The 142,702-nt window shown below is 44.9% G+C and overlaps 3 protein-coding genes across 8 annotated transcripts; 1 reads left to right on the forward strand and 2 right to left on the reverse strand.

Annotated features, from left to right (window-relative positions):
- The first annotated feature begins 13,937 nt into the window (after positions 1–13,937).
- On the forward strand, positions 13,938–63,692 carry ZNF697 (zinc finger protein 697). Of its 5 annotated transcripts, XR_010750323.1 has the most exons (7): positions 13,941–14,074; positions 46,614–46,896; positions 48,357–49,897; positions 50,948–53,829; positions 54,111–54,208; positions 55,109–55,144; positions 63,550–63,692. XR_010750323.1 is itself a non-coding variant. In XM_066377300.1 (3 exons), the coding sequence occupies exons 2-3, from the start codon at positions 46,653–46,655 to the stop codon at positions 49,736–49,738; spliced, it is 1,626 nt and encodes a 541-aa protein (XP_066233397.1). In that variant the 5' UTR covers positions 13,941–14,074; positions 46,614–46,652; the 3' UTR covers positions 49,739–50,045. The 5 variants fall into 5 exon arrangements, 1 of the variants encoding a protein (XP_066233397.1); XR_010750326.1 differs by lacking the exons at positions 54,111–54,208; positions 55,109–55,144; positions 63,550–63,692 and having other exon boundaries at positions 13,938–14,074; positions 50,948–54,067; XR_010750324.1 differs by lacking the exons at positions 54,111–54,208; positions 55,109–55,144; positions 63,550–63,692 and having other exon boundaries at positions 13,973–14,074; positions 46,617–46,896; positions 50,948–54,067.
- A 4,560-nt stretch (positions 63,693–68,252) lies between these two features.
- On the reverse strand, positions 68,253–76,833 carry HSD3B2 (hydroxy-delta-5-steroid dehydrogenase, 3 beta- and steroid delta-isomerase 2). Its single transcript, XM_066372271.1, has 4 exons — positions 76,664–76,833; positions 76,326–76,478; positions 71,799–71,963; positions 68,253–69,413 (listed from the first exon to the last, which is right to left on the reverse strand). Exons 2-4 carry the CDS (start codon positions 76,468–76,470, stop codon positions 68,602–68,604), a joined length of 1,122 nt encoding a protein of 373 aa, XP_066228368.1. The 5' UTR covers positions 76,471–76,478; positions 76,664–76,833; the 3' UTR covers positions 68,253–68,601.
- Positions 76,834–97,347: 20,514 nt separating this feature from the next.
- On the reverse strand, positions 97,348–132,904 carry HAO2 (hydroxyacid oxidase 2). 2 transcript variants are annotated; one of them, XM_066377302.1, is made up of 8 exons: positions 132,780–132,898; positions 112,922–113,060; positions 111,147–111,298; positions 108,834–109,117; positions 107,420–107,629; positions 103,772–103,930; positions 103,331–103,400; positions 97,348–98,160 (listed from the first exon to the last, which is right to left on the reverse strand). In XM_066377302.1, the coding sequence occupies exons 1-8, from the start codon at positions 132,790–132,792 to the stop codon at positions 98,105–98,107; spliced, it is 1,083 nt and encodes a 360-aa protein (XP_066233399.1). In that variant the 5' UTR covers positions 132,793–132,898; the 3' UTR covers positions 97,348–98,104. The 2 variants fall into 2 exon arrangements, with proteins under 2 accessions (XP_066233399.1, XP_066233400.1); XM_066377303.1 differs by lacking the exon at positions 111,147–111,298 and having other exon boundaries at positions 132,780–132,904.
- Between the last annotated feature and the right edge of the window lie 9,798 nt (positions 132,905–142,702).

Below are 142,702 nucleotides of genomic sequence, written 5' to 3' on the forward strand. Positions count from 1 at the left end.
CACTGAACTTGGGCTTTACAGCTTTCTTTCCTTTTCCCTCTGTCAGCCCATTTTTCAGTGTAGTCCTTGGAAACACCTGTGTTTTCTGGTGACGATGAGGTTTTATTCCTGGCTTCTGGTTAAAACTGCATTCTTGGCCCTGGCCGGTTTGCTCAGTGGTGGAGCGTCGGCCTGGCGTGCAGAAGTCCCGGGTTCAATTCCCGGCCAGGGCACACAAGAGAAGCTCCCATCTGCTTCTCCACCCCTCCCCGTCTCCTTCCTCTCTGTCTCTCTCTTCCCCTCCCGCAGCCGAGGCTCCATTGGAGCAAAGATGGCCCGGGCGCTGGGGATGGCTCCTTGGCCTCTGCCCCGGGCTCTGGAGTGGCTCTGGTCGCGGCAGAGCGACCCCCCCCCCAGGGGCAGAGCATCGCCCCCTGGTGGGCAGAGCGTCGCCCCTGGTGGGCGTGCCGGGTGGATCCCAGTCGGGCGCATGCGGGAGTCTGTCTGACTGTCTCTCCCTGTTTCCAGTTTCAGAAAAATGGAAAGAAAAAAAAAAAAAAAGAAGTACCCCAGGGAGAATCCCAACTTACAGCACCGCTTGTCAAACACTTCTCTTGAACCCACAGTTCAAAATATATAAATAAGGGAGCCAGGTGTTACTAGGGACAGCAATGGCCTGGATTTCTGTGACTCTAGGTTGAATTTCCAACACCACACTAAATTGAAATGTATGAATTTGGGTAAATCACTTAACCTTTTTAGTTTCTTCATCTGTAAAGTGAGATGAATACTTATATATTCTGTAAGTATTATGAAAATTAACTAAGGGAAACCTCACTAAAATGGAGTTGGGAGGCCAGGAGGGGACCTCTCACACAGTACCCTGGATGGCAATTACAGGAAGAATTGTCAGTTACAGAACCCAGCAGGAGAAGGGCCAACAGGAAAAAACTGTCAATTATAATCCTTAACAGGAAAAGATGCATATTACATTTCCTTCAAGAAATCTACCATGCCAGCAACTCAGCCAATGAGAAACTGTCATCTCCCTGATGGCTCCCCTTTCTCCAGTGGACTTTCAAAACAACTCTTAACTTCTTCCTTTTTCTTGGTAAAATGATGGTCCCTCTATTTGTAGGGCCTGCTTAGCTTTTGCAATAGCTTGCTCCAGCAAATTGTGATGCTTTGCTGCTCCCTAATAAGCCCATTTTTCTAATAAAATAACTGACCTGTACTTATCAGGTCTAGAGCATATGAAAACCATGTTTTTTTTTCAGACTTTCTAAGATATTTAGGGTTTGCTGAAATATGCATCATAGAAACTCAAGGATTTGTCTTCTTCACTGAGGTGTGTCACACATGAGGCCTAACATGCATAGTAGGTGCTCAGTAAGTATATGTTGAGTGTAAGAATGACAGTCTAATTGTTGTAACTGATTTACGGGATAATTTTGTATTTTAATTCAATTTTATTCCTTTCAGCAAGGATGGTTAAATGTGTAACTCCATGTAATTAATTAATACATAGTTTTCTAAGACCTATTATTTAGATGACTCTACAATTCCAAAACATTTTGATTTTGGTTTGAAGGGAAAACGTCACCATGCCTTGGGAGCATGTAATATTTATACTCAGGATTTTCTGGAACTTAGTTCCATTGTCTTGTCTATGTGATTTCTTCTAGCACTAAAATGTTTAGATCTAAAAGCCAACTGGCCCTAGCTGGCTGGCTCAGTGAAAAGAGTATCAGCCTGGGTGCATATGTCCCAGGTTCAATCCCGGTCAGGGCACACATGAGAAGCAACCATCTGCTTCCCTCTCTCTCTCTCTTCTCTCTCTCTTCCTCTTTAGCAGCCACTGGTTCTAGCATCAGCCTCAGGCGCTAAGGATAGCCCGGCTGATTTGAGCATCAGCCTCAGACGGAGGTTGCTGGATAGATCCCGATCAGGGTGTCCGTGGGAGTCTGTCTCTCTATCTCCCTTCTTCTCACTTAAAATAAATAAATAAACAAACAAACAAACAGCTAACTTATACTGCAACCCCCCCCCCCCCCCCCAGTCCTGGCCTCATTCCTCATTTTGGCCTCCTCGGATGCTCAGTACCACATTGTTTCTAGGCTCAGGCTCTTTCTTTGTGCATGAGACTCCTCTAACCCAAATTCACATCCTGCTTCTAGTTCCTACTTTTTCCAGGCTCAGCTTGAAAATGTTTATCAGAAAATGTTTTGTAAGACTGGGTTAGGTGCCAGTAACACTGAACATTTTTCTAATGCGACACGTCTGCATTGTGTCATTTATCACACCGGATTGTCATTAGGCTGCTCAGAGGCACAGACACTGTAGCCAGGATTCCAACTTGATTAGTAAGGATGCCTCCTACAACCTGCCTCATAGGGCTGTTGAGAGTATTACATGGTGAAATGTCTAAATATGGAAGCATATAGAACAAGGCTGAGCATATAGTAGTATGTCATGTTTGCTGATTCTAGTGTTAAATATTACTATCTGTTGGTCAACTGGCGCCCAACAGCTTCCTGAGAGTAGAAACCACATTTGATTCACTGCGCTACTCTAACACTGTAAATGTTCTGTAAATATTTATTGAATAAATGGATTTATCTTTTCTACTTTGTTGAAGCTATATTGGGAACCTTATTGCTTGATTGGAGGTGGTGAACCTGGTGATGAAGCCACAGTATTCAAAGAGCAAGTTTGTGAGTAGGTGGGGGGTGTTAGTCACCTCTGCTGAGCACCGAAGCAATCTCATTGAGAAGAGGATTAAATTTTGGTAACACCACTTAGAAAGCTATGGCTAGTGATAGATTATAGGAAAATCAGCATGCCGATGGCAGTGATAACACTAGGGAACAAAATTTTTGTTGCATCCACAAAAACACTTGTTCTTACTTAATTGGAGTGTGCTGATCTCAAATCTGACATTAGTTTTTCTCTGTAAGCTACAGTTTTTTTTGCAATTCAAGATTTTAGGTTTTCATCTTTTTTTTTTCTTTTTTTTTTTCCATTTTTCTGAAGCTGGAAACAGGGAGAGACAGTCAGACAGACTCCCGCATGCGCCCGACCGGGATCCACCCGGCACGCCCACCAGGGGCGACGCTCTGCCCACCAGGGGGCGATGCTCTGCCCATCCTGGGCGTCGCCATGTTGCGACCAGAGCCACTCTAGAGCCTGAGGCAGAGGCCACAGAGCCATCCCCAGCGCCCGGGCCATCTTTGCTCCAATGGAGCCTTGGCTGCGGGAGGGGAAGAGAGAGACAGAGAGGAAAGCGCGGCGGAGGGGTGGAGAAGCAAATGGGCGCTTCTCCCGTGTGCCCTGGCCGGGAATCAAACCCGGGTCCTCCGCACGCTAGGCCAACGCTCTACCGCTGAGCCAACCGGCCAGGGCAGGTTTTCATCTTATTGGAAAATTTTCAACATTTAGTTTAACATAATGAAGTAGAATGTCTTCTTGGGCATCATCTTTGTGAAAATATAATAATTTATATAATGCAGTAAATACACTAATACACTAAAAGATATGATTGCATCAGAATTTGTCTACAATTTCAAAATACAACATATTAAAACACTTATTTTAATCATAAAATTTGCACAAAACTTATTTAAATTTTATTCAGGCAAAAATTTGCATTTGTAGCTCTTGCGCTTGTGTACTTGTTGAGGACAATCTCGTTTGATGCTCCAGTAGTAGTTTGCTCATCACTAACAGTGCCAAGCTTTTCGGGAAACTTATCAAGGTGACTGTTCAGGAAGTGAATCTTAACGCTCATGTTATATCCAATGTCGTGGAAAGCCAACAGCATCCTTTGAACCAGAAGTTCATAGTTTTCTGCTTTTTTGTTGGCAAGTAAGTTCTTTGTAACTGCCTCAAAAACTGCCATGCTGCTTTCTCCTCCTTATTTATCTTCCTGGCAAACTCTTCATCACGTATGAGGGTTCAAAGTTGAGGTCCATTGAATACACCTGCTTTTATCTTCTCAAAAGACAAGGCAGGAAAAGCAGAAATAATATGTTGAAAGCATTCACTTTCTCTATTCAAAGCCTGAACAAACTACTTTATTAAGCCAAGTTTGATGTGAAGTGGGGGAAAAATGATCCTGTCTCAATTAACTGCAGGTTCATTCACAATATTTTGCATCCCTACTCCAGAGCTTCATGTTTCAGCTGCTCTTTCTGTGTCCAGTGTTTCTCCCAAGCTCGGCTGTCCCACAAACACAGAAAGCAAGGATACTTTGTGAAACCTCTCTGTTGTCCTAGCAGGAAATTTACTGTTTTAAGATCCACACAAATGATCCAGTTATGCTCCTCATACTTCAGAAAGTTGAGGACAATTTTTATGTCATTCTTACTAAGTCATTCAATTCTGGTTGGCTTAACTGATTGAAGGTTTAATGACTGCTTGGCATCAGAAGAAGACCCTTCAGATTCTACAACCATTTCCTCATGCATCTTATCTAAATACACTTGATCACCATGTTCACTTTCTTCGTCCTTAGAAGAAATAAAACCATTGAAAACTAGAACCGGGTGTGTCTAAGAGTGTAGGATAGGTTGTATTGCAGAAGAAATATTAGGATATGTGATCATATGCCGTTTTTTCTTGCCAATGCCCTTTGTATGGATCAGACAGAAATAACAGTCACTGCTATGGTCCTTAGGTTCATGCCAAACCATGGGAATACCAGAAGGCATTCCTTTGCATTTTCCTTTTGTCCAGTCATGAAGCATTTCCTCACAATTATGACACACAATATGAGGAACCCAATTCTTGTCTTGATCGCCAAGGGGAACTTGAAAATAGGCAATATATGCACGAGTCACAAATGATGAAATATTGGGCCTTTGACCTTGAAGTATGTAACAGCCACATAATATAACAGAAGGAGTCAGGACTATTCTTACATTTACGCCTACTCAAAGAAGCCATGATTCAATCTTAAAATAAGAGGGTTTCTTTTATCAGATAATGATTTTTTACATTTAAAAACAACTGCAATTATGTAAAAGTGATGTTTGTAAAACATTAATTGCCTTGTGGTTATGTTCAATCCAAGAGTCGTTGCCCTTTAACTCCAATTTAAAAACCAATGCATGCCATTAACTGTAACAAAAAGAAATTAAAATTGTATAAAAACATGCACCAAAAAATGGATTTCAGATTTGGAATCAGCGATGCAGAGATATATAGAAACAGTTCTAAAACCTCATGCAACAGAAAATGAAAAAAAAATTGTTCCCTAGTGAATTGACGCTGCTGAGTGTGGGCACAGTAAAAGAAAACAAACAATTTAACTCCTCTCCCTCATTCAACCTGTAAGGACTGAGTCATTCTCTTTTCAGTCTGTCTCTCAGAATAGATACTTTCCATTCTGTGTCTCACTATCTCAGTGTTGTGTTCATTGTGCACACTCCTCAGCATGGCTCATAGTGTCATTCAGGACCTGGGCCCGTGCCTTCTTCTCTAGTTCAAATCACTGTCATTCTGAGCAACCATCCTGTCCCACCCCACCCCTCTCTTATAGCACCTTGGGTTTTGGCTGTCACCTGACATGCTCAGCTCTTCTTATTCTTCAAGGTGTCACTATCAGGAAAGCCATCTCCGGCAATCCCAATTTCTTTTCTGCTTTGACTGCTTGCTGTGCAAACACAGTGTTATTGCCACATGTGGTTATCATCCTTTCGTCAAATTGGGTCGTGACCTGTGTCTGCCATGTAGGAAGATGTGCAGAGTAGAGAGCAGGCATACACTAACAGAGTGTCCAACTACAAAATGCATGGATGGATGGATGAAGGATGGATAGATGAAAAGATGAATGAATGGATGGATGGGACTTCCCTACTCTCCCCCTTCACACTCTCAGTCTGAATGTTCTTATTCTTTCTTCTTGCCTAATGGGTTTATAGTCAGCCTTTGAGGCCTACCGCTAAACAGTGTGGGGTAAATGCAGCCTCTCAGAGCCTCATTTTATTTGTGAAATAGAGCTTATTTATGGATATTAAATAAGTAGATGATTCCTGGTTTACAATAAGTTCCATGTGGATGATCGTCTGCAAATAACAGTCTTGTTTCTTCATTTCTAATGTTTGTACCTTTGATTTCCTTCCCTTGTTGGAATGTTTAGGTTGCAGAGGAGCATTGATATTGGGCATCTTTATCCTGCTTCTAACCTCAGAAAGAAGGTACCTGAAGTTTCTCATTTAAGTCAGATACTGATTTATTTTAAAAGCTTGTATGTTACATGTGATTGATTTGGCTCCAACTCCTGGTGACCCTATGAATGAATAATTTCCACAATGTCCTGTCCTCAACAACACAGCTCCCATAGACTCAAGCTTATGGCTCCCTTCCACCTCATGTTTGGTCTTCTGCTATTAGCGACCTAAATACCTTTCTAGACTTTGGAGTACAGGGTTGAGTGAAATGTATACCTTGACCAGTATTACATAATTTTTCCTGTGATTCACAAATTATTTTCCTCCTCCTCTCATCCTTATGGGATAAGAAGTTCCAGATTGGAGCCCAGCAAGAAAACAAAGTCTTGTGCTTATGTGAAGGGTAACGTGTGTAGGAGGCAGACTATTTTAGTGCTAGCTCTCAGTCAAGCTAATCCCAATTTAAAATCCCCTTGGCCTCCTTCTGCTGCCTTTGATCAGATGAAAAACACACACTTTTCCCTTCCCCCAATTCTCCTCTAGACAGTAAGATACTCTTCAATATCTGAATACATTATACTTGAATAAAATATTTATCTTTATACTGCTAATGGAAAAAAATAAAATGGCGTAAGCATTGCTAAGAACCATGTAAAATAGAGTGGGGAGGCTGTTAGGGAAGATGCCTATGTACATCTTATACCTTCATTCTCAGAGATGCTAATAAGTTGCTAACCCTTGCTAAACTCTGGAGGCTGAGCCATAGCATCCTGGGACAACTGTTTTTCCTTCCCTCCCATCCTTCATTTGCATTAAAGTATTACACTGTTGCAGCTTTTGCCTTTATGAATCTTGTTTTTTTTTTTGTATATTTCTGTAGCTGGAAACTGGGAGAGACAGTCAGACAGACTCCCGCATGCGCCCGACCGGGATCCACCTGGCACGCCCACCAGGGGGTGACGCTCTGCCCACCAGGGGGCGATGCTCTGCCCCTCTGGGGCGTCGCTCTGCCGCGACCAGAGCCACTCTAGCGCCTGGGGCAGAGGCCAAGGAGCCATCCCCAGCGCCCGGGCCATCTCCGCTCCAATGGAGCCCTGGCTGCTGGAGGGGGAGAGACAGAGAGGAAGGAGGGGGGGGGTGGAGAAGCAAATGGGCGCTTCTCCTATGTGCCCTGGCCGGGAATCGAACCTGGGTCCCCCGCACGCCAGGCCGACGCTCTACCACTGAGCCAACCAGCCAGGGCCAGAATCTTGCTTTTTTTTTGTTCTCCTGGGAACACAGTTTGGGTTGCTACCTGAGTCTGTGTCTCCTGGGTTGCAGTCCTTTGCTCAAATAAATGCTATTTGTCCTTTATTACATCCTGAACCATTTCTCTGGTTAACATTACATTATACTTTAACAAAAAGTTTATTAATTTTTTATTGATTGATTTTAGACAGAGAGAAGAAGGGAGACAGAGTGAGAGAGAAAGAGGGAGGGAGACAGAGAAAAAGAGGGAGAGAGAGAAGCATTCATTTGTCGTTTCACTTAGTTGTGCATTAATTGGTTGCTTCCCAGGTGTGCCCTGGCTGAGGATCGAACCTGCAACCTTGGTGTTTTGGGACGATGCTCTAACTGACTTAGATAACTGGCCTAAAAAGTTTTAGTCAGGGCCTTAAAAGTTACTTCTTTAAAAAAAAGTGTATCCAAGGCACTGGCTGGGAGGCTCAGTGGAGAAAGCATCATCCCATCATGCCAGAGTTCACAGGTTTGACCCCCAGTCAGGGCATGCACAAGAAGCAATCAACAAGTACATAACTAAATAAAAAAATAAAGTGAAACAAGTTGATGCTTCTCTCTTTCTCTCCTTTCCTTTCTCTCAAAATCAATGGGAAAAAAAGCGTATCTAAGAGAAGATGCCCACAACATTGCTGCTCCTCTCAGCTGCTTAAAAATAATTCTTTATTAAATATATGCAACAACTATCTTTGGAAGTCCTGCTATAAAAGCTGAGCACTGTGTTAGACTCATGGGACAAAACTATGACTGAGACAGACCTAGACCCTACTCTAGGAAGTGTCCTGGATGGCTCCAGGAGAGAAAGAAAACACAGGAGCAGTATGAAGGGTTTCACAGAGGAGGGCAACAAGCACTAACACAGAAGAAGGGGAGGCTGCTTTAGCTAGAGTGGCCACAGAAGGTCTCCATCAGGAGGTGACAAAGGAACTAACCTCTAAAGGGTTGGGACTGGAGCTGGAATGTTGACTCTTGGCAGAGGAGGAGGGAAGTCTCTAATGAGAGAGTCCAAGTTTTATGACTTAAAAGAAAGAAGTCAAATGCCACCAGAAAACAAAACAAAAGAACAAACAAAGCTTTACCTTACCTATTAATAAACAAAACAAGCTCCATAGTAACTTTAAGGGTTGGGAAAAAATGCTAAGCAAAAGAGCCTACTCCCAAAGGCCAGGCCCTGGCTGATCAAGGTGTTCAGTGTAATTTCAATCCCAGAATGGTCAGTTTGTCACACAATTATAACCAGCCTGCGTGATGGAATTAGAGGGTTAGTGCTGGAAACCACAGGGAGCCTATGGAGAAAAAGAACACTTTAGGCCCCCTTTCCTTTCTCTCTATCTCTCTCTTCCCCTCCCGCAGCCAAGGCTCCACTGGAGCAAAGTTGGCCTGGGTGCTGAGGATGGCTCCATGGCCTCCGCCTCAGGCGCTAGAATGGCTCCAGTTGTAACAGAGCAACACCCCAGATGGGCAGAGCATCGCCTCCTGGTGGGCATGCGGGTGGATCTGGTCAGGTGCCTGTGGGAGTCTGTCTCTCTGCCTCCAGCTTCTCACTTCAGAAAAATACAAAGAGAGAGAGAGAAAGAAAGAGAGAGAAAAAGAACACTTTAGTGATAGCTGTTGCCCAGGTGGGACTATCTATTGTTCTTCCCATCCCCTTTTCTGAGTGTCTTTACCATGAGAAATACTGCAAAACACACAAAAGCTCTGAGTTTAGTTGAAATAGGCAGAAATCCAATTCAATTAGATTAATCAAGAAACAAAACTAGGGTAGTGGTGCCAGGGAGATTTAATTGTTCACATAATTGAAGAGTGCAGGGATAGCTAGATCAGGCATGGCTGAACTGAAGACGTCAAATAAACTCTTAGTTTCTTCTCTCCACACTTCCTTTCCCTGTTTTGACTACACATTCAGGCTACACCACCAGCATCTTCATAGGTTTGTTGTCTTTCCAAAGAACAATTCCAATAGGAAAAGAGGGTTCTCTGACCTTAGCTGCTGGGTCATAGGCCCACACCTGAGTGGATCACTGGTCTGGGCCTCTGCTGATTGGCAGGCCGGAGGTTTCAAACCTAGCTCTGGAGCTGGAAGATGAAGAGGTGGGAGCAGGGGGAAGCATGGCAGCCTCTTCCAGACAAGACTAAAGTTGGTAGTAGAGGGTTTCTTGGAAGGGAAGTTAGGTGTTAGGAGAAGTGGGAAGCATGCTGAGCCATTAAATAAATAGCTGTGCACTGCCATTCATCCACGGTCTGCCCTTCTTCCCTGCACATAGTTTTAAAAGCGTCCCCCAGCCCTGGCCGGTTGGCTCAGTGGTAGAGCGTCGGCCTGGTGTGCAGAAGTCCCGGGTTCGATTCCCGGCCAGGGCACACAGGAGAAGCGCCCATCTGCTTCTCCACCCCTCCCCCTCTCCTTCCTCTCTGTCTCTCTCTTCCCCTCCCGCAGCCGAGGTTCCACTGGAGCAAAGATGGCTCGGGCGCTGGGGATGGCTCCTTGGCCTCTGCCCCAGGTGCTAGAGTGGCTCTGGTCGCAACAGAGCGACGCCCCGGAGGGGCAGAGCATCGTCCCCTGGTGGGCAGAGCGTCGCCCCCTGGTGGGCGTGCCGGGTGGATCCCGGTCGGGCGCATGCGGTAGTCTGTCTGACTGTCTCTCCCTGTTTCCGGCTTCAGAAAAATACAGAAAAATAAATAAATAAATAAATAAATAAATAAATAAATAAATAAATAAATAAATAAAACAGTTGCTATTCCAGTGTGTGGAGGGGGGAAGCGTCCCCACGTAAAAGCATGCACTCCACATATGCCTGAAAGTGCATCCACCCGTACTGCAAAGCGAGAGACCCTTACTTTGTTCTAGCTCCTAGCCCAGGATTTTAAATGATTTTTATTATCCCTTTCTGCCAGCTAATGGCTAAACTACAAATCTGACCATTCCCCACACAGCACTGTAAACATGGTGGAGGAAACTCCTACTTGACAGCAAGGGAAAGGGTGAATAATAAGCAGGGAGACTGTCCCATAGGATGTATTCAATTCTGCTAATTAGAAATAACAAGAATTACTTGCCCCCACAGAGAACTGAGTTTTTTTGGCTAATTTAGCTGTTTCCATTTTAACTCACAAGAGAAAGATTTTTATTGACTATTTTCCTTCCTGACCACAGTCACATTGGAAAGGTTCCCCTCTGGGGACTGACCAGCTGTAGTCATACACATGCTAATGTAGCTCACATGTGTGGAGTTCATTTATACTCTAGAACCCTGGTCAGGGGCTTTCTGTCTTTTAAGGAAAGTCCTTAGGGCTGACTTACCTTCCAGTTTTCAGTTTCACTGCAGCCATCTTGACCTCCACCTAGGAACAATTTGAAACAATTATCTGGGGGTTTAGGAGGACTAATGGATTGGTCTCTTGATGCAAAGCTGTTTATTAGGGTGACCTGCTTTAGAGCTGTCATTTAGGTGTCATTATTAATAACACATTCCTATTCACACTCAAAATGGTCCCATTTTGGTTGATAAGTTATATGGTCACCCTACTTAAAATGGGGTTAATTCTGCTCTTCCTCAGGCAGGGAAGGCACAGCAGGAGGAGTCAGATGCAGACCTGTAGATGGTCTTTCCATCATCCGTTTTTCACCCATGTGCCTTTGCTATCACTCTGGAAAGGGCAGAGAATTTCATTTTTCTAACCTGGTGTGGCTCAGTATATCTGGCTCTTGGCCGTCTGGTCTGTTGGCTAGAGGCAGAAAGAATATCTCTGAGCCAGGCTGTTATTTCTTCCTCCCTTCTTCTACTCGGGCCAGCTTTCAAATCAGCAGGTCTCTTTCCTGAGAACATTTATAACAACTATAAGTAGCCCAAACCTTCTAAAATCCTGACATTGGTCAACCAAAATTTCTAAAACGCTGCCCATTATATCCTGGGGTCTGAGACGCCTTTGTACTCTAACCCTTATTCTACTTAGAAACTGCGGGGCTAAGGATCTGCACGGCAACACCCACACCCAGCTGTACACAACTCTGTGGGAAGCAAGACATAGAACTCAAAATAGCTTATGCCCAAAACAGAATGTTTTAGCTCATGTAACTAAAAGTCTGGGGGTGTTTGGCTTCAGGCATGATCAAAGAGTATCATAAGGATTTGCTTGTGCTCTCTCTCTCTACACAGACACTTTTTCTCAGATTGCTTCATCTAGTAACTTATCCCATGTACAGTGACAGAATAGCTTCATGGGCAGGTGCTGACTAAGAATCCATCACTGAAATGGAGGTAGAAACAAGCTATGCCCCTCTCTAAGTCACAAAGAGTGAGGGCAAGAAGGGGGGTCATTTCCTCACAGGTATTGTTACCAAAAAAAGGGGGGGGGGTGCTTGCTAGGTAAGAAAAACAGATGTCTACCTTATATACTTGCAAGCTTAAACAATGTAGGCAAATCTAGCCATGTCAATGACTCTTTTGTTTTGTTCCCCTCCCCCAAAACATTTTATATCGTTTTATACTCATTTTAAGTAAATCAAATTTTAGATTAGAATAGTTTTTGAATGCAAATGTGAAAAAATAGATTAGAAAAAAATGCATAATTACAAGAAACTATTCTTCCAAATATTAAAATTATGATACTATAGTAATTAAAAACAATACTCCATGAAATGTAGGCATAGTAATGGAACTTTTTTTTTTTTTTTTTTTTTTTACAGAGACAGAGAGAGTCAGAGAGGGATAGATAGGGACAGACAGATAGGAACCAAGAGAGATGAGAAGCATCAATCATCAGTTTTTCGTTGCAACACCTTAGTTGTTCATTGATTGCTTTCTCTTATGTGCCTTAACCGGGGGCTACAGCAGACTGAGTGACCCCTTGCTCAAGCCAGTGACCTTGGGTACAAGCTGGTGAGCTTGGCTCAAACCAGATGAGCCTATGCTCAAACTGGTGACCTCGGGGTCTCGAACCTGGGTCCTCCACATCCCAATCCGATGCTCTATCCACTGCGCCACCACCTGGTCAGGTGGAACATACTTTTTAAATCCTGGAATATATCTAAGTGTGTATAAAATTGAATTTATTATTATTTTTTCCAATTATCAGTTATCTTTTTGAAAGGTGAGGATGAAAATTTTTGGTTGGTTTAAAAATAAAACCCAAACCCACACACAGGTTTACAAGTTTAGACTTTCCTGAAGTTGCTGTGTGACTTTGGAACCTGTTGGAAAAGGCTCCACCCTCTGACCGTGGTGGAGGCCTCCTTATATAACAGGAACTTTGGGGATGTAGGTGCTTACACCTATATGCTTTTCACCAATTCTGCACCTTAAATGAAACCAGCCCATCTTCCTGTGGTTAAGGATCTCCGGAGAAAGGGTACTACAGCAGAAAAGTGGATACACTTTTTTTTAAGTGTAAACTACATCCCTCACTCCAGTGTTCTAATTCATGTGCACTTGAAATGGGAGAGGCCAAGTGGGTAAGATGGGTTATTATGACCTATATTTTCAGACACGTTTTGGAGCATCCTAGAACCTCCTTTCCTAGTTCCTTTGAGAGAACACAGCTTTTAGTTATTTAGTCTCTATGTGATCCTTCCTTGATTTTTGGAGGGGCTTGGGCATGTAGTTCCAGAATTAGACAGGAGTTTGTGGAGGATATTACAGGCTCTTGATAGGCTGGAGGAGGAGTTCCTCTCTTGTGGTCAATGTCTTCCTTCCTTAATTACCCCCTCCTCTCCCCGCATACAGTGGTCTTTACATTTGTTTTGTAGGATACAGTAAACTGATTCATGAAGGTGTAGGAGGGAGTGATAAGCAGAAAGTCTAGCACACGGTTTCGGTTTTTTTTTTTATTTTTTTTTTATACGTCTATTGTTAATTTCTGTACTGTAATTTATTTTCAATCTCTTAATTACTTTTCTTGAAAAGATGCCGGGGACACGGCCAACATCGGAGGGAGGAATGTCCCCGGGTCAGGCTCTGGAAACAATCAGTCCTATGGTTTTAAGGACAAAGCGCCAAGATCTTAAGGAACCTGAATTCCTAGTGAGCTGTCAAGTTCTTTAATCCGCCCCCGGCAGGATTCCGGCGGTTTAAAAAAAGAGAATGAACCAGGAAAAGAAAATCTATTAAAAAACCAAGTCAACTCAAAGCGAACCCACCCCAAACTTTCTCCTTTCTAAAAAAAAGGCCTTTCCACCCCAGGGTCTTCCCGCACATCGCGACAGCTCAGCGACAGCTTCCCATAGAGCGGACCGCCGCCTATGCGCGGAGCGCGAACTCCCACGTGGCGACCGCGTCCCGGAAGGCGCGGGGCAGGGTCCACAGTGTGACCTTCCGCAGTTCCTTCTCTGGAGCGCTTAAGGTCGCAGGGAGCGCCTCTCCTCTAGTCCGAGGCCCCTGTCTGGTCCGAACTGCTGCGGTGAAAGGAAGTCCCCGGGAACTACAAATCGAGGCATGCTGGGAACATTCCCCCTGCTCCTCCCAGGAAATGTCCTTTGTCCAGCCCTACAGGAAGCCCCAGTGAGGAGTCAGCCGGGCAGCCAGCCAGTCTGCCAGCGAGCCAGCGGCTGCTGCAGCTGCCACCGCCGCAGCACAAGGGCAACCGCGCCGGGGCGCGGGGCTCGGGCTGGGGCGCTCAGTGCCCTCGCTCCTGGCCGCCCCGCCGCCGCGCAGGTAGGAGCGTGCCTGCGGCTCGGCTCCCCCGCCGCTTGAAGATGGGGCTGATCTGAACCGGTCCAACCGTTGCGGGGATGGGTGTGCGCCCCAGAGTGGGTGGCGGACCGGCTGGGTGAAGTTGTACGTTGGAGACTAGACCGCTGTCCGCTGCCGCGGGGCGCAAGGGGTGCTGTCGTGGCTCCCAAACCCGGGCTGAGCTTCCGCGGGGGTCGGTGGCGAGGGGCCGGGAGGAGGAGGCTGAGATGGGAGGGAGGGGGCAGCGCTGCGAGAGGGAGTTGGACCGTCCCGCCGACCACCAAAGGGGGCATCCGAGACCCTCGGAACAACGAAGCCTAGGGAAGAGCTTGGGTGGCGAGGAGAAGGTGAAGGGCTTTGTGTGCAGCTGTGACCGGGACCAAATGCGCTCCCTACGCCTTGTCTGTCCACGCCCCCAGCCTCAAGCGGGGATGAAGGGGTGGGGTTGGAGTGGGTGCGCGGAGGAGCATCAGCTCGTCATCCTGGCTCCTTGTGAAATGTGTTCTCCCTTTCCACCTCCGCTTTATTCTAGCCCGATTCAAATCAGCGGCTTGGGGCTTCCATCAGAGCGGGCAGATGGCCCAGTAAGGATGGGTGAGTGGAGAGTATACACATCCTGGACGGTGGCGGTTTTGCTCCGGTAGTCTTCCCAGAGCCAGCGGTCCCTGTCTGCCGGTGTGTGGGTGGTTGGGCGAAGCTGATGCCTTTACTCAGAATGCCGAAGCTCGGGACTGAGCGGGGAGGCGCGGGGTGAAGCGCGTGTTGGCAGGGTAGGGCGATAAGAGATTGAGCCGAGAGTATCGGCCGCAGGGGCCCTGAGTGTCCTTTATGGCCAGGCTTCAGAATCGGATTACCATTTCTCTGGGACTCTCAGCGATTGTTTTTAATGCCCCCCCCTCCCCACCCGCCTTCCTTACTGAATCACCCACCTCTTGCTACATGAGCGCTAGGCTGGACTCAAGTGTGGTGAGGTAGCCTTGCCCTTATAGTGGGTCTGTGTCCTTTACCTGTAGGGCGCTACGACTACTTTGCGTGCCCTGTGGTTCTCCTCCGATGGAACAGAGGGTGTGGTAAAGGCGGTTGGATAATGGCTAGCAAGTTAATAGTCTTTGAAGAGCTGTGATGGATGAGTGGGTAATTGTGAACACCGTCCAAGTGTTCCTGCTGTAACAGCTTATTATCCTAAGGGGCCTCGTTTTCTCTCTTCTTCCTCTCTATTTTACTGCTGTCCCCAGGTGCTTACCTCAGCCTCTTTTTTTTTTTTTTAATATTTTTTATTTATTGATTTTTTAGAGAGAGAGGAGTGTGAGAGAGAGACAGAGAGAAGGGGGAGGAGCAGGAAGCATCAACTCCCATATGTGCCTTGACCAGGCAAGCCCAAGGTTTCGAACCGGCGACCTCAGTGTTCCAGGTCGACGCTTTATCCCACTGCACCACCACAGGTCAGGCAAAAATTTCTTTTTTATTCATTTTAGAGAGGAGAGAGAAAGGGAGAGAGAGATAGAGAGAGAAGGTGAGGAGGAGCTGGAAGCATCAACTCCCATATGTGCCTTGACCAGGCAAGCCCAGGGTTTCGAACTGGCGACCTCAGCATTTCCAGGTCGCTGCTTTATCCACTGTGCCACCACAGGTCAGGCTACTGAGCCTCTTAAGAAGCCAGCATATGGACATTATTTAATATTTTAGGAATACATTTTAGGAGCCAAATGAACCTTTAACAATGTGGCTTAGGTGGGTACACTGGAGTACCAAGGCTCATGGAAAGGGTGGTAGGGCACAGAGCGCTGCCCCCTGTATAAGTCGTTTGTGGGGCAACAGACATTTTTCATGAGCTTTTTTAGGAGAGATGAAGAAGCATCTGAAGTGGGATAAGAATGGAATGAGGGCATGAGGAATTTGAGATAAAGTGGAAGGGCTCTGAAATCAGGACATGATTTCTTGATGGAACTTTCTTTTAGTGTGTGTGCGCTTGGGCAAGCCCACTGGAGGTAGAGGTGATTGTTAGAGGAAATTTGATGTCAGAAGTTTAGTTGGGCCCCAAAGAGAAGATGACACCAGAGTGAACCTAGGTCATAAATGGGAAGTCAGGCTAGCCTTTACAACAAGGAAAACAGAGAGAGTCTCCAGAACGACTGGAATTAAGTGGGTGAGTGGAAACATCAGAAATACCAGTTGCTGCAGCTGAATTGGAGGGGTGAGGAGACCTCACTGAGGTTGGTGACTCAGACTGCTGGCTTGCATCACATTTCCTCCCTTCCCCCCTAAAGCTCTGAGTTTTTTCAGAATCTATGTGTTTGCCTAATTTCTAGTGTCCAGTTAAAAGGAAGGAGAAAGGGAAAAAGTTGGTTAAAGGTGATAAATTAGGGCAAGAGAGATATTGCCTGGTCATGTGGGGTAGGGAAGAAGAGGTCTGGAGGCTGAACCTATGTTAATACCATTTTCTTTCTTTTTTTTTTTTTTTTTTATTTTTCCGAAGCTGGAAACGGGGAGAGACAGTCAGACAGACTCCCGCATGCGCCCGACCGGGATCCACCCGGCACGCCCACCAGGGGGCGATGCTCTGCCCACCAGGGGGCGATGCTCTGCCCACCAGGGGGCGATGCTCTGCCCATCCGGGCGTCGCTCTGTCGCGACCAGAGCCACTCTAGCGCCTGGGGCAGAGGCCAAGTAGCCATCCCCAGCGCCCGGGCCATCTTTGCTCCAATGGAGCCTTGGCTGTGGGAGGGGAAGAGAGAGACAGAGAGGAAGGAGAGGGGGAGGGGTGGAGAAGCAGATGGGCGCTTCTCCTGTGTGCCCTGGCCGGGAATTGAACCCGGGACTTCTGCACGCCAGGCCGATGCTCTACCACTGAGCCAAACGGCCAGGGCCAATACCATTTTCTTTGTAGCAAAGATCCTAGCCCTCCTCCTTACCCGAACAGGTTTCTTAGTGTACACATTGTATTGTTAAATGTAATCAACAACGGTAGTCTGTGTTCATGGTTCACAACCCTTCACAATTCACCTCTGTCTTCCGCTGGCCCCTGGCCACCCCTTATTACCTGTCCATTTTTGAAACAGACACCTTTCCCTTCTCTGATGTGACACAGTGTCTCTGTCAGGTTGTACTTTGTGCTTGCTGAGCATCCTGTACTCTTCCTGATTATTTTCTGCAAATCCTAGCACAGCCAATGGATCACTCTTGTAGAAATCTTCCTGATCTCTCAGTCAAAATTACTCCTCTCCACACAGTACTTGTATTCTCTGGACGACGCACATCTTTAGGCTGCCTTGTGATAGATGTTTATCTTGCTAGCCTTCAAACTGTAAACCCCATGAGGGCAATGACTTTCTCTACCCTGTGCTTTATACCTAACAAGGGCATGAAAGATGTTTACTTGGAAAGCATGGTTAGATGAAGGAATGAGGGAAAGAACTGAAAGAGTGCATACATCTTTAATTGATCTGTTTTTTTTTCTGTAAGGTCTTTAGACCTGTGAGGATTTGTGACAATTGTGTATCTAAAGCATTTAGTACAGGACAGACTGGAGCTTTTCCTTTTGTTTCTGGATGAAAAAACCCTGAAAGGATATATTAAGGTGTCTCGGTACAAAGAAATTCAGTAACAGTTTCTTGAATAGGTTCTTGGCCAGCCTAAAATTTCAAACTCTGTAGGCAGGGTATAGAATGGATTAATCCCAACTGGGTAATCATTGACTTTGGTCATGCTCTTGGACCAAAGAAGTGACACCTCTCAATTGTGAAGGTGTGATGTGCTTTCTAGAGAGCAGCACTCCAAAGGCCAGTCTGCTGTTTGGAACTAATCCACTGGCATCCACTATGTCACTTTGATTTTTATTGCCCAAGGAATCAATTAAAACCTAGCATATAGAAGTACAAGACAGGTCAGACAGACTCCAAACTTCCCCCCATGACATGGCAATTTTGTAGTTCCACGTTTACCTCTAACTGGACAATTTTTTCATTCTTCCTTTTTAAGTGATGACAACAGTTACTGTTGTAGAACATCTATATATCAACTATTGAATTAGACAATTTACGTGTATTGCCTTGATCTGGTGGTTTACATATTGTTTCCATTTTAAAAAATGAAGCAATGGGTTCAGAAAGAAGTTAAGAAACTTGCTTGCAGTTTCAGCTTCTGAACTGAAGCTAGAGTATAATTTAGAACTGTTGACTCCCATGCCTGTTCAGAATGGATGTACCTGTGCTTTCCTGGGGCGAAAACCACCAGATCACTTTTCCTTCTTCCTGAGGCCCTCTACCTCCCAGATTTCCTACTGGGAATGTTGTTGGGCTTCTAATTTCATCCTAGTGGATCTCATCTGAGAGGCCCTGGTTTTTCATGAATTTGTTATTATTTTATGCCCTTAACCTCCAATGGCCATCAGTTGGGAAGATCAGATTCAGAATCCCTAATAGAACCATTGGGCCTAGAATTCTTTTCCATGTTCTCCCAGTCTATCTGAATTCTTTCTGTTCCTTTCTCTAGACCAAGTCTTACCCCTTTTGGTAGCCTTTTTTTGACATTCCATGCCATACTCAGCCTCTCCCCGAATCTTCTGCATTATCTGAATAAAAAGGCTCAATATCCTTTTTTTTTTTAAGTGAGAGGAGGGGAGATAGTGAGACAGACTCCCTCATGTGCCCTGACTGGGTTCCACCTGGCAACCCCTGTCAGGGACTGATGCTTGAGTCAACCCATCTATCCTCAGTGCCTGAGGCTGATGTGCTAGCTAGGACCTACTAAGCTATCTTTAGCACCTGGGGTTTGAACCAGTCGAGCCACTGGCTGCCAGAGGGGAAGAGGGAGAGAAGAGGGAGAGGAAGAGAAGCAGGTGGTTGCTTCTCTTGTGTGCTCTGATTGGGAATCGAGCCTGGGACATCCATACGCCTGGCCGAGGCTCTATCCACTGAGCCAACTGGCCAGAGCTTCACTGTCTTCTTAATGAAAATAAACTTGAATAAACTGCCATATGGTGCTGGAATATTTGCATATCCCCTGCACATGGCAGGAACTTTATGTCCTGAACATAACCTGACATATTGTGGGGTTTCAGGAACTGCGAGCTGGTGATGAATTGGTAATAACTGAAAATGCAGAAATGTCGGAATGAAACATCATTTGCACATTGACAGTTTGTAGGAGAAAGATCAGAGGGGTCACTTTCTTATTTAATTTTCATTCTTTTCATGTGACTGCCAAAAGAAGGAAGAACCTTCTGGAAATGTGCCAGAACAGATCAATGTATTACTGAGTCTAATGAGCTTGACTCACGTCAGCGCTGATTACAGTATTTTATTGGTGTTGGGAGCAGGAGTGGGTCCATTGCTTCAGTCTCTTCCCCCTTGCTCTAATGCCCACCTACCATGTCTTCTAGAAAGGACTTCTTTATTTCATATCTGAGAAATTCAGAGTGGTTTCTCTTGCTTCTGAAAATATGAAAAAAAAAATAAAGAAAAAAGAAAGGCTGAGTAAGGAAGGGAGGTAATTCATTCTGTTCCCCTGGCCCCACCTCTGAGAGTAGCATGATTTGCCTGGGGTGTGGGTTTGGTCTCCATTGCATCATATCTGAACGGGGTGGTGAGGAGGCGTGGCCTCTCTTTGGGTAGAAAGGCTTTTTTACTCCCAGCAAGATCAAACCCCTTCTTGAGGTTGACTCCGCCTTCTTTATTTATTTATTAATTATTATTATTTTTTTCTGTATTTTTTTGAAGCCGGAAACGGTGAGAGACAGTCAGACAGACTCCCGCATGCGCCCGACCGGGATCCACCCGGCACGCCCACCAGGGGGCGACACTCTGCCCCTCCGAGGCATCGCTCTGTTGCGACCAGAGCCACTCTAGCACCTGGGGCAGAGGCCAAGGAGCCATCCCCAGTGCCCGGGCCATCTTTGCTCCAGTGGAGCCTCGGCTGCGGGAGGGGAAGAGAGAGACAGAGAGGAAGGAAAGGGGGAGGGGTGGAGAAGCAGATGGGCGCTTCTCCTGTGTGCCCTGGCCGGGAATCGAACCCGGGACTTCTGCACGCCAGGTGGATGCTCTACCACTGAGCCAACCGGCCAGGGCCAGACTCCGCCTTCTTTTGCCCTGACCTCCAGGCCTAAGTTTGGAAGCCTCTGCATACACGCAGTGTTTGGCATTGGTTGTTACCAGCACATTAGTCATTTTGGCCCCTTTAAAGGAGCACAGGACAGCTCTTGGGATTTTTACATTTGTTAGCAAGTCCTGCGTGGCGCTTCCGCAGGCCGGCAGGCTGCTCACCAGTTGTGTGGGAAGGCCAGCACAATTTTTCAAGCTCTCCTTCCTGCAGAGGGTCAAGTCTGAGTCCTGTGCTGCTGACTCATTGGCTACAATGTGTGCAGTTAGGGGAAAGGGGCCCCTTTCTATGCTGAGCGTCATTTTAGATTTCAATGGCTTTCTGAGAAGTTTATCAGGACCTTAAGATAAGTTAGAAAACAGGAGCTGTTCTTCTGGGTTTTATTATGAAATGTGTGCTTTGGTCTCAGGGTCTCAGTGCTGTGCATATTCATGGTTAGCTCATCTTTGATGCTTGGTGACACTCAGGCAGGGCACTTTAGAAAAAACACATTTTCCATTGTTGACAATTCTCCCCCTACCCCCCATATCCACAATTCTTTGGAATTTGTGAATTCCAAAGAATCACTGTTTTCCTAGGGTTTTTTTTTTTTTTTTTTTTTAAGTCTTCAGGCAGGTATTGACAATGATTTCTGGTAGCAGTAGGTGGCTTTGGAAACAATGAATTCTTAAGATTATATAACTGGAGCCTGACCAGGTGGTGGTGCAGTGGACAGAGTGTCCACCTGGAACACTAAGGACCCAGGTTTGAAACCCTGAGGTTACCAGTTGAATGTGGGCCCACCAGCTTGAGCATGGGGTCTGGCTTGAGCGTGTGATCCGTACACATGACCCCATGGTCACTGGTATGAGCCCAAAGGTCACTGGCTTGAAGCCCAAGGTTGCTGGCTTGAGCAAGGGGTCACTGGCTTAGCTGGAGCCCCCGGGTCAAGGCATGTATGAGAAGCAATCATGAACAACTAAAGTGCTGCAAATAAAAGTTGATGCTTCCCATCTCTCTTCCTGTCTGTCTTACTAAAAAAAAAGAGAAATGAAAAGATTGTATCATCAGAATGGAATCTTCACAAGGTGAGAGACCCAGGTTAATGGGTAGGGCAGCACATGTTAAGTGTGCTGTAAATGTGGAGTGAATGAATGTGTTATGTTTAAAAATATTTCATTCTGATTCCCTCCTAATAATGATGACTCTACCAATCTTTTACAATGAGGTACGGCAAAGGGTGTGTGCTTATGTGTTACATAAGCTAGGGAAATTACATATAATTTAGATATATTTAAATAAACTTTGTTTTTAGAGCCATTTTAGATTCACAGCTGTACTGAACAGAAAGTAGAGATGGTTATGCACATATGCATGACCTCTCCCACTTTTAGCACCCTGCACCAGAATGGTATGTTTGTTCAAATTGATGAACTTACACTGACACATCATTGTCACCCAAATTCATAGTTTACTTTAGCATTTACTCTTGGTGTTAAACATTCTGTGAGGTTTTTAATTGACTTTTTTAAATTAAAAAAAAAATTTTTTTTTTTTTGAGAGAGAATCATTGATTTTTTTGTTTCACTTATTTATACATTCCTTGCTTGATTCTTGTGTGTGCCCTGATGGGTTAAACCCGCAACCGTGGTGTACTGGGATGATGCTGTAACCAGCAGAGCTACCCAGCTAGGGCTCATTTTGTGAGTTTTGACAAATCTATAATGACATGTATCTATCACTGTGGCATTGTACAGAATAGTTTCACCACCCTGAAAGTCCTCAGTGTTCTGCCTGTTCACCCCTTTCCTGTGTAACCCCTGCAACTGTTTTTTTTGTTTTTTTTTTACCATCTTCACAGTTTTACCTTTTCTAAAATGTTATATATCTACTATAGTTGGAATCATACAGTATGTAGTCTTTTCAGATTGGCTTCTTTCACCTAATAGAATACATTATATTTCCAACATGTCTTTTTGTGGCTTGATGGCTCATTTCTTACTAGCTCTGAATAATGTTCCATTGTCTAGATGTTCCACAGTTTGTCAATTATTCTATGAAAGGACAGCTTGGTTGCTTTCATGTTTTGGTGATTATGAATAAAGCTGCTGTAAACTTCCATGTGTAGGTTTTTGTGTGGTGGTCATAAGTTTTCAGGTCATTTGCATAAATACCAAGGAGTGAGATGGCTGGGTTGCATGGTAAGAGTATGCTTACTTTTGTCTGAAACTACCAAACTGTCTTCCAAATTGGCTGTGTCAGTTTTGCCTTCTTATCAGCAATGAATAAGAGTTACTGTTGTTCCACATCCTCACCAGCATTTGGTGTTGTCAGTGTTCTGGATTCTTCCCCATTGTTCGTTTAATTTGCAGTTCCCTAATGATATATGATGTTGGGTATCTTTTTTTTTTTTGTATTTTTCTGAAGCTGGAAATGGGGAGAGACAGTCAGACAGACTCCCGCATGTGCCCGACCAGGATCCACCCGGCACGCCCACCAGGGGCAACGCTCTGCCCACCAGGGGGCGATGCTCTGCCCCTCCGGGGCGTCGCTCTGCTGCGACCAGAGCCACTCTAGCACCTGGGGCAGAGGCCAAGGAGCCATCCCCAGCGCCCGGGCCATCCTTGCTCCAATGGAGCCTTGGCTGCGGGAGGGGAAGAGAGAGAGAGGAAGGGGGGGGGGTGGAAAAGCAAATGGGCGCTTCTCCTATGTGCCCTGGCCGGGAATCGAACCCGGGTCCCCTGCATGCCAAGCCAACGCTCTACCGCTGAGCCAACCGGCCAGGGCCGATGTTGGGTATCTTTCCATGCTTATTTGCCATCTATATATTTTTGGTGAGGTGTCTGTTTCACTCTTTTGCCCATTTTAAAATTAGGTCATTTATTTTCTTGCCATTAAGTTTTAAGAATTCTCTGTGCATTTTGGCTAAAGTCCTTTATGGGTTAGGTTTCTTGCAAGTATTTCCTCTGAATCTGTGGCCCATCTTCTCTTTCTTTTTAAAATGTTTTATTGATTGCTTTTAGAGAGACAGAGAGGAAGAAAGGAGGGAGAGAGAGAGAGAGAGAGAGAGAGAGAGGGAGGCATTTATTTATTGTTCTACTCATTGGTTGCTTCCTGTATGTGCTTCCTGTCTATGCCCTGACCAGAGCTCAAACCAAATCCATGACCTTGGTGTTTTGGGAGGATGCTCTAATTGACTGAACTTTTCCTATATTTTTCTTTGGGGGGAGTGTATGTATGCCAGATCTATTTTAAAATAAAACCAGTTTACCCCCCCCAAATGAGAAACCAAAGTGTGACATAAACTTGGAGAAATGTGCTCCCCAACTTTTTTTTTATTTTTTATTTTTTTATTATTATTATTATTTTTTGTATTTTTCTGAAGTTGGAAATTGGGAGGCAGTCAGACAGACTTCTGCATGCCCCCTACCGGGATCCACCCGGCATGCTCACCAGGGGCTAATGCTCCGCCCATCTGGGGCGTTGCTCTGTTGCAACCAGAGCCATTCTAGGGCCTGAGGCAGAGGCCACAGAGCCATCCTCAGCGCTTGGGCCAACTTTGCTCCAATGGAGCCTCGGCTGTGGGAGGGGAAGAGAGAGACAGAGAGGAAGGAGAGGGGCAGGGGTGGAGAAGCAGATGGGCGCTGGGAACCCGGGACTCCCACACGCCAGGCCGACGCTCTACCACTGAGCCAACCGGCCAGGGCCCCAACCTTTTATTTTATTTTATTTTTTACAGAGACAGAGAGAGAGTCAGAGAGAGGGATAGACAGACAGGAACGGAGAGAGATGAGAAGCATCAATCATCAGCCTTTCGTTGCGACACCTTAGCTGCTCATTGATTGCTTTCTCATATGTGCCATGACCGTGGGCCTTCAGCAGACCGAGTAACCCCCTGCTGGAGCCAGCAACCTTGGGTCCAAGCTGGTGAGCTTTGCTCAAACCAGATGAGCCCGTGCTCAAGCTGGTGACCTTGGGGTCTCGAACCTGGGTCCTCCACATCCCAGTCCGACGCTCTATCCACTGTGCCACTGCCTGGTCAGGCCCAACCTTTTATTTTTAAATCAGGTAAATGTCAGTTTGGATTTAATCAGACTGTGACCACAGCCTGAACTAGCTTGGGTGCAGTTATTATGAGGAATGTTTCTGTTTCCCATCTCCCTAGCAAGTGCTCTAGTGTGTATTGATGGAATTGGTAGTTTGGAAAATACTTCTTATATAACATGTACCCTTTGTACAAATTTCTTTAAGAGCCTACTTTTGTCTCATAGCTTAATTCTGGACTCTTAGGAAAAGGGGTTTTTAGGCTGATAATTGTGTCAGGTAAGAAGAGGAATTAAGGAATGCCTGTCATAGTAAGAAATTCCTGTCTTAGTAAGAAAAAACAAAACTCCAAACCCATGAAAACTGAGAATAAACTTCGGTCTGAAGAGACACTTACTGTTAAATATAATTTTTCTTATTTTTGACTGTGTTCTCCATCACACCTCTTACCTTCCCTACCACCCCTATACCCCAACCTTTTATTTAGTCTGGTTACTTTGAAAAGGTTGAATGTTGGTCTTTTTTCATTCATTATTCAATTTTTGTTACTTCCAGTCCTGCCTTCCTCCAGGAGGGAGAGCAGCACTTGTCTTGTCCAGACTGGGAGTGTCTGGTGGCAGTTCCCACCGTGGACACAAGCACAGCTCTGTGCTGCCTCTGTTCCTTGCACAGCTGACCTGAGTGTTACAGCTTGGAGTGAGGGGGGGGACATGCACAGGACTCTTTGATGCAAACAAGGACTGTTTGCATTGAATGTCCCTTGGCTGACATTTGGCCAAAGGACACAGGATTCTTTTTTGAGAAGGTTCTGTCCAACTTCTGAAGCTAATCACCACTTTCTATCATGTCTGTCTGTTCGGCAGCATAATTAAGCATGCTTGTCTCCTGGTGCTGACAGGTTATTGGATCTTGCTGGGAGAGCTAGGTTGTTTCCATGGCTCTGCCTTACCTGATGTGATCTTGGCCAGATCTCTAGGTTTCCTGGTCTGGTTCTTCCTTTTGAGAATGAGGGAGAGAAATAATTATACCTAATTTTATCCATTTCAAGAAATATTTGAGGGCTTATTATGTGGGGAAGCCACCAAAGTGGAGAAAACACTATGTTCCCAGTGAGAGCTTATGTTTAGGAAGGGTTAGGGAGGGAGAGAGCAAACAATAAGATACAAATTCTTTATTTTATTTCTTGATTTACAGAGAGGGTGGGGTGAGTGAGAAGTACCAACTCATAGCTGCTTCACTTTAGTTGTTCATTGATTGCTTGTCCTTTGTGCCTTGACCTGGCAAGCCCAGAGTTTTGAACTGGTGACCTCAGCATTCCAGGTTTATGCTTATTCCACTGTGCCACCACAGGTCAGGCTAAGATGCAAATTCGTATAACCATGGTTGTAGTTTAAAAACTGGTATTAGGCAGACTAAGATGAGGAAAATACCTGAAAGTCACACAAAGTGACATAGTAATAATTCTTTCTGAGCTCTTAACAATGATCTTATAAAGTAGACACAGTCGATTTCCCCATTTTATAGATGAAAATACCAAGGCTCAAAGAGGTTGAGCAACCTTTCTAAGGCTACAGAGCCAGAGACTGAATCCATGTAGGTGGTCTGGCTCTAACCACTACAAGTTAGGGAGAGATTGTTTCCTGCTGTTTCTTGAGGAGGAACAGAATGGCAGGAGAGGAACAACATAGGGTGCTGCCTTCCTGGGGGTGCAGAGCAGCAGCCCTTCTTGGCTGGAGTTAGCAGACAGGTCAGGAAGTGGAAGTGAGAGAGCCTTGGGCTACACTGTGTGGAGTGTGGCCTTCTCTGGAGACCTGTAGAGTCAACCAGGGGTTTCTGAACAAGAGAATAAATGGAATGGCAGCTATATTCCTTTTTTAAAAATTATTTAAAAAAATAATTTTTAAAGTTTTTATTAGTTTAAAAATTTTAAACATTTTAAAGTTTTTAGAGAGACAAGAGAGAGAGAAATACTCATTTGCTATTCCACCTATTTGTATTATCATTGGTTCTTTTTATTCTTATTTATTTATTTATTTTAGATGAGAAGAAGGGAGATAGTGAGGCAGATTTCCTCATGTGCCCCAACTGGAATCCACTTGACAACCCCGTCTGGGCCAGTGCTTGAGTACTGAGCTATTTTTAGTGCCTGAGGCTGATGTGCTCCAACAGAGCTATCCTTAGTGCCCCAACCCATCGAACAGTGGCTGTGGGAGGGGAAAAGTGAGAGAAGGGGGAGAGGGAGGAAGAAAAAGCCAGATTGTTGTTTCTCCTGTGTGCCCTGACTGGGGATCTAACTTGGGACGTTCATATGTGGGCTGATGCTCTATCCACTGAGGCACCAGCCAGGGCCTATTGGTTGGTTCTTACACATGTCCTCACCAGGGACAGAACCTGCAACCTTGGCATGTTTGGAGGAACTCTAACCAAATCAGCTACCTGGCCAGAGCCTTAAAAAAAAAAAAAAAAAAAAAAGCCTGATCAGGCAGTGGCACAGTGGATAGAACGTCAGATTGGGACGCAGAGAGGACCCAGGTTCAAAGCCCCGAGGTCACCAGTTTGAGTGTGCTCTCATCTGGCTTGAGTGTGGGCTCACCAGCTTGAGGGCCCTCACTGGCTTGAGTGTGGGATTATAGACATGACCCCATGGTCACTGGCTTGAGCCCAAAGGTCACTGGCTTGAAGCCCAAGGTGCAGGCTTGAGCCCAAGGTGCTGGCTTGAGCCCAAGGTCACTGGTTTGAGCAAGGGGTCACTCGGTCTGCTGTAGCCCCCTGTCAAGGCACATATGAGAAAGCAATCAATGAACAACTAAGGAACCGCAACAAAGAATGTTTCTCATCTCTCTCCCTTTCTGTCTGTCTGTTCCTCTCTGTCCCTCTCTCAGACTCTCTCTCTGTCTCTTGTCAAAACAAAAAATTGAAAAAAATTTATTAATTTTAGAGAGAGGAAGGGAGGGTAGTGAAGGGAGGGAGAGAAGGAGAAACATTGATTTGTTGTGCAACTTGTTTGTGCATTCCCTCAACCTTGGTATGTTGGGAGGACCCTCTAATCAACTGAGCTATTTGGCCAGGCCTGGCAACCATGTTCTAGCATTGATCTTGCAGTGAGTGCCATGTAGGTGCATGGAACTGGTAAGAGTCTACCTCGGTGATGTGGCAATGGCAACGAAAGGGAAGAAGTAAAAGGAAGGACTTCAGAAATGATTTGATTGAAAGGGGTGAGGAAGGGTCAGTGCTGACTCTAGGGTTTGAGCCTGATGAGTAAGAACAGGGAAGCCTTAACAGAAATGGACAGTGACTGGAGGAGCTGATCTGTAACAAAGATTTGGGAAGAGAAGAAAGTTTTCCCATATGACAGCGGTTCTCAACCTGTGGGTTGCGACCCCGGTAGGGGTCGAACGACCAAAACACGGGTCGCCTAAAGCCATCGGAAATACATATTTCTCAACTATGGGTCGCGACCCCGATGGCTTTAGGCGACTCCTGTGTTTTGGTCGTTCGACCCCCGCCAGGGTCGCGACCCACAGGTTGAGAACCGCTGCCATATGACCAGGGCCAGATATGTTACAAATGGAAATTCATTTAGTCTTGACAACAGTCTTTCAAGGTAAGTTGTTTTACCCATTGTATAGATGAGGACACTAAGACTCAAAGAGGAGAAATAACTGTCTTGGTGGGCATTTAGTATATAAGAGGCAAACTTCTCTATTTGAAACCAAGTTTGAGCCCTCACTGGCTGGTTCAATGGATGGAGTGTCTGCCCGATGTATGGATGTCCGGGTTCAATTCCTCGTCAGGGCACACAGGAGAAGTGCCTATCTGCTACTCTTCCCCCTCCCTCTTCTCTCTCTCTCTCTCTCTCTTCCCCTCCTGCAGCCAGTGACTCATCCAGCATTGCCCTGGGTGCTGAGAATAGCTTGTTGGTCTAAGCTGTCAGCCTCAGCCACTGAAAAGAGCTCAGTTGATTTGAGCATCAGCTCTAGACAGGGTTGCTGGGTGGATCCCGGTAGGGGAACATGCAGGAATCTGTCTCTCTGTCTCCCTTCCTCTCACTTAAAAAAGAAACCAGATCTGTTGATGACTTAACAAGTGCTATGCCCCCTCCATTCCTTCAGCTGCCTCCTGTCCTGTCCTGTGCCCCATGTGACATACTGGGTAGCTTTTTAGGACTGGAAGGGGCTATTAAGTTCCTCAGTTGCAATGATGGGTATATCATTAGACATGGACCTGGAGTGCAGGTGAGGGATTGGGCAAGAGGTTCAAATTTGTGACATCTCTGGACGGACAGAGGAGGGGTTTATTTAAAACTATGGGAAGGGGCCAAATGATTGAAGGGGAGGGAGAGGGAGAAGAAAGGTAAGTAAGAATTTTGAAGGCTGACCTGTTTTAGGAGTTAAGAAGAGGAGACTCAGGGCAGTGAGTGAAATATGAAAATTACTAAGACGGAGCAGAACCCTGGATGCAAAGGAAGGAGAGAATATCCAAGGCGAGCACCTCAGCAGGACTTCTGTAGTGATGGCCTGCATCCCGATATATGTGCCACACGCACTTGACAGTGTTGGTGAGGTCAAAGAAGAGACCGCCTGATTTGGAAGATTGAAAATTATAGCTGATACTAATGTGAGCCTGACTCACTAAATGTTAACAATTAATGACTTTCCCTGAGATGGCTCACATCTGGGTAGCCCACGGTTCACTGGGACCCTGATGTGTGTGGGGACAATGTTAGCACACTGACACCTGTCCCTCTTTTTCCCAACAGCCTGTAAGACTGGCCAAAAAATGGCACTGCAGAAGCAAATGTATTATAGTATGATTATTAATTTTAGACTTTTAATAAATGACAGTGCAGAAGAAAGGGACAGACAGGAAGGGAGATGAGAAGTATCAACTCATAGTTGTGGCACCTTAGTTGTTCATTGATTGCTTTCTCATAAGTGCTTTGACCTGGGGGCTCCAGCCAAGCCAGTGACCCCTTGCTCAAGTCAGCAACTTTGGGCTCAAGCCAGAGACCATGGGGTCATGTCTATAATCCCACACTCAAGCTGGAGAGCCTGTGCTCAAGCCAGATGATCCCATATTCAACCGATAGCCTTGGGGTTTCTAACCTGGGCCCTCAGCGTCGCAGGCCGACTCTCTATCCACTGTGCTTACCGCCTGGCATACGGTTTCCACTTTTTTTTTTTCTAATGAGAGGTTCACAGTTTGATTGGAAAAAGGTCTTTAGGCCCTGGCCAGTTTGTTCAGTGAATAGAGAGTCTTCAGCTTGAATCCCTCATCAGGGCACACAGGAGAAGCCACCAACTGCTTCTCCGTCCCTCTCCCCTCCCTCTTCTCCTGCATCTAGTGGCTCAACTGCTTCGCATCTTCCCCATAAGGGGGTTGTTGGGTGGATACTGGTCCCAGCGCATGCAGGAGTCTGTCTCACTATCTCCCCATCTCACTTAAAAAAAAAAGAAAAGAAAAAAGTTCTTTAAAGATTATTTTATTTTTATTATTATTATTATTATTTTTTTGTATTTTTCTGAAGCTGGAAACGGGGAGGCAGTCAGACAGACTCCCGCATGCGCCTGACCAGGATCCACCCGGCACGCCCACCAGGGGGCGATGCTCTGCCCATCCGGGGCGTCGCTCTGTCGTGACCAGAGCCACTCTAGCACCTGGGGCAGAGGCCAAGGAGCCATCCCCAGTGCCCGGACCATCTTTTGCTCCAATGGAACCTCGGCTGTGGGAGGGGAAGAGAGAGACAGAGAGGAAGGAGAGGGGGAGGGGTGGAGAAGCAGATGGGCGCCTCTCCTGTGTTCCCTGGCCGGGAATCGAACCTGGGACTTCCGCACGCCAGGCCGACACTCTACCACTGAGTCAACCACCAGGGCTAAAGATTATTTTAAAAGAGCATAACCAGCACTAATTTTTCAGGTTGATGTTTTCTAGGCTTTATCAAGGACTGGGAATTATTAAATATTTACCATACCACTCCATTAAGTCAATGCTAATTCAGATGTCTGTTTTCTTTTTTTCTAGCCAACAAAACTTTTTGTTTTCTCTAAGACAAAAAGTAGACAACTCAATACCTCTTACATCAGAGACCGTTACGGAGAATCTCAGGAAGTTGAGTTTGAAGAACATTTTTTACATTTTTTTAGAGGAAAAATGATTGAAATTACAGGAGGAAAAAAAGCAGTGATCTGGGAAGGAACAAGAAAAATGGGAAGGAAAAAGGAGTTTACTGCTGTCGGTAAAGCCAGAGCCATTAGCTGACACAGATGACACAGCTGGTTGGGAGGGTCTGGTGGGAGAGACTGAACGTGAGAGGAATCAGATGACCTGAATGGTGTGCCAGTCTGGCCACCTGCTTCCTAGCTTTGTGAATTCAGCAAGAACTTCTCTCGTCCTCAGATGCCTTAGCTGTTTAATTAGAGACCCCTTTAAGAAATGTTCGACAACAACAAAAAGTTAAATTCTATGATGATCTGTGGGTATAATCTCTTGAGCACAATTTAGCTTGTTGCTGGCCTGCCACCTGGCCCATTTAGCACCACCTCCCACACAGAACGCACATTAAGGTAGGAGCAAAAAGCTGCAGTAGAAACGAGAGTGAATCTGGGAAATAGTTGTCATGGGCCATGATGGCCTAGCCTGGGTGACGCACTGCCTTACTCACCATGAGTGTGAGCTGGGCTCCTTGTGCTGCAGTTTTGTGTCACTCCCAGAATCCCCTTCTTCACTGCGTATTTCTGTGTAATTATTTGCAGGCAGGATGATTTTGCTAACACTCGGAGGATTTGTTAGGAATGAGTTGGTGACTTTGGCCAGATTTAAAATTTTTCCCTTTGAGAAGGGAAGGATTAACTAACAAAACAAAGCATTTTGTGTCCTGGATAGGTGAGGGCTTGATTAATGTGCTTTGACTCACTGCGCAAGTAAGTAGCTGATGGGAGCCGTAAACCTGGGGTCAGACTTGCATAAATGAGCTATCCCCTGGCCCTGGCCGGTTGGCTCAGTGGTAGAGCGTCGGCCTGGCGTGCAGAAGTCCCAGGTTCGATTCCCGGCCAGGGCACACAGGAGAGGCGCCCATCTGCTTCTCCACCCCTCCCCCTCTCCTTCCTCTCTGTCTCTCTCTTCCCCTCCCGCAGCCGGGGCTCCATTGGAGCAAAAAGATGGCCCGGGCCCTGGGGATGGCTTCTTGGCCTCTGCCCCAGGCGCTAGAGTGGCTCTGGTCACGACAGAGCGACGCCCCAGATGGGCAGAGCATCGCCCCCTGGTGGGCGTGCCGGGTGGATCCTGGTCAGGCGCATGCGGGAGTCTGTCTGACTGCCTCCCCGTTTCCAGCTTCAGAAAAATGCAAAAAATGCAAAAAAAAAAAAAAAAAAAGAGCTATCCCCAGGAGGCAGTATTTGAGGCTTGAAGAACAACTTGACTCCCTCTTCATGCACCTGCTGCATAACATGAGTGATTAGGGAGCGAAAGCAGGTGAACTAGTGATGCTGGGAGCACCCGACACCAGTGTGTACTAGCAAGCACAGCAGGCTCTGGTGGGTGTGGAGAAAGAGGATTGGAACAAAAGTTGAAATGTCAGTGATTTAAGCTTATGTCTGCCATTAACCTCTCTGGGCCTTTATTGCCTGACTCACCTATAAAGCAGGGTGCTAGCCGAGGTCAGCAGACGGGAGCAGGCAGGTTGCATTTGCAAGGTTTCTCATCTGGCTCCATCATTCCCTTTTTGAAATGTACTGAAATATTTGTGCTACTGCCTGATTTGGGATTTACAGTCAGTAGCTCCCTTCTTCAGCAGTCCAGCCAAGGGTTCATGGCATCTAGTGATGAAATTGCTCTTACCCCTCCCCCAAAACCACTCTGGGTGATGTCTGAAATACTGCGATCAGGAATAATTCGTACAACCTTGTGGTAGCGGTTTATAACAGGGTGTTTGTTTTCTTTTTGTGCCATGAATCCTTGCAGAGGCTAAGGGAGAGCCCTGAGCCTTCTCAGGAAAGAGTTTCTACAGGCACATTCACAATGTTTTAGGGAGTTTCATAAGGTTTCATGACTCTGAAGAATAAGAACCCATGCTTATGGAATATACCGTTATTCTGCTTGCAAGCTGGTATTGGACTACTGCTCTGGGAAATGCTAGGCACTGGAATTAAAAGGGACATAAGGAACCCAAGGAGCTTGAGCCTGACATGAAAATTAAGGTATTCAAGCAGTCAGTGAGCCCTGGATGTCACGACCTTTTTTTTTTCTTTTCTGTATTTTTCTGAAGTGAAAGGAGGGGAGGCAGAGAGACAGACTCCTGCATGCGCCTGACCGGGATCCACCTGGCATGCCCACCAGGGGGCGATGCTCTGCCCATCTGGGGCATTGCTCTGCTGTAATTGGAGCCATTCTAGCACCTGAGGTGGAGGCCATGGAGCCATCCTCAGCACCCAGGCCAACTTTGCTGCAATGGAGGTTTTGCTGCAGGAGGGGAAGAAAAAGAGAGAAAGAGAGAAAGGAGAGGGGGAAGGGTGGAGAAGCAGATGGATGCCTCTCCTGTGTGCCCTGGCCGGGAATCGAACCCAGGACTTACACACACTGGGCTGATGCTCTACCACTAAGCAAGCCAGCCAGGGCTTCATGACCTTCTTAAAAGAGATGTGTCACCTCCTGGATGGAAACTGTGCCCTATGACAGGTTCTGTGCATCAGACTTACTGTGCACCCTTGACTAAGGAGGAAAATATCTGCGAGTTTTTGGTTTCCAGCCTATGGTGGGACTGTGGTATCTTCAAGCCAGTCACTTTGGAATGTGGTGTGAGTAAATCTGGATGGCAGCTTCAGAGTTTCTCCAAGAAGGACACTGGCTAAATTTACAAGTTCTCGATTTGGACTAGCCAAGTACCTATTCCTGCCAGGGTTCATCTCATAGAGATCATATGTTCATAAGTTATTAGTACATTATCTGTTCATTTACACACGCCTTTACATTTTTCATCCCCTTAGGAGGTCAGTCTGGGGATGACCAATTAGCAATGTGGGACAGTTGCATCTTTTCTCAGTTTGACTTTCCTGGGGATGAGGCATCCCTCTTCCGGAGTTGTCATGCCAGGTCCTCCAGGCAGGTGTATTTCTCCTTGGTCTTGAGTGTAGAGTTGCTGAACTAATGGTGGAATTAAACAAGCACTGGCTGTAGCAGCATTCTTCTCGGAGTTCTTCAGAAATATGAAAGCGGAACCAGGATTCTGATTCTATTTTGGATATAACAGCCATTCCTCTATAACAAAATAAGTTAAAAAAAGACTCAAAAGCATCAAACTTAAGTTTCTTTAGCCACTTTACCCTGCTGCCTCTCCCCCAGTTCCCATGGGTGTTGGATTCAATATTAGGCATTGTAATTACTTCAGATTTGGCATAACTAGTCAAAGCAGGCTGATCCTTTTGTGGAAGTCACTGACATTTTATTATGGTCTGCTCAGAATTTAAATAAATATGATCATCCTTAAATTTCAGGAAAAAATACTTTGTTTTCCATTAAAGTTTTTTGTTAGGAAGTTTTCTAGCAAATACAAAAGCAGACAATGTAATATAATAATACTACACGTGCCACCAGCCAGCTTCAACAGTGACCCATATATAGCCATCCTGTTTATTCTGTATCCCTGCCTTTTTCCTTTTGTCCTGGAATTCTAGACATCATTTCTTTCTTTATTTCATTTTTTTTTAAGTGACAGGAGGGGAGATAGTGAGACAGACTCCTGCATGCACCCTGATAGGGCTCAACCCGGCAACCCCGCTGAGGTCCATGCCTAAATCAACTGAGCTATCCTCAGCACCTGGGCCCAATGCTCCAACCAGTCAAGCCACTGACTGTGAGAGGGGAAGAGAGAGAAGGGGGAGAGGGTGGGGAGAGGCTGCTTCTCATGTGTGCTCTGACTCGGGATTGAACCCAGGACATCTGCATGCTGGCTCAACACTCTATCCACTAAGCAAACCAGCTAGGCCTAGATATCATTTCAAATTCTAGAAATAACATTTCACCTGTAAATATTTCATTATGTACTTCTTAAAGATATAAGAACTCTTTGTAAACTTAACCCCAGTATCAACACCTTAAAAAGCGAACAATTTCTGAATATCAAATACCAGTATTTACAATTCCCCAATTGCCTTGTAATTTATTTTGTAGTTCATTTGAATTTGGATTCAATAAGGTCTAAGCACCAAGGTTAGTTGATACATCTCAAGTTTTTTTACTAAATACGTTTTTCTCTTTTCTATTTTTTTCTTGCCATTTTTCTCATTGTTGAAACTGGAACATGTGTCTTATAGTTTCCTGTGATCTGGGTTTTGCTGATAATGCTATTTTTAAGGAAACAAGATAGCACAAGTATTTTATTTTAAGTATTTATTTTTTAATTAAATAAGAGACAGAGAGGCAAAGACAAACTTCCTCATGTGCCCAACCAGGATCTACCTGACAAGTCCCCTACCAGGTGATGCTCAGTGCATCTGGGGCTGTTGCTCCATTGCTTGGCAATCAAGCTATTTTAGCACCTGAAATGAGGCTATGGAGCTATCCTCAGCACCCAGGGCCAACTTGCACAAACCAAGCCATGGCACATGTGGAAGGAGAAAAGAGAGAAGGGGGAGGGGTGGAGAAAGCAGATGGTCACTTCTGTGTTCTCTGGGAATCAAACCTAGGACTTCCACATGCCAGGCTGACACTCTACTATGGAGCCAACCGGCCAGGTCACAAGTATTTTTTTTTTAAAGTGTTTTTCAGTGTCCGTAAATGTTTCGCTTTATGCTGAAAACAGCCTAGCTATGGAGTTTATATTTTAATCGGACAGGAAAATGGAAGTTATCAGGTGACATCTCTACATTTTATTCCTGCTTTCTCTTTGTTGGAAGACACCGTGGCAGATTATTTGCTGAGGGGTCACTCACCCACTGCTGAACTGAACTGGGAGGAACATGCCAGCCTTTCTTTATCTACAGCGCCAAACAGTTATTCTGGGCAGAGAATCAGAAGAGCAGTTTTTCCTGTTGAATCTGCAGTGGGGAACTGGGGCAACTGAATGTAGGCCTTAAACCCTTTGTTCCCAACCCTTCTCTGTTCTTATTTGTGATGATGAACAATCTCTTAGTGACTGCTCATTCCAGTGGAAATATGATCACAGAATTATCTGGGTTAGAAAAGTCTCCCTGAGGTCACCTGGCCCCATGTAGTAACTTTAATACGGGATTCCAACATCAACTCTCCCAGAACAAAGCTGCTTGTTAACAACTCTCGTCTCCTACATACAACCCTTTGCATTCTGTTTTCTCTTTTGTCCTTCAGTGAAATAGATTATTAAATTGCATTCCTTTCTGCTGTGGAGATGCGTGCCTGTATACACATATGTCTGTGTAGATCTTTAAGGTTAATTTTGATTCATGCTTGCCCTCTACAGAGAGCCCATTCAACAGTTGGATAGAGTAGTGATTTTCAACGCGAGTACCATGAGAATTTTTAAAACATGCAGTACCCAACTATTAATATTTAGTCAGGGGCACTGACCTCTTTTCCCTTAGAGTGTCGAATAAAATGATGACAACAGCCAACACAACGATAGCTGTGTGGTATGAATGAATCAAAATTATACCTATTTTTTTTTTGTCAGGTTGGCAAAATATATTTTTTGGTGCGCCACAGAATTTAAATAGTTTGTGTTCCATGAATTGAAAATGGCTGTGTAGAGGCCTTATGACAAACAAAAGGGTTTATGACTACATTTTGACATATGATGGAATTATCACAGACTGTATTTTTTAGCTACAGTGTGTGTGATGGTTAATTTTATGCATCAATTTGACTGGGCCACACAGGTACATGGATATTGGGTCAAACATTATTCTGGGTGTTTCTGTGGCAGAGTTTTTAGATAAGATTAATATTTAAATTGATGGACTTGGAGTAAAACAGGTTGCCCTCCATAATTGAGGGTGGAAGTCCCCCACTCAGGTGAAGGCCTGAACAGAACAAAAAGACTGATTTCCCTGAGCAAGGAGGAATTCTCCAGCAGGGCTTCGGACTGAAACTACAGCATCGGCTCTGAGTCTCCAGTCTGCTGGGCCACCCTGCAGGTTTTGAATTTGCCAGTGACCAGAATCCTATGAGCCGCTTCCTTAATAACTTTCTGTTGGTTTTGTTTCTCTGGAGTACCCTGAACAAAAAGTGTGAAACCAGCCAAAGAAGTATAATACCCCAGATTTCTGTGGCTGGCTATTTTTGAAGTGGTTTTTTTTAATTTTTTTTATTTTTATTTTTATTTATTCATTTTAGAGAAGAGAGAGAGAGAGAGAGAAGGGGGGAGGAGCAGGAAGCATCAACTCCCATTTGTGCCTTGACCAGGCAAGCCCAGGGTTTTGAACCAGCGACCTCAGCATTCCAGGTCGACGCTTGATCCACTGCGCCACCACAGGTCAGGCCTGAAGTGGTTTTTTATGTTAAAGAAATTGACATCAGAAAAATGAGCATTTGAACATAACTCTTCTAGCATACCGCCGTTCAATTCCTGACCTGGTCACTTTCCCTCTCTGAGCCTCAGTTTCCTGTCTGTAGAAGGAGTTTGAGATAAGTCTATGACTCCATGAAATACAACTGTTGAACATTTGAACATGCTGAGGGAGTATCTAAAGATAATTCTCCTGAGGGCTGCTTGGTGCTGGGTAAGGAAAGAAGCTGAGGGTGTGTACAGGTCATGGTGATGCCAAGGGGGGTGAGGAATCATGACGAGGAGGATTCTCTGTAGCACGTACAACATTCTAAGTGTAAAGTAGGGATAATTGAATTTCTGCCTAAAAACTTTTATCTTTTGAGGGCAGATGGTCTCACTTTCTCATCTAAGGGCAGATGGTCTCACTTTTCATGGTTCTTAGAATCTCTCTGCACTGCAATAATTCTTACTGTGTGCTGGTGAAGGCTTGGCAGCTCTGACAAGCTGAGGTCCTCTGGCCAAACTGAGGGGCCCCGGCCCAACCAGCAGACAGGAAATGCCTGACCCCAAGGACATAGTGCTATTCTTGACCCTGGAGATTGGAAGGAGTCTCTCAGGCTACCTCTGGCCAGTGGGGTTGTAAGCTGATTTCTCAGTTGCCTTGGTTTTGAGCCTTTCTCTTTTTTCAGCTTGGACTTCCTCTCAGGTGAAAAAGCAGTAACCACAAGGAGGAAATCACATGATTTTAGCTTCTCCTGTCTGGAGCGTGGTTAATACTTAGCTTTCTGTCTGAATTAACATTCACCTTGTACAGCAGTCTATCTGAGTCTGGCACTTTGGGTTGGGCAGTCTGGGTCTGGAACTGGGGAATTCAGCTGCCACCACGGATGTGGACAACTTCTCCTGGCAGTGTCCCCTGCAAATTGGTGCGGTGGATTTCTTTGCCCTCAGGGTTCCTTCTGACCAGAGTGCGGAGGCAGGACCCTCATGGCCATGTCCTCTGAGAGGCTAGTTGACTGTTTACTCATTTGGTACTGAAGACAGACAAATGATTAACCCCCTGTAATCCCTGGTTAGCCCCCCGTTATGGTCATGAGTTCAGCCTTTGGAACCGCAGAGAAATTGTTTTCCAGCCTTCTATCCAGCCGGGCGGCCTGGCCTGGCCTCTGCATAGACACCCTCCCTTGGGAGAGTGCGGTGCATTGGGGCGTGGGAAGGGGCTTGCTGTGGGGAGGTAAGGCGGGGACCAGCGAGAGGACAGGGAGACAGGAAAGGAGCTGCAGGCCCAGAGGAGGCAGAGAGGGAGCTAGCTGCTCCTGGCCAGCGCCTGCCCGCTTCCTTCCCCAACTTGACGGCCCCACTGCAGGCCTGGCCCAAGGCCATGTGACAGTGGCCTTGGCACATGACTCCGCGGCATTGCCTAGTGCAGGGGTCCCCAAACTTTTTACACAGGGGGCCAGTTCACTGTCCCTCAGACCATTGGAGGGCCGGACTAAAAAAAACAACTATGAACAAATCACTGTGCACACTGCACGTATCTTATTTTAAAGTAAAAAAACAAAATGGGAACGAATACAATATTTAAAATAAAGAACAAGTAAATTTAAATCAACAAACTGACCAGTATTTCAATGGGAACTATGCTCCTCTCACTGACCACCAATGAAAGAGGTGCCCTTTCTGGAAGTGTGGCGGGGGCCGGATAAATGGCCTCAGGGGGCCACATGTGGCCCACGGGCTGTAGTTTGGGGACCCCTGGCCTAGTGTGTGGGTGGGTAGGGGAGTGGCAGAGGTCTTTGCTCAGACTTCTGGCTCCTTCCTCTCACCATTCTGCGGGCAGAGGCTGCTAGTTGGGTCCCTCCTGGCCTCGCTGATGACATGCCCTCCCTTGCTGCTTCTATGTCCCAAAAAACTGGGGGAATGGGAAATGGGATGGCAGGGAGCCAGAAATGCTGGTCTGAGTCCTGACTCTACTTGGGAGTTGTCACCTGGAGCTCAAGTTGCTAAGCCTCAGCCCTCTTCACATGTAAAACAGGGTGGATGACTCTCATGGAATTATTGGAGGCAAATGAGAGGGACCTGCTCAAGTGCTGTATCAGCTGCCTTGGCTGACCTGTGGGTGACCAGCTCACAGCAAAGGCCCAGAGGTCTGTGAGCCCCTCCCTCCCCACGGCCATCCCTGGCCGGAAGGTGCCAAGATAGGGTGGGGTCCTGTGCCAAGAGAGTCAGTCGGTGGTTTATCTTTTAGGAAGGTAGAGGAGAAGTGTGCACTTGTCTGCCCCAACCCCTTTGCAGGAAATTAGGTCAAATTTATAAAGTGATAGGGTCGTTGCTGTTGGTAAGGCCCAGGTGTCTGGGTAACCCCAGTGGGGACCTTTGGGAAAATGTGCCAATAAACTCATTTCAATTCTGGCTCTGCTGCTGGCTTTACTTCCCCCACCTCATTCCTTCTTTCCTTTTCTCCCTCCCCTTTTTTCCATCAAACTTTATCATATTTTCTTCCACTCTGTAGTATTATTTTCAAACCTACCTGATTCAAATGGAGTTGAGTTTGTCTAGAAAGCATTTTAGCATTTTCCTAGTGACTTTATAGGGTAATAAACATTACTTTTTTTTGAGTTGGGGAGTACGGGGTGGGAGGAGGGGACATGAACATATTGCAAGTTCTAAAACCTAGGATTTGAATGGTCTTGGCAAAGTTGGCTGATGCCACCCTGAAGTGATCTGTATCTAAGAGAAAAGTGTGGTGGTGGTGACGGTGTCATTGGTGGTGATGGTGATGGTGTTGTTGTTGTTGTTGTTCATGGTGTGTGTCTGGGGACCTTGCAGCTTGCTGCTGTGCCTGTTAAGTAAGCAAGCTGCCACTGAAATGTCTAATGAAACTGACAACAGTGCCTCCCTGGATTGACTGACCTGCACGTCATACGATAAACTAGAACAGTGGTTCTCAACCTTTCTAATGCCGTGACCCCGCAATACAGTTCCTCATGTTGCGGTGACCCCAAACCAAAAAATAATTTTGGTGGCTACTTCATAGCTGTAATTTTGCTACAGTTATGATTCGGAATGTAAATACCTGATATGCATTATGTATTCTCATTGCTACAAATCAAACATAATTTAAACATAGTGATTAATCACAAAAACAATATTTAATTACATATTGAGAAATATTTATTACTAATGGACCTCCTTACCTAGTGTATTGGGGCTACTATTCTGTAAATAGCTGCTTAACTAATGGATCTGTTTTTTCCAGATTAGTGGCAATTTTTCCATATAGAACAGTGTGAACTACGTCATAGGATACACTGCAGTTTCTGCACAGCATGGTATCTTTCAGGGCTCTTTCACACTATAAAGCAGCAATTTCTGCGGTGGAATCCACATCTCATTTACTTCAATGGGAGACCCATTGGATTCCGCAGAAGAGAGATCCCCTGTACGGCAGAAATGCAGTTCCGACACATTTCTTCCTCTCCTATTCAAGTCAATGGGAGGCCGCAGCAGATTCCGCTCAAATATAGAGCATGTTGCTTAATTATTTCCACGCTAGAACTTTTCCTAGAGCAGAAAAATTCCAAAGGTGGAATCTGCCACCCCCAATAGACTTCTATAAGGAGGCAGATCTTTTACACTGCAGAATCCAGATCTTTTACACTGCAGAATCCACACAGCAGATTTCTCAGTGTGAGGCCTCTTTCAGTCTATTGGGGGTGGCGGATTCCACCTTTCGAGTTTTTCTGCTCTAGGAAAAGTTCTAGCGTGGAAAAAATTAAGCAACATGCTCTATATTTGAGCGGAATCTGCTGCGGCCTCCCATTGACTTGAATAGGAGAGGAAGAAATGTGTCGGAAACTGTCATTTCTCCGCCTCTCATTGAAATCAGAAGGAGGCTGTGGCGGATTGTGTGGTAACCCGAGATTCTCCGGAGCTCTCTTCCACAAAATCCTCCGCACTCCCAATGAAATCAATAGGAGGTGGATTCAATGCCGGAAATCGCTGATTTCAGCAGTTTCCTCATTTGGAATATGGGAAAATAGTGGGAGATATGGGAGATAATTATACATTGGGGAACAGTGTGAACTACATCTTATAGTGGTCTCTTATAGTATAAGACCGATGTAGTTCACACTGTGTAAATGTATAGTGCTTTGTGTAAGTGTAAGCTGCTTTGTGTACTGTGTAATGATTACACACAAAGCACCTTATGCTTACACAGTATTGTGTGTATAGTGTGTGTACTGTTTTTAAATTATAAACCTTTTTTACACCAGCAGGCTGTCTCGCAGGCTCGCTTCCCCCGCCCCTTAGGCCCCCGGACGGATGATGCAATCACATCTGCGCATGACCGCAGGCATTCAGTTTGGAATGCACGTCCATAATGGCGTGTGTTCAAGCTGAATAGCACTGCTACAGACGGTAGTGCGGCTTCTTAGCGGCTAAAGCCATCGGAAATATGCCGGGGTCGCGACCCACAGGTTGAGAACCGCTGAACTAGAAGATTCAGACCCAACCTCCTCATCAAACAGAAGCTCAGAGGGGGCGGATACTTGAAGTCACACAGCACAGTGTGATAGCCCTGGTTTTAGGATGTAGCTGACCAAAAACAAGGGCTATCATCCATTGCTGCTAATTCAGGGATTAGAATTCTAGATGCAGAATTAATCTTGTCTGCCTGACTGCTCCCACCGCTACCTCTATCTCTGTGGGACACCTCTTAAAAGGCTTTTTCTCCTTAAATATCTCTCCTTCTGGAGGGAGAAGAGCTCCCTTACAGATGGTTTATGTCAGAGTTTGTTGAATCACCTACCTTATTCAGCTGTAGACATATACTTTCTGTATAGAGGATGGGTTGTCAACATCTCCAAACTATATGGAACTGAACCTTGTTTTCTTTGCCCCAGATCCCCAAGAAACTAGCCCCTCCCTGGCTCTTGTCTCCACAGGTAGGCTAGTCATTAATACAGCTGGTCAGCTCTGCTTGTCCTGGCCAAAAGCCATTCTTGGCAAATAGAGCTGTGACCCTCAATTTAGAAGGTGTGTGTTTATAATTTTTTTTTTTTTTTGTATTTTTCTGAAGCTGGAAACGGGGAGAGACAGTCAGACAGACTCCCGCATGCGCCTGACCGGGATCCACTCGGCACGCCCACCAGGGGCAATGCTCTGCCCACCAGGGGGCGATGCTCTGCCCCTCCGGGGTGTTGCTCTGTCGCGACCAGAGCGACTCTAGCGCCTGGGGCAGAGGCCAAGGAGCCATCCCCAGCGCCCGGGCCATCTTTGCTCCAGTGGAGCCTCGGCTGCGGGAGGGGAAGAGAGAGACAGAGAGGAAGGAGAGGGGGAGGGGTGGAGAAGCAGATGGGCGCTTCTCCTGTGTGCCCTGGCCGGGAATTGAACCCGGGACTTCTGCACGCCAGGCCGAAGCTCTACCACTGAGCCAACCGGCCAGGGCCTATAATTTTTTAAATTAAGAAGTTAGCTAAATTTTTATAACTACCAATTACCATGTCTCTACTGTGTGGCAGCTACTTTTACAAAAATATTGTATGATTGGAGGAAGCATACTTGTTTTTATGGGTGCTGACTTTGAGGTTCAGCAAAGCTAAGTAACTTGCATAGAGTAGCTGACAGAGAGCAGTGGCTTTGAACCTAGGTCAGTCTAGCCACAAAGCTGTCACAGTGACTCTTTGTTCAACCTGGCCTTGCTTAAGAAAATATGTTGCTAGTTTTTATTTTGAGAATGAATTGGAAAGTAGCTGGAACAAAATGTGCTTAGATAGCTGTTGACAGTGTCTAGATAACGTTTCTGAAAATTAAAGTCTTCTGGATTGAAGTAATCACAACTCGTCCTCATCTTCCTTTTTGTTGCCTCTAGAATAATCATAGGTTTGTTATTCTTTTATGTGTCTTGTCAGGTTTAAAACAAAGTTGGCGCTTTTCGCTGATAAAAATAAATCTTTACTGTGAATACACAGATATTCACAAAAAGGAAAAGTCTTGATTACCATACCAGCTTCTGGTTAAGAATGTGGACACTGGAGCTAGACCACAGGGGTTTGAATCCTGCTCTGCCACTTAAGATCTTATGGTCTTGAGCTAGCCTCTTTACTTCTGTGCCTATTTTTTTCATCTCTGAAATTGAAAATAATACCTTGCTTCTTTGGTGTGTGTGTTGTTAAAGATTAAATGATATAGAGCTCCTCGATTCCTGGTCAGGGCATACAAGAGAAGCAACCAACTGCTTCTCCACCCCTCCCCCTTCTTTCTCTTTCTCTTCCCCTCCTGCAGCCATGGCTCTAATGGTTCCAGCAAGCTGGACCTGGGCACTGAGGATGGCTCCATAGCCTTGCCTCAGGCACTAAAATAGCTTGGTTGCCGAGCAATGGAGCAGCACATGGGCAGAGCATCGCCTGGTAGGGGACCTGCCAGGTGGATCCTGGTCAGGGTACATATGGGAGCCTGTCTGTCTGCCTCCAGCCTCTCACTTAAAAAAAAATGATAACAGAGCTCCTAGAAGTGACCAAGAGGTGTTTAATATTTTAATAATCTTCTAGTTTTCCTCTCTGGACCTGTGTATACCTGTGTATGCTAGTGTGCATATACTAATAGACATAATGAGACTATTTTTAAACCAACCAGTTCCTATCTAATAATATATTGTGACTTCCTTGCCTTACCTCTTAAGAAGCCATTTGCATTACTTCATAGCTGCCTAGAACCCAGTGATGTAGTGTCGTCAATGGGACTGAGCCTACGTTTGGGGCATGCAGATTGCCAGTTCTGCACTAATGTAATGCCTTTTATAATAAACTTGAGCAGAGTAGATGTTGTATACTGAATGGTGTCTCTTTACTGACAGGAGCTGCCCCCTCTTTTCAGAGCATACCTTCTCATGTCTCCCCTGGTATGAATGAGGTCATAGACATGCTTCCTTTGGGAGCCCACACCCTCTTTAACTCGATTGTGGCAACATTGTGAACTTAATATGTCAGCCCTAAGTGAAGACTCAGACTCTTCCCCACCCCCCCCCCCATCCTCCTTTAAAACCAGAAAAACTATGTTTCTTTATTTAGTACCTTTAGTATGAAGCATCTCTTGGTTCCCAATAAGTCATAGATCAGAAAGTCCTTTTGTTTTTGCTGTATCTGAGGTACCTTCTACAAAGGTGCTCTGTCCTTCTCAACTGGGCTTGATGTGAAACCTTAAGCTTCCTGGTTTCCTAGGATGGACCCCAAAACCCCACTTTTCAGGCTAGAGAGCTGTAGCCACTTCTGTACCATTCTGGGCACCATACCCTGCCATTTTAGTTGTATGAGTTTCTGATGACACATATGGTTCTCTTACTGATGTAAAATTCTTGCTGGTTGGTCTCAGATTGGCCAAAAACATTGATTAGTTCCCCCTAAATTTCCTTCCCTCCCTCTGCTGTCTTTATCCACTAGCAAACCAAGAGGTCTTAAAAACACATTTGAAAACCCAACTCTTATCTCTGCACCCCTCACCTTTGGGGTGTATTGCATATGAAAACTCATGGGATGTACCTGTGTACTGCACCAGGAAGCAAGAAGTGATGGATACAAGTGGTTGAGGGTTAGTAGTCCCTTGTGGGATGGACCTCTTAAAAGGTGTATGACTTTAATGGGATTTGTACGCCTAATACTGAGTGTTTGAAACCGGGCATCTTAAACAGAATGCATTCTAAAGGGACTCAGCTGCATTCCAGGACACTGTTGACTGCCCAGTCACAGGCACAGCCATTTTCCTGTGGTAGTGAGGAGAAGGGCTTAGTTTTTCACCCTGATCTACGGAGTATGCATTTCTGAGAAAGGGCATAATAGGTCTTTGGGGCGTTAAGTCAGCCAAAATTTTGGTGGTGCCTGTGTATCTTGAGGTGTGCTCAAATGGCATTAGGACTTAAAAAGAGAAATAATGTGCGTATTCCACATTCAAAAGAGAAACTCTGCTTGACTAGGTGGTGGTGCAGTGGATAGAGCGTTGGACTGGGATGCAGAGAGCCCAGGTTTGAGACCCCGAGGTCGCCAGCTTGAGCGCGGGCTCATCTGGTTTGAGCAAAGCTCACCAGCTTGGACCCAAGGTCGCTGGCTTGAGCAAGGGGTTACTCGGTCTGCTGTAGCCCCCTGGTCAGGGCACATATGAGAAAGCAATCAATGAACAACTGAAGTACCACAACGAAAAACTGATCATTGATGCTTCTCACCTCTCTCCGTTCCTGTCTGTCTGTCCCTATCTATCCCTCTCTCTGACTCTCTCTTTGTCTCTGTTAAAAAAAATAAAAATAAAAAGAGAAACCCCATGTTTATACCACATTTTTAAAACTCAGAGTATCAGTTCCTTGACACAGTAATTTCCAGAGTGCTTTTTATAATATTTGCTTCCAATACCGTGCCTGTGAGGAAGGTTAAAGAGCATTATCCACTTTGCGCTGATGAACACACTGAAACAAGTAGAACCATGTGAAGTGAGGTTAACTGACTTTCTTTGGGCTCTCACGTGAGGCTGGCTCAGCCAGAATGGCTTCTGCTTTCCACTCTGAGTTTCTGGAGAGCCGAGGCTGCCTTGGGGAAGTCCTCAGTGGAGGCAGGAAAAGCTCCCAGCCAAGAAAGGGGCATCTTGCTTAGCCATGTTCTTGTAAGTTCTGTTTGGGGGCTGCTGAGGCAGAGAGAGCTGGACACTTGAAAGTCTTAGTCCAAGATCCTTGACCTATAAACTGCTTGGCTGTCATGAGCTAAGCTGGAGGAGTGATGGATGGCAGAAGTAAATTATTTTTGGCTCCATGGCTCAGTGTTGGCAGGGGGCCCTTTAAATTTGAAATGCAAATTTGACATCTACAAAAGGTTTAGGAATCTGAGGTATTTTTTCCCCTATAGTTCCCATGTTGGCATGTTCTGTAGAGGGGTTTCCGATTATGCCAGGAGCATGCTCTGTTAAGGGCTCTCTACAATTAAAGTATACATATAACTCTGTAATAAGGCTATAGGGATGGCTTCTAACATAGAGGGTCCCCACATTTCTTCCATCCATCCCCAACAGATCTATGAAAGCTTGATCCTCAACACAAAGCCAGGTTGGTGCTGCTCCTAGTGACATGATCCTAGATCAGAAGTTAGTATATGAATGCTTCTGTTATTCTTATGTCGTTTTTTTAAAATTAAATTAATCAAATTATTCATTGGTTTTAGAGAGGAAGGAGGGGGGAGGGAGAGAGAGATAGAGTGAGCACATGCAGAAGATTAGTTGTTCCACTTATTTACATGTACATTGATAGATTGTGCCAGAACCAAGGGGTTGAACTTGCAACCTTAGCTTATCAGGATGATGCCGTTATCAATTGAGCAACCTGACCAAAGCCTATTCTTGTGTCTTGAATGTACTTTTCCTCTGGCTCCTTACAGGTTTACTCCTGATTAGCTAAATCCTCCCAAGATTGCTGTGGGCTTGAGGTCTAATTGACAAATACAAATTGTATGTATTTGTATATATTTAGAGGAGGGCAAGCTTTAATAAAAGTAAGGAATACAGGTAACTTGGAGGCCACAAAATTGGTTTGTACACCACTTTACATCTTACATGTTAGCCTTAGGGTAGTGGGTCTTCTTTTTGAGTATTTTCTGAGTTGTAAAATGAGAATGTCATTAACCCCCCATGGTTAAAGCTACAATACCATGTCAATAGACTCACCCACTTCCCAGGTGGAAACATTTAGTATGGCCTCAGGGTGAGCTGCCACTGTCCTCTGGCCCAGACCAACCTCCTTTGCTCTAGGATGTTTACCTTAAGACATGAGTGGCGCAGAGGTGTGCTGTGCCATCTGAGGCTTGGAACTCTGACCACTTTATTGGACTGTGCCACTGGAATTCAGAGGCAGATGAGGTGAGGGAATAAGGCCAGACTGTTGTGACCTTTATCTGTGTGTTTTGTCCGCAGCAGGGATCCCCAGTTACCTCCTTGTCCCCTTTGTCCCGAATGGAACAAGAAGACAAACAGGGTGTGTGTGAATCCCTGGACTCAGAAGACACAGGGATGGGCTCCGATTTTGAGAACTCTGAGGACAGGGATGGGGACCCACACGAGACAGAAATGGGTTCTAACTCAGAAGACGCAGACAAGAGAGGCAGTGCCCTGGAGCAGGAGATGGGCTCCAACCCAGAGGATGAAGCTCCGAGAGGCCACTCAGAGGAGCAGGAACTAGTGTCTGACATTTGCACAGGTGAGGAAAAAGCTACAGTCTCCAGGAAGTTGCCCCGCTTACACTTATTCTCAGCTCCTCCAGAGTTATACCCAGAAGCGGCATTGTGTGGGAGCTCTCCAGAGGAGGCCATTAAGACCAACCTGCACCATCTTAAGCCTGAGAAATGTTCTTTTCTTCAGTCCAGTGTGAGGTGGGCTGTGATGGTAAATGGGTGAAGAGGGCAGTCATTGGTGTGGCACTTGACAGTATACAGAATACTGCTTTAGAACAACACAAGAGGGAACACAGGTAATATTAGAACCCACCTCCTCAGGTTGTCGGGAGAGTTAGATAAGTTGCCGCATACAAAGGCTTACTAAGCACAGTGCTGAGCAAAGTATTCATGTTTACAATTATTGTCATCACCTTGTTTGCAGATAAATAAACTCAGTGGTAAGTGACCTACCCAGGTTCATGTGGCTAATTCTCAGAGAACCCAAGGCCTCTCTGTTCAATCTTTTGCTGTTCCTGACTTGAAAACAGTACATGCTGGGCACTCCATCTGTACTCAATTCTGTCTAGGGGCATTTCTTACTCTATCCTGCCCTGTGTGTGCCTCGGGGACAGAAAGGAGCTGAAATACCTTATGGTCAGGGCTGTGAGATTGCATTCTTTTCCCTGGAACTCACCCAGCATCCCAGGCCCTGGCAGTCCACACAAGCAAGAGTTCTCTCATATCCAGTGACTTTCTGGAGAGTCCTCTGCCTGGACACAGGCAGCCAAAGACAGTGTGTGTGCTGGGCTAGCCTCTAGGCTGTGCTCACTTCTGCTTCCCCCTACATCTTCCCTACCCCCCTTAGATAGGAAAGCCCTCAGGTTGGGGTGTGTTTGGTGTATTGTTCCACCTTAAGCTGTTGCAGAATGACCACCCACATTTTCAAAATCAGTCCAGGGCCTGGTTAGGCCTGGTTAGGCCAGGTTAGGCCAGATGGGCTTTTGCTGTGGTTGGCTAGAGTAGTCTTATCTTGGAGGCTAGGGCCTTAAAAGGTATGGGTCGCTCTTAGAGTGAGCAAATCTCTTCCGTGATCTCATGGGTTCCCCCTACCTGGCCAGACCTGACCAGACAGGCCTTAAGATGACTCTTAACAGTGGAGCCTCAGGACAGTGGGTGTGGCCTGGGCCCAGAGAGAACTGGTCAGCCACGGGGGGGGGGGGGAGGGGGGGGAGGGGAGGGGCGGGGGGGGGGAGGGGGGGGAGGGGAGGGGCAGGGGGGGGCAGGTGAGTGAGCGTTTCCCAGGTTTGGGAGCATATGCTCCTTTAGGCCTTACTTCTCCAAGAAGCATCAAGTGTAATCTCAGGGACTTTGGAGTGAGGTTGGGAGTACCCGGGGGAGGGGATTAATTACTCCGTGGCACCCACACTTCCTGAGACTGATTTCCTCCGGGTTTACTTTTTGAGCTCCAAGTACAGTCACTCCCATTGTCACCCTTTTGTTGCAGAGGGGCTGCTGAGTAAGGAAGAAGTGGTTGCTCTCCGAGAGGAAGAGGACGACCAATCCGGCGTAGCCGAGATGGCCATGTTCCCAGGACTGTCTGAGTCCGACAGCGTATCCCCGAGCCTCAGGGAAGAGGAGGAGGAGAGTGCAGGCGAGGATCGGCTTGAGGAGGATGAGGAGCAGCCGCCGCCGCCCGTGCTCCCCTGGAGGCGGCACCTCTCCCTGGGGAGTGGGCACCGCGGGAACAGGTCGGCCACCCGCCGCTTCCGCCGGCTGCACCACCCCATGGCTGTGGATATCGGGGAGTTGGATAGTCTGATGGCTAGTATCATGGATGCGCCCACGATCTGCCCCGATTGCGGGGAGAGCTTCAGCCCGGGCACCGCCTTCCTGCAACACCAGCGCATCCACCGCCTGGCGGAAGCGGCCGCGGTGGCCACCCTGGAGCCGTTCGGCCTGGCGGAGGAGTGTGGCGCAGGGAGCTTTGGGGCGGGGCCTACGCTGGCCCGGCCCCCGCGCGAGAAACCCTTTCGCTGCGGAGAGTGCGGCAAGGGCTTCAGCCGCAACACCTACCTGACCAACCACTTGCGCCTACACACGGGCGAGAGGCCCAACCTGTGCGGCGACTGCGGCAAGAGCTTCAGCTGGCGCGCGGACCTGCTCAAGCACCGGCGGCTGCACACGGGCGAGAAGCCCTACCCGTGCCCCGAGTGCGGCGAAACCTTCAGCCTCAGCTCGCACCTGCTGAGCCACCGGCGCGCGCACGCGGTCGCCATTGGCGCCGGGCCCGCAACACTGCGGCCCTTCGCCTGTGGCGAGTGCGGCAAGGGCTTCGTGCGCCGCTCGCACCTGGCGAACCACCAGCGCATCCACACCGGCGAGAAGCCCCACGGCTGCGGTGAGTGCGGCAAGCGCTTTAGCTGGCGCTCGGACCTGGTGAAGCACCAGCGCGTGCACACGGGCGAGAAGCCCTACATGTGCTCTGAGTGCGGCGAGACCTTCAGCGTCAGCTCGCACCTCTTCACGCACAAGCGCACGCACTCGGGCGAGCGGCCTTACGTGTGCCGGGAGTGCGGCAAGGGCTTCGGCCGCAACTCGCACCTGGTCAACCACCTGCGCGTGCACACGGGCGAGAAGCCGTTCCGCTGTGGCCAGTGCGAGAAGCGCTTCAGCGACTTCTCCACTCTCACGCAGCACCAGCGCACGCACACGGGCGAGAAGCCCTACACGTGTATCGAGTGTGGCAAGAGCTTCATCCAGAGTTCGCACCTGATCCGACACCGCCGCATTCACACCGGCAATAAGCCGCACAAGTGCGCGGGCTGTGGCAAGGGCTTCCGCTACAAAACGCACCTCGCGCAGCACCAGAAGCTGCACCTGTGCTAGGGCTGGGACTCAGGGAGGCTGCCCTGTTGGGAGCACGTGAGGCGTAGGTGTTCTGGGGACAGATCCTATAGAAGCAAATGGGAAGGGGCGGGAGGGACAATATGAGTGGTTAGGGAGCCTTTTGGTGTTCTGGGTCCTGAAGGAAGGGAGGGTTGAGAGGTGTTTTTTTGGACTGCTATAATTCTCCTGCCTCCTCCCCAACCAAGAAACTTTGAGAGATGTGCCTGAGCATGCTGACTTCTTCAAACCCACGCTATAGGAGCGGAGCAGGCACTTTGAGGACCTTGTGGAAGGGGGGGTGACGGGGTTAGGGGAGGGAACAGGATGGCGGGAATAGAGGAGGTTGGGCTGTGAAGGCCTGGGGGAATCACGGGAGAGGGTGTGGTTGGAGTGAGGGTTACGGTATAAAATAAAAGGTGGATGTGAATATTTCTGTCCTGGACCTACGAAGTGTTAAACAATTTACCCTGTCCCCCCACATCAGCTTTAGTCTCATGAAAAGTAGAGGAACATTGCCAGCCCTGTAGGAGAGGATATATTGCACCCTCTTCCTTTCTCTGAGCCACAGATAGCTGCTATTTTGAAGCATCCAGGGGAGAAAAGCTATACACCCTCATTTCAAAGATGAAGCTCTTAGAAATTCACTCTTAACTTTTTCAGATCTGGGAAATCCTGGTCTTCATGCCTGGTTCTTTGCTACTTCCTTTGAAATGCTCTAGCTTCATGCTAGGTCAATGTGGTCTGTGTGGGTAAGCAGACCCTGGCCCTCAGTGGCAGGTGTGTGCCTGGCTACGTGTTCCTTTCAGGTCCTCCTTGTGATCTTTTATGTGCAGGGAAATCCCAGATCTGTATGACATGCCCTTTCCCGAAACAGCCTCATGATCATTTCAAGTGAAACTCGGACCTTCAACAGTTGCCCCAGTGACCTGCTACAAAGGTCAACCAGCTCAAAAGAGTTTTGCTGGTGGTGTGTGAGAAACACCGGAAAGCAAAAGTTCATGTGTTCATGGAGTTCAAGGCTTCATTGTCTCTTTTGCCTTTGCTTTCTGTGTACCCCTCCTGCTCCATAGCAATGGGGGAGATAATAGAACCCCCACCTCCACCCATATTAATCTGGGCTCTATTCTGAGTAGAAACTTCTTTTTCCTACACAGAGAGGCACAGTAGAAAGTTCCAGGTTTTATACAAGGAGGGCACAAGCAGCGAGAGGTATAAACGCCAAATTACCAAATAGCACAAGCAATGAATGTTTTCCGGTGGTTCTATAAATGCCAAACTAGCACTTTTCTATTTGTAAAGTGCTCTATGCTTTTTAATGATTGTTAGCTGTTTCTCACAGCTTTGTGAGGTAGACCGGTATTATGACCCCTGTTTTAGCGAAAGCCTGGGGACAGGAGTGCCGAAGGCTGTTCTGAGGAGAGGCTGTGACAGTTGTGGAATATGTGTGGTCTGACCTTCTGTGCTCTCCAGCTCAGCTGCTAGGAAGACTTACCTGTTGTGATTTATATAATAAAACAAGGACACTGAAATTCGTACGCTTGATTGCTTGATGAAAACCTTAAGGCTGGGCTAGAAGGGCCAAAGATGTCCTTGTTGACAAAGCTGGTCTTTGTCATGTGATTAGGGTGTCCTAGGTATGTTACATTTCTAGTAGGGTCTGTAGTTCGGTGACTGTTGTGTAGATGTCAGGTGCCTGTGCTGAAAACCGCTCCCCTAGGTTAGTCTGTAGGAGTTAGAGTTGTGGGAAGCAGCCTGTTTTCACCTCTAGTGATCGTTACCCTGGACTTTTTGTGGAAGCATCTTCACAAACTGTTGGACACACGTGAAGGGAAGAAAACAACTACAAGATTGTTTTTACCATTTAGCAAATTTTCTGGGGAGGCCAGTAATTTATATTTATCAGTTGCATTCTAGCAAAAAACCTCTGGGGACTTTAGGAAAGCATGTTTTCATTATAAAAACACTTAAAAAAATCCCTGAGAATTCTGTGCTTGCATAATGCTTACTGATCTTGACCTCTTAGTCAGATTATTGTTATTCACAAATGCAAATAGATTTACAAAATATAGATAGTTTAGAAAACACATTTTTTAATTTTCTTTTAGTTGAGAGTGATATGAGCAAAGCAAGTGTTCATTATTTATTATGAATTTTATAATCTGAATGTGAAGTGTATGAGACTCACCTGAAAATAATATGGTATAGCCCATTTGTAGGTAATCTTACTCCTTTGGGTTTTTTTTCCATGCACATCTACCTCTTCCAGTTGCTTTTAAGTTTCCTCAAGTCTATGCCTATGAAATGTCATTGAACTTTTGATTCTTCATGGGTTGACTATCCACTTCATGGATTATTTGGCTTTTGCTGCCATGGTTATACTGTTGCACAGTCTCGCCTGCATCAAATATGTTACATACTAGCAGTTTTTCAGAAAGAGTTCAATAGGCAGTGAGGAGATTGAAGCTAATGTAAATAATGTAGAGGCAGTTGATATCTTTGGATTTCATTGACCTCACTTGTTCTTTCTGTTACCATGGATAACAGAGTCAGTTACTACTTCAGTATCCCCTCCTTGATCAAACCCCTTAGCAGAAAGAAACAGATCAACATGAACACTCACTGTCATGGTGCATCTATAATGTGATTCCATTTTTTCTTACAATTCTTCAGGGAACATTATCTGCATTAAGTGAGGTTAAATGCATTCAGGAGGTGGTTTCTTGTATTTAGTTTTAGAATAATAGTATTTCTCAAACTCTCTTAACTGTGGTTTACCCTTACAGATGTTAATCTGAAGATTCCTACCAATTCATTAGCGAAGGTGGAGGCAAGTGTATCATTTGTTTCCCGGGAGTTTGGTCAAGTTCAGGCTGCGCTTTACTGAGCAGAATCTGGAGCAGATTAAATAGGTTAAGTGGCTGGCTTAAATCTTGAGCTCCGAGTTGGAAGGAGGAGGTGACAAGGTAACCCCATGAGCCGTGTAGTCTCTACAAGATCAGGAGGCTGTACATATGTGAAAAAGTACAAATTAAGAACCTGTGTTCATAGACAATCTGAACTATATTTCTGAAGTTTGTGCACACTTCACTGTAATGTTATTTTACAGCTGTTTGTTAAAATCGTGAATCATTTAATGACCCTAAAAATAACAGGTTTTGTGTGAGTGTGTGTTTTTGTATGTGTGAATTGCCTTACTTTCAGGTTGTTTTATTTAATGATGGTTCCCTGGACAGCATTCTGGTGTTCAAGCAACCAATATGGAATATTTGTCATTAAATCCATATCAGTCTTTTACCATATCATTCTTTAGTCTTTATTTGTCACCCATTAAATGTCAGTTCACTCTGTGAAAGCTGTATTCACAAGTACAATTTGATTTTCAAAATACTAATAGTTTCTGGTAAAACAAGGGTAAGCAAACCACCAAGTCCAGCCTGCCTCTTTTTGTAAGTAAAATTGTATTGGAATATAATCAGACCCATAGAGACTGCTTACATGTTGTCTGTAGCTGCTTTTGGATTACAATGGCAAGGTTGAGTAGTTGGGACAGAGACTCTATGGCTCGTAGTCCTAAGATATTTACTATCTGGTTCTTTACAGAAAGTTTGCTGACTCCTGTGTTTATTTTTATTTTATTTTTTTCAGATTCCATATAAATCTTTATTCAAGTGATGTTTCTTGATTATCAGAAAATATGTGAAATCAGGCATAAAAACATATGCAATGTTTTAAAAACTAGGTTCTCTCTTATCTGAGATAGTGGCTCAGAGCTCACAGTTTGGGTTTGTTCATTTTCAGAATTCTAGATGAAATAAATTAATCAGTGTATGTAATTGGGGTGTGTGTATTAAATTGCTACTGGAAACTAGAAAAAACCTATCTACATACCTGAAAATTGGAGAGTTTCAACAGGAAGTAATTTATAACAAAGTGAGAAGAACACTAATGTTGCAATTCCTGAAACCTACCACTTAGGAAATGTGCCAGTGGCTTGATTGTATCTCCGTGAACCACTCTCTCCTGAGAATGAGCCAGTAACAAACAACGGGATGTATGAAAAGACCCAGGAGTTCAAGCACAGACCATTTGAAGTAAATAGAGCAATGACATCCTGTAAAACAGAGACCTTGTGGGAAAAGAGCACACTCACCACATGCTTTCTGCACTGTGGACGTGGGCAAATATTGTCTTTCGATCCAGTTTACCAAAATGTCAGAATGTACAGCTAATTTTCTTTTCCTGGCACATCTCAAACAACTCATTAAAACCTGTTGTTATTATTATTATTATTATTATTATTATTATTTTAGTATCCATAGAGACAGAACAAAACTCTCCTAATTTAGTTGAGATCACTTTTTTTCTATTGCAGATTACAGCAGGAAATGAAATAATAATTGCACTTTTGCAGCCTTTCGGCAGAATGCAAGTCATGAGACCACTTGAACCACATTTGTATCAATTATAATGGTAACCTCTACTAATGTTTTCCTTTTGTTGTTTTGTTTTGTTTGTTTTAAGGAAACATAGATTTTTATTTCCTGAAGCTTGATAGAACCCCTCCATCGGAGGCATTAACTGCATTTCTGCCTGGGGACTAGCTTTTGGTGACATATCCAATTCCACATACCATGACCATGAACACATTCTGAAGGTGCAGAAGGAGGCAGCACAGTGACATACCATGACCATGAACACGTTCTCAGGCTGCAGAAGGAGACAGCACAGTGACCGTGACCGTGAACATGTTCTGAGGGTGCAGAAGGAGGCAGCACAGTGACCATGACCATAAACACGTTCTGAAGGTGCAGAAGGAGACAGCACAGTGACCGTGACCGTGAACATGTTCTGAGGGTGCAGAAGGAGACAGCACAATTACATATCATGATCAGCAACATGTTAGAGGGTGCAGAAGGAGGCAGCACAGTGACATACCATGACCATGATCACATTCTGAGGGTGCAGGAGGCAGCACAGTGACATGATCAGGAACATGTTCTGAGGGTTCAGAAGGAGGCAGCACAATTACATATCATGATCAGCAACATGTTAGAGGGTGCAGAAGGAGGCAGCACAGTGACACCATGATCAGGAACACGTTCTGAGGGTGCAGAAGGAGGCAGCACAGTGACATACCATGACCATGAACACATTCTGAGGGTTCAGAAAGAGGCAGCACAGTGACCATGACCATGAATACATTTTGAGGGTTCAGAAGGAGGCAGCAGTGTGGTGGAATGAGCACTCTGTGGGTGTTGAAAGGGCTGGGTTCTAACATTAGTAATAGCTAACATTTATTGAACATACTGGTTGATGGATTCTGTTTTAAGCACTTTTTATGAATTATCTCATTATTATTCTATTTTACAGATGTAGAAGCTGTGACTCCTGTGTTTAAATGTTCAGGTGGGTCAGAGCATCCTGGAATTGGCTGATGTCTAAATGGTCTTCCTATCCTAACCAATAATTCATTGCAGTACTTCTGCACTGATGTGGCTTTCAGATGTTGGGAATGTGTAATGTTATACCTACCATTGTTATTTATTTCCAAAGATCTGTGTCTCATTCTTTCTAAGAACCAATCTGTGGGAAATTTTTGTTGTGGGCAGGGGAAGGTAGTTATGGAGGAAGGGAGGCAGGTCTTAGGTTTCATCTCTATAAAAATAGTTTTTTTCTGAATCACATAACAAAGTATTTTCTTTCCCCCAGTTTTCAGAAATGTAATTTAATGGCTACTGATAATACTGAATGTAACTTATCAGCTACATTGACCTTATGCTTAAAATATTTTTTAGCTAGTGCCTGCCCAACCTTGTATGAGACATGCCACAGTGAGACAGCAGTTTGTAAGGAAGGGATTCACAAGAAACGGAAGAGAGGAAGCATGAAAAACACTTTCTTTTTTTTTATTTTAATTTTTATTTATTCATTTTAGAGAGGAGGGAGAGAGAGAGAGAGAGAGAGAAAGGGGGGAGGAGCAGGAAGCATCAACTCCCATATATGCCTTGACCAGACAAGTGCAGGGTTTTGAACCGGCAACCTCAGTGTTCCCAGGTCGATGCTTTATCCACTGCGCCACCAGAGGTCAGGCCACTTTTTATTTTCTTTTAATGACCACAACTACCTGCTTGTGTGAATGTCCACACGCCCATTCCCTGCAGAGCAAGGCCAACGGATACTGGGTCCTGGTGCTGCCAGGAGGCGAGTGGTACTATGATCACAACGATCCTTTCCAAACTCTATCCTTTCCAAACTTGACTCTTCTGGGTTGAAGCAACCGCCATTCTAGCTCCTGGTCCCTGGGAAAACTACAGGTGTCTCCTGGGGAAATGACATGAAAGCAAATATTTGAAGTATTGGACCAGAGCCCTATAGGGACAGCAGTGCTCCAGGTCTCGGCCACACCGTGAAGGGGTGCTCAGCCTGTGTGCTGTTAGAGCGGGCCTCTGTCCACGTTCCAGTTCAAGAAGCTGTATCTAGTCAACTTGGAACTCTTGATTAGTTTAATACAAAGGTTTTCTTAACTTCACAGTAGAATTACCTGGAGAACTTGAAAAACAAATGAAAACAAACTGGAGATTGGTTAATTGCTCTGAAGTGAGGTCCAATTACCTGTAATTTAATAAATGCTTTCCAAGCAATGTTAAAGGCAACCAGATTGAGGAGTCTGTAGGACCAGGTAGGCACCTCCTTCTTTAGGATATGGCAAGCATGGCTCAGAAGCCTCAAATCCCTTCTTCTGTCAGAGGCAACAGGCTTTGCTGCCTGTCTACTCTTGGTAGGCTTGTCTTCCACACACTTCTTCCCCAAATAGTTAAAGGCAATAAGGGGAAATACCTGTATTTGAAGGTCATCAGATAAAGCCAGTTGGCCATCGCAGGCTTCTGCTGGTACTTTTGCATCTCTGCCAATCACAGACTGTCTTCCTTCCCTTTCTTTCGTTTTTTAAATTTTTTCCATTGAACTGAGAGAGAAGTATCAGCTTGTTCCACTTAGTTGTTTCCATTTAGTTGTTCATTGATTGCTTGTCCTATGTGCCCTGACCAGAACAGTGCTTTATGCACTGAGCCACCTGGACAGGCCCTAATTATTATTATTATTATTATTATTGTTGTTATTACTATATATCGGCTTTAGGTGTACAGCTTAGTGGTTAGACAAGCATGTATTTTTCAGTGGTCCCCTTGATATTTCCAACACCCTCCTGGCACCATATATAGTTATTGCAGTATTACTGACAACATTCCCTACGCTGTATTTGTGTCTCAATGACTGTCTTGTCACTACCAATTTGTGCTGCTTAGTCCCTTCCCTCTTTCACCCAATGCCTCGCCCCTCACCCCTCTGGCAACCACTAGTTCTCTTTTTCTCTTTCTCTCTCAGTCTTTCTTCATTTGCTGTCTAGGCTCACTTAACAAAGCAAAATTCCATGCCTTACTCCTTTTCTCAGCTGCTCTTAGCAATGGAGTTTTCTAAATTTTGCCCCTAGAGGGAAAGAGAAGGAGCATACCCATAAGGTTTCCAGTTTGAACAGACTGTAGTATTAGGTCTTATTTCCTGGGCAGAACCCCCAAGTGTCTGCAGATCACAGTTCTTTGTTGCCAGCCTGTATTCCAGGTCACTGCTGCTAACCCGAAGCACATTCCAATGACTTTCAATTTTCAGTGCCCCAGTGGGATTCAGGCCCCTGTCCACAGTTCTCTCTGCGGTTCATCTGGCCACCTGCTGGGAGACTTAGCTTTGCAAACCAGAGGTGGGTGGCAAGGTGTTTCATGTACCAAGTTGCCTTGTACTTAGGAAGTTTGACAAAAGCCATTGATGTGTGTGCAGTACAAGCTGGCATTCCCACACATACGTAGAGAGGGGTTTCATCTTAATGAAAAGATTGATGGCTCCAGGCCTCACCAGTTCCTGGAGAGGAGGGATTCCGTGGAAGCAGTTCCTTTAGTCACAGGAAATCCTCCCCTGAGATCCCTTCCCTGACCCAAGAGGGCGAGAGTGATTCCTTTGCCAGGATGTTCCCATAATATCCTGTACATAATATCCTGTATCTGTACTTAAGAGTAGGGACCCCAAGCTTGACCGGTAGTGGCACAGTGGATAAAGCATAGGCCCAAAATACTGAGGTCACCAGTTCAAAGCCCCGAGGTCACCAGCTTGAGTGTGGACTCATTGGCTTGAGCAGGAGATCATCCACATGACCCCAAAGGTATCTAGCTTGAGCCCAAAGGTTGTTGGCTTGAGCAAGGGGAATGCTAGCTCGGCATGTGTCCGAGGTCCAATCCCCGATCAAGGCACATACAAGAAGCAATTAATGCACAACTAAAGTGAAAGAAACTATGAGCTGCTGCTTCTCTCTCTCCTTCCCTCTCTCTCTTCCTGTCTCTGTGTGTGTCTAAAAAAAAGGAGTAGAGACCCCAAGAAGTTCATCGTAAACATGCTGAGTGTGTATGTGCTGGGGTAGTGCTTGATGCTGGGGGTACAGGTGTGTGTGTGGGAGCTCACATGTTACCCACTCCAGCAGAGAGAAGGGTGATTTTGTTCCTGCCCAACATCAGACCTTACTACCTTGTAGCGAATTGTTTTGCTGCCCGTAAGCATGACTTTGGGGATTTGGCCCCTGGTGGGGTGAGAGGTGGGGAGAGGAGGAATTTCTCAAGACATCAAGTGTTATCCCTGGGCAAGATGGTACCATCACAAAGGCTCAGGGTCAAGAAGAGGACTTATGAACTGTAAGTTGGGGCCATCATCACTGCAAATCAGGCAGTGCCCACTTGACCTGGCTTTGCTGGCTGGGGGTGGGGGGAAAGGTGTGTGACCTTGGAAAGGCTCATGAAACAAGGGGTTGCTAAGGGACCTGGCTAGACATTTCTTTTGTTATGTCTCCCATCCAAGTGCAGACCAGGCCTGAACCTGCTCAGCTTCCCAGATCAGATGAGATTGGGCGTGTTCCGGGTGGTGTGGCTGTAGATTTTTTTTTGTTAGGTATCCTGTTAGGAACTGTCTGAGTCAAACCAAAATTTTGGCAGATGAAGACCGTTTCCAGGCTTTTAGCTGAAGCAGCTCTACTCTCTCGGTTGAAATTAATGGAGGGTGTAGGAGTCATGGACATGACTTTATAGCTAGGCTGTTGGACTGAGGGAAGCACTGTCCAATGTTGCTGCAGCCATAGGCTGGGCACTATAGGTAAATTTTATCTTTATTATTATTATTATTTTTATTTAGTGAGAGGAAGGGAAGCAGAGACAGATTCTCGCATCTGCCTGGACCAGGATCCACCTGGCAGGCCTACTATGGGGTGATGCTCTGCCCATCTAGGGCATTGCTCTATTGCCCAGAAACCAAGCCCTTAGTGCCTGAGGCGGAGACCATGGAGCCATTCTCAGCACGCAGGACCAACTCACTCCAATTGAGTCATGGCTGCAGGAGGAGGAGGGGGAGGAGGAGGAGGAGGAAGAGGAGGAGGAGGAGGAGGAGGAGGAGGAGGAGGAAGAAAAGGAAAAGGAAAAGTGAGAAGGGACTGGGTGGAGAAGCAAATGGGTGCTTCTCCTGTGTGCTCTGACCAGAAATCAAACCTATAACATCCACATGGTGGGCTGACACGCTACGACTGAGCCAAACAGCCAGGGCCTAGGTAGACTTGGTCTCCTCTGTCCAATGAAAAGATGCAGGTGTGAAGTCTGGGAGAAGATCACACAAAATGAGAAGTTGTCTGGAAGGTTCAGGGTAGTGCAACTGTTAGGAAACCAGGTGGTCACAGGGTGGTGTGCTGTGTCATAGCTCCTAGGAGCCTCGGGGGAGAGGGACAGTTGTTTCATGCAGACTGTCCTCTGGGATTTCAGCTCCTGGGGCAGAGGGAGAAGGAGAGGTGAGGCCATGGCCTTCACTTACTCGGGGACAGAGGAAGAAAGAAAGAGCCAGGCAGGCTGTCCCTTTGAGGGTGAGCTGTGCTGGGGAGAGAGCAGGACAGAGCTTTGCTGCTCAGTGGTTGTCTTGAGCAGGAGTGGGATTTCTTTGGGTCTCTGTTTCCTCTTCAGGAGGCACTATCTCTACGGACTCTCCCTACTCTAATGCCTAGTGGTTGTCCAAGAACTTTAAACCCACTTGGTCAGTAGCCCTAGCTTAAAGAATGATGTGAGAATTTGTCCAAATCCATGGTAGCTTTCCAGCTCTCATGAGTTGTTGGAAGCAGGAGGGAACTGATATCCTGTGGGGTCCCGTTTGGTGCCTGGCCTTGATCCTACAACTAGAGGGGTATTATACCCCTTTACAGGTGAGGTGTAGTTGCCAAAACAGCTGGTAAGGGTTAGGAAAGCACTTCCTCAGCTTTGGTTTCACACCAACAAACCAGTACTGAAGGGGAGGACTGCTGTGGACAGGGCTGGCTTCAGAAGTATGGAGGTGCCGGAGGGTACGCCACTGACAGCTGCTCCCTCTCACTGGAAACAGAACTTAGAAACCAGTCCCAACCTTCATTCTGCAGATAAGGAAACAGACCCAAGAAAGGAAAGGGACTTGCCTAACTGTGATGGCAAAATTGGAAGAGAACCCATTTTCACTCTTCGTGCAGGATCTGCATTCCACGAGCTGAGGTTGGAGGTTAGAACGATATGGGCTCCTCTGAAGGCTCAGGCCGCTGGAGCACTGGGTAAGGCTGCTCTCTGCCCTTTTCCCAAATGTCCTGTCTCCCCCCTGCTCCCCCTTTAACAAATGTGTTGGCAGGGTGGTTTCCTGGCTCCATGTCTTCCTGGCCTCCAGCAGGCTGTGCTCCCCCTCCCTCTTTCTCAGCAGTCAGCTCTCAGGCCAACCTCGCGTGGGCATGGAGTCCAAGTTTGTCTTTCTTAGGAGACACTCGTATTTGGAGAACCTTCACTCTACTCCCTAAAATCCTGGTTTTTTTTTTTTTTCTGGACTAGAGTTCCTTTAAGAACACCATCTTCCTTCCTTCCTTCATTCCATGTGTTGACTGAGTGTCCATGCCGAGTAGGACGTGGGGACACACACTAGACGGGAGGCCACAGTCTAGTCAGGGATGCAGGTTAATAAGCAGCCATCCTGGACTGTGAAAGGTGCCTAGCAGTGGTGGGGGGACCCTTCACCTCTCCCTGGAAGACTGCAGACTTCCTGCGGGAAATGCACCCCAAAGCAAGAAGAGGGGAGGGTGCCAAGGGAAGGGAATGTGTTGCAGACAGGAGTGGGCATGTGGAAGCTGGGTAACTACTGCACCACACATTTACGGGGTAACAGAAAGTTCATAATCTCTTTGAGCTTAATTGTTCATATTATAATATTAATATAATAGTTGTGTCTTACTAAATTTTCATTTAAGTGTATGTTAAAAATCAAAAATGGACAATTTTATTTGGCACAACCTACCATTGATCTTTTGAGAATGATTGTTTGTTAAGGTCATATGGGGATGTTATACAAAGCATTTGGCCGTAACTGAAACCCATTAACTTTGCTAGGCTGCAAAATATCTTAAAGTGCTTGAGGTTTCTCAATTCAGTGGATGTTGGCTACTACCTTCTACAAATCAGAAGCAATTGCTTTCTCATGGAGAAGCAATTTTATCAGTGTGAATGAAAGCATCAAGATATCATGCTGCTTTAATATCAGCTGAAAAATGACTAAGATTTAAATAGAAGGTAAATGAAAACCTTGGTTGTAATTAATATTTCAAAGAACCATTAAAATATTAGAACAGAAAAGAGCTTAGATTTTCACACTTGGAATAGAGTCATTAGGTCATTCTAGCTAATCAACTTTAAATGTATGCTCTAATTTCCTTTAATTTGCCAATCTTTACAGAATTAATACATAATAATAACAATAAATCTTGTAAGGAAAAAAGTATCAGAAATCCTGAACCTGATAACAGATTCATTTTAATCTATTATACTATGTCATTCTGAAATTCCTTAGTTTTTCACCTAAATCTATTTTTTTAAAACAATGTGGTCAAGGAGATCTATGATGTTTAAGTCAATGAAGACAATTAATGTAACTAGTACACTAGTGCCCATAAAATTTAACAAGTTGATCTTTTCTGGTAATTCGCTCTTATAAATTTATAATTGTCACTTCATAGAGGTCTTTGTATCTGAGTCATATGTGCAGATGACAAATTTAGGTATAAACAAGAACTTAAAATCACTCATTTGAGATTTTGTTTAAAATTACACATGCTATTGATGTAACAGGTAAAATAGAAATGTGGTTCTTAATATCTTAACATTCTTTAAAAATAATTTTTATTGATTGATTTTAGAAAGAGAAGAAGGGAGAGAAAGAGAAATACTTGTTGTCCCATTTATCTATGCATTCATTGGTTGATTCTTGTATGTGCCCTGACTGGGATTGAACCTGCAACCTTGGTGTATCTGGACGATCCTCTAATCAGCTGAGCTTCCTGGCCAGGGCCACTTCTTAACATTCGTAACAAAACAGTCCTAATCCTGCCAGTTGTTATCATTATAGATTTTATAGTTGCCTTTTTAACTCCTCCTTAACACAGTTTGAGAATATATGTTGATTGCTATTTACTATTAAAAAAAAAGTTTACGGAAATCAGTTTATAAGACCTAGAAGAGCCCTAATATGTACTATTTTCCTCAAAATGGATGTGAGAAATGTAAATTTTATAACAGCATTATTTATCCTGGTTCAGTTCTAATGGGTTGTCTTGTTAATTTCATGTTGCAATTAATAAAAACATTTTCTTCTACAAAAATAAAATGATACGTGCTATACAGATTTTATTAATCCATTCACCAGCTATGAAATAAATACTGTTGTAAGCCACGTACTTGTTTAGCTATTGAAGATTTGGTAATGAACAACACAGGCAAAGGCCCTCCCTTTCATAAATATTTTATTCTAGAATACTAATATGAATGTTAAATTAACTGATACTACTATTTCATTGTGTTTATAAGAGAGTTATAAAAAAGGAAATTAAAGGAAATTAGAGCATACGTTTAATGTTGATTAGCTAGAATGACCTAATGACTCTATTCAGGATTGACAAATAATAGTTATAGTAATAATACTAATAACTAAAATTGATTGTTATAAGCACTGAGGTAAATCAATTATTTAAATCTAAAAGACTCAAATACTTACACAGCGAGAGAAGGGAAGGGGAGGGAAGGGAAACAAAAAAAGTAACTAAGTTAGATTATATCTCTCCATAAGGAGATTATCAATAAATGAATATGAAGTAGAATTTGTTTTGTGATATTAAAATATTAAAGGAGGCATTTAGAACACTAATACAATATAGCATAAGCACATTTTAGTAATTTATACACATACATATCATGGAGACATGCTCTTTGCCATAAGTCTCATTTTCCAGAAAAAGCGAGGTATATTGCATGTGAAATAGTCAAAGGTCTTTAGAAGGTAATGGAATTCCTGCTCTGAGGGGAAAAAAGGAAGAAGACAGAGGTGACCCAAGGTGATCGTGGTCTTTTCCCATCATGTCTTTGCAGATCTGTCTTCCCTTCTGCCCTGTGCTCTCTGGTTATCCACAATGGTCTCACAGTTGCCTGGAACAACTCTTCTTTCCCACCTCTGTGTCTTGCAGACTTCAGTGTCTCTGTGTGGGGACTGCAAGCTGGCAAAGCCTTCGCAGTTTAAGGCTTAGGCTAAAGGCTAAGCTCTCTCCCCCACCTCCATACTGGCTATGAAGCTCAGTATTTGTACTTGTTCCATCCCCCTACCTCACTTGTTTGATTAAGTTGCTAGAGGCAATTTACACGCCCTTCCTCTCACCCTTTGCTTGTTCTGATGTTGGTTTATTTCAGTTATGCATGGTAAGGGGATTCCTGTTTACGCCTTAAGAGAGTTCCTGGCCTGACCTGTGGTGGCGCACTGGATAAAGCATTGATCTGGAACACAGGTTGCCAGTTCGAAACCCTGGGCTTGCCTGGTCAAGGTGCATATGGGAGTTGATGCTTCCTGCTCCTCCCCCCTTCTCTCCTCTCTCTCTCTCTCATACTCTCTCTCTCTCTACTTTATAAAATAAATAAAATCTTTAAAAAAAGTTCCTGTTTATGCCTCAGATGTGTGACTTTGTATTGGAGACTTCCTTATTTGCATACAGCTCTGCACTATATAATAAAGGAGACCGGGGGCTTTGCTTTGCTCGTTCTAGCCATCAGCTGTGCAAAGAGACCTCCGGATCCCATCTTTTTCCTCTTTGAGTTTATTTCTTCATCCCGCACTGTCCTCATGCAGGAACTGGACAATTACTAGCTGTGCTGGTCTGTGGCACCTCTGCCTGGAATACATTCCCCATATTCAACACCAGCCTAAAGGCAAGGGCCCTATTTGAGTGCCCCACCTAGATGGGCTCCTCCAGTAGCACCTTACTTGTCCTTGGCACTTTGCCTTGTTGACTGTGTACAATACTGACCATGTCTCATATTTGATAAACTCCAGCAGACCAGGAGCAGAGATGGAACACTGGAAGCCTTAGGCCTGGGTTTAGGCTGTATGTGTGTTTTGTTAGTTTGCACTCTTTTTAAAAATCAAAATTAATTAAAAAAAAATTACAACCTATGTCAAACATACAGAAAAGTACAGAATGTGATATAGTGTATACTCAGGACCTGTCACTGAGAATGAACAGGTTGCCTCCAACACTTCCCTGCCTACTTTTTAAAAACTAAAATATTGTACACAAAATTTGAGCACTAGCCCACACACCCATCCCCAGAGGTGGTCTTCACACTGTTTTCGGAATCTAGAATGTATTGCCAATGTTCAGGAATAAAGAGATTTCCCAGGAAGACTGGGAAGGTTGCTTTCCTTGAGGAGTCAGACTTTCTGGTAACTGGGGGTTCATTTTCAACACAAATGAGCAGGGGCTCCACAGCTGCTGCCTCCAGGGGGCGGAGGACGTGCTCCCTAGTCACCACACTCTCCACCACTCCCCAGGGTTTCTTAGCCCTACGCTGCTTTGCTTGTATGTGGGTGTCCAGCTCCTGCAGGCACATACACTTGCCATCTTCATGTAAACCCTTTGAAGTTAAAAATCTTTTTTGTGACAGAGAGAGAGACAGGGACAGACAGGGAGATGAGAAGCATCAATTCTTGCTGTTCCTTAGTCTCCTTAGTTCATTGATTGCTTTCTCATATGTGCCTTGACCGTGGGCCTTCAGCAGACCGAGTAACCCTTTGCTTGAGCCAGTGACCTTGGGTGCAAGCTGGTGAGCTCTGCTCAAACCAGATAAGCCCGCGCTCAAGCTGGCGACCTCAGGGCCTTGAACCTGGGTCCTCTGTGTCCCAGTCCGATGCTCGACCCACTGCACCACCGCCTGGTCAGGCAAAATAAAAGTTTTTCTTATTACTGGAGCTGAAGCAGTTAGTTACCTCTCTGTGCCTCCATTTCCTCACACGTCAGATGAAGAGAAGAGGACCTACTGACTGTTGTCATGAGGATTATTATATGAAGTGTTTAGAACAATACCTGGCCCATAATTCTCCTGCTTTAGGCCCACAGTCATTTATCTAAAACTCTTGAGGCTAGGCATGCTTTGGAATTCAAATTTCTTTTGGGTTTCAAGAAGATAATACATGTAATTTCATAATGCCAGTGGTGGGATCTGGGCTGGCACCTAGTAATTGAAGGCACTGAAATTTCTGCAGAAGAAAGAATGGACATTCATGTGAAGTGTAGTACAGAATTAAGTAGCTTAGTGGGTGGGCAGGCTGCCTATAGCAGTCAGGCCCTGTGAGGAGGAGGCCAGTTCAGTCCCAAAGCTGCCTTGCCCTTCACCCCAGGCTTTGGCTCTTTCTTCGCAATTTGGGCTTTCTTATGAGAGGAGAAAACTGTGAGGTTGGTTTCTGTTATTACTGTTGGTCCATTTAATAAAGTAACAGAATTTGTAGTTGGGGGTGGAGGGGGGACAGGACCCCCGGGGTTTCTACAACAGCCCGTCTGGCTGGGCTTCCTGTCCACATCCCATCTTCCAGCTTTCTGCCTCTTTTTTACCATCTGTCACCAGGCCACCTATCACCTGCCAGCCCGCCGGCCCACCGAGGCCTGCCTCATCAGAGCCGCGTGGGCACCCTAAGATACCTAATCTCCGCTTGAGAAAACCCTTCTGCCTGGCAGGCCCGCCTCCTCCCTCCCCTTCTTCCCCCCCTCCAGCTCCACACTCCCCCTCTCCTCCACACTCCTGATCAGCCCCTTCCTCTGCCTGGACCACCTCACTCTCCTACCCGAGTCCCATCCATCCTTCAAGGCCCAGCTGATGTCCCACCTGCTCTCTGAGACTTTTCCCTATAACTTCAGCTCAGCTCAATTCTTGCCTTAACTTGGAGACCCAGCACTTGCCTTTGCTCTCCTTGTGATTTACTGGGTACTCTGCGCAGTCACGCAAGTGGGAGAGGGGAAGAGTTGGAGGTGGGGAGGAAAGAGGGGGTCCAGGAGGGGAGAGAAAAGCGGGTAGCAGCTGGGGCGGCTGGCTTTTTCCCTCTGAGCCTCTGCTGCCCCCGTGTGCTGCTTCCCGTGAAGTGCACCCTAGGCTTGTGCACTTAAGCTCAGGCTGCCTTGCATAGTCTGTTGTGAGGTCTGCGCCCAGCCTAAGTAAGGACGTCCTGCTTCGTTGGCCAAAAGATTCCGAGGCCTTTAAGCTTGTTCTGTTGAGACTGCTGGGTCATCCCTGTCCTCCTCTTGCCCTTTGGTGACAATATCCCTTCCCTGGTGTGGGGTTTCACTAGGCTAAGCATGTGGGTGAAGGGCCTTTGTCCCAGACCCCACCACCCCCTTTCTGTCCTTCACTATTGACATAAACAGACGAAGATGCGCACACCTTGCAAGGCTGGACAGATGCTGGCCCTTGTGTTTTGTGCTGTGGGGGAAGACAGGAAGGGAGTGTTTCATTTCTCACCTGACCACTGCGTGAGCCACTACACCCTGATGTCCAGGTGCTGATCCTCTGTCCCTGGGCTTTTGAAGGTGATAGAAATCTGCTCATCTGGGTCAGAGTGGTTTTCCCCCCTTTCTCCTTAAACGTGAATACTTAAACTATCTCCTTTGTGGTAATCGAATTCAACTGAATTCTTTTTTGTTTTTTTAAGTGAGAGGAGGGGAGATAGACAGACTCCTGCTTGCGCCCTGACTGGGATCCACCCAGCCACCCCTGTCTGGGGCAGATACTTGAACCAACCGAGCTATCCTCAGCCCCCAGGGCTGATGCTTGGGCCAACCAAGCCACTGGCTGTGAGAGGGGAAGAGAGAGAGAGAAGGGGGAGAGAGAGGGAGAGAGAAAGGGGGGAGGTTGCTTCGCCTGTGTACCCTGACTGGGGATGGAACCAGGGACATCCACACGTGAGGCTGACACTCTATCCACTGAGCCAACTGGCCAGGGCTGTTATTATGTGAATTCTTAATCTGTAAATTCCCTGGATAAGAAAGAAGTCGTCTTAATATTGAGGGGTCTAGAGGGAGGCAGTGCTCACCTCTCCACAGTCAGACCCCACAGTGACCTCCTTACTTGCCCCAGGTCACAAGGTCCTTGTTGGCATTGTTTCTTTTGACTATTAGTCCTGTGTTCAGTAATGACTGTCATCATTTAAGTCCTCAGATGTGTCTTGATTGGCCTCTTCACCTGAGGAGAACTGAGAAGGATGCGGGGGCTAGTGATGAAGGGGCAGACAGAGGGAAAGGAGACGGAAGGGTAAAGAGGGGTGCAGGTAGGGCATGGGTGGTTAAATCTGTAGGTGTGGGGTGGTGGACTAACTAGGAGATCAATTTTTAGAGGAATTCATACCTGTCCATTTACTTCCCAAGAACTCTTGGTGTGGCTTCATTGTGTGATTTGAAAGCTTGGCGTGAGGGCTTATGAATAACCTATAGGAATGACCTATACACATATATCCAGGTGTGTCCTAGAGACCTTTGAGGGGGTGGACATGGTGGAGGGGGCTGACTGCATCTCTGTTTCTCCCTCTGCTGCCTAGCCCAGCTGGCATGGGCACGCATGCACCCTCAGGTGCCCCTCAGGGGTGCTCCTGGATTCTAGAGAATCTCTTGCACAGGACTGGGTGAAAAGTAGGTGACCCAAGGAAGCCAGGCTCTGCAGGAATCAGTGGCCTGTGGCTCCAGGAGCCCTGCTGTACTGCTGACAACCCCAATCACTCCCCATCATGCTGTAAGTTTAGGGCAGTTCAGGCTAAATGATACAGTGAGAAAATAAGGGCTTTCAAGTAAGTCTGTCTGGGTTAAATGTCCTGGTCACTTATCAGTTAGTGCGACCATGAACCAGTTTCCTTATTGATGAAATGGGAATTCCTACCTCATAGGTTTCTGGTGAGGATTAAATGAGATGAGACACGCCAGTCATATGTTTCAGGCCTGAAACGTAGTAGGTGCTTAGTTGATCTTAGTTCTCCCTTCCAAGAACCTTCTGCCCCTAGTTTCACGCAGCTTTTCTAATAGGAGATGATGACATTTGGAAGTAAAGGCGAAAGGAAGATCTGTACTCACATAAACCACAGCTTCCTGCACATTTGGCATTAAAACATTTATTAATCGTTTCATTGAGCTGTGTAAAGGAATAGGGATTTTAAAAAGAGTTTGCAGTTAACAAAGGAAATGGAACTAAGAGGCAGAAGCCTACATTAAAAGAGGCCCAATATCTCAGAATCAGCAACTGAGACTTTGGGTCCAGCAGCTGTGGCAAATTCCCTCGGTGGGTGGGGCAGCAAGCTTCAGTTGGTCCAGTGATGGCTGTCTTGTAGAAGGGATGCAGTAGGACCCAGGCCCATGTTACTCCACGAAGCCAAGAAGAGGAGAGCTTGACAGCCAGCCTCTAACAATGCCCACATCCACACCCCTGTCATTTGGTTCACTGAGTCTTTCTTTCCTGGGCTTCCTGGTGCTGTTCCACCAGGGAGCCAATCCACTCCACGGTTTTCTGCTTGGCTTTCTCCCAGCTGAAGAGCGGCTCATACCCCAGGTCTTGCTGAGCTTTCTTATAGGAGAAGGTGAACACACTGTTTAACAAGGTCACATTGTGGCGGTTGAAGGGAGGCTGGTACCGGTAAATCGGACTGAGCAGGAAGCTCACTATTTCCAGCAGGAAGGCGAGCCAGTACTTCAGCGACACAGGAAGGCTCATTCTGGAATCAAGGCTGAAGCCCCATTCTTTGCTCAGATTGTAATTGAGGTGATCATAGCTCTGGTGAGGTGTGTCATCTGAGATGTAGTAGAACTGTCCTTGGATGTTTGGGGCTTTCTTGGGGTCCCGCAGAGCCCTCAAAGCCAGGATGTGGGCCCAGGCCACATTGCCAACATAGACTGGGTTGACAATGGAAGACTTGCTGTTATGAGGCAGGATACCATTGTTCTTCAGGGCGTGGTCAATAAAGCCATAAAGGAACGGGCTTCCTTCCCCATAGATATACATGGGCCTTAGAGCACAAGTGTACAAGGTGCCGCCATCTTGGAGAGCCCACCCATTTGCTGCCAGCACAGCCTTCTCGGCAAGCTTTTTGCTGCATGGGTACGCAGCTGGCCATTTTGTTTCGAGATGCTGTTCTTCACAAGCGTTCTGGATGATCTCTGTGTAGGAGTTGGGCCCAGCCACCTCTAGAGTGCTGGTATAGATGAAGATTGGCACACTAGCCTGGGCACAGGCCTCCAGGAGGATCTGGGTACCTGCCCACAGGGAACACGCTGTCAGTGTCAGGGAGTAACCCAGAGGACTCACACCCACAGACCATGTCCACCCCCTGCCCCCTAGGGCAGGCGTTACTGCAGATCAGGAATGAATTTTTCTGTGTCTCTGGCTGAGAGCTGACCACTAATGCCATAGAAAAATGCAGAAATAAAGAGACTGACATTGAGTTCTAGAGAGCAAACTTTTCTAGGCCTATTTTCTAGGCCTCTGAGTTTCATGGACTATGTGTGCACTGTTGTTACTTTATATTTTCCTGACTTTGGACATTAACAAATGACCATTTTCCATCCCTAGCACTTTGTTAATGACAGGCTATTTTAAATTAAAAGAATTAGGAGACCATCCTCTAAAATTATGGACAGTCCTAGTCCTTAGGGGAAAGGGGACAGTTGAAGGATTCTTCATTTCAAACACATATACATGTTTACAGGTAATATACACATTTAAATACATATTAAATTGTTTCTGTTCTCTTAAAGACCAATAAAAATGTAGTCATAAGGGCGTTTGAGAGTAACTGAACAAATTAGTGGGTTCTGGAAAGAAGCTGGAGATCTAGATTTTGTTACCAATTGTGGGCTCCCTACAAAGGCTGCTCCTAATTCTGTCTGTGACTTTGTTTTCCCAGGTATGAAAAGAGGGGGATGACAAACCCTTCTACTTAGCATTGTGGAATTCTGCACTGGCCTTTTCTGTTGAGCTTGGGGGTGGGGGGGGGGCGTTAGGAAGAGTACGCCCTCTGGTGGTAATATATATACTGGGAGGATCTGGTGGATTCCAATAGCTGGGTAGAACCTTAGCTCCTGAAGAAATCCAGAGACTCTCCCCTACAAGGACTTTCCAGGGCAAAGCATCGCTTTTAGTTTTTGCACTTTAAAAATCCCTTTTAAGGTAATTGTACAATTTGATTTTTGGGAGAGACAGCCTCAAACAGTTTTTTAAATTAAATATAGAGGCAGGGAATATTTGGTGCTAGTTTACCTGCAGAGGGGAAAAACACGATTGTTGTGAGGTGTTTTCTAAACCAGGGAATTATATTGGTTTTATTCAACTGATGCCTTTCAACATTTCTCAGGGATTTCGAATCTCCTATGGTTGGGAGCTGCTAAGAGTAGGAATTGTGAGAGGGACTGCACACCAGAAACTGCACCCTCTTAGCACCCTCTTTGCAGCGTGGGCGTGGTTAAGGCTGTGGCTAAGTAGAAGCTCAAAGGGGCCTTTTTTGAGATTGTACTATTTTTTGGTTAGAGACCCAAACAATAAATTACTTTAGAAAAGGAGTCTCTGGATCTGGCTGGGTAGCTCAGTTGGTTAGAGCATAATCCTGCTATGCCAAGGTTGCTGGTTAGATCCCCAGTCAGAGAATATACAAGAATCAGCCATGAATGCATAAATACCTGGAACAACAAATCAGTGTTTCTTTCTCTCTCCTTCCCCTTCTCCCTTCCTTTCTCTCTAAAATCAATTAAGTGAAAAAAAAAAAAAAAAAAAAAAAAAAAAAAAAAAAAAAAAGGAGTCTCTGAGTAGACTATATTTGGAGTGCTGGGTGTGGAAGACAGATGGATTAGGGGGATGGGGTCCTAGAAAGACTGGCCCCCACGAATCAGAGGGATGATAATGTGGCAAGCTAATGTAAATGCATCTAGATTTAAAGTAGATTGGAAAGCCAGAATTCTGAAGGAGCCACCAAACATTTAAGGCTTAAGGATCTAAGTCATACTCTGGAACCTGGTTAGAAAGTAGTCCTTAAGAGTAGACCTCGTTGTGAGATGAAGAGATGGTATTATGGATAATGGGATACCACTATTGTTAGGAAATATTACAGGAAGTCAAGTGCCAGGTAATTCTGTAGTGCCAGAGTGCTGCGAACCAGCTTTACCCTGGGTGGGAAGTCCTGCCTGAAGGAACTGGCCTGGAGCGGTAGCCCATCCTTGTAACTGACTTGGGGCCACCTCTTCACGAAGCTCTTAGTTCTTGGCCTGACTGTGTGATCACCACCTTAGAACCCCACAGAAGGGCTCCAGTGATGACCAAGGAAGCACCTGTAAAGCCTGGCTCCAGCCCAGGGATGCTGGCTGGGTATCCAGAGTTTGAGGTTGGAGTTTAGTTCACACTTGATTGGGCAGCAGTAGAAAGGGCTTTCGTAGCCTTTGGAGTCACACAGCTATGGGTTTAAAATCTCAGCCCTAGTCTTCTCATCCAACAACCTGAGGGTAATGGCCTTGATGCCCTCCATTAGCTGTGCCAAGCAGAAGCACAGGGCTTGTCAGGTGACCAGTGATGGGGCTTCTCCTATCTTCCTGGTTCTGTCTTCACAGCCTCATGTGTCCACCCCACTCCCCCTCCTCCCCAGGATACTGTACCTTTCAGGTTGACATTCATGATGGTCTCTCGTGGAATGACATTAAAGACGTCGATGACAGAGGCGGCGTGAATGACAGCCGAGGTGCCCTCGCAGGCTTTTCTCATGAATTGTTCATCCAGAATATCCCCCTCCAGCAAGGTCAGCTGGGTCTTGCCCTCGAACCCTGCGTGAACACTTGTCAGGTTATTGGAAGGCTTTCTGGATCTAGGAACTCCCTGACAAAGGTGGCATTTTACCCAGTTCTTCAAGGACCGGCAGATTGGGGGCAGGGTGAGAGGGGGACACATTCCATGGAAGGGACAAACAAACCAAGGCTCAGAAATCAGAATGCATATTGTTTATTGGAAATAGCAAACTACTGTTCCCACCCCATCTCATCCCAGAATAGAATTTGAGAAGGGAGAAGTCAAGTGTGCCCAGAACACTGAATTGTTAAAGAGATCCATGAGAAGTTCATAAAATTCATCAAGGAGAGTAGCATGTTGTGGATATAAGAGGACAGAGCTTGGACTTAATTCTGTTGGGGCTAGGACTCAGGTATAGATTTGGAATATGCAGAGAAACATGAACTGAGCTGTGGTGCAGGAAGCACACCCCGCCCGCCGTGGATTGGTGTTGGGGGGCGAAGAGAAGGCAGGGTGGTGAGAGGTCAGTCAGTGTCTGACCAGAGCTCAGATGTGGAGGACTGGAACCAGGGTCCCAGCAGCTGCCCTGCAGCAGAGACGGGGAGGTGCACAAGGTTCGACTTTCAGAAGTCACCTTAACACGTCCTGGTCCTCACTGGACATGGGCTGAGAAGAAAAGGAAGAGTCCCAGTCTCGGATGACCAGGAGGACAGTGGAACCACTGACAGAGAATTTAGGGTGCGAGCTCTCATTAGATATCATCAAACACTGATACCAATGTTGCAATGAGTCTCACCAAGAGCAGTGGATTCAACGTCAGGGTCTCGCGACTTGGAAGTCCATGGGAAGTGAAATACCGCTGCGCTACCCACAGTTTAGATAAACAACCCACACTCGTTCTGTGCTTTCTGCTTTACACTCAGCTTTCATCATTTTCTGACTTCCTGTCACAGCTGTCTCATGAGATAGATGTTCTGATGTCCACTTTACAGGCAAGAAAACTGAGGCCCAGAGAGCGAAGAAGCAGGTCTAAGCCACAGTTATAGTGATGACTCAGCCCGCCCTCTGTCTTCTAGCCTTGCTCACCTTCCCCTGCCACCTAAGTGCCGGACTGGTCCATTTCTGGGGCAGAGTAAGAAGTCTGTTGAACTAAAGTTGGCTGCGGGGGCCAGAGAACAGTGACAGAGAAATTCAGAGGGAAAATCCAGGAATTCCCTTCCTGGGTTACAACGGGGAACAACCATCTTCTCTCCTGGAGCATCTGCCAAGTTTTCTCTGCCCCCAAGAAGACCCCAGAGTGTGTGTGTGTGTGTGTGTGTGTGTGTGTGTGTGTGTGTGTGTGTGTGTGTGTGGTGGGGGGAGGCAGGGGAGAAGCTGCTAGAAATCATCTGGAGAGTAGAATTTTCTCTGATGATGTCCCCAGGGCTGCCCTCTCCACCTGCTTCCTCTGCTTCTCTATTGCTGGGGAGTTGGAGATCCAAAGCCAAGAGAGGGAACTCCTCCTGCCAACTCCCCTAGCCTGCAGGGATGTGGAGAAACCAGGAGAGGGTGCTGTGGAAGCCAAGTGGTGGGCTTGGCTGAAGTGGTGCAAGTTGGGTGGGAGGGAGGTCCAGAGAAAAGCTTCTAGGCCAGGGGTTGGGAAGCTATGGCTCGCAAGCCAGATGTGGCTCTTTTGATGGCTGCATCTGGCTCGCAGAGAAATCTTTAATAAAACAATAATAACGTTAAAAATATAGAACATTCTCATGTATTACAATCCATTCATTTCCTACCGCTCATGTTCATGGTTGCGGGTGGCTGGAGCCAATCACAGCTGTCCTCCGGGACAACACCAAATTTTTATTGGATAATGCGTAACGTACAAGGGTCGTTGTATGGCTATCACGGAATTACATTTTAAAATATGTGGTGTTTGCCTGACCAGGTGGTGGCGCAGTGGATAGAGCGTCGGACTGGGATGCGGAAGGACCCAGGTTCCAGATCCCGAAGTCGCCAGCTTGAGTGCGGGCTCACCTGGCTTGAGCAAAGAGCTCACCAGCTTGGACCCAAGGTCGCTGGCTCCAGCAGGGGGTTACTTGGTCTGCTGAAGGCCCACGGTCAAGGCGCATGTGAGAAAGCAATCAATGAACAACTAAGAAGTCGCAACGCGCAACGAGAAACTGATGATTGATGCTTCTCATCTCTCTCCGTTCCTGTCTGTCCCTGTCTATCTCTGCCTCTGTTAAAAAAAAAAAAAAAAAAAAAAAATGTGGTATTCATGGCTCTCTCAGCCAAAAAGCTTCCCGACCCTCGCTCTAGGCAAACTCATGGCTAAGAGCGCAGACACTGAGGCTAGGCTGCCAGGTTCAAGTTTAGCTTCGCCATTTCCAGCTTTGGGACCTTGAACAAGTAAATTAACCCCTGCTAAGCTCTGAATGTTTGTGTTCCCCCACATTCATGTGTTGAAATCCTAATGCCCAATGTGATGATGTTAGGAGATGGGGCCTTTGGGGGGGGGGGGTAGGTCATGAGGGTGGAACCCTCATAAATGGGATTAGTATTTTCATAAAAGAGATCCCCAAAAGACCCCCCCTTCCATCATGAGAGGATGCAGCAAGAAGGTGCCAACTCTGGACCCCCAAAAAAGCTCTCATCAGAATGTCACCCCGCTGATGCCTTGAACTTGGACTTCCAGCCTCCAGAACCATCATAAATAGATTTCTGATGTTTTCAAGCTACTGAGCCTCTGGTGTTTTGTTACAGCAGCTGAACGGACTAAGACACCCTCTCTGTCCATGTCTGTCCTCATTTTTAAATGAAGAAGGGTACTACCACCCGTCCCTTCAGGTTAAAAGGAGCAAATAAGTTACATGCCAAATACTTAGCACAGTGCTTGGCACAGAAAGAACATGTAAGGATTCTCTAGTTCATCTTTATAAGGACCCCACCTGCCATCATGACACCACCTGCCATCACATTGGGGAACTGTTCGTTTGGCTCAAACATTGCCCTTTGGGGAGTCCACTATCAGATTACAAGCTTTGCTGAGCTGCAAGGATTACAAAGATTTGGTGGTAATTACTTGTGAACCGGTTTCTTGGAGACACTGTTGAAGCAGAGGGTGGAGGCAATAGGAGGGTTGGAGAGGTCAGAGGAGAAGAAAGAGCAGAGTGTTGGGTGCAGTCCAGGAGAGCAGCTGGGGTGTCTGTGTAGGAGACGGGGTCGCTAGGACAGCATGTGGACTCCCAGTCTCCTGGGGCTGAGAATAGGACAGGGGACACACAGGGGAAACTCATTTTTCCAAGAGTCAGCCCTAGAGCACATGAGCTGTGATAAAGCCCTGGTCTGAGTTCTGGTACCCATTAACCAGAGGGCCTCTGTCGGAGCTCAGTCTTTGTGGACCTTGATTTCTTCATTGTTCAAATAGGGTGATCCTACCCTTTCTACTATCCCCACTGGACTAGTTTGAGGATTTGGGGGGTGGAACAGGTTGGAAAATGCACAATCAATCCAACTTTTGCATTTGCACAAGGGGTGGTAATCTGGGGAAAAAGCACTTAGCTGCTACCACCAAGTCTGTAGTCACTCCCTTGATGAGGAACAGAGATAAATGGTAGAAAAGAATTGTGCAGGGAGTCCACCGAGGCGAGTCTGTGCCCGTGCCACCTCACACTGTGTCTCTGGCTCCCGACTGTGCCCTTGGGTACCCTTTCCGCTCCCCACCCACTCTTACTGTCATTCCCCCTATTCTCTGTCCCTCTTCTCTTCTCTTGCGCTCTAATTCTCTCTGTGTGTGTCTCTCTGTCTCTGTCACACACAAAAGCACACTCAGATTCACCTTCACCTTCACTTCCATTTACAGGGTGAGCAAAATAGGTTTACTGTTGTTTGTATGGAAAATAATACAACAATAAATAATGACAGAAGGATAGACTTGGTTTCGTGTACTTACAACTGCAAAGCTACCTTTGCCCACCCCGTATTTTCCCTTCACTGGAAATGCTAAGTGAAGCCACAGAAAGACCAGGGCACTCAAGAGGGGTGGAGACCCCTTGGTGGGGTCTCCAGGTTAATGGTGCTTGCCAGCCCTTTGGAGATGTTTCACAGTCATTTCAGAATGCTGAAGAGTTGTCCACAAGGTAGAGAACCAATATTTGATTTTGTAGATGAGAAGCACAGAGGCCTAGCGGCCCGAGTGGCTGGCCGCCAGCCACCCTGTCTGGTTCTGGGCCAGTCTCCTGAACCCCCAGCCCAGTATCTTTTCTATGACACCACCTGTGATTTCCTTTCTGATGACTTTGGACATGAGGATTAATTTTGATTGGCTACCGTGTTCCTTAATTTGTTAGACAGGAACCCCCTGCTCACCCCAACACAGGGTTTATGACAGAGCTGCATGCCCATGCCTTGAGTTCACTTACTAGAAAATTCCTCCCGCAGTTCCGGTCTGAAGACTTTGTCCAGTGCCCGGATCTCCTGCAGCTCTTTCTCCTCCACCAACAAGCGGATGATCCTCTGGCCCAGGAAGCCTCCTGCACCTGTCACAAGGCAGCTCCAGCTAGCCATGGTCACACCTGGGAACCAAGAAACACGCCAGAAACCAGAAAGTGTGAGGGAATGGATTGGAGCAGAGGGCCAAAAACAGGCCAGGGGTCACAGGCTCACACCAATCCATTCTGTTCCCTCTATTCAGCGTTTGCAACCCTCCCCTCCACCCTCGCATCCAGGAGTAGTTGAGAGAAAATATAAAAGCTCTAACCAGTTAGATTGCTAAAAGCCAGATGGAAGAGCCTGGGTTCTGTCTGGTGTCCTAATCGCCAAGGATGAGAGGGAGCCTTATGCGCTGTCCCCTCTGCCTTGGCCTCTTTATCTCAGACTCTACTACATATTCATTGCTCATTCCGGTCCCAGGATCCCTCCTCCCACAGTGTGGGAGCTTCAGCTTATATCTCATTCCTGCAAAAGCACAGGAAGAGAAAGCAAACTTCAAGGCCAGCATGATAAAGACCCTTGGTTCCACCCACAGCCAGACACCCAGCAGGTGGCACCAGCTGTTTGGGATCCAAAATCTGTGCCTGTAAACTAGACTAGGAGCTGGCTTCCAGCTCGATGGGCATTTTGCCTTGTGAAGTAAGTACATCTGCGGTGAGGGTGGGGGGCAGTGCGAGGGGCCACTTTAGTCCACTGTCTCCTCTCTCAGAGTATGGCTGGAAATATTGCCATCTTGCAAAGTTGAGAAACTTGCAATGGTGGCAGCTCCAATCACTGCTGTACAAAGAGGTGACGTTCTTCCCCACCCAGTATATCCAGAATGTCCATTTGTGTCACCCCTGGAGAGCTCTGTGGGAAGCCACCTAGTGATAACCACCGACTTCTATGACCTGTATCATGGGGGGGGGGGTGTCCTAGTTGTGGGTCACAGTGCCTTTTTTTTTTTTTTTTTGTATTTTTCCGAAGCCAGAAACGGGGAGGCAGTCAGACAGACTCCCACATGCGCCTGACCGGGATCCACCCGGCATGCCCACCCGGGGGCGATGCTCTGCCCATCTGGGGCGCCGCTCTGTTGCAACCAGAGCCACTCTAGTGCCTGAGGCAGAGGCCCACAGAGCCATCCTCAGCGCCTGGGCCAACATTGCTCCAATGGATCCTCCGCTGCGGGAGGGGAAGAGAGAGAGAGACAGAGAGGAAGGAGAGGGGGAGGGGTGGAGAAGCAGATGGGTGCTTCTCCTGTGTGCCCTGGCCAGGAATGGAACCCGGGACTCCTGCACACCAGGCCGATGCTCTACCACTGAGCCAACCGGTCAGGGCCCACAGTGCCTTTTTAAAAAAAATTTTTTTTTTTTTTTTACAGAGACAGAGAGAGAGTCAGAGAGAGGGATAGATAGGGACAGACAGACAGGAACGAAGAGATGAGAAGCATCAATCATTAGTTTTTCGTTGCGACACCTTAGTTGTTCATTGATTGCTTTCTCATATGTGCCTTGACCATGGGCCTTCAGCAGACCGAGTAACCCCTTGCTCGAGCCAGCGACCTTGGGTCCAAGCTGGTGAGCTTTGCTCAAACCAGATGAGTTCACACTCAAGCTGGGGACCTCAGGGTCTCGAACCTGGGTCCTCCGCATCCCACTCCGATGCTCTATCCACTGCGCCACTGCCTGGTCAGGCTGCCTTTTTAATTATAGGCATTTGCACTCACCACACATTCTGTTTGTAAAACCACTCAGCAGATTCTGAAGCCTGTGCTGGAACCTAGAGGTGCTCAAATACCATCGCCACAAGCTGTTCATGTCCAGATCTTCAGTGTTAGTTCTGCGCAGCAGGGCAATGGTGTACACCATATAACCAGCACACGAAACGAGGCAGAGAATGTTTCCTTCACCTAGGTTGTTCCTGCCCCTTTCCAGTCAAATCCCTCCCACTTCCACTCTACCCCAGCAGCACTTGCGTCCTGATCTTTAGGCCCCTAAGTACTCTCCTAATTCTTCTAAAGTCTTTATGGTTCTGGATTCTATACTTAAATATAGAATCCATATGAAATTAAGTTTCACACATGAGGTACAGAAAAATTTACTGTTGTATTTATGACTCTCTGGCCTGTTCTTTTCCTATTTCAATCAGTTTCTTCTGTTTTAATTATTTGCTTCCTTTTATTTACTTTGGGTTCAATATACTCTTTTCCAAGGTTTCTATGGTCAAACCTTTTCTTTTTCTTTTTCTTTTTCTAGAGCAGGGGAGGCAGAGAGACAGACTCCTGCATGCACCTGATGGGGATCCACCCGGCAAACCCTCTATGGGGCAATGCTCTGCCCATTTGGGGTGTTGCTCAGCAACTGAGAGATTTTTGGCACCTGAATCAGAGGCCCAGTTCAGCGATGGAGAGCCAATTCCCTTGTGCCAGTTGAGCCATGGCTGCATGGCTGCAAGAGGGAGAGAGAGAGAGAGAGAGAGAGAGAGAGAGAGAGAGAGAGAGAGAGAGAGAGATAAAGAGAGGGGGGAGGGGGGAGAAGCAGATGGCCGCTTCTCCTGTGTGTCCTGACTGGAACTGAACTAGGACATCCATGTACAGGGCTGACACTTTATCACTGAGCCAATTGGTCAGGGCCTCTTCTTTTTATTTTTTAAAACATTTTCCATTGATTTGAAAAGAAAACAGAGGGAGAAAGAGAGAGAGAGAGGCAGCAACTCATTTTTCCACCTAGCTGTTCCATTTAGTTGTGTACTCATTGATTGCTTCTCATGTGAGCCCCAACTGGAGTCAAACCTGTGACCTTTGGTGACCTTTGGATGCTTTATCTCTTGCGCCACCTGGCCAGGGCCTCTTTTGCTCATTTTTATTTCAGGTTATTTTTTTTTCTTATTGTAGAGTTGTTGTTTTTTTTTTGTTGTTGTTGTTTTAGAGAGATTAAAAAAATTTTATTTAGACAATTAATTTTAACAAAGTGACATTGATCAATTAGAGTACATAGATTCAGAGAAAACATCTCCAGATCATTTTGATGTTTGATTATGTTTTTTTTAATATATAAATAAAATTTTATTTTAATGGGGTGACATCAATAAATCACGGTACATATATTCAAAGAAAACATCTCCAGGTTATCTTGTCATTCAATTCTGTTGCACACCCATCACCCAGAGTCAGATTGTCCTCAGTCACCTTCTATCTAGTTTTCTTTCTGCCCCTCCCCCACCCCTCCCCCTCTCCCTCCTTCCCTCCCCCCGCCCCCCGTAGCCACCACACTCTTGTCCATGTCTCTTAGTCTCGTTTATATGTCCCACCAATGTATGGAGTCCTGCAGTTCTTGTTTTTTTCTGATTTACTTATTTCACTCCGTATAATGTTATCAAGATCCCACCATTTTGTTGTAAGTGATCCGATGTCATCATTTCTTATGGCTGAATAGTATACCATGGTGTATATGTGCCACATCTTCTTTATCTAGTCTTCTATTTTTTTTTTACAGTGATTAAAGCCTTTAAGCAAACTCTTGGCCAATACAGCAAAAATCCATAAAAGAGTAGTGTCCTTAACATGTTCACCAAGTCCAAGTTGGCCCCAACACCATGCCAAATCCCTGAAAAATGCAACCCAACCCCAGTTCAGTCTCTTAGGAGCTGTCACAAGGAGCAGGAGTCCAGGAAAAGTCTACATCCAGAAAAAGTCCGCATGGCACTGGAATCGTTGTCACAATTCTATACTTTGCAGCTCACGTCCAAGTCCCAATGACCGCTGCTTCTAGCTGGTAATGTTTCAGGTAGACTGGAAAAGCCATCTGCAACATGTGAGGATATGGAGCTTCTGTTCTCCTCTGCCTGGAGAGATGAGATCAGGTTGCTTTTGCCTGGAGCTCTGCGACTGTGGCTTGGTAAAGAGAACCTTGGAATACCCTAAGCTGGGTGGCAAAGGTAAATTCATAATAGAAGTTGGCAAAAGGGGGAAAGAGAGCTCTAAATTAGGAGTAGGTCCCGGCCTTAAATATGAGTGGGGCATTGAGGTAGGAGGAATAAAGGAAACACTATATATTAAACAAAACAGCAGAAAATAGGACTATCAACACCCACAACAGAGATTTTTGAGGGATGAATAAAAAACCTGACTATTCAGGCAAGGCATAGTTAAGTGGCCCTTGTGCAAATGAGATCAGTTTTCCTGCTTCTCGGAAGAAATATCCTAGACTAGTCCACAGTGTCGTAGATGGGGCTGACGGCCCTGGGCACCTTCAGCCTCGTTTGATTATGTTGAATACCCATCTCCTAAAGTCAAATTGTCCTCCGTCACCTTTTATTTGGTTTTCTTTATGCCCCTCCCCTCCCCCTACCACCTCCTTCTCCTCCCTTCCCCTCCCCCTGATAACCAACGCACTCTTATCCATGTCCCTGAGTCTCAATTTTGTGTCCCACCTATGTATGGAATCATACAGTTCTTAATTTTTTCTGATTTACTTATTTCAGTCAGTATAATGTTATCAATGTCCATCCGTGTTGTTATAAATAATCCGATGTCATAATTTTTTATGACTGAGTAGTATTCCATAGTATGTATGCACCACATCTTCTTTATCCAATCATCTATTGAAGGGTTTTTTGGTTGTTTCCAACCAATGTCTTGGCCACTGTGAACAATGCTGGAATGAACATGGGGCTGCATGTGTCTTTACATACCCATGTTTTTGAGTTTTGGGGGTATATACCCAGTCGAGGGATTGCTGGGTCATATGGTAGTTCTATTCTTAATTTTTTGAAGAACCACCATACTTTCTTCCATAATGGTTGTACTACTTTACATTTCCACCAACAGTGGATGAGGGTTCCTTTTTCTCCACAGCTTCTCCAACACTTATTATTACCTGTCTTGTTGATAATAGCTAGTCTAACAGGTGTGAGGTAGTATCTCATTGTAGTTTTGATTTGCATTTCTCTAATAGCTAGTGAAAATGAACATCTTTTCATATATCTTTTGGCCATTTGTATTACTTCCTGGGGGAAGTGTCTGTTAATGCCCTCTTCCCAATTGTTATTGGATTTTTTTTTAGTTCTTTGTATATATTAGATATTAGGCCCTTATCTGTGCTGTTTGAAAATATCATCTCCCATTTAGTTGGCTGTCTGTTTGTTTTGTTGTCAGTTTCTCTGCTGTGCAAAAGCTTCTTAGTCTGATGTAGTCCCATTCATTTATCTTTGCCTTCACCTCTCTTGCCTTTGAAGTCAAATTTATAAAGTGCTCTTTGTAATCAAGGTCCATGAGTTTAGTACCTATGTTTTCTTCTGTGTACTTTATTGTTTCAGGTCTTATATTTAGGTCTTTGATCCATTTTGAATTAATTTTAGTACAAGGGGACAAACTGTAGTTGAGTTTCATTCTTTTGCACGTGGCTTTCCAGTTTTCCCAGCATCATTTGTTGAAGAGGCTTTCTTTTCTCCATTGTGTGTTTTTGGCTCCTTAATCAAAGATTATTTGACCATATATATGTGGTTTTATTTCTGGGTTCTCTATTCTGTTCCATTGGTCTGAGTGTCTATTTTTCTGCCAATACCATGCTGTTTTGATTGTTGTGGCTCTATAATATAATTTGAAGTCAGGAATTGTAATGCCCCCAACTTTGTTCTTTTTCCTTAGGATTACTTTGGCTATTTGGGTTTTTTTTATAGTTCCATATAAACCTGATGATTTTTTGTTTCATTTCTTTAAAAAATGTCATTGGAATTTTGATGGAAATTGCATTAAATTTGTATTTTGCTTTGGGTAATATGGTCATTTTGACTATATTTATTCTTCCTATCCAAGAACAAGGAATATTTTCCATTTCATTGTATCTTTTTAGATTTCCTTTAACAATGCTTTGTAGTTTTCATTATATAGGTTCTTTACATTCTTTGTTATGTTTATTCCTAAGTATTTTATTTTTTTTGTTGCAACTGTAAAAGGGATTATTTTTTTGAGTTCATTTTCTGATATTTCATTGTTGGCATATAGGAAGGCAATAGACTTCTGTATATTAATTTTGTATCCTGTGACCTTACTGTATTGGTTTATTGTTTCTAATAGTCTTTTTGTGGAGTCTTTGGGGTTTTTGACGTACAGGATCATATCATCTGCATAAAGTAAAACCTTTACTTCTTTCCCAATATGCCCAATTATTTCTTTCTCTTGTCTGTTGCTCTGGCTAGAACTTCCCGCACTATGTTGAATAAGAGTGGAGAGAGTGGACAACCCTGTCTGGTTCCTGAGTTTAGAGAAAAAGTCTTAAGTTTTTTGCCATTTGATATGATGTTAGCTGATGGTTTGTCATAAATGGCCTTATTATGTTGAGGTATTTTCCCTCTATACCCATTTTGTTGAGTGTTTTAAACATAAAATGATGTTGTATTTTATTAAATGCCTTTTCTGCTTCTATTGATAGGATCATATGGTTTTTGTTCTTTGTTTTGTTGATATGGTGTATTATGTTAACTGTTTTACGTATATTGAACCATCCCTGTGATTCCTGGATGAATCCCACTTGATCATGATGAATTATATTTTTAATGTGTTGTTGTATTCAGTTTGCTAGTGTTTTGTTTAGTATTTTAGCATCTGTATTCATTAGAGATATTGGTCTGTAGTTTTCTTTTTTTGTGCCGTCCTTGCCAGGTTTTGGTATGAGAATTATGTTGGTCTCATAAAATGTGTTTGAAAGTATTGCTTCTTCTTCAATTTTTTGGAAGACTTTGAGTAGAATAGGAACCAAGTCTTCTTTGAATGTTTGATAGAATTCACTAGTATAGACATCTGGCCCTGGACTTTTATTTTTTGGGAAGTTTGTTTCTATTTTCTCTCTGCTTATGGGTCTGTTTAGGCTTTCTGTTTCTTTGTGACTCAGTCTAGGAAGATTGTATTGTTCTAGGAATTTATCCATTTCTTCTAGATTGTTAAGTTTATATGTCTATTATATCTGTGGTGATTTCTCCCTTTCATTTTGGATTTTATTTATATAAGTCCTTTCTCATTTTTCCTTAGTGAGACTTGCCAAGGTTTGTCAATTTTGTTGATCTTTTCAAAGAACCAGCTTCTTGTTTTATTGATTTTTTTCCTATAGTTTTTCTGTTCTCTGTTTCATTTATTTCTGCTCTGATTTTTATTGTTTCCTTTCTTCTGCTGGTTTTGGGTTGCCTTTGATCTTCTTTTTCTAGTTCCTTAAGGTGTGATGTTAAGTTGTTTACTTGGGCTCTCTCTTGTTTGTTCATATTAAGCCTGTAGTGATATGAACTTCCCTCTTATTACTGGTTTTGCTGCATCCCAGAGATTCTGGTATGTCATATTGTCATTTTTGTTTGTCTGTATGTATCTTTTTTTTTTTTTCTGAAGCTGGAAACGGGGAGAGACAGTCAGACAGACTCCTGCATGCGCCCAACCGGGATCCACCCGGCATGCCCACCAGGGGCGAAGTTCTGCCCACCAGGGGGCGATGCTCTGCCCCTCCGGGGCGTCGCTCTGCTGCGACCAGAGCCACTCCAGCGCCTGGGGCAGAGGCCAAGGAGCCATCCCCAGCGCCCAGGCCATCCCTGCTCCAATGGAGCCTCGCTGCGGGAGGGGAAGAGAGAGACAGAGAGGAAGGAGAGGGGGAGGGGTGGAGAAGCAGATGGGTGCTTCCCCTGTGTGCCCTGGCTGGGAATCAAACCCGGGACTTCTGCACGCCAGGCCGACACTCTACCACTGAGCCAACTGGCCAGGGCTGTATGTATCTTTTGAACTCTGCTTTTATTTCTTCTTTGACCCACTCATTTTTTAGAAGTATGTTGTTTAATTTCCACATTTTTGTGGGTTTGTTTATTTCTTTTTTGCAGTTGAATTCTAGTTTCAAAGCTTTATGATCAGAGAATATGCTTGGTATAATTTCAATCTTTCTGAATTTGTTGATATTAGTTTTGTGGCCCAACATATGGTCAATTCTTGAGAATGTTCCATGTACACTGGAGAAAAATGTATACTCTGGGATTTTGGGATGAAATGTCCTGTAGATATCTATCATATCCAATTGTTCTAGTGTTTTGTTTAAGGCTGATATTTCTTTATTGATTTTCTGTTTGGATGAATGATCTAGAGCCGTCAGTAATGTATTGAGGTCTCCAACTATGATTGTATTTTTGTCAGTTTTTATTTTTAGATGTTAGTAGATGTCTTATATACTTTGGTGCTCCTTAGTTTGGTGCATATATATTAAGAAGTGTTATATGTCTTCTTGATTCAATGTCCCCTTATCATTATAAAATGACCATCTTTGTCTCTGATTACCTTTGCTGTCTTACAGTCAGCATTATTAGATATGAGTATGGCTACACCTGCTTCTCTTTGGATATTATTTGCTTGGAGAATCGTTTTCCAACCTTTCACTTTGAATTTGTTTTTATCCTTGTAGCTTAGATGTGTTTCTTGAAGGCAGCATACAGTTGGATTTTCTTTTTTGATCCACTCTGCTACTCTTTGTCTTTTTATTGGTGATTTCAATCCATTTGCATTTAATGTAATTATTGACACTTGAGGGTTTCCTATTGCCATTTTATATATTGCTTTCTGATAGCTCTGTATCTTGTTTGGTTTTTCTCTTTTGTTTTTCTGTCATTTGTTTGGTTGTATTCTATACTTCTTTCCTCTGGTTCTTCTTTTTTAAGCCATGTGTTCCTGTAGTGGTTTTTTCAGGGGTGGTTACCATGAGGTAATAAAAGGAATATATATCACCAGAAAATCTCCACTTCAGGAAATACTAAAGGGGGCTATCTGACCAGATACAAAGAACAAAACAAAATTACAAGTAAAAAAAACCACCCCTGGTTTTTTCAGGGGTGGTTACCATGAGGTAATAAAAGAGATATATATCATATTCATTGTAGTACATTATCTCATGAGTGTTTCTGCACTCCATCCTCTGTTAATCTTTGTCCTCTCTCCTTTGTTTTTGTTGTCACAGATTAATCTTGTTTTTATTGTGATCTTGTTGGAGCTTTTACTTGTAATTTTGTTTTGTTCTTTGTATCTGGTCAGATAGCCCCCTTTAGTATTTCCTGAAGTGGAGATTTTTCTGGTGATAAATTCCCTTATCTTTTCTATAGCTGTGAATGTTTTTATTTCTCCTTCATATTTGAAAGGATAGCTTTGATGGATTTAGTATTAATGGCTGGAAGTTCCTCTCTTTCAGTACTTTAAGTATTGGAGTCCACTCTCTTCTGGCTTGTAGAGTTTCTGCTGAGAAATCTGATGATAGCTTAATGGGCCTTCCTTTATATGTTGTATTCTTCTCTTCCCTGGCTGTGTTGAGAATTTTTTCTTTGTCTTTATTTTGTGATAATTTCATTAGGATGTGTCTTGGAGTAGGTCTGTCTGGGTTAAGGTAACTCGGTGTTCTGTTTGCTTCTTGGATTCGAGGCTCTAATTCTTTCCACAGGCTTGGGAAGTTCTCATTTATTATTTGTTTGAATATGTTCTCCATTCTGTTTTCTCTCTCTTCTCCTCTGATATACCTATTATTCTTATGTTGCTTTTCCTGATGGAGTCAGACAATTCCTGTAGGGTTTTCTCATTTTTTTTTTTAATTTGTGAGTCTCTCTCCTCTTCTCTCTGTAGTGTCTCTAGTTGCCTGTCTTCTATATCACTGATTCTGTCCTCTATCTGGCCTGTTCTATTAGCTAAGCTTGTTACTTCATTTTTCAGTCCATGTATTGAGTTTTTTTTTTTATCTCTGTTTGGTTCTTTTTTATAGTTTCAATTTCTTTGGTGATATATTATATTTGTTCATTGAATTGTTTTTTGAGCTCTCTAAATTGCCTTTCTCCCTTTCTTTTATTTCCCTGAGTATTTTTAGGACTTTACATTTTAATTCTCTGTCATTTAACTCCAAGGTTTTCAAGCAATTGAAATTTTTTTTTAGAGATTTTTCATCATCTATCTGAGCTACATCTCTGTCTCTTGTATCCATGATATTTCACTTCTTTTTCTTTACTGGCATTTAAAAGTGGTATTGTTAATAACACTAATAAGAGATAATTTAAAAAATAAAATAAAAATTGAAAAGATACAGTGAAAAAAATGAAAATTCTATTATGATAAGTGGAACCAAAACTACAGAAAACAGGGAGCCAGAACTGAGGGAAAATGACAAAGAGATAAAAAATGAAATAAAAAACACAAAATGCCACAAAAAATATGAATCCAAAATAAAATAATTTGTTGATAAATGACAATCAAATGAGAGAAAAATAAAAAGAGAAAAAAGAGAAAAGAAAAAAATAAAAAAGGTTAAGGTTTTTGAAATGTAACCCTCATAAAAAAAAAACAAGAATGAAAAATGTAACAATTATGAATAATAAAGTTCAAAAGGAAAAGGAAACGATTAAAAGGAAAGAAGATAAAATTACCAAAGTGGAAAAAAAAAATGAAGTTATAGAAAAATGTAATTTCTTCCTGGTTTTGAGAGGAACCTTCTTTTTTTCGGCAGGTGGCGCTGTACTATAGGTTTTGCCCCTATGGGGCTCTTGAGCAGAGATTTGCTGTTGTGTTGCTATGACAATGATGTAGGCTGGGCCTCAGTCCCATTGGTAGGCTAGGCTTGTTAGGGTTTACAGGCTCCTACAATGGGAGAGTCAGTTTTCCAGGTGCTTCTCCCCACATCTCTCTCTCCTGAGCTAGGAGCCTGGGGACTTAGCTGTGAGGTTGCCCCAGCCATTGCTTTCAGAGTAAGAGGCTCTAAGAGCAGCCAGGTCCTTCCTCCAGTACCACTTAAAGCACCATTCTGGGTAAGGCTGTGTCAATCAGAGCCACCAGCGAGAGCTGGCAGAGCTGGGAGCCGGTTGCAGATCAAGTGCCTTTCTGAAGGCCCCCAGGCATTTCTAGTATCCTTAGCACTCCATGGGTCTAATCTCCACAGGCTTCTCCCTTGTGCCCTGTTTGGTAGCCCTCAGCCCAGCCCCCATGACTTCCACAGTGCACAGGGAGGTCTGCTCCCGCCCACTTAGGCACACAGTGCCTGTGATCTCAGTCAGTGCTAGGAATGCAGGAATGTCCTTTGAGACCTGTATTGGCTCGTGGAGGCGCCCCGCTGGGACAGGTCCAGGCCTAGGGATCCCGCCCCTTGTGCACTTCCCGTTGGTCGGGGAGTGAGACCACACCAAAACGCTGGCTACAGCCCACGCAGAAGTCCACCACTGACAGTCTCCGGCCTAGCCCCTCTGCCCATGAATGTGCATGCCCACCTCAGAGGCACCAGGTGGAACTACTCGCACACCACCCGCAATCGTGGACCCGGAAGCGCACAAAGCTGCTCCGGTGCCAGCCTCCGTGGGCAACCCACATTGGCAACTTCTATTGGAGCCTATTGCCCGTGCTAGCCCTGCATCGCGATCTCAGGTTGAACCAGTGCGCTCTCTTTTCCACTTGATCATCCACCCTTTCTCAGCTTCTTCCCTCTGCCCCAGATCCTCCGATTCTCTCAGTTCCAGAAGAAAGCGATCCTTCCTCAGATCAGTGAGGAAAGCGGAATACTCTATTCTCCATCTTATTTCCTGCAGAGTGCATTATATATTCAGCCACCTTTTTACTCAATTGTACCTTTGTCCGGTGTGTGTATATTTCAGATGCTCCTGAGATTTTTTTCTCTGTCTCTAGTTGTTGAATTTGTTGAAATTTCAAGGGGAGGTATTGGGAGCACCCTTAGGGTGCCATTTCTCTGATGTCACTCTATTGTAGAGTTTTAAGTGTTCTTTGTAAGTTTTGGATAATAGTCCTTATCAAATACATATTTTGTAAATACATTCTCCCAGTTTATGACTTTTTTCTCATTTTCTTGACAGTATCTTTCTCAGAGAAGTTTTTGATTTTAAAATTTGATTGACTTTTTCAGGGAGAGAAAGGGAGAGTGAGAGAGGGAAGCATTCATTGGCTGTTCCACTTAGTTGTTCATTCATCGGTTGCTTCTCCTGTGTGTCCTGAGTAGGGATTGAACCCACAACGTTGACATTTTGGGATGATGCTCTAACTGAGTTAACTGACCAGGGACAGAAGTTTTTAATATTTTTCTCCTATATTAGGTTCTAGGAGTTTTTTGGGGTTTGAATTTTACATTTAGGTCTATGATCCACTTTGAGTTAGTTTTTGTGAAGGATGTAAGGTAGTGTCTAGATTCTTTTTTATTTTTTGCATGTGGATGTCCAGCTGTTTCAGCTCTATTTGTTGAAAATATTTTTTTCCATTGTATTGCCTTTGCCTCTTTGTCAACAATGAGTTGACTATACATGGGTCTATAGCTAGGCTCTTTCTCTATTCTGTTCCATGGATCTATTCATCTATATATTCTTTCATCAGTACCACACTGTCTTTTTTTTATATACAGGGACAGAGAGAGAGAGTCAGAGAGAGTGATAGATAGGGACAGACAGGAACGAAGAGAGATGAGAAGCATCAATCATTAGTTTTTCATTGCGATACCTTAGTTGTTCATTGATTGCTTTCTCATACGTGCCTTGACCGTGGGCCTTCAGCAGACCAAGTAACCCCTTCCTTGAGCCAGTGACCTTGGGTCAAGCTGGCGACCTTGGGGTCTCGAACCTGGGTCCTCTACATCCCAGTCCGACACTCTATCCACTGCGCCACCACCTGGTCAGGCAGTACCACACTGTCTTGATTATTGTAGCTTTATAGTAAATCTTGAAGTTGGGTAGCATCAGTTCTATGACAGTTCTCCTTTAATGTTGTGTTGGCTATTCTGGATGTTTTGCCTCTCCACATGCACTTTAGCATCAGTTTGTCAGTATCCACAAAGTAAGTTGCTGGGATTTTGATTGGGATTGCGTTGAATCTATACATCAAGCTGGGAAGAACTGACATCTCGACATATTGACTCTTCCTACCCATAACATGGAATTTCTCTCTGTTTATTTAGTTCCTGCATGATTTCTTTAATCCAAATTTTGTAGTTTTTCTTATATAGGTCTTATATACATTTTGCTGAATATATACCTAAGTATTTCCTTTCCTTGGGTGCTAAGGTAATTGATATTGTGTTCTTAATTCCAATTCCACTTGTTCATTACTGGTATGTAGGAAAGCACTTGACTTTTGTACATTAACATTGTATCTGGCAGTTTGTATTTCTTAATCCCCTTCACCTTTCCACCCCATCCTCTTTTATCTGGCAACCTGTAGTTTGTTCTCTGTATCTATGAGTTTGTTTCTGTTATACAAAAGAATATTATTCAGCTGTAAAAAATGAAATCTTACCATTGGCGACAACGTATAGTAGATGGACCTAAAGGGTGTTGTGCTAAGTGAACTAAGTCAGAAAAAGAAAGGCAAACACTATATGATTTCACTTATATGTGGAAGTAAAAAACAAAATAAACAAAACAAACTCCCTCAATTCTTGTTTGTCTGAGAGAGTCTTTATTTCTTCTTCACTTTTAAAAGTTTCACAGAATACAGAATTCTGTGTTGGTTTTTTTTCTCTCAGCACTTTAAATATCTCATTCCACTCACTTTTTGCCTGTGTGGCTTCTGAGGAGAAGTTAGATGTAATTTTTATCTTTGCTCCCCTATAGGTGATGTGTTTTTCTTTTCCTCTGGCTTCTGTCAAGATTGTTTTTCTTTTAATCTTTTATTTTTCTGAAGTTTGAAGATAATATTGCCTTGGTGTTCACTGATCTTCCTGGATATGTGGTTTGGTGTCTGACATTAATTTGGGGAAAATTTTTTAGTCATTATTGCTTTAAATATTTCTACTTTTCTCTCTTCTTTTTTTTTTAAATTCTCATTACTCATAGAATATACCTTTTATAGTTGTCCCACAGTTTTTGGATATTCTATACTGTTTTCAATATTTTTCTCTTTGTTTTTCAGTTTTGGAAGTTACTGTTGATATAGCATCAAGCTTAGAGATTGTTTCCTTGGCCAGTTTCAGTCTACTGATGAGCCCATCAAAGGCAGTCTTTATTTCTGTTAACAGTAATTTTGATTTCTACATTCCTTTCTTAGAATTTCCATCTCTCTGCTTACAGAACCATCTGTTCATGCATGTTGTCTACTTTGTCCATTACAACCTTTAGTATAAAATTCCAATATCCCTGTCATTTCTGAGTCTGGTTCTGATGCTTCTGTCTCTTCAAATTGCATTCTTTGCCTTTCAGTATACCTTGTAATATTTTGTTTAAATCCAGACATTATGTACTTGGTAGAAAGAAGAACTCTGGTAAATAGGGCTGTAGTGATGTGCTGGTGAGGTATGGGGGAGGGGAAGTGTTCCATAGTTCTATAATTAGGTCTCAGTCTTTTGGTGAACCTGTACAGCTGGACTGTGAACTTGACAGTGCTTCTTAGTCCTCCACATTCCCTGTTAGGTGGACAGGGAGGCTACAAGGGGCTGGAGTTGGAGATTTCTCACCTCCTAGATGGGTTAGGCTCTGATAAAACCCCTGTAGGATAGGGTCTGCTGATACAGTTTTTCTCTCTTCTTTTTTTCTCTTCTTTTCCAAGTGAGAGGAGGGGAGACAGAGTAAGAGACTCTGACATGCACTCTGACCGGGATCTACCTGGTAACCCCCGTCTGGGGCTGATGCTCTGCCCATCTGGGGCCACGCTCACAACTGAGCTATTTTTAGCATCTGAGGCAGAGGCTCCACAAACCTACCCTTAGTGCCTCGAACCAATTGAGTCATGGCTGTGGGAGGTGAAGAGAGAGAGAGAAAGAAAAAGGGGAGTGGGAGGAGTGTAGAAGCAGGTGGTCACTTCTCCTGTGTGCCCTGACTGGGCATTGAACCTGGGACTTCCACACGCCAGGGCTACACTATACCACTGGGCCTACAGTTTCTTTTGAGGGCAGGCCTTGTTAAGAGCAGAGTGCTCTGGGTATTTCAGAATGGTTACTTTCCCCTCCCCCTGCTGAAGCTCCAGGGGATTTTTTTCTGGTGTTCACCATGAGAACCTGGTAGAGTTAGTTGTTCATGGAGGTAAAACACAAACGTGGGCGGGCTCCTATGACTGGCCCCCACTAGAGTTTGTAACACTCAGACTGGTCTACAGGAGCCTGCAGCACTTTGTCGATCATAGCTGTGGTTTCCCACCCTAGTACTCCCTTTCAAGGAGGTTCTGTTCCCAGGGTTCTCAGTTAAATTGTGATTCCCTGCATCTGCCTGTCTCTCCAATTTGGGAGGCAGTGGCTTGCCCTGCAATCTCGCTTTTCTGAAGGATCTGGAGGAGTTATTAATTTTTCATTTCATTTAGCTTTTAACATGTTGTTAGGATGGAGTGGAGACCTCTAAGCTCCTTACGTCCTGGATTGGGAAACAGGTTTCTTATGTCATTTAATTTTCACAATGACAATCCTAAAAGAGTGGTATTATTATTTAATAGAGGAAGATAAGATGTTTTCAGTCTTGCGAAACATCTTGAGGACAGTGACGCCAGAACCTTGGAGTGACTTCAAAGCTGATTACTAGAAAAAACAACAACAACTTATCTTTTAGATAAGCAGTATGCTGTGCCATTGTTGGAACTTGCCAGGGAGAAGATTTCTTTGCCATCTTTACCATGCATTCCAATGTAGGACATTTTTAGGGGCCAAGAAATCCCTTCTAAGAACAGCTTCTGGTGCTATCTTTGTAATATCTGTGTTCATTTCCTTCGGAATCTTGGATCTAGCCATCTGAGTTCAGAAGGAAAATGACTTAAAAATAACACACGCAGGTGTCCACAATAAAAAAAGAGTATAATTAACACCAAGGTAGATGTATACAGGCAGAATTTATACTAGATTATTTTGTAACACAAGCTAACTCCAATATCTGCATACCAATTGACTTAATGTCATATGCTATTATTATTATTATTTTATTTTAGTGAGAGGAGGGGAGGCAGAGAGGCAGACTCCCGCATGCACCCTGACTGGGATCCACCTGGCAAGCCCACTAGGGGGTGATGCTCTGTCCATCTGGGGCGGTTGCTCCATTGCTCAGCAACCATATTTTTGTGCCTGAGACAGAGGCCACAAAGCCATCCTCAGAACCCAGGGCCAACTTTGCTCGAACCAATTGAGCCATGGCTGCAGGAGGGGAAGAGAGAGAGACAGAGAGAGAGAGAGAGAAGGGTTAGGTGTGGAGAAGCAGATGGTCGCTTCACCTGTGTGCCCTCGCTGGAAATCGAACCCTGGACATCCACATGCCGGGCTGATGCTCTACCACTGAGCCAACTGGCCAGGGTTCTTTTTTTTTTTTTTAAGGTTTTTTTTTTTTTCTTCTTCTTTCTGAAGCTGGAAATGGGGAGAGACAGTCAGACAGGCTCCCGCATGCGCCCGACCGGGATCCACCCGGCACGCCCACCAGGGGCAAAGCTCTGCCCACCAGAGGGCGATGCTCTGCCCCACCGGGGCGTCACTCTGCTGCAACCAGAGCCACTCTAGTGCCTGGGGCAGAGGCCAAGGAGCCATCCCCAGCGCCCGGGCCATTTTTGCTCCAATGGAGCCTTGGCTGCGGGAGGGGAAGAGAGAGACAGAGAGGAAGGGGGGGGGGTGGAGAAGCAAATGGGCACTTCTCCTATGTGCCCTGGCCGGGAATCGAACCCGGGTTCCCCGCACACCAGGCCGACGCTCTACCGCTGAGCCAACCGGCCAGGGCCAACTGGCCAGGGTTCTTATATGCTATTATGATGTCCACTCTTACCCCAGCCAATCTGGAATGACTCAGTCAATCCCCAACTGGTAATTTCAGGGCTGAAGAGATGACCCGGCCAACATGCCTACTTATAAGTCCCTAAAGTACAGTTATTACAGAGAAAATTGGGGAATTTTACAACATGTTCACCAACCAGCAAGATAATCAGAGCATGAAGAAAACCCAGATTTTTGAGACAGTAAAGGAGTGAAAAGAGTGAATGTTATTCTACCAATGTATTCTCTGGTTTCAGACCTTATTTTCAGGGTTGCTTATTTATTCTTTGCACCACAAAGGACAATTTGGTACTGAGATAGTCTCATCTTATTTCTGGTATAAAGAGAATAATGAGACCAACGTTATGGATGTAACAGAAATTGAAAGCGACTTTGACAAGAGATGTTTGAGGCATAGTTCTGAGATCTAGAAGTGAAATTCCGGAGAGTGAGGTCCTAGAAAGTGCACCACACCCCCTGTATGTGATGCTGTGTCCTAGTAGGGGGTGGGGTAGGAGGGCTGGGGAGAAGGCCCAAGCGGAGGAATCTATGAAGATGGGGTCACATGCTAAAGCAAGTGGGTGGGGTGTGCAGTTCCCTCCTGAGTCTGCCCTCAGCCTGCCCTCTGCCAGAGTCCATGTTCTTGGGTAGCCCAGGCAACAATATTTCTCAGATTTTGATTGGTTTACCTCTTTAGTACTTTACTGAGAAAGCCTACCATCTATTTGGTAAAACTGTTCAGTATGACTGAATAAAGATCCCTCCTTTCTCAATTATTGGTGAAGGACTGGAATAGTCTATTTTAATTTGTTTCTAGAGTCTCTGAACCTCTTTTCTCAAAACCTTCTTTTTGCTGCTTCTCCTAGAGGTTAGTGCAGCATGCGGAACAGACGCTATTTAATGGGCTTGCAGCATCCTGGGCCATGAACACAAATATGTTAGGCTTTCACTTGTGGCTCTGCTCTTTCATGTCTCTGGCCTTGGCTCTGTAAACTAAAGTAAAACAGTTCCCCAAGATCCCTTTCAGCAGTGCATGAGCTAGGCTGCACCAGGATCAGCCCACCCCATATCCCTGTAGGTCATTTAGGCTTCCTGTCATCCATCCATCCATCCATCCATCCATCCATCCATCCATCCATCCACCCATCCACCCATCCATCCACCCATCCATCCATCCTACAAATGATGAACAGTCTATTTGTGAAGACAGTCATGCAAATAAATAAATATAACTGCAACTGCTAGACCAGTCAGATGGTTGCCCCTAGACATGATACTTCCTTATATGTCCTTAAATTATTAGCACAAGCACCTCATCTTTGCTGCTAAATTAAGACCCTTGCTTGGCCTCAAACTAACCATCAGCCCAACAATGCAGTGCCAGTTTGAACTTTCTTTATTTTATTCTTATTTTTTAATTGAGAGGAGGGGAGATAGAGAGACAGACTTCTGCATGTGCTCCAACTGGGATCTACCCGGCAACTCCCGTCTGGGCTGATACTTGAATCAACCCAGCTATCTTCAGCACCTGAGGCCAATACTTGGACCAGTGGAGCTATCCTCAGTGCCCAGGGCTGACGCTTGGACTAACTGAGCACTGTCTGTGTGAGGGAAAGAGAGAGAAGGGGTAGAGGGAGAGGAAGAGAAGCAAATGGTCACCTCTCATGTGTGTCCTGACTAGGGATCAAACCTGGGACATTTGCATGCCGGGCCGATTCTATTCACTGAGTCAACCAGCCAGGGCTTGAACTCTTAACTGAATTAAAAGTTAGGGTGTAACAAAAGAATTGTGGTCAACTACCCTTTTTCTTTTAAATAACCCATTAACAATGCCATTTCGTTCAGCCTCCTGAGTCTCTGCTCAAAGAGCATGATTCTGTAAAGTAGCTACTACTCTTCTAAGTGTTCTAACTACATTGGCCCTTTCTTCCTTCTTTCATCTGGTTGGGCAGTCCTCCTGTTTGATAGGTGGGGAGTAGGATTTTTTGTTGAGGAATAATTCATATGGATTCTTCTGTCCAGAAGAAAAATTTCATAGTTATTCATAGAGATATAGAGGATGTACAAAAACATAATTTTCTAGCTGTTTCAGTCATTACTGACCAATCTTTTTAAGATCTTATATTTTGAGAAGAATCAAAGGGACTGATGATTTGAAAGTCTGGGTGTTCACTTCTCTGAATTCTGGGTTCGGAGAGCACCCCAGCAAGGCAAGTAGGACTGTCTGATACAGCCATACTTTCTCTTTCTAAATGAGTAGGAGGCATATGCCTCATATGTTTGGTTTAAGCAAGTGGCTGTGGTATTAAGAGTCATGGCCAGGGAGATTGCTACAAGACTTCTTTTCCTTTTGGTGTGTGCCATGCTATCTGATGTTCCCTGGCCCCGGGCTCATGTACAGCAGTGTCTAGCCAGGAATGGTGGGAGGCTTTCTGTGTCTGTTGGCTTAGGTAACATTGACCCATGCAGCTTGGTTCTGTCCTAATTCACTGTTCTCCCTTCATGCCTGTTATCATTCTTCAGATGTGATGATGCAGTCTGATCCAACTTTGCCTTTTTGGATTAATTTATTAAACAAATATTAACTCAAAGCCTTCTATGGTGGTGGGCATGGTCTCAAGGAATGTAGTGATGCCCAAGACTGATTACAGGTTCATGTGCTGGTGAAGATGAATAATTAAAAGAAAAAGAAAACAAAGGACAAGTTAATTACAGATTCTAGTGAGTACTGGGAGGGGAAGAAACAGCGATGCGATGGGTAAGGGGAGCCTATTCTAAATAGCGTGGTCAGGGAAATCTCACTTCCTTGGGGAGGTGACAGTTAAGCTGTGATCTAAATGTCAAGAAAGAGCCAAGGGAAGAGGATGGGGAAGGACATGTCTGCAGAGGGAGCAGTGAGTGTGAAAGCCCAGGAGGCTAGCAGGATTTTGCTTGTTCAGGGAACAGAAAGGAGGCGGCGAGGCCAGGGCCTAGCCAGTGGAGGGACCACAACAAAGCACAAGAAAGCAGTGAGTTGAAAGGATCACAAGAATCAGGTCCTGCCGTGCCCCAAAGAGCTGTGATTGGCTAAGAATTTATGCTAAACAGAACGGGAAGTCAAGAAAGGCTCTAAACAGGTGAGACATGGGATTTGCTTGTACCTTAAAAAAACACAACCCTCTCTGGTTGTAATAGAGGACAGAATGTAAAAAGGAGCAAGAATATAACAATGGAAACCAGTAGAGGTTGCCTGTTTAGGACATTGATTTCTATCTTTAACTTTCTTGCTGTCTTCAAGTGTCAGATCCTAGTCAGCTGGGTGCCCCTGCTCTAGAGTCTATTTCCACTAACTACTGGTCTGGGAAGCTTTTACTCTGGTAGAGACCCTATTAATTTTTTTTATTTTTTATTTTTTTTGTATTTTTCTGAAGCTGGAAATGGGGAGAGACAGTCAGACAGACTCCCGCATGCGCCCGACCGGGATCTACCCGGCACGCCCACCAGGGGCGATGCTCTGCCCACCAGGGGGCGATGCTCTGCCCCTTGGGGGGGGGGTCGCTCTGCCACGACCAGAGCCACTCTAGAGCCTGGGGCAGAGGCCAAGGAGCCATCCCCAGCGCCCGGGCCATCTTTGCTCCAATGGAGCCTTGGCTGCGGGAGGGGAAGAGAGAGACAGAGAGGAAGGAGGGGGGGGGTGGAGAAGCAACTGGGTGCTTCTCCTGTGTGCCCTGGCCGAGAATTGAACCCGGGTCCCCCGCATGCCAGGCCGATGCTCTACCGCTGAGCCAACCGGCCAGGGCCAGACCCTATTAATTTTTATTTTTATTTTCTTTCCAAGTGATAGGAGGAAAGATAGAGAGACAGACTCCCACATGCACCCCCAACTGGGATCCACACAGCAATCCCTGTCTGGGGCTGATGCTCTGCCCATCTGGGGCCATGCTTGCAACTGAGATATTCTTAGTGCCTGAGGCTGAGGCTCCACAGAGCCATTCTCAGTGCCCAGGAAGATGCGCTCAAACCAATTGAGCCATGGCTGTGGGAGGGGAAGAAAAAAAGAGAGAGAAAGGGTGGGATGGAGAAGCAGATGGGCACTTCTCCTGTGGGCCCTGACTGGGAATCGTACCTGGGACATCCACATGCCAGGCTGACGCTCTACCACTGAGCCAACCGGCCAGATCCTATTCATTTTTCCATCTCTCTTTTCATCAGTTATCTTCAGTCCCTCCCTGCCTCCCTCCCTTTTTCCCTCCCTCCCACAAATCATGTACAGTCTCTTTGTAGAAAGAAACATGCAAATAAGTAAATATAACACATGTGATAACGGTTGTAATAGTGGGATGTGCACAGTACAGTAGGGAGCACTGAGTGAATAGCCAAGGTAAGAATAAGTAACATTTGAACAAGGTCTTCAGAGAAGAATAGGAACTTTCCCGACAACAGTAATAAAAGCTACTTGTTCTTGAATTTCTAGGTGCTGAGCTTTGTGCTATGAACTTTACAAACATTATCTCATTTAATCTTTCTCCCAACCTAGAGAGTTTGATAACAGAATTCTCATTTGATAGGCGAAGACAAGAAAACACAGAAATAGTGAAAAACTTCCTCAAGTCACCCAGTTTGGCAGTAGCAGTCCTGACTCTTAATTGCTTGTCTGTATGGCTCCGGAGCCTGTGTCTTATTCTCTACAGACAGAAATATGATTTTTGTTGGGAGATATTTTCTATGTATAGCTCTTCTGTCCAGCATGCAAATGTCCATGGATGTTTCATAGAGATATAGAGGATATACAAGAATTTCATTCACTAGCTATGCAGTCATCATTGGTCCACCTTTTTCTTTCAGGGAGGATTTCAGGCATGGGAACAGCATCTGAAAAGCAGTGAGGCAGACAAGCATGGCACGCTGAGGAAGGTGAGGGTTTGGGCTGGGAGCACAGGGGTGAAGTGGTTGAGATGCTGGATTGGATGGGGCCCGGGCAGGGTGGCAGCGCACACTGTGAATGCTCTGACTGTCTTCTTCCTGTGACTGCACCAGCAGTCCCATCATCAGCTCTTTCTTCACAACCTGGGAAACTGGATCAGATCCCGACTGATCTCTGGAACCGACCGGCAGCCTAAAAGAACAATGCATTTAGAAAGCTTTCTCAGAAGCACCGGAAACCCGCTCCATCATAGGTCTGGATGAGCCAATGGGAAATAGCCCCAGCCTGGCCCTGGTTCTTACCCACTGAAAATATTATGCATCCAGGATGAATGACATCATTCTGATCGCATTGGGGATTATTTTGGAAGCCTGTACTCCGGTCTTATTTTGACAGCTGTGTCAAAATGGCATGATAAAAATGTAAAAGCAACATTTCAGCATTTCCTAAGCAATTCATGTGTGCAATAGATACCCTTGACCTTTATCTAAATCCTGATAAGGCTCAGAAGTGTAGGACATAATCTGTCAAGGAGGAAATGACTCAGTGAGGATGCCATGTAGCAACTGCCTTCTAAGGAGAAGCTCTGACAAATGAAGCCTCTTCTGTAATGATTCAAATTGCAGTCTCAATTCAAATGCAGTTTTAGGACCTAGCTGAGAGAAGGCCCAGGGACTGGAGAGAGTAACCTGTGATAAGAAGTAAAGAGGGAGAACTGGGAGCTTGAGGAAACAGTGAGCTGTCCCCGATGGTGAGAAGGCTGCTAGAGTTTAATCACAGGCCGTATAATGTCTGCTTAGAAGTTCTTCCTACATCTCTGATGTGTGCACCTTCACCTTGCAAACAATGTTAGTCACAAAATTATAACTGAAAAGAGGCTTATTTCCTAAAAATGGGAGCAGAGGAAAGAGCATTTTCATGTCTGGGATGATTGCAATGGACAGAAACAGCAGGTTTCAATAATCCGTAAATTGCACTAATTCAGCAGAAGTGTTTGGAGCCATGGGTCGCTCTCTTCAGAATTGAGACCAATCTTGAGAGCCCAGTTTCCAACCGCAGAGAACAGTGGCTTCAAAGCAGGCAGCCCTGCTCAAGGAGCAGAGACACCCAGGTTGAATCTTTGCTTATGTATTGTAGGGAGAATAGTATTTAAACCCCCCAAAAGGGGGGTTTAATGGAAAGTAACCTCACAGTGTGATCTGATTATAAATTCTTAACTGGGCACATGGTGGGTCATCAAACCCCAGGCATATAACTTCTTTAGTAATGTGTGGCAGGATAGTAAGAAGCTAGGAAAATTCCGTTGCAAGTGGAATGGGGAAACTGAAGAAGCTGAACACACTGGCCAAGCAATTTACAGCCAGATACAGAAGGTCACCTCTCTAGAGGTAACATCTGGGCCTCAGTTGTATTTTAGCTCCAGGCCCAGGTAGACGACCCCAGGAATGGTGCATCTGGAAAAGCTGATGAACATTTTATTGAAATCCTCCCCTAAACTCCCAGCCTTTAAAAAAACCCTCAAAAGAAAGGACGCAGGGCTGTCTCTCTCCTGGGAGCACATCCCTGCCTTTCCTTTCCCCTTCCCCTCTTCTTCCTAGACTGGTGTGCAGCTCCCAAACTGTAAGGGTCCCCACAATACTTGTAACCAAGGGAGCAGCGAGCAGGAGCAGCGGGCAGCAGCAGCTCATCCTGGGCTGAGCCCCTGCACCTGTCCCAAGGCCTCTTTTCTCTGACTTCCCAGGGAGCCAGGGCAGCCCCACCTGGGCTCTCCTGTTGCCTCCTGTCTTAGACCCTTCCTGTTTCACTGTCCCCAGCTCTAATAAACTTACTCTAAGAATCACCTGGACTCGTGTTGTGAAATCTTTCCTGCATAAAGTCAGGAAGCTACACACTACTGGCTGGCCCTAGGCAGACCCAAAGGGCCAAGTCCCTTTTCTGGTAGCAAAGGTTTACCTCTGCCTTAAGCAAGCCTGGCCCGTTGTTCCTGTCGGTCAGTTAATGCACCTTTCAAAAGCCTCAAGGCCTCTTTTCAGAAGTAATCATGCTCTAAAGCAGGGGTCCCCAAACTTTTTACACAGGGGGCCAGTTCACTGTCCCTCAGACCGTTGGAGGGCCGGACTATAAAAAAAACTATGAACAAATCCCTATGTATACTGCACATATCTTATTTTAAAGTAAAACAAAACAAAACAAAACAAAAAAAAACCCAGGAACAAATACAATATTTAAAATAAAGAACAAGTAAATTTAAATCAACAAACTGACCAGTATTTCAATGGGAACTATGGACCTGCTTTTGGCTAATGAGATGGTCAATGTGCTCCTCTCACTGACCACCAATGAAAGAGGTGCCCCTTCCGGAAGTGCGTCGGGGCGGATAAATGGCCTCAGGGGGCCGCATGTGGCTCGCGGGCCGTAGTTTGGGGACCCCTGCTCTAAAGAACAGACTGTGTTAGCACCCTATAACCCAATCCCTGCCTTGCTTTCTCATCTGCCTGTAACCTTTTTCTTAATTCCAGTTCCATAAAAAAAGCTGCAAACAGTCCGTTCTTGGAAGCATTCATCTCTGATGAAGCTTGTGTCTCTGTTGAAACATGTCTTTCTCTGTGTCCAGGGCTATCCTCTTTTTGGCTTAAATAAACTTTTGTAAAATTTCTCTACAGCTTTGGATGTTCTTACATCCATAAGGGATGCAAATTTAGGTCTCTGTAGCCTGTGTTGATGTGATTTATATGGACATTTTTGTTTTCCAAGACAAATCATTTTTTTACATTTTTATCAATATAAAAATTTCAGTCACTGGTCTCAGAGTTGGAAAAACATTACTTTTAAAATGTTCTTTTTTTCAGCTGCGGTGCTCATAGGGTTCTCTTCCTGGGGCTATGATGTCACAGGGAGGTCAGGGGAAAACAGCCCACATTTCCACATTCCCAGGGCAATGAGGAGAGAGAGGTCATGCTGACTGACCTCCTGGGTTCCAGTGTTGTGCCAGTGTTTTATATGCATTGTGCAGGGAGGCCCGATGACAGAAGCCCGGGTTTCACACCATGATTTTATATTGCACTGGGTTCCATCAAAAGCACAGTCCCCCAACCTGAGACTCCTTTCTGCAGGGACTAGTCTGGGGGTCCGCCCTGGGGCAGCACCTCTTAAATAGAAGATGCCCTTCACCTGGGCTTCCTGTTCTTTCCCTTCCTCCCTGAACCCTCTTCTCTGTCCCACATTTGGTTGTGATTACTACTTTTTCTATACATTTAAAACAATACATTCTCATTGTAGAGCAATTAGAAGGAAGAGGAGTACAAAACATCAGGCATAAAAGCACTCATCATCCTGTTTTTTCTTTCTTTTCCCCCTGTCTCTTTAAAAAGGTGCTCCTTTCTCTATCTCAGAAATAGTTTCCAGCTGTCATTTACATGTCAGTAGTAGTCAAGTGTTAACTTTTGGTGGAATAATGAAGCTTTGTTTTCGAGAATTTCCCCATCAGGCTATTTTAGAGAGAAGTTTAGACATAATTTTATAAGAATAGGAGAAACAATTTGGGAGCAGGACCAATCACCTCAACCTCCTTGAAACCTCAGACACCCACAGGTCTTCTCCCCCTCTCCTTCCTGCCCCCCCCAGGGGCAAAAGACACCAGCATACTGATAAGGAGAACTAATAATAGCTTTTAGTTATAACCAATAGGCTTAATGATTAATGCAAGTAAGAAGTTTTGTTCTAGGAGTTGGATACATGATTGGGCCTATGTGACTTGATGGAGCTACAAGCAATTTACCTTTGTGTCCCAGGCCCAGGGGATCTACAGACAAGATGGTATCTAAGCCCCGTACTCCAAAAACAGAGGCCCACTGACAAGGACGCAGATAAAGAAGTACTGGTCAGAAGATGAAGAAATGCTAGAAGAATCCCTGGACTCTGTTCACATTTGTGCCCTCCCCTCCCTCATGGGAGGAACTTGGTGACATTGGGTAATTTAGAACTGAGTTACTTAGAATTAGAAAACTAAAAACCCAAAACCAAATTCTCTCTCTCTCTCTCTTTTTTTTTTTGGCAGAGACAGAGAGAGTCAGACAGACAGGAAGGGAGAGAGATAAGAAACATCAATTCTTCGCTGTGGTTCCTTAGTTGTTCATTGATTGATTTCTCATATGTGCCTTGACTGGGGGGCTATAGCAGACCGAGTGACCCCTTGCTCGAGCCAGCGACCTTGGGCTCAAGCTGGTGAGCCTTGCTCAAACCAGATGAGCCCTTGCTCAAGCTGGTGACCTTGGGGTCTCGAACCTGGGTCCTTTGCATCCCAGTCCGGCGCTCTATCCACTGCGCCACCGCCTGGTCAGGCCCAAATGCTCTTGAAGAGGAAAAAGTTACCATCATTAGTTGAGAACCATTATTTTACAGGATAACTGGGATTCTAGGCTTTGCTAAAAATGTAGAAGTTTTGGCCCTGGCTGGCTTGCTCAGTGGATAGATCATTGTCCTGGTGTGCCGAGGTTGTGGGTTTGATCTCCGGTCGGGGCACATATGAGAAGCAACCAATGAGTGCACAACTAAATGGAACAGACTAAGTGGAACAATGAGTTGATGCTTCTCTCTCTTTTTCTTTCTCCCTCCTCTCACTCAAATCAATGGGAAAATTAAAAACCATAAACAAAACAAAACAAAACTTAGAGGTTCCTATGAGCATTACTTTATAATAATTTTATTCCTGACTGAAATCCATGTGACTTTGAGACATTCATGCCTGTCTTCCTGTTTGTGGTTACGAAAGCTGATGCTTCTCCTTCTCTACCTTCTCTTCCCGTTTCTATCTCTCATCCCAGTTCCTCCATACTTCCTCTTTGACATAATTTCTCAACTGTTCACAGTCCATGAATATCACTTTAAAATGACACTCAGAACCACATCCAACAAGCCTGAAGTGATCTGAACAATCTGGACTAACACGGAACCCCCTTTCCCATATGTGAAATTGCATTTGCTTTTGTACATCTTAATCATGCGACAGCAGTGCTCATCAATGTAGGTGAGGACCAGGAAGTCTAAGTGGGTAGCTTTTGTGTTTCCTGGAATTTTTCTTACAGAAATGATTGCAAATGTGCTAAAGCTTTAAGGCTGGGCACTGATGTATTGTTTAAAACAGTAGATGTTTAGAATCAATCCAGATGTTCAATAATAGGACATTTATTATATACATTTTCCTTTCATGATTAAGATCTATCTTGTCTGGGACATGTCTTCCTTGCTGTCTCCTCTGTCACCTCTGGGCTGGGAAGAGGTGGCTAGAAGGAGGAGGCATCACTCCTGTTCCTAGACTTCCCACTGGCAGCTCCAAGTCAGGAAAAGCATCAGACACACTCACCTGTAAGGGCCATGGAAGTGTGGAACTCATCTTTTAAAATGTTCAAAACTTCTTCAACACCATGTTCACCCTGAGAGAGAGAGAGAGAGAGAGAGAGAGAGAGAGAGAGAGAGAGATGAAGGAACATGGTGACCAGAAGCTAGGTATGAATTCTATTCAATAGGTGTGCTCAGAGATGCGGTGGGGAGGATGAGGTGTCTGAACCCAGAACTACATGGGAAACATAGAAACGCAGGGAGGAAAAGAAGGGGTGTGAGAGCTCTTAAACATTTGTGACACGCTGCCCAGGAAGCACGAAGGTGCGGGCCACGTGTCACTCACCGTCCTTCAGGAATCTGTAACTCCTTGGAACATGGTTAAACTTGGGGGCTGAACTGCGGAATAGGGTGCAAATGAATGAGAAATGTGCTGTCTTCCGGCTGGTTTTCATGCTGGTCTCACCTTGCTGGCCAGACCCCAAAGGACTGGTCTTCCCAGGAAGACACACTTGGCGCCCAGGGCCAGAGCCTTCAGCACGTCATTGCCTGTGCGGACCCCTCCGTCCAAGTACACTTCCAGCTTCCCTCTCACAGCCGCCACCACCTCTGTCAAGGCGTCGATCTGAAAGCAGAGACTTGTGTGGCCTGAGGATTTCCATTTTGACTCTTAGGGCATCATGGGGCGGCAGCACACCCTCCACATGGGCAAGGACTAGGAAGTCTAAGTGGGCAGCTTTTGTGTTTCCTGGAACTTGTCTTACAGAAGTCATTGAGAATGTGCTGAAGCTTTAAGGCTGGGCACTGATGCATTGTTTGAAATAGTGGAAGTTTAGAAGTGATCCAGGTGTTCAACAATAGAAATTTTGTTATATAAATAGTCTTTTCATGATTAAGAAGTACAAACTGCTGGTTATAAAAGTAATCATGCCCTGGTTGGTTGGCTCAGTGGAAGTATTGGCCCTGCATGTGGATGTCCCAGGTTTGATTCCTGGTCAGGGCACACAGGAGAAGCGCTCATCTGATTCTCTACCCCTCCCCTTCCCCTTCCCTTTCTCTCTCTCTCCTCGCCCCCCCCCTCACTCCTGTGGCCAGGGATTGATTAGAGAAAGTTGGCCCTGGGTGCTGAAGATGGCTCCATGGCCTCTGCCTCAGGCTCCCAAAATGGCTCCTGTTGCAACGGGACAACGCCCCAGATGGGCAAGCGTCACCCCCTACTGGGCTTATTGGGTGGATTCCCATCGGGGCATATGTGGGAGTCTGTCTCTGCCTCCCCTCCTCTCACTAAATAATAAATAAATAAATAAATAAATAAATAAATAAATAAAGTAGTGGCAAGGATGTAGAGTACAGCATAGGGAATATAGTCAGTAATATTGTAATAACTTGAGAAAGCAATCAAAGGAGCCGCAACAAAGAATTGATGCTTCTCATCTTTCTTCCTGTCTGTCCCTATTCATCTCTCTCTCTGTCTCTCTCTGTCTCTGTCACAAACACACATACACACACACACACACACACAAATATAATAACTATATATGGGGTCAGGTGGGTACTAGACTTGGCTGGTAATCACTTTGTATGGTACATATATGTCTTATCACTATGCTGTACACTTGAAACTAATATAATATTGTATTTCAACTGTAATTGAAAATTAAATTAAAAAATAATAAATTGGCCCTGGCTAGTTGGCTCAGTGGTAGAGTGTCAGCCCGGCATATAGATGTCCTGAGTTTGATTCCTGGTCAGGGCACACAGGAGAAGTGCTCATCTGCTTCTCCATTCTTTCCCCTCTCCCTTCTCTCTCTCTTCCCCTCCCGCAAGCATGGCTCAATTGGAGTGAGTTGGTGTCAGGCACTGAGGATGACTCCATGCCTTCTGCTTCAGGCGCTAAGAAGAGCTTGGTTACTGAGAGAGCAGCACTCCAGATGGGCAGAACATCACCCCCTAGTGGGATTTCTGGGTGGATCCCAGTTGGGGCGCATGTGGAAGTCTGTCTCTGCCTCCCCTCCTCTCAGTGAATGATAAAATAATAATAATAATAAATTGTTCATTCATACTACACACTGTTAAAAATAAGAGAAGCATACCGTGTATACTGAAATATGTAATATGATGCCCTTAATATATTTGCAAGTGAAATAAAGAAATTACAAAATATTATAAGTTTTTAAACCTAAAATGTTATATTTGCATTATGAAGTTGATAAAAACAATTCCTAAAATATTGACATTAATGACAGTAGTAAAAACAGGGTTAATTTTTATCTTTTCTTTTGTCTTTGTATATATTATTCTTAAACTGCAGTGCACATGTTTTACACATATAATAAAAAGACAAAAAATAAATTAATAGGAAAAAATTCCCCTTTTATTTATTTATTATTTATTTTTTAATTTTTTTTTGTATTTTTCTGAAGTTGGAAACGGGGAGGCAGTCAGACAGACTCCCGTATGTGCCCGACCTGGATCCACCCGGCATGCCCACCAGGGGGCGATGCTCTGCCCATCTGGGGCATTGCTCTGTTGCAACCAGAGCCATTCTAGTGCCTGAGGCAGAGGCCATGGAGCCATCTTCAGCGCCCAGACCAACTTTGCTCCAATGAAGCCTTGGCTGTGGGAGGGGAAGAGAGAGACAGAGAGGAAGGAGAGGGAGAGGGGTGGAGAAGCATATGGGCGCTTCTCCTGTGTGCCCTGGCCGGGAATCGAACCCAGGACTCCTGCACGCCAGGCTGATGCTCTGCCATTGAGCCAACTGGCCAGGGAAATCCCCTTTTATTTTTATTTATTTATTTTATAGGTGAGAGGAGGGGAGATAGTGATGCAGACTCCCGCATGCACCCTGATCAGAATCTACCCCGCAACCCTGTCTGGGGCCAATGCTTGAATACTGAGCTATTTTTAGTGCCTGAGACCTATGTGCTCAGACCAACCGAGCTATCCTCAGTGCCTGAGGCCATGCTGGAACCAGTCGAGCCACTGACTGTGGGAAGGGAAGGGGACAGAGGGAGAAAAGAAGGGGGAAAGAAGTCACTGGCCAGGGCCAAGATAAATCTTTCATGAAGCTTATTTTCACAATTCTTCTATTGCTGCTTGACTTGTTTAAAGAAATAAAAAGGGTCTCTGGCCAGTGGCTCAGTGAATAGAGTGTTGGCCAGCGTATGGACATCCTGGGTTTGATTCCTGGTTGGGGCACACAGGAGAAGTGACCATCTGTTTCTTTCTCCCTCCTTCTTCTCTTCTTCTTCCCCTTCTGTTGCTAGTGGCTCGATGGGTTTGAGGGTGGCTCTGGGCACTGAGGATAGCTCCATTGGAGTGCATCAGCCTCAGGTTCTAAAAATAGCTCAGTACTCGAGCATCGAGAATTGGCCCCAGATGGGGTTGCTGTGTGGACCCCAGTCCAGGTGCATGTGGGAATCTGCCTCACTATCTCCCTCCTCTCATCTAAAAAAAAAAAAAGAAGAAAAAATTTATCCCATTTAGAGGTTCTTTCCTGCCTCTCTCCTCTTCATTTTCTTTCCCCAAACTCCATTTCTAATGAATATAAATTTACATTATGGGAAAAAGTACAGAGTGTCATAATTTTTTAGCAAAGGATTCATAGGGCATTTTAAAGTTGTATGTAAAAGACAGTTATTTATTAGCTTATGTGATACACAGTTCCTTTCTGGGTTGTATCATATGAGAAAACATGAGGTTATAATCCATCAGACAGGCAACCCTCCAGCTGAACACTCCTCCAGGAGGCAGGGGGCCTCAGTGCTTCTGAAACATCTCTACTATCAAACCCACCTTCAGTACTTACTGCTGTGTGAACTGGAAAACTTACATACCATCTCTTAACTCCAGGATTCCTGCCTGTTACATTGGAATAATAATACCCATCTTGTAGGATTATTGTGAGATTTAGAGATGATATACGTAAAGTGGGAAAATATTCTGGCACACACGAGGCTATTATTAACGATTACAAGTCCTTAACATTTACACGTATATACCAATGTATGTGGTATGAGAGAGGGTAGTGTGGACCAAACTGCACAGAGTACCTTGGTCTAGACATATAACCCCCATTCACAAACACACCCCCTTCTGAGGTCATCCTACTTACAGAAGCAGGCACGTCATCGAGCTGCCTCCCACCGTGGTTGGAAACAATGATGCCTTGGACTTTGTGCTTCACAGCTAACGCTGCATCTTCTTTTGTCAAGATCCCTTTAAGGATGATGGGCAGTTGAGTTATGCTCTGCAACCAGGAGAGATCATTCCAGCAGAAGGAGGAGTCAATGGGAGACATCTGCAGATAGGGCATGGAATTTCTCTGTGGGGAATAAAAGAGAACCTTCATCTCGAATTTCTTCAAGACAGCTTGATCCATTTCAAAGATGAGGCACGTCTGGAGAGCCAGCGAGTAACAAGTGAAAATAAGTGTTTATAAGCTGGAGAAGAGGAGCTGTAAGAATCAGCCACACTCCTCGCTCCTTTCTTTAACAAAAATAATTTATACTTCAATTGCTTATTCATAAACCGTAAATTGTGTCCCTGTTCAATCCTATGCTAGGATCTGGGAACACAAAGACAGCTACGACACAGGCCCTACATGAGAAGAACTGAGAGTTTATAGTAAGTGGACTGGATAAGCAAAAGCATTGATAGGCCCTTGTGATGCATTATGGTTGAGATAGGCACAGGATAATAAGAACTAAGCAATATTTCAATAAGTCTAAATCAGATATTATGCAATATTGGCCTTTGACTCACCACGGGCACCAAATATCCATAAATTTCTGGAATCTGAGATAAGGATTCATGCAGACCTCAAGGCCAAGTTGCATATGACTTAATGAGTGGAACTGTTGAGAGTCTCGTGGCTGGCTATCATAGCTATTTGTCAATGGAAACGTCTGCTATCACTGTCTCTACTGTAGCCAAGGAATTCCAACTTCACCATGACTTTCTCTGGGGCACTCCCTCCCATTGGACTGTCAGATTTTAATGGGTGAGGTGCCCTTTGCCATCATCCAGTTCAGAGATTCCAAACAGATGTGTCATAGCACCCCACTGGCGCATGGATGAGTCCAGGTGTGCAGAGATACTGCCCCTCGTTTTTCAGAGCAGCAGGGTGGGGCCTGGGCTGCTTACACTCCATAGCTGGTCACCTGGGCTGTGAACATCCCCGTCTGAGAGTCAGTGTATCTAGTGTGTCATGAAGTAGAAGATGTGGAAGAACTTGTTTAGTTTACTCTCACCCTTGCAGAGTCCTCTCTACTGCTTCCCTGCTTCTCAGCACTCAGCCCAGCCAGGACACCCCGGTGACTGACTGGACAGCTCCAGGAGTGAGCACACCTGGCCTCCTGTTCTGTCGGTCTGGAAGCTGCAGTACGCAGGACCCGGACCTGACCTTTGACCTGCTGCATCCCCTGTGTCTGGCACAGTCTGGCCTTCAGCAAACTCTTGCGGAAAGAAAGGAGGAACCAGAGAAGGAAATTCGCCTTCTGTAATGCTTGATCTGGTATCTCTCCTACCTCCTTCGGTGATTGAAGATCCTTCAGCAATAAATTCGTCTTGAAGTTCATCTGGTTTCGAACATCGTGTCGCCTTTTGCCAACTTTGGGCACATCCACGGTGACTACCAGAGCTCTGAAACCCAGCGATTCTGCCCTCTGAATCAGCTTTTGGTTTAGCTGCCGATCTGACTGCACGTAGAGTTGGAACCACCGGAAGCCTCTGGGGGCAGTAGCCACAATGTCTTCAAGAGTACAGCTGGAATATGTGCTGGTGATGTAGCAGACACGGGCAGCTTGGGCAGCTGCAAAGCAAGTGACACAACTCAGGTTGGGGACTGGGGTGAGGACCCCAGGAGTCTGCCCTGCCTTTGGCCACCCTGCCCTAGGAGTGAACACATAGCTTGACTCCCTGTGGGGCAGGGAGAGAAGAATCTGATCAGACTGGGAAGCCTACAGCTGTCTGTGCCCCCCTCTGTGTAACTTGTCTTCTAAGCCCTGGACCCCATGTTAAAGTAGTTCCAGCTAGAGAGGTTATTTAGTGCCCCAGCCTGTGCTGGGCATATTGAAGCTTTAAGATAGGAAAATGGGCTTCTCATGAACTTGTCAGTGAATCAAAAGAGAATTAAAGCAGGCAGAGGTTGAGGAAATGTAATTCCAGTGGAGAAGGCTGAGGTTTGTAGTGGACAAAGCATGATGTCTAAAGTGAGAAGGATGTTATTTCTACCATATACCTAGCTGTGTGGTCTTAAATCTTATTTCCCGATCTATTTATTTTATTTTATTTTATTTTATTTTATTTTATTTTTACTTATTTTGTATTTTTCTGAAGCTGGAAATGGGGAGAGACAGACAGACTCCCGCATGCGCCCGACCGGGATCCACCCGGCACGCCCACCAGGGGCGATGCTCTGCCCACCAGGGGGCGATGCTCTGCCCCTCCGGGGCATCGCTCTGCCGAGACCAGAGCCACTCTAGCGCCTGGGGCAGAGGCCAAGGAGCCATCCCCAGCGCCCGGGCCATCTTTGCTCCAATGGAGCCTTGGCTGCGGGAGGGGAAGAGAGAGACAGAGAGGAAGGAGCAGGGGGGGGGGTGGAGAAGCAAATGGGTGCTTTTCCTATGTGCCCTGGCCGGGAATCGAACCCGGGTCCCCCGCACGCCAGGCCGACGCTCTACCGCTGAGCCAACCGGCCAGGGCCCTATTTTCCTGATCATTAAAGTGGGGAAATAATAATACCACTGCTACAGGGTTGTCAGGAGATTAAGTGAGATTCTAGATATGGAAAAATTTTGTGAATTACAAAGTGATATCCTGCACAAATGCTAGTGACAGTGATGTTGATGGTGGTCACAATGATGGTGACATTGCTGCTACACTGCATTTCTCATTTCCTACTTTGTGCATTTTCAGAGGGGTTTTCCAACTGGTTAATGTCACAATCATTCTATAACCCATGGGCAAAGTGTTTGGCCTGATCAAAAATTAATATTTTTAGTTACACAGGTGTCAACAGGTGATGCCCCATTCTTTAGCTCCAAATCAAAAACAACACAGCACATTCAACCATGAAGATTTAGTGAAGTGGTCACATTCATATAGGATGTCCACATTTCCGCCTAGCCGGACGTGGTTCCCAACCCAGGTGGATGTCACTTTAGCTCTGGAACCCCTGGATTCATTGACTTCTATAGCATGGAGTCCCCAAGGAAAAGACCCCAAGGAAACTGGCAGCAATGGATTAGTGCTCGAGTGGATTACAAAGGAGTCACAAGAATATTTTTAGCCTTGCTTTGCCCTTTCCCTTTCCTTCTCTTTATTATTGTTCATGGGGTGGGGGTCAGGGTAGAGGAAGAGGGCAGCTAGGAAGGAGGCACACCCCAAAAGAAACTGTCAAATGAGATGACAAAGCCAGCTGAGCAAGAGGAAGATGGAACATTTGGACAAAACACCTGTCAGGGCCTGTGGTGGGACCTGAGGTGACGACTCTTCTCATCCTACACTCAGACTCACCATCTGTTCAGCCCAGGAGGGGTCAGAGAGCTCCCCACTCCCCCTGGGGCCACATGGAACATCCTTTCTCCACAGACAGTGTGAGTCGGGGGCCAGCACCCTTCTTCTGCCATGGCTGGGTGGGTAGCCTCTTTCCCACCCTAACCACTCTTTATTATAGAAAATGGGTATTTTCTCAATCTTAGGTGAACTGTCCCCCCCCCCCTTTAATTAGGACCATTTGCTGAACTTGCCCCTTCTCTAGAGAAACCGTGGGGCAGGCCCCAGCCGGCAGGACTCGTGGGCACCACGGGGTGCTGGGGGGAGCCCGGGCTGGCTCGCACCTCTGGCCGTGCTCATCTCTCCATCGGGCCAGGCGAGGCAGTGGAAACCCGTAGGTGAGATGCCAATGGGGGCACTGATCTCCTCCCCTTGGATTGTGGTCCTGGTGTCCACCTGCGACACATCTTTCAGATACCGGGGACGGAGGCGGATTCTGTGCTAGACAATAAAGAGGTTTCCTATTGGTGGGATTGCTCTTTAGCATGGAGACCCTGCCTGGTGCTGGACCTACGGACCCCTGGTACAGGCTGAGACCCGATGGGTCTCCAGAAACCTCGGGCGGGGGTCCATTGGCTGGGAACTGAATAGGCAGCATAGACCAACTGGAGGTCCTGCCGTTCAGGAAGCCTCTCCTAATCCCTGTTCCACATGAACCAGCTTTCTCTGCATTCCCAGTGCATGTGAGGGCCCCCCAGTCGCTGCCTTGCTCCTTCAGCGGTCTGTGTCTCTGTGCTGAGCCGCCTGGACCACGCTATCGGCACCTGGAAGCTCTGGCTGACTCATCAGAATGAGGACTAGAAGGGGAAGGAATGAGAAGCCCTCTCAGGTTAGGACCCAGCTCTACAGTAGAAAGGTCACTGATAGGGGCAAGCCCAGGAATGATCACAGTATTCTTTTTGCTAGAGGCAAATTCATTTAAAGATTTGACTTAGATGTTGCTTTAGAATAAGGTAGGGAAATGACAAGTATACAAAACACTTTAAGGCCAATAAATACATTTTGGACCTCAAGGTCCAAAAATGCTTGTCTTTCATAAAACATTGTTATTCCTATATACAAGCTGAGACAGATTTTTCTGGAAATTCTGATTGTGCAAACTTGATCAGATAGCTTCAGTAACTTTATCCCTAAATGGGAGTAATAATCCAAATTTCCTAACAGTCAAAACAAAATAAAGCAGTTAAAGGGCTGAGCATAGAGCTGAGCAGGTATGGAAACAGAACAGCGTGTTCACTTTGGATCCCGTTTTGCAGGTGTTTCCTGACCTCTCTATCCCAGACCTCAGCGAACTCTCTCCAGGGCTCTGTGGACCACTGTCTTTGTCACAGTTACTCAGCTCTGCTGTTGTGATGTAAAAGCAGCCATAGACAATAGGTAAGTGACCCAGCATAGCTGTGTTCCCATGGAACTTACCTCCTAGACACCAAAATTTGAATTGCATGTAATTTTTGTGTATCACAAATTATTCTTCTTTTGAGTCATTTCAACTGTTTTAGGTGGGGGGGGGGGAACTTGGCTTGCTCATCTAAAAAATGGTGGTGGGCAGGACTTGGCCTGTGGGCTGCTGCTTCCTGGTCTGCCCCCCCGCTCTGGTCCAGCCCTCTGCCTTGAGTCAATCTTCTTCACAGCTGGGACTCCTTAGGTGTCCATATTTCCTCCCTCCCTGAGTCCTTGCTCCTTTCACACATTCTGTTCTCTAAGCCTGAAGTTTAAGAACTCAGGAAATTTAGGCCCACCCAGCAGGCTTTTCCTCCCTATGCTGGTGGCTGGTGACCTTTGGATCTTGTCCTATCTCCTTAGGTGGCCAAGTTACTGAAGGCAGAGGGAGGGTGACTCGTGTGTGCTAGTTCTGTGGAGGCACTCAGGTGAACCCCCTCTCCAGCCATACTCTCCCCAGACAACCCCAAAAAACCCAAACGCAAAATGACAACACAAAAGCCTTGATCAGGACAGTCCTCTGTGGTCTGTGCAGGCAGAAACGAGGACTGCTCCCTTCCAAGGAGCTCTGAGCCAGTGTGCCTGACTTTAGCAATAGGAAGGATACAGAAGACCAAACTTTTTAAATGCTGCAATGTTGTCATCTCTGGTGAAGCCTTCACCAGCTCCTCCTTCAATATAATCCCACGTTGACTTGGACAGACGCTCCCGTGCATGGGCCTCAAAGTCCGTCAGACACACCAGGGACATTTCTGAACCTTCAAAGGACAAACCAAAATCAACAATCAAACCCAGGAAGAATACTTTGTAGGGAGAGGAGCAGGTGGAGGGGCTGCAGCACAAAGCTGTTCGGATTCATCATTAACCTCCTGTGTTCTTTATCACAGCAGAGGTACTGTCAAAGGTGCCCACCGGCCAGCAGGCAGGGCGAGGAGTCATGTACACTATGCCCCAATTCTCCCCGCCCCCATCCCAGCTGTTGGTTGTTTGGTCTCCTAAATCTCCCTCATGTCTCTCCCCTCATCTCTGAGGCCACTGCCTCACACCTAGTTGAGGACCCACCACCTCTTACAAGATTATTTAAAAATTTATTTTTATCTTTTTCCCTTAGCCTTCATTGTACAACTCATCTTCATCTAGCTGTCCAGGAATTTTCTAAGATGCAAGTCTGATCACGCCTCTTGTCATTAGGTGCCCACATTCTTTTCTTTTTTTTATAAATAAATTTTTATTAATTTTAATGGGATGACATCAATAAATCAGGGTACATATATTCAAAGAAAACATGTCCAGGTTATCTTGTCATTCAGTTCTGTTGCATACCCATCACCCAAAGTCAGATTGTCCTCTGTCACCTTCTATCTAGTTTTCTTTGTGCCCTCCCCCTCCCCCTTTCCTCCCCCCCCCACAATCACCTCACTCTTGTCCATGTCTCTTAATCTCGTTTTTACGTCCCAGCAATGTATGGAATCATGCAGTTCTTGTTTTTTCTGATTTACTTATTTCACTCCGTATAATGTTATCAAGATCCTGCCCTGGCCGGTTGGCTCAGCGGTAGAGCGTCGGCCTAGCGTGCGGAGGACCCGGGTTCGATTCCCGGCCAGGGCACACAGGAGAAGCGCCCATTTGCTTCTCCACCCCTCCACCGCACTTTCCTCTCTGTCTCTCTCTTCCCCTCCCGCAGCCAAGGCTCCATTGGAGCAAAGATGGCCCGGGCGCTGGGGATGGCTCTGTGGCCTCTGCCCCAGGCGCTAGAGTGGCTCTGGTCGCAATATGGCGACGCCCAGGATGGGCAGAGCATCGCCCCCTGGTGGGCAGAGCGTCGCCCCATGGTGGGCGTGCCGGGTGGATCCCGGTCGGGCGCATGCGGGAGTCTGTCTGACTGTCTCTCCCCGTTTCCAGCTTCAGAAAGATGAAAAAAAAAAAAAAAAAAAGATCCCACCATTTTGTTGTAAATGATCTGATGTCATCATTTCTTATGGCTGAGTAGTATACCCTAGTGTATATGTGCCACATCTTCTTTATCCAGTTTTCTATTTTTTTTTACAGTGATTAAAGCCTTTAAACAAACTCTTGGCCAATAATTCATAAAAGAGTAGTGTCCTTAACATGTTCACCAAGTCCAAGTTGGCACCAACACCATTCCAAATCCCTGCAAATGCAACCCAACCCCAGTTAAGTCCGTTAGGAGCTGTCACAAGGAGCAGGAGTCCAGGAAAAGTAATTGTTGTCACAATTCTATATTTTGCAGCTCACGTCCAAGTCCCAATGACTGCTGCTTCTAGCTGGTACTGATTCAAGTAGACTGGAAAAGCCATCTGCAGCGTGTGTGGATATGGAGCTTCTGTTCTTCTCTGCCTGGAGAGATGAGACCAGAGTGCTTTTTCCTGGAGCTCTGCAACTGTGGTGTAGTAAAGAGAACCTTGGGGTACACAAGCTAGGTGGCAAAGGTAAATTCATGATAGAAGTTGGCAAAAGGGGGAAAGAGAGCTCTAAATTAGGAGTAGGTCCCAGCCTGAAATATGAGTGGGGCATTGAGGTAGGAGGAATAAAGGAAACACTATATATTAAACAAAACAGCAGAAAATAGGACTATCAACACCCACAACAGAGATCTTCGAGGGAAGAATAAAAAACCTGACTATTCAGGCAAGACATAGTTAAGTGACCCTTGTGCAAATGAAATCAGTTTACCTACTTCTTGAAAGAAATACCTTAGTCTCATCCACAGTGTCATAGATGGAGCTGACGGCCCTGGGCACCTTCAGCCTTCAGTGTCAAACCCCAGCATTCTGGGCAAGGTTAGGTCATAGGTGGCTGGAGCAGAGCTGGAAGAGACTGAACCCTCCCTTTAGAGGAGCGAGGGGGAAGCCTACCTTCCAGTGTCCCTTTTTCCTCACAGCAAAGGCATGTAAGCCTGGCAGGCTTCAGTTCAATGACCTTCCTTTTCACTATTGAAGCAGGACCCAGATGGAATCCTATGAGACCCCTTTGGGGCATTGGAGCCTTTAAGGGCATATCCTAAAAGCTGGTAGTTCACCTGATCTCTATTGGGCTTTTTCTGCCTCTTGGTGCCTTAAAAGCCATGCTCAGAAGATCTCGCTGAGGGGTTTGAGGATCCCCATCCACCTATATAAACCTTTTCCGTATATCTGGAGCTATTTGGAAAAAGACAAAACAGTGTTATTAGCTGGATCTAATAAAAGAAGGTAGAAGTTTGCAGGAGAAAAAGATTTGACGTTTCCTGTTCATCAGCATTCAAAAGAAATTTAAAAATTTTTAAGTAAAAAGCATGATATGGTAGACCCATAGGAGTTCTAGGATATGATTCCCCCCTTTAAAATTTTTTTAAATTGACCTTAAAATATTTGCTGGATACACTTTAATAATACCTTGACTTTAAAGATTGTAAGAAATACCCATAATTCAAAAGGTTTGACAAAATACAGTAAATGCTTTTGCTACATATGCAGGAGCATTGTCAGTTTTAACCAGTTTAGGAACTCTAATAATAGAAAAATGCATACAGACAATGAGCTATAACATGCTTAGCAGCCTCTTCTGTTCTGGCAGAGGTTACTATAAATCCAGAATAAGTATCCACTGTAACATGGACATAGGAATGTTTGCCAAATGAAGGTGTATGAGTAACATCCATCTGCCAAAGTTGTTCTGGTAGGAGTCCTTGAGGGTTAACTCCAAGTGAAGGGACAGATTGTAGAATAGGACACCTTGGACAGGATTTCCCAATTTGCTGTGCTGCTTTCCAAGAAAGTTGAAACTGTTTACACAGGGCTGCAGCGTTCTGGTGATGAATAGTATGAGACTGAATTGCTCAATCTGTCATGGTTGCTCCAAATAATTTTCTTTTGGGTAGCTTGATCAACAAGGGCATTCCCTTGTGCTAAAGCTCCAGGGAGCATGGAGTGAGCTCGAGTATGTCCTATAAAACATGGAGCTCTATGTTGACATACAATTCTTTGAAGAAGGAGGAACTGCTGAAATAGTTCATCAGCAGTTGTCCCTAAGACAGTAGTCTTTATAGTGGAAACAACCATAAGTAAATATTTGCTGTCTGTATATAGATTAAAGGAGGAATATGGCAAGTGCTGAAAAGCCATGATAATGGCATATAATTCTAGTCTTTGAGCTGATTTTAAGTTGACTGTTTCAGTATAAAGTTGTCCATTGATTTGCAAAAGCGATTTGCCATTTAGTGGAAGTTTCCCAGAGCCATTGTTGTTGATCCTTTGAAAAAAGGAACAACAATAATTTTGAGGCTTAAAACCTATAAGCTGTAAGGGTCGCCTATGCCCCTTGATAATCAAGGAGGCGACAAGATCAAAATATGAAAGTGTATTCCATGGGCTGTTAGATGGTTCAATGTGCCCAAGCTGTATCTGCTCTTGTGCCAATTGAGCAGCTGCTCTAAGTTTCTCCTGAGAAAGGGGCCATTGGTTTACCCATACAGGATTATCTGATTTCCAAGTAATTGGGTCTGCACAATGCATTATTGGGGTAGGAGGAGCTACCAAGGCCCCTATGCTAAATTTTGATATCCTAAGCCACACCTTCTGGTATTGTGTGCCACTTCTGTGGGGGTGAGAATTCCTCGCTGTTCTTTCCCTAGTCCCTTAGTGGGCAAAAATCCCTGATCAAGCCTCTGAGTACTAACAACTTAGAAATGACAAGCAATGCTCCTGGAAACATCTCTACCCCACAAATTATCTGGCCATCCAGGGAGCACATAAGGTTTTAAAAAATCCAGAATGACCTTCCTAATCTACCCAATGTAAAAAACTAGAACTTTGTTGAGGGGATTTACTCTGCCCTATACATGTAATTCTGTGCCTGCTGCATGAGTGGGCCAGGAAGGAGGCCAATGTAGTTTAGCAATAACAGATACATCAGCTCCAGTATCTAAATGTCCTTTAAATTTATGCCCTTGTATTGTTAGTTCCATTTCAGGGTATTCCTGACCTATTTTTTTAAGTCCAATTGGCAAAATCAGAGGAGCCAAATCACCAATTTTATTGGGGTCCATTTTGCAGGATGTGGCCTGAGAAGCAGAATTAGCATCCTCATGCTATTCACTATTCTTCTAACTGCCTGAATTAGCCGTGAGACAAATTCTTTTTTTTAAAATTAATTTTGATGGGGGTGACATTGATAAATCAGGGTATATATGTTCAGAGAAAACAGCTTTAGGTTATTTTGACATTTGATTATGCTGCATTCCCATCACCCAAAATCCAATTGTCTTCCGTCACCTTCTAAGTGGTTTTCTTTGTGCCACTCCCCTCCCTCAACCCCCTCCCTCTCCTCCCTCCCACCCTGTAACCCCCACACTCTTGTCCATGTCTCTGAGTCTCATGTTTATGTCCCACCTATGTATGGAATCATGTAGTTCTTAGTTTTTTCTGATTTACTTATTTCGCTCTGTATAATGTTATCAAGGTCCATCCATGTTGTTGTAAATGATCCGATATCATCATTTCTTATGGCTGAGTAGTATTCCATAGTATATATTTACCAAAGCTTTTTAATCCACTAGTCCACTGATGGGCACTTGGGCTGTTTCCAGATCTTTGCTATTGTGAACAATGCTGTCATAAACATGGGGGTGCATTTCTTCTTTTGAAACAGTGCTATGGTGTTCTTGGGGTATATTCCTAACAGTGGTATAGCTGGGTCAAAAGGCAGTTTGATTTTTTTTTTTTTATAGAGACAGAGAGTGAGTCAGAGAGAGGGATAGACAGGGACAGACAGACAGGAACGGAGAGAGATGAGAAGCATCAATCATTAGTTTTTCATTGCACATTGCGACACCTTAGTTGTTCATTGATTGCTTTCTCATGTGTGCCTTGACCGTGGGCCTTCAGCAGAACGAGTAACCCCTTGCTGGAGCCAGCGACCTTGGGTTCAAGCTGGTGGGCTTTTGCTCTAACCAGATGAGCCTGCGCTCAAGCTGGCGACCTCAGAGTCTCGAACCTGGGTCCTCTGCATCCCAGTCCGACTCTCTATCCACTGCGCCACCGCCTGGTCAGGCGGCAGTTTGATTTTTAATTTCTTGAGGAATCTCCATATTGTTTTCCACAGTGGCTGCACCAGTCTGCATTCCCACCAGCAGTGCAGGAGGGTTCCCTTTTCTCCACATCCTCGTCAGCACTTATTCTGTGTTGTTTTGTTGATGAGTGCCATTCTGACTGGTGTGAGGTGATATCTCATTGTGGTTTTAATTTGCATTTCTCTAATGATTAGTGATGTTGAGCATTTTTCATATGCCTATTGGCCATCTGTATGTCCTCTTTGGAGAAGTGTCTATTCATCTCCTTTGCCCATTTTTGGATTGGATTGTTTGTCTTTCTGGTATTAAGTTTTACAAGTTCTTTATAAATTTTGGTTATTAACCCCTTATCAGATGCATTGTCAAATATATTCTCCCATTGTGTAGTTTATCTTTTTATTCTGTTCTTATTGTCTTTAGCTGTGCAGAAGCTTTTTAGTTTGATATAGTCCCATTTGTTTATCCTGTCTTTTATTTCCCTTGCCCGTGGAGATAAATCAGCAAATATATTGCTGCGAAAGATGTCAGAGAGCTTATTGCCTATGTTTTCTTCTAAGATGCTTATGGTTTTACGGCTTACATTTAACTCTTTTATCCATTTTGAGTTGATTTTTGTGAATGGTGTAAGTTGGTGATTTAGTTTCATTTTTTTGCAGATAGCTGTCCAATTTTCCCAACACCATTTGTTGAAGAGGCTATCTTTACTCCAATGTATGCTCTTACCTCCTTTGTCAAATATCAGTATCCATAAAAGTGTGGGTTTATTTCTGGGATCTCAGTTCTGTTCCATTGATCTATATGCCTGTTCTTATGCCAGTACCAGGCTGTTTTGAGTACAATGGCCTTATAGTATAACTTGATATCTGGAAATGTGATACCTCCCACTTTATTCTTCCTTTTCAAGATTGCTGAAGCTATTCGTGTTCTCTTTTGGTTCCATATAAATTTTTGGAATATGTGTTCTATATCTTTGAAGTAAGTCATTGGTATTTTAATTGGTATTGCATTGAATTTATAAATTGCTTTGGGTAATATAGACATTTTAATGATGTTTATTCTTCCTAACCATGAGCATGGTATATGCTTCCACTTGTTTGTATCTTCCCTGATTTCTTTTATCAATGTTTTATAATTTTCCAAGTACAAGTCTTTAATCTCCCTGGTTAAATTTATTCCTAGGTACTTAATTTTTTTTGTTGCAATGGTAAAGGGGATTGATTTCTTAATTTCTCTTTCTGACTGTTTATTGTTAGTGTATAAAAATGCCTCTGATTTCTGAGTATTAATTTTATATCCTGCCACCTTGCTGAATTCATTTATCAGATCTAGTAGTTTTTTGACTGACACTTTAGGGTTTTCTCTATATAATATCATATCATCTGCAAATAATGATAGTTTTATTTCTTTTTTTCCAATTTGGATGCCTTTTATTTCTTCTTCTTGTCTGATTGCTGTGGCTTGGACTTTCAGAACTATGTTGAATAAGAGTGGTGAAAGGTGGCACCCCTGCCTTGTTCCTGATCTTAAGGGGATTGCTTTTAATTTTTGCCCATTGAGTATGATGTTGGCTGTGGGTTTCTCATAGATGGCCTTTATCATGTTGAGATATGTTCCCTGTATTCCCACTTTGCTGAGAGTTTTGATCATGAATGGGTGCTGGATTTTATCAAATGCTTTTTCTGCATTTATTGAAATTATCATGTGGTTTTTCTCCTTCCTTTTGTTTATGTGATGAATCACATTGATCGATTTGCAAATATTGTACCAGCCTTGCCTCTCCAGAATAAATCCCACTTAATCACGGTGTATGATTTTTTTCATATATTGCTGTATTCGGTTTGCAATATTTTGTTGAGGATTTTAGCATCTAAATTCATCAGGGATATTGGCCTATAGTTTTCTTTCTTTGTGTTGTCATTGCTTGGTTTTGGAGTCAGAATTATGCTCGCCTCATAAAAGTATCTTGAAAGTCTTCCTCCCTCTTGAATTTTTTGAAATAGCTTGAGGAGGATAGGAGTTTGTTCTTCTTTGAATATTTGGTAGAATTCACTTGTGAAGCCATCAGGCCCAGGACTTTTCTTTGTTGGGAGTTTTTTGATAACTGTTTCAGTCTCATTTGTTGTAATTGATCTGTTTAGGTTTTCTGATTCTTCCAGATTAATTTTTGGAAGATTATATGTTTCAAGGAATTTGTCCATTTCATCTAGGTTGTCTAGTTTTTTGGCATACAGTTCTTCATAGTATTTTCTTACAATATTTTGTATTTCTGTTGTGTCAGTTGTTATTTCTCCACTCTCGTTTCTAATTTTATTTATTTGAGTCCTCTCTCTTATTTTCTTGGTGAGCCTGGTTAAAGGTTCATCGATCTTGTTTACCTTTTCAAAGAACTAGCTCCTGGTTTCATTGATCCTCTGTATTGTTTCTTTAGCTTGTATGTCATTTATTTCTGCTCTGATCTTTATTATTTCCTTCCTTCTACTAGCTCTGGGATTTACTTGCTGTTCTTTTTCTAGTTCTTTTAGATATAGGGTCAAGTTGTTTATTTGAGCTTTTTCTAGCTTCTTGAGGTATGCCTGTAATGCTATGAACTTCCCTCTCAGGACTGCTTTTGCTGTGTCCATAAATTTTGAGTTGATGTATGCTCATTATGGTTCATTTATAAGAATTTTTTAATTTCTTCTTTGATCTCATTTTTTACCCATTTGTTATTTAATAACATGCTATTTAGTTTCCAAGTGTTTGAGTATTTTTCAGTTTTTCTGTTGTGGTTGATTTCTACTTTCATGCCATTGTGATCAGAGAAAGTGCTCGATATGATTTCAATCTTCTTAAATTTGTTGAGATCGCTTTTGTGCCCTAACATGGCTTCTATCCTAGAGAATGTACCATGAGCACTTGAAAAAAATGTATATTCTGCTGCTTTAGGGTGAAAGGTTCTGAAGATATCTATTAAATCAAGTTGATCTAGTATGTCCTTTAAGTCTGCTGTTTCTTTGTTAATTTTCTTTCTTGAGGATTTATCTAGTGATGTTAGTGGGTATTGAAATCCCCTACTATTATAGTATTGCAGTTGATCTTGCCCTTTAAATCCATCAAAGTCTGCTTTATATATTTAGGTGCTCCTATATTAGGTGCGTAGATATTTATAATGGTTATATCTTCCTGTTGGATTGCTCCCTTTATCATTATGTAGTGACCTTCTTTATCTCTTACTATAGTCTTTGTTTTAAAGTCCATTTTGTCTGATATAAGTATTGCTACCCCAGCTTTTTTTTCATTTCCATTTGCGTGAAATATTTTTTTCCATCCTTTTATCTTCAGTCTATATGCATCTTTTGTTTTAAGTTGTGTCTCTTGTAGACAGCATATGTATGGGTCCTGTTTTTTTTATCCACGCAGCTACCCTATGTCTTTTGATCAGATCATTTAATCCATTTACATTTAAGGTTATTATTGATATGTAATTGTTTATTGCCATTTTATTCTTTAAAACTGTATTCCTCTTTGCTATATTCTTTTTCTCCTTTGATCTGTTTACAACAGGCCCCTTAGTATTTCTTGCATTCTTGGTTTGGTTGTAGTGAATTCCTTGAGTTTGTTTTTTGTCTGTAAAGCTTTTTATTTCTCCTTCAATTTTAAATGATAGCCTTGCTGGATAAAGTAGTCTTGGTTGTAGGCTCTTGTTCTGCATTACTTTGAATATTTCTTTTTTTTTTTTTAATTTTTATTTATTTATTTATTCATTTTTAGAGAGGAGAGAGGGAGAGAAAGAGACAGAGAGAGAGAAGGAGGGAGGCGCTGGAAGCATCAACTCCCATATGTGCCTTAACCAGGCAAGCCCAGGGTTTTGAACCGGCAACCTCAGCATTTCCAGGTCGACGCTTTATCCACTGCGGCAACCTCAGCATTTCCAGGTCGACGTTTTATCCACTGTGCCACCACAGGTCAGGCACTTTGAATATTTCTTGCCATTCCCTTCTGGCCTCAAGTGTTTCTGTTGAGAAGTCGGAAGTCATCCTTATGGGGAATCCTTTGTAGGTGATAGTCTTTTTTTCTCTAGCAGCTTTTAATATTTTCTCTTTATCACTTAGCTTTGGTATTTTAATTATGATGTGTCTTGGTGTTGTTGTCTTTAGGTTTCTTTTTAATGAAGTTCTCTGTGCTTCTTGAACATATGAGATGTTTTCCTGCCTTAACTGAGGAAAGTTTTCAGCTATGATATGCTTGAACAAACTCTCTATTCCTTGTTCTTTCTTTTCTTCTTCAGGAACCCCTATGATGCAGATGTTTTTTCTCTTCATGTTGTCACAGAGCTCTCTTAGAGACTTTTTGAGTCTCTTTTCTTTTTTCTGCTCTGCTTCCATGCCTTTATTTATCTTGTCCTCTAACTCGCTGATTTGATTCTCAGCTTCATCCATCCTGCTTTTAATTTCTTCCATTGTGTTCTTGATTTCTGATATTGTATTTGTCATTTCTGACTGATTCTTTTTTATTATTTCAATGTCCTTTTTATATTTGCTATCTCTTTATTTAGGTGTTCATAATGACCATCTATTGTTCTAATATCTTTGAGCATCCTAACAATTGTTATTTTAAACTCTGCATCTGGTAATTTGGTTATATCTATAATAATTCATTCAGGTCCTTTTCTGGGGATTTCTTTTGATTCCTTTGTGTTGCATTCCTCTGCCTTCGAATTTTCTCTGGGTAAAAGAAGGTTTTGGCCACTGGAGTTCACTGGGTGTGGCCTCTGTTCCCTAGGTATGGGTCTGTCTGCAGGCCCGCCATCCCCTCTGCTGTTGTTGCCTAGGGCATTTGGAAATGGGCGTTGCTGGTGCCTGCCCACTGGGGCTGTTGCTGTGGTTTCCGCCTCTCCTTCACGGGAGTGGCTGTGATCACATGCTCGGGTGTACAAGCCTTGGTGACCTTGGCCTTTGCCCCAGCCCTGTGGGTGGCGTCATGCTCGGCCCTGAGGGCAGTGGCGAGCACCTTTGCTCAGCCACAGGTCTCTGCCTGTTTCCGGGCTTTCGCCCTGCCCTTGCAGGAGGAGCCCGCTCATGGGACTGCTGCAAGCCTTGGCTCCACAGGCCAGGCGGGACTGTGTGCCCATGCTCAGTAGCGGGACTCTGCCTGTTCTGGGTTTTTGGCTCCACCCCCCCCCCCACGGGAGGAGCCAGCTCTCTAGTCAGGCCACAAGCCTTGGTTCCGTGGGTGGGGCAGGGCTGTGTTCCTGCACCCTTGCTCAAGGGCCAGTCTTAACTGCTTCCAGGGTTCCCGCCCTTTCCCCCGCAGGGTGGATTGCAGGCAGCCCACAGCTGGGCTTGACCACTTTTTCACACCCCCTCCTCCCCAGCCGGGCAAGACTGTGCTCACACCTGGGCCCAGTGGTGGCCAGCTGGCTTCTGCCCTTGCCAACAGAACCACACTTCCCTGTCCCACTGCCGCCCTCCCTCTGGCGAGCCCTCAGCCGTGTGTGTGTGTGTGTGTGTGTGTGTGTGTGTGTGTGTGTGTGGGAGGGCACTAGAGCTCAGACCCTAACACTCACTACTGTAGTCCCAAAAGTTCCTTCCTTCTAAGGCTTAGAATCTAAGCGACTCTGCTCTGAGTGCCGCAGGAGAGCTTGTTTGGCTGGTGTCCTGCTTCCTTTTGCTGGTACTGCTGTTTCCAGGGGAAATATTCACTTCGGATTTGGGGAGTGACTCATCCCAGGGGTTAGGGTGGCTGTCTCCCAAAATGTTTCTTCCTGTGCCTCCTAGATTATACTCTCTTCCTGCTACTCCATTCCTCTCCTCTCTCCCTGTACCCTGGAGCCCCAGGTGAGTGGTTATTAGAGAGGTGTTCTGCACGGTCACTTTAAGAAGAATCCTGGGTCTGAGAAATCAGTCTCTTTTTCACAAACAGTATCCTGTCTTGTTTCCAGCTAAATACTGTCCAGTCACCTCTTCTAGGCTCTGGGGCTGCAGGCTAGGACTTTGTTCTTGGGACTCAGGACCCTCCCCTCTCTGCTAAACTCACTACCCGCCATGCGAGTCTCTCCTGGCTGCCATTCGCTCCGGGGAGCTGGGCAGCCCTCTCTGCATTTCTTCTTTTCCTACCAGTCTCGGTGTGGCTTCTTCAGTGTTCCTTGGTTGAAGAGTCCTCTTAGTTTAGTCCAAAGTTGGTTTTTCCAGATGATAGTTCTTAAAATTAGTTTGTAATCCACTTTGGTTCTGGGAGGCGGAGGTTGGTACATCCGCCTACTTCATCACTATCTTGTCTTCCTCCTCAGATGCCCACATTGTTGCATTCAGTGCTTTCCAGGACCTGGCCTCTGTCTCACCAATTTCATTTGTTGGTGGCTTTTTCAGGTTGAGTCACTCTGAGTGCTTCCTGAATGTGTCAGAGGGCTAGTTCACATCTCTGTGCCCTTTGGGAGGAGATCCAGCAGTATGAGACAATTGGAAATGAACTGTTACTGATACCTGGGAGTTCCCAGGAATTGATGTCTGAATTGGTGGGACCTGTGACTGATGCCAGGGAGGAAACTGAGTTTATTTTATTTATTTATTTATTTTTTTATTCCTTGGCTGGGTTATTGAACACGTTGCTAATTTTGAGACCAAGAAAACAACATATTATCTCCATTTGTTCCCATCCCCACTCTGAACCCTGTGAATCTGGAGCCTGTTCCTTCTGAAAGAGGAAAGAAGGAGGGCTTGGGGGTGAATCCCTCCTGGAGGTGCAAGGGCACGGGGCACAGTGGTGGCAGAGATGGCAGGATGCAGTGAGGTCACAGCAGGAAAAGCCCTTGCCTGCAAGGACCCCACCATGAAGGGATGGGAGACCTATAGTTCAGAGCCCTGGGCATCTCCCCAGCAGTTGGAAGTAGGATTAAAATAAGCCATAGGCTGTAAACCGTGTGCCCTTGACATCAGCGCTGGATGAGGATGAGCCTCAGGAACTAGGGCTTCAAATGCAAATGGAGAAGCTCCTATAACGGACAAGGTGGCCAAGGAGGGCAGATGACATGGGGGTTGCTGGGAGTCTTGGGGGCATAGGGATGGGCAGAACTGGCCAGAGAACATCCGCGGCTGTATCGGCATCTAGTCAAGTCAAAAAGAGAAGTAGCCCCAAACACCTACATCAGGGGCTAGGCAGAAAGTAGCTATGCGACAGACAGGAAACAGCCCCTTGGATGTACAGTGGGTTCCGGACGGAGGTTAAGAGGAAGAATTTGGAGCACAGTCACAGAGCTTTTTATAAGCAACACACCTTGTCAGGGAGTGGGCAGGGAGCAATTGAAGGGCTGAGTTGAGTTTGACGAAGTACAACTGTGTCTAATTTATCTCCTTTCTACGTAACGCTTGAAAGGGCTTGGTAACTTTAGTCAGGTGAACCAATCATTGAGTTTATCGAACTTCATTGCAATCACTTATTTCAACCTCCGTGTGCAGAAAAGGGTTAACAGCAGCCTGAGAATGCTGTCCCGCCATGGCCTGCTTGCAAGGCTGGCCCTTGGCCAACTTCTGGGAATTTGGATTTCAGGAGGTTCCTATCTGCCCCTGATAAGACTGGCTCACTGTGTGTCAGCTGTTTGTACAAACAGTGTGGTTTATGCTGAATATCTGTCTGCTTTCCCTCAGCGAGTTTAGAATTCTGGTACAGGTTAGACTACAGCCTGTCTACAGGCCCAGCCCCAACCCCAAAACACCTTGGGCACTGAGTTTCTGAAACAAACTTCCCTGGCAGACACGTCACAGGTGTCGTCACCACTCATGGCTGCAGCAATGACGTGAATCCTGTGTTATTGCACAGGGAGAGGACTCATGGGAGCTCTGGTTTCTTCCAGATTTTGCCCCATGAGCCTTTTCTCTTTGCTAACTTTGCTGCGCACTCTTCCACTGTAATAAATCATTACCTCCACCACATGATGTCTTCCTGGTGGATCACGGAGCCTGTGACCCATTTTGAGTCCCCAGGCACTGGGACTGTATGGAACACTGAGTGGCTGTTCATAAACGTCATTACTTAAATTTAACATTCCCTTCTCTGTCATCTCTCTCCCTCAAGGGTCTCTATGGAAAGTAAGCTCACAGGGTGATCTGATCATAAATCTCTAACAGAGCAGGTTAACATGAGTAGTCATGTCCCAGCACATACCTTCTTTAGTAAAAGCTTTATCTTTGCCGTAGCAAGACTTGTCCATTGTTTCTGTGCCTCTCATTAACACACCTTTGAAATGTTACCTTGCAGATCCTTCCTTTTAATGTATGAGGCAGCCTTTCAGGTCACCTCTTCCATGGGGTAACCACTCCCAAGAGAGCAAGTAAATGTGACTGTCCTGTTATCCCATCTCTGCCTTGTTTTCTCCCACCTCTATGTAATTATGTTCCCTCCTTAATTTCACATGTATAAAAGAAACTGCAAAACTGGTATTTTCTGGAGCTTTGAAATCTTACTCCCTACAAACATAGACAGTTTGGCTCAAATAAACTCTTATAAAAATTCTCTACAGTTTAACCTGACCAGGTGGTGGTGCAGTGGACAGAGCATCGACTTGGGATGCTGAGGACCCAGGTCCTCACCAGTGAGGGGTCATGAGCTTGAGCATGGGATCACAGACATGACACCATGGTCGCTGGCTTGAGCCCAAAGGTCACTGACTTGAAGCCCAAAGTCCTTGGCTTTAGCAAGGGGTCACTGGTTCAGCTGGAGCCCCGTGGTCAAGGCATGTATGAGAAAGCAATCAATGAACAACTAAAGTGCTGCAACTACAAGTTGATGCTTCTCATCTCTCTCCTTTCCTGTCTGTCTTTGTCTCTGTCTCTCTTTCAAAAACAAAATTCTCTACAGGTTTGGGTATTTCTTATGTCTACACAATTCCCAATGTCTCAACAACCCCCCATGTTACACACTTACAAAAATGCTCTCCTGCAGATTTCTAGCAAAGAAACTCAACAACGTTGTTTCTAATCCAAGAAAAATGGCTCAGACTCAGAATGAGCCGTTTGGAATACTGTGCATTGTAAGATCTGAAAGCTGCTTGGAGATAAAGAAATGACCAGGCATTGTTATGGATACCTGACACCATTTGTCACACTTCTACCTGCTATTTCCTTTTGGTTTACTTCCCAGTGAAATAGAGAGAAAGTATTAGTCTCTCTCTCTCTCTCTCTCTCTCTCTCTTTCTCTCTCTTTCTTTTGCATTTGAAGAGAAGGAGGCAGTAAATTATTACAGAGGAAGGCCCAGAATCATGCCTTCTGATAGCCTCTAGAGATAGATGGTCTCCAGTTACAGTTTCACAGTGCACAGCCAGATAGTTGGTTTACATCAATTACTTGTTACATTGAATTTAAGAGAATTTCATAGGAAGAAAATATAATTAGGGTACTCCCCCCCCCCTTCTCATAGCAATCATAAAGGTTAGTAGAGTGCTGAGTTCATTATTTTTATTTGAGGTCCAGTATAAGGCTGATATTTGGAGACAACGACAACCAGGTTGTTTAGAGCTTTCCCTAAATTTGGGAGGGAGACTTAGGTCTATACGTTTTGGCATATTTCAGTTTGATCCATATGAGACTTGAAGGCACCAGATAGTAAAGGGATCTTTACTATCTACTGGTTTGTTGTATTCCTGTTTTATTTGATCTCCATTCTTTTCTCCTTTACCCCAGCTGCCCACAAAGAGGAAAGAATAAAGATATCTTGTGAACTAAGAACTTTAGCTCATTTAAGTTCATTCACTCTGTTTAGATTTTTTTGCCTCATGGTAAACAATGATAACGTTGCACTAGCAAACCACTGATAAGGAAGATAATACCTTACAGAAAGGACATTCAGTGGTATCTGGTGTTTACAATCTGAGTTTCAAATGGTTTTCCTTGAACGAGGAGAGGGGCAAGGACACAGCCTGGGACTGGAAGGCGTCTCAAGGCAGACTTGCTTTTGCAATATTGCCATTTGATCTAATGCAGTTAGGCTAGATAAGCAGTTATTTTTCTTTGAAGATTTCATATGACTCGTCTGATTTATATCGGTGTCTTTTTAAGAATTCTCGGTATTTTCAGCCACCTGGGAATTCAACTATTATTATTATTATTATTATTATTATTATTATTATTTATATTTTTCTGAAGTTAGAAGCAGGAAGGCAGTCAGACAGACTCCCGCATGCACCTGACCGAGATCCACCCGGCATGCCCACCCCGGGGGCGATGCTCTGCCCATCTGAGGCATTGTTCCCCAACCATTATTTTTAAAACATTCTTTTAATGGGAAAATGTATGCTGAGTTCTCAACACAAGACTTCCAAGTAGGGACACAGTCATGTTGTGAACTGTGTGTTTTCTGTGGGATATGGAGACCGTGCAGGGCATGCGGGGAGATGCGGCCCTGAGTGCCCACAGGGTGTTTTAAGAGGTTGGTGATTTTCTTATTCTGCTGAGCAGTGGAATAATTTGATTACACAAAGACCTCTGGAGACAGCAGGATGGCTCCTTAATAATAATAATGACAGTAAAATTGCAACCATTTATTGAGTGCTGTGCAAACTGTTTTAACCCCATGATAACGCCAAACACAAACATTATGCTGTGTACTGCATAGACGAGAAACCTCAAATTCAGAGAGGTTGAAATACTTGGCGCACCTTTGCACACTGAGTAACATGCTCTGACTCCCATGGCCTGGCTCTTAAGCATCATGAAGCCAAGTGTGGTTTGTGAGAGACTTGGCATTTAAAATGTGTTGCTTTGCTTTGTTCCCTCAACAAAACCAGAACTCAATTGGGAAGTTTAAAGTTTTCATTATTTAGCTGGTCTTAAGCAATGACACATTTAAATCAGCCTACAAAGCACTCTTCTGCATAGTGTCCCATTTGATGATCACAGTAACCCAGTGAGATAAAGGATGATCAGAGAGTGGACATACCTAAGGCCCATTTCATAGTTGAAAAAATTAAAACCCAGAGAACCCAAGTGAAGAATCCAAGTTCACATGATGAGAATGGTAATCCTTCTGACATGCTTTGGGTATATTTGAGCCAGTATGGAGTGTTAATGGTACTTTGGGAGACATTCAAGTCTCCGTTCTGTAGGGTTGGAAGAGCTGCATAAAATGAGCTTGATCAGTTCCCACAAAACCTAGGCCACTGGGAAAGGTGTCCTGTGTGCAGATCACTGTCCCAGCCTCTTCATTTGCTCAGAAAAGATGGAGGTGCAAATCAGACAGCAGACACAGCACAGATGTTCAGAACAAACTCTAGACAGACTTCATTCTTTCAGTGCTGACTTTGGGTCTTACAGGTGTAGCTATCTCTAACAGTGGCAGTCGTGGGAGGTGGCAGGTGAGATGAAGCAGAGCAGGTCGGTACAGGAAGGCAGCTATGGCATGGAGCTCTGCCTGTCCTTGCCTTTGTCCTTAACCCTCTAGCAATGGCAACTGCTCCAGACTGTATTTCTGAGTCCAGAAGGCATGAGTAGCTGAGAGGTCCAAGGAGTCAAGAACACAAACTCTTGTGAGCCTTGTAACTTGGCAGAAATGGGTTCAAACTGCAGCTCTACCACTTGCTCAGCAATGCTCCATGTAAAAGTGATTTGTGGAAGAATATTAAATGCCTGCCCCATGGGCCCTTGTGAGGACTGACCCATCAGACTGTGTAGAGATTCTAGAGCAGTGCCTTGTACAGAGTAGGTCATCAATAAGTGATAGACCCATTTGCATTTTTCCTCTTGAATTCTTTTTATTTTTTTATTTTTCTGAAGTGAGAAGTGGGGCCTGACCTGTGGTGGCACAGTGGGATGGAGCGTCGACCTGGAACACTGAGGTTGCCGGTTCGAGACCTTGGGCTTGCCTGGTCAAGGCACATATGGGAGTTGATGCTTCCAGCTCCTCCCCCTTCTTCTCTCTCTCCCCTCTCTCTAAAAATCAATGAAGAAGTGGGGAGGCAGAGAGACAGACTCCTGCATGTGCCCGACCGGGATCCACCCAGCATGCAAACCAGGGGATAATGCTCGGCCCTTCTGGGGCGTTGTTACACTGCAATCGGAGCCATTCTAGCACCCGAGGCGGAGGCCACAGAGCTGTTTTCAGTGCCCAGGCCAACTTTGCTCCAATGGAGCCTTGGCTGCAGGAGGAAGAGAGAGACAGAGAGGAAGGAGAGGCAGATGTGCGCCTCTCCTGTGTGCCCTGGCAGGGAATCGAACCCTGAACTTCCACACGCTGGGCCAACGCTCTACCACTGAGCCAATTGGCCAGGACCTCCTTTTGCATTCTTAACACATGCATTCTCATCTGAGGCTCTGGAGGTTGAAAGTTGCTTCACGTGATTTGGGTAATCTTGGGATAGTATAACTTTAACCTGTGTCAGATTTCCCCATGAGTTTAACAAGCAAGGGTTGCTGAGTACACTCCATAAGCCAGGAAGGCAGAGGCATTAACTACTTATCATCCACTTCCTGATAGTTCCCAGTTGCTTAAAGATAGACAGGATTATGTGATTAGTTTTGGTCAGTGGGCTAGGCATGGACGTGACATGTGTTAATTCTGGGTCAAGAACTTTAGAACTGCTACATGACCCTCTTGTTGCCCTTCTCCTGCTGCAGCAGTCGGCAGGCATGTCCTCTGCAGAGCTGGAGATAAAGGCAGCTTGGGCCCCTGCCTCACCTTTGGAAAGTATATAGTAGCCCTGGAAATCAGCTGATTTTGTATGAGCAAGAAATAAAGATTTATATGTTAACCCACTGAGATTTCAGGGTTTATTCTGTACTACAGGATAGCCAAACCTACCCTGATTAATATATGTAGGCCTTGGATTAAGGGGAAAAAATTTATATGATGTCAGTATCGGCTCCCAACAAGAATCAAAAAAGAACCAGATTTCAAAAGCACGTTCTCTGTGAGTCACTACATAGAGTGTAACAGGAACCCTTTTTGAGGGAGAGTTCCATGGGAAATTGGGGATGTTCTCATTGTCTCTTCAATGGTGTCCCAAAGATGATGTTCTACTCCACATACTCTAGACAAGCTCCAACTCCCAGCTATCTATAAAATGAGGATATGACTGTCTATCTCATAGAGATCTTATGCAAATCAAAGGATCTTGGAAAATGCTGAATAGCCTAGTGATTAAGAGTAAAGACTTCGGTAGTTTTGTTCCTGTTAGGAGGTAGATCACAAAATGCCATTTCTCCTTTGATCTTATTTCTGTACTTTCTGTTATGTTTTACTGATCCATTGGTCGATCGTTATAGTGAGGGTGCAAAAGAGACTCTATAGAAAGTAACCTCACAGGGTGATCTGATCATGAATTCCTAAGTGGGGAGGTCATGGTGGGTAGTCATGCCCAAGGTATATAACTTCTTTAGTAAAAAGTTTATCTTTGGAGTGTCTTTCTGATACACCAGGGTTGTAGGTTCAATCCCTGGTCAGGGCACATGCAAGAATCAACCACTGAATGCATTAAAAGGTGGAACAACAAATCAATCTTTCTCTCTCTTTTTTCTTTCTCTCTCCTCTTCTCTCTAAAATCAATTAATAGAATTTATTTTTAAAATGTTTATCTTTGCTTTATCTGTTGTTCTTGTGCATCTAAGTTAATACACCTTTGAAATGCCTTTTTTCAGAGGATGCACAGATAATGTTACCTACCTATAATCTGATCCCCACCTTGCTCTCTCCCACATTCATGTAATCTCCCATACATTTTCCTCCTTAATTCCAAATGCATAAAAGCAGCTGCAAAGTGTCATTCTGAGAAGCATTTTTCTCAGTCTATTGAGATTTTGTTTCTAGACGTAGCCTCTGTTTGGTTCAAGTAAATATTATAAAAATTCTCTACAAGTTTGGACCTTCTTCCATTGACAAAACCAACACCACCATGACTTGATCTCTGTTCTTGGGTAGTTCTCCAGAGCTCGATATAGATTCAACTTGACCCAATCACAGTTCCCAAATGCTCTACATTGGAGGGAATTGGTACCTAGTAACAAACAAGCTCATTTCCCTAGCCAGTGGTTTGTAAAACATTACCTTCTTTGCTTTTTAGAAGCACCAGCCATGTCACTGTTTTTCCCTGCTGATGACAAGGAAGCAGTGTCAAGTTATAAAACACACCCCAAGGGCATGGACTGTGCCTTTCAGATTTCCAGAACATGTTTGGACCCAGTATTCTACCAAGTGGTTCTAAGACTTGACAGAACTACATAAAATACCTCCAACTGATTCCTTCACTACATACCGAGCGGCTTTGAAGTGAAGCTTTCCTTTGTTGGTCCCCTCGGTGCCCTGTTAACAGGACCCCTTCTTGTCCCTTTGTAAATTCCCACTTAGCACCCACAATGGCTTGCGCCATCTCAGGTCTCTGTTCTTCCCCCACTTGCCATTTCTCCTCCTTCTCCAGTTCTAAGTGGACAAAAAACACCCCAAACAAACCTGACTTTAGCATTCTCCAGGACCCACGGCAGTCATGTCTAGAGGTAGCCACTTGAAGCTGGCTCACGGCCGGATGTGGCCGGGAAAAGTAAGTCAGTGCCCACAGCTCCACGAGTACAGATGAGGTTCAAGGCTAAAAGTTAATCTTTTAATGGGAAAAATATTCAGCTTTGGAAGTAAATGAGCAACTAGGCCAGAGCAAGGTTATTTGGGGAATGAACTTTTCTTTTGTGCTTTGCAAAGTTACCTCCAATTTAAGTGAAAGTTCATTACAGAATGACACTTCAAAATAAAGTAGGTACTTCTTTGCTTCCAAACCTGTATTTTCCCAATTTGTCCAAGGAGTGGGTGATTTCAAGTAAAGAATGAATAAACCCCTGGGGGCCCCAGCCAGTTGGCTCAGTGGTAGAGCATAGGCCAGGTGTGTGAAAGTCCTAAGTTTGATTCTGGTCAGGGCTCACAGAAGATGCGACCATTTGCTTTTCCACCCCTCCCTTCTCTCTCTCTCTCTCTCTCTCTCTCTCTCTTTCTCTCTTCCCTGCTCCCTCAGCCGTGGCTTGAATGGTTGGAGCAAGTTGGCCCCAGGCACTGAGGATGGCTGCATGGCCTCACCTCAGGCACTGAAATGGCTCAGTTGCCAAGCAATGGAGCAGTGGCCCCAGATGGGTGGATCCTGGGGTACATGTAGAAGTCTGTCTCTCTGTCTTCCTGCCTCCTTGTTTCTCACTTAATGAAAAAAAAACCCCTGTGTTGTTAAGGAAAGACTGGGGGGAGGGGATGGGTGAGGAGCACTACCTACTGGGAGTTGGTGGGCTGTGAGCAGAGGGCACCTAGCCAAGGCGGTCTGAGGGGCAGGGACCTCCTGGTCTGACAGAGACTAATAAGGGAGGCAGAAAGAACCATTCACATAATTTTTAATATTCACATTATTATTACTTTTTATCACTTCAAGTGCTATAAAACAACAACTTTATTGAGGAGGCTTGAGGGGCTGAGCAGCCCAGTATCACTGGATGCCTTGTGGGGAGTGCATTACAAGATGTCTACGGCCTCCAGTGAAAAATCTTAAAAAGTTTTTAAAATTTATTTTTCAATTACAGTTGAAATACATAGTACATTGGTTTCAGGCATACAACATAGTGATTAGACTCTGAGATAACTTATGAGGTGATGTCCTGATATTCTAGTAGCCATCTGACACATCTCAATCATTTACATCTTCATGACTATTTTAAAAATTCTTTTTTAATTAAAAAATTTTTATTTTAAGTGAGAGGAGGGGAGATAGACTTCTGCATGTGCCCCGACTGGGATCCACCCAGCAAACCCTGTCTGGAGCTGATGCTCTGCCCACCTGGGGCTATGCTTTCAACCAAGCCATTTTAGTACTTAAGGTGGAGGTTCCACAGAATCATCCTCAGTGCCCAGATCAAGGTCAGCACTGTGGGTCAATCGAGCCATGGCTGTGGGAGGGGAAGAAAAAGAGAGACAGATGGGGTAGGAGAAGGGATGGCAAAGCAGATGGTTGCTTCTCTTGTGTGCCCTGATCAGAAATTGAACCCAGGACTTCTACCCACTGGATCAACACTCTACCATCAAGCCAACCAGCCAGGGCCCATGACTACTTTTTTGTGTCTTTTTTTTTTTCCTGAAGTGAGAAGTGGGGAGGCAGAGAGACAGACTCCTGCATGTGCCCCACCTGGATCCACCTGGCATGCCCACCAGGGGGCAATGCTCTGCCCATCTGGGGCATTGCTCTGTTGAAACCAGAGCCATTCTAGGACCTGAGGGAGAGACCATGGAGCCATCCTCAGTGCCCGGGCCAACTTTGCTCCAGTGGAGCCTTACCTGTGAGAGGAGAAGAGAGAGACAGAAAGGAAAGAGAGGGGGAAGGGTGGAGAAGCAGATGGATGCTTCTCTTGTGTGCCCTGGTCGGGAATCAAACCTGGGACTTCCATATGCCAGGCCGATGCTCTACCACTGAGCCAACTGGCCAGGGCCCCATGATTATTTTTATAACTGGCAATTTGTACTTTTTAATTCCTTTACCTGTTCAAGCATCCCCCAGTGCTCCTCTCATGTGGCCACTACCAATTTTTCTCTGTCTATGAATTTGTTTCTGTTTGTTCATTTATTTTGTTTTTTAGATTTCATATATACATGAAATCATATGGTACTTGTCTTTCTCTGACTGATTTATTTCACTCGGCATGATGATTTCCAGGTCCATCCATGCTATTACAAAGGGTAAGGTTTTCCTTTTTAAAAAAATGGTTGAGTAGTATTTCATTGTGCAAATATACCATAGCTTTTCTATCTACTCTTCTTCTGATGAACACTTGAGCTGCTTCCAAATCTTGGCTATTATAAATAACACTACAATGAACATAAGGGTGCATATATTCTTCCAATTAGTGTTTTGGTTTTCTTTTCTTTTTCTTTTTCTCCCAGAGATGGAATCACTGGGTCATAAGGCAGTTTGATTTTTAATTTCTTGAGGAATCTCCATACTGTTTTCCACAGTGGCTACACCAGTCTGCATTCCCACCAGCAATGCAGGAGGGTTCCCTATTCTTCACAGCCTCGCCAGCACTTGTTGTTTGTTGATTTATTGATGATAGTCATTCTGACAGGTGTGAAGTAGTATCTCATTGTGAAGCCACTAATATTTTTGAGTGGAGAAATGACTCAGTAATGGAGGCAGAAAACTGGGCAAAGCAAACATAAGACTGCATGTGAAAAAAGTATTCCCAAGAACAGTCCTGTGGGGTTCACTAAAGGTCATCAGTTAATGTCTAATGTGTCAAGGTCCTTCCCTCTGTGCTTTATCCCAGTTCTTGCTACATCTCTTAAGTATTGCGACAAAAACTAACATTTGCTAAATGCTAATAATAATAATATGTCCGGCACATTTCATGCATTATTTCACTCAATCCTTACAACATGGGTACATGTTATTTTCTCTATTTTTCAGGAGAGAGAAGTTAATAAATTTGCCCAAGCCTTTTGGCAGTAATGAGCAGAACTGAGATTGAAACCTTGCCCGTAGCCACCAGCCGTTGGCATGTGGAAACTGAAGGCTACTCCAAGGACATGGCAGTGGTTTATGTGTTTTAGACTCTGTACTTGGGGTAAAAACTAACAACTTTCTTGCTGACTTTGCTACATTCCCTGCTTGCCATCTTTGCTCGGAGGGGAGTTGCTACTGCTGTTTTGCCACTAGATGACAGTATTATGTCAGACATGCTTTCAGATCTGGGGACTGGAAATACTTTTCCCACAGCCCTCTGCAGTCAGCCTCTAGGGCAGCTCTCAGGCCCCCTGGCTGTTTGCTGTGTCCTGATCTAGACTTTCCACGGCCATTTCTCAGCAGTCCTGGGCCTCACCCCTCCCTTCTAGGAGATGTCGCAGTGCTGTGTGAACACTGATGTGGAAACACGAATGCCTGAGCTCCACTTGAAGCTGCTTACTAATTTCTACACGCTCTGCCATTTCTCTGTGCCTCAGTTTCCTTATAACATCTCCCGCATGTTAATGAGAAGTAAATAAGTTAATACTTATAAGGTGCTGGTCGTAGAACTGAGGAAGTTCTGGTATTAGATTCTCAAGTTTGAACTAATTCCCATCCTGGGGACCTTCTGAATCTGATCCCTGCACTGAGCTAAGGAGCGTCCTGTCTTCTGAGGTGACAGGCATTAATGTCAGCTTTTGTAGCTTTAGCATCAGTGAATCTCAATGAGGCACAGTGGGTCGCAGGAAGAAGAGGTCTTGCAGCATCAGAATGGGTTCATGATGGGCCCAGCTGATACTGGGCTCCACAGGGCAGCCTAGTTGGCTCGGTGGATGTTGCAGAATGAATTTGGAAAGAGATGTTGGTCTTATTCAGGTGCCGGGGGGGGGGGGGGTACCTGCTGACCACCTGCTGAATTTGGATGAAGAGAATTTATGGATCAATCCAGAGGCGTCATGCCCCAGCTTCTCAGAGAGCAGAGGTGGTTGCACAAGCAGAAAGGAGTGCCCCATCCCCCGCGTTGGAGGACACAACTCTCCTGGTCCCTGCTGTGCTGCTGGCACCCATATTGCTTGAGCTGACTTTTGAAGTCCAGTGAGCTTTGGACTTTGAGGTGTGTGCTCAAGCCTACGAGGTTAAGCCCCATCTGCCCTTGGAGCAGGTTAATATTCACTGTGGGTTGTTGAGATTGAAAAGCCAAACCAGTCATGGATGGAGCTAAGTCAAACCAAGGGCAGTTTCCATCTTTCCACGGCTGTTGAGCTCCTGACAGACTAGGAGCGTGCACTTGTGGCTGAGCCTTGGGCAGGGGTATGACCATGGTCACAGGGATGGATGGAGAGAGGGACCGAAAAAGAAAACCTTCTTGTTTTTTCCAGTTAATACCGCCCCCCCCCCCCCAAGCTGTGATCACTGTGATTCTATCACCATAGATTAGTGTTGTCTATTCCAGAACCTTACATTATTGGGATCAATTAAATTATTATTTAGGCATATACTGCTTTTTTCACTCAGCAAAATGCTTTTGAGATTCATCTATACTGTTGCCTGTTTGAGTAGTTTACTTTTTTTAAGTGCTTAGCATTGTTTTATTGTATTACTACAACACAAGTTTGTTTATCTATTCTCCTGTTGGGCATCTGGCTTGTTTCCAGTTTGGGGAGTGATTATGAATAGAACTGCTATAAACATTCTTCCATAATTCTTTTTGTGAACATGTTTTCATGTCCCTTGGTAGGTGCCCACGAGTAAAATTGCTGAGTAACAGAATCGATGTGTTTTTAACTGTGAAAGAAAAAGTTCTCTGAAGTGATGGTACCATTCTACATTCCCACCCCTGGAGTCTGAGAGTTTCAGTGACTTCACTCCGCTCACATTGCACTCTCTTAGTTCACAATTGCTACTTAGAACAGTTCAAAGAACCATAATATTAGTTCTTACAAACAGATTTCTAAGGATTCTGTCCCCAAAAGATGCTCCCTACTTGAATACCCTTGGTAGAAAGAGGGTTTTTCATGTGTTGGGATATTCAATCCAGTATGCAAAATTAGGAAGATGCTCAAGGGACACTGAGGGAGGAAGATGGTACAGCTCAGTGCACCGTGCAGGACAAACCCAGCAACCAATTGGATGACAGATGTTCAAGCCAGATCACTCTCACATCCAAGAGTGGCTTTGTAACAGCTCACTATCCCACCCCTGAGTAATCAGATAATTTATTTGCAATCTGTTAGCTAATTGTTCCCACACTGCGCCCAGATCTTAACTAAATTCCCTAAGTGACATTTAAATCTCTGGTCTCCATTATGAAACAGTTGATGAATGACCATGCTTGTATCTTACCAGGAGAGTTTTCTTTTTCTTTTCTTTTCTTTCTTCTCCTTTCCTTTCCTTTCCTTTCCTTATCTTTCTTTTTCTTTTTTTTTGAGAAAGACAAGAACGTCAACCTGCTCCTGTATGTGCCTTGACCATGGAATCGAACCAGCAACCTCCGTGCTCTGGATTGACACTCCAACTAACCAACCTATCTGGCCAGGGCTTAATTTCTTTTCAAAGTGACAGAAAGAAGAAGGAGAGAGAAGGGAAGGGGGAAAGAAGCATTCATTTCTAAGGGACAGAATCCTTAGAAATCTGTTTGTAAGAACTAATATTATGGTTCTTTGAACTGTTCTAAGTAGTAATCATTGTTGTTCCACTCAGTCGTGCACTCACAGACAGCTTCCCATGTATGCCTTGACCAGGGATCAAACCTGCAAACTTGTGGTTTTGAAACGACGCTCTTAACCACCAGAGCTAACTTGCCAAGGCTAGCCAGAGTTTAATTTCATTTGCTTAAGATTGCAGCTGATTTCTGAGATCCCTAAAACAAGATATGAAGTCAATATCACAAGATTCAATGTAAGTGCTGTAGAACACCCGGACTTTGTAGGCAGGATACCAACATTGCATGCCAGCTGCGCAGAATTTAACAAGTCACACCACTTCTCTTGGCTTCAGGTAATCAGAAGCAAAGTGGGAACTATAATTCCTGTTTCTGCCCACCTACCTGCTAGGGGATAGAACCAGTTTATTTGCAACTTACTACTGTATGTATTGTATAATAAATATGTATTTTCTGATGGCTTTAGGTGACCTCTGTGTTATGGTCGTTCGACCCCCGCCGGGGTCACGACCCACAGGTTGAGTTGAGAATCGCTGTGCTAGAGTGAGTGTGAGTTTCATATACGATAAAGCTGTATTGGAGTCATGGCTCTCTACATCCTATCAAGAGCTTAACTGTGTTACTTATTTATCCCAAATCTGAGAGTGGTCATCCCTGTAAATAGATGACAACCTTATAAGGTTGTTATAAGAATTAGGTAATGTTCATCACATTTATCACAGTGGGTGCTATACTTCAGCAGACTACTTGTTTGACTTATTCAAGTGCACGTACTATCCACTAGATGGCATTTTTCTCAACAAATGGCAGATCCACCCTATTGACAACTAACCTTTGTTGAACCAGGCACGCAGTCCTACTGATAGGACTCATACAGTGACAGATACAGTATCTGGGCTGTGATTTGTAACCCAGAGTTCAGCCTCCCAGGTGTCCCTGTTCTCGTCATATGGATTCACCCCTCTTTTCAGTAGTAAGTTGCAAATAAACTGGTTCTATCCCCTATCTCAGGTACAGAGGGAAATCCTCTTCCCTTGCCTCCATGTTTCCATGGATATTCAGAGAACCTGTTTCCTTTAGATACTTCCCAAGTCCTGCTTTTGCTGAATTCTTGATCGCCACTGCGTCTTGACTACTATAGTTGTTTTGTTTTTTCAATTCTTCATTGACTGAAATGTAAAACACCCTCTCCCCCTTCCATCAAGGTTATTTCCTTTAACCCCTTATATATGAACTATCCAGTTGTTCTATTATTTTTTATCTGAATACAAGCTTTTATTTTACTCTCTATCTGTATTTCTGCTCTTTTAGTTTTCTGCACTTCTTGTATAGAGGAGCTTCTGATATTCTTAAAGTCTCTTAAATTTACACTTATTTATGTCAGTACAATCTGTGACACAATTGTGTGCTCTAGCCTGTTTATGTGTGAATATATACATATTAAAACAGTTAAATACATCTATTATTATGTTTTTACCTTTATATTACAGCTAGCACATTATATTGATCTCTATAATAATGGGCATAGGGACATTATCTATGATTTTTACTTTAGAAGGGTAAAGGGGCAAAAGCTAGATAACTCTCATGAAGGAGGGCATTGGGGCTGATGGTGTTGAGAACCGGTGTTGTGGGTGCTGTGCAGGAGAACTGAAGCCACATCTTTCCATTCCTATGGCTTCTGCTTTGGCTGTAATCACTCTTGTTAGAGCAGGGGGTTTCAAATGCGAATCCTGCAGCAGAGTGAGGTCTGGTTGGGACCCTTCCTCCATGAGAGCAAAGCATTTGCATGCCAGCTGCTTCCTTGTCTTTCCACTAGATGCCAGCAGCATCCCAGGAGACTGGGTGGTTGTGCTGTGCATCTCTGGGATTTTCCAGAACAGCACAAGTTGCTCCAGCTCCAAGCACACTGCAATCCTTCTGGAGTTTGGGGGCTGCTGATAGTGTCCTGATCGTGTGGCTTCCTACCTGCTTTGGCTGCAGAACAACAGTGGGGTCAAGTTTAGGTCCACAGCAATATATCAGGTGATACCTAGAGTGGATCCACGGATTGGATCCCAGTGCCTTTGCGGAGGGCCCTGACCCACCCACTCACCCACCCACAAACAGACTACAGCTACTGGAGTCTGACCATAAATATTTACCTTTCATTAAATATGTCATTGCTGCCTTCCCTCAGAGTCTCCAGAGCACCTGCTCAAAGCCAGGGGCTGGGGCATGTGCGGGAAACAGTGAGCCTACGACTCCTTCTAACTCCTGGAAAACAGTCCTCCATGCTCTCTGGGGCCAGAGCGTAGGAAAAGGCTCTGTCTGGTCAGACCTAGCTTGGTCTTGGATTTTGCCAAACAGAATAGAAAAAGAATGAGCACTCTTTCTAGGAGTAAAAATATGTCTCTTTTGGATTTCCCAGGACCAGATGACAACATGGAGAGACCCAGAAAGACACTAACAAATGAGGTGGAGGAGGGCCATCCAATTGAACTTTAGTGATCTTCCTACAGAATACAGTAGCCATTAGCCACACATGGCTACTGCACTTGAAATGTGGCTAGTGTGCCTGAGGAACTGAATTTTAAATTTTGTTTGGTATTAATTAATTATAATTTACATTTAAATAGCCATATATCACTAGTGACTACTGTATGCAGAATAAGAGACAAAGACCTCTAAAATATCAATCCCTGAGCTAGATGTGTATATGTTTACGTATTATATACAGTACATATGTAAGTTACACATATGGCAATGTGTGATTTGTGTGTAATTTAAATATATACTAATAAGCCACAGATTCTCAAAGAGGTAATTGAAGTGGATGTGGAATAAGTAGCTGTCATTATTGGAACCATTCCAATAAGTGGACAATGTGGGGAGGAGAATCTCCCTTAAGAGAATAAGATGAGTCAGCTGGTTGGGACCAAGGGTTTTCTTTCTTTTTTTTTTTTTGATTTGTTGCAAAATACATGTTTTATTACTTTTTTTTTAATAAATTTTTATTAATGTTAAAGAGATGACATTAATAAATCAGGGTACATATATTCAAAGAAAACATGTCTAGGTTATTTTGTCATTAAATTATGTTGCATACCCCTCGCCCAGAGTCATATTGTCCTCTGTCACCCTCTATCTAGTTTTCTCTGTGCCCCTCCCCCTCCCCCTAACTCTCTCCCTCCCTCCCTCCTGCGTCCTCCCTTCCCCCACCCCTGGTAACCACCACACTCTTGTCCATGTCTCTTAGTCTTGTTTTTATGTTCCACCAATGTATGGAATCATGTAGTTCTTGTTTTTTTCTGATTTACTTATTTCACTCCGTATAATATTATCAAGATCCCACCATTTTGCTGTAAATGATCTGATGTCATCATTTCTTATGGCTGAGTAGTATTCCATAGTGTATATGTGCCACATCTTCTTTATCCAGTCTTCTATTGAAGGGCTTTTTGGTTGTTTCCATGTCTTGGCCACTGTGAACAGTGCTGCAATGAACATGGGGCTACATGTGTCTTTACGTATCAATGTTTCTGAGTTTTTGGGGTATATACCCAGTAGAGGGATTGCTGGGTCATAAGGTAGTTCTATTTACAGTTTTTTGAGGAACCACCATACTTTCCTCCATAATAGTTGTACTACTTTACAGTCCCACCAACAGTGGATGAGAGTTCCCTTTTCTCCGCAGCCTCTCCAACATTTGCTATTACCCGTCTTATTGATAATAGCTAATCTAACAGAGGTGAGGTGGTATCTCATTGTAGTTTTGATTTGAATTTCTCTAATAACTAATGAAGCTGAGCATCTTTTCATATATCTGTTGGCCATTTGTATTTCTTCCTGGGAGAAGTGTCTGTTCATGTCCTCTTCCCATTTTTTTATTGGATTGTTTGTTTGTTTGTTGTTGAGTTTTATGAGTTCTTTGTAAATTTTGGATATTAGGCCCTTATCTGAGCTGTTGTTTGAAAATATCATTTCCCATTTAGTTGGCTGTCTGTTTATTTTGATATCAGTTTCTCTTGCTGAGCAAAAACTTCTTAGTCTGATGTAGTCCCATTCATTAATTTTTGCCTTCACTTCTCTTGCCATTGGAGTCAAATTCATAAAATGCTCTTTAAAACCCAGGTCCCTGAGTTGAGTACCTATGTCTTCTTCTATGTACTTAATTGTTTCAGGTCTTATGTTTAGATCTTTGATCCATTTTGAGTTAATTTTTGTACAGGGGGAGAGACTGTAGTCCAGTTTCATTCTTTTGCATGTGGC

This window comes from Saccopteryx leptura, chromosome 3 (assembly GCF_036850995.1).
Source record: "Saccopteryx leptura isolate mSacLep1 chromosome 3, mSacLep1_pri_phased_curated, whole genome shotgun sequence".
Lineage (NCBI taxonomy): Eukaryota > Metazoa > Chordata > Mammalia > Chiroptera > Emballonuridae > Saccopteryx > Saccopteryx leptura.

What these genes read in the sequence shown, in the direction of transcription:
- ZNF697 (XM_066377300.1), top strand. Translation starts at nt 46,653, where the DNA reads ATGGAACAAGAAGACAAACAGGGTGTGTGTGAATCCCTGGACTCAGAA. An exon ending in AGTGTCTGACATTTGCACAG is followed by an intron (nt 46,897 to 48,356) that starts GTGAGGAAAAAG and finishes CTTTTGTTGCAG; the next exon opens with AGGGGCTGCTGAGTAAGGAA.
- HSD3B2 (XM_066372271.1), bottom strand. Translation starts at nt 76,470, where the DNA reads ATGGCTAGCTGGAGCTGCCTTGTGACAGGTGCAGGAGGCTTCCTGGGC. An exon ending in ACTGCGGGAGGAATTTTCTA is followed by an intron (nt 71,964 to 76,325) that starts GTAAGTGAACTC and finishes GTGTTCACGCAG; the next exon opens with GGTTCGAGGGCAAGACCCAG. An exon ending in CATGAATGTCAACCTGAAAG is followed by an intron (nt 69,414 to 71,798) that starts GTACAGTATCCT and finishes CCCTGTGGGCAG; the next exon opens with GTACCCAGATCCTCCTGGAG.
- HAO2 (XM_066377302.1), bottom strand. An exon ending in TTTGGGGTCTGGCCAGCAAG is followed by an intron (nt 103,401 to 103,771) that starts GTGAGACCAGCA and finishes TCTCTCTCTCAG; the next exon opens with GGTGAACATGGTGTTGAAGA. An exon ending in CACTTCCATGGCCCTTACAG is followed by an intron (nt 98,161 to 103,330) that starts GTGAGTGTGTCT and finishes TTGTTCTTTTAG; the next exon opens with GCTGCCGGTCGGTTCCAGAG.